The following is a 123,112-nucleotide window of genomic DNA, read 5'->3' on the forward strand; positions in this document are numbered from 1 at the left end:
TTTTATTGATTTATTCTTTGATCTTTATAATTTACTTCATTCTGCTGACTTTAGGTCTTTTTTGTTCTTCTTTTTCTAATTCGTTTAGGTGGAGGGTTAAGTTGTCAATTTGGGATCTTTCTTCTTTTTTGAGAAAGGCCTGTATCATTATAAATTTCCCTCTGAGCACTGCTTTTGCAGCATCCCATGGATTTTGAGAGGTTGTGTCTTCATTATCATTTGTTTCAAGGTATTTTTTAATTTCCTTCTTGATTTCCCATTGGTTTTTTAGTAGCATGTTGTTTAGTCTCCATGTAGTAGGTTTTTTCTCATTTCTTTTCCCACGGTTGGTTTCTAATTTCATGGCGTTGTGGTCAGAGAAGATACTTGAGATAATTTCTATGCTCCTAAATTTGTTGAGGTTAGCTTTGTGTCCCAATATGTGGTCGATTCTTGAGAATGTTCCATGTGCATTTGAGAAGAATGTGTATTCTGATTTTTTTGGATGTAGTGTCCTGAAGATATCAATTAAGTCTAACTTTTCTATTGTTTCCTTTAGGATCTCTGTTGCTTTATTGGTTTTCTGTCTAGAGGATCTGTCCATTGATGTGAGTGGGGTATTAAAGTCTCCTACTGGAGAGGAGCGAGTGACCAAAGGAACCATAACTGATTTAATGAGCCATTCGCAGTTTCACTGTACCGGCTGTGCGTACTTAGACATGCATGGCTTAATCTTTGAGACAAGCATTTGCTACTGGCAGGATCAACCAGGTATCATTTAAATTTTTATTTCAATAGATTATGTTTTTATTTATACGAGTTTCATTTGTTCCTTTTCAAATTTGGTACTTTTTTTTTTTTTAATTGTCACAGGTGTGGCATGTGGAGGTTCCTGGGCCAGGGATTGAATTTGAGCTGCAGTTGCAACTACACTAAAGCTCTGGCAACACTAGACCCTTTAACCCACTAGGCCAGGCAGAGGATCAAACCTATAGCGCCACAGTGACCTGAGCTACTGCAGTCAGATTCTTAACCCACTGCTCCACAGCAGGAACGCCTAAATATGATCACTTTTGATAGTCTCTTGTTGCCTGCTCACTTTTGTAATATTGTTTTTTATTTCTTTCAAGAATTTCATAATTATTTTACATTCTATATCTAATAATTTCAATATCCGAAAGCCTTGGGTGTCTACATCTATTGCTTCTTATATTTGTTGACTTGCATTCATGGTGATTTGTTTCCTTCTGTGTTTAATGAACTTTCCTTGTCAACTCATTTTTGGTTTGTCTTAATCTCTGAAAATTTTTGAAGATGTTTTTCTCCAGAGAGGATTCATATTTTTATTTTAGGAACCTAGGATGCTAGGGTGGAAGCCCCCTTTAGGATACCAGTTTAGTTTAGAAGTCTCAGGTTCAGCTCTTCTACCCTGCCACTGACACAAGTCTGGTCTTCCATTTCAGTGCTAATGCAACATTTGCCCCTGGGTGATCCATATTTTATGAATGCTATGAAGTCAGAACTCACTTTACACTTCCAAGCTTTTGTACATGCTACTCCTTTGCCTGGAACATGTGTCCTTGTATCCTATTAACTAATCTAAGACTAAGTTCAGGCCCGTGCTCCTCCAAGATACTTTGCTGACCATTCCTAATCTGGGTTAGATGCCCCTCTTACATGCTCCTAGAGCACCCTGTATTAACTCTGTCATTGCATTTTCCACACCGTGTTGTAATAACCCGCTTACTTCTTTGTTTTCCTCCTTGAGGCCATCTCCTTGGTATGGGTCACGTCATGGTCACATTGGCTCCCCAGTGTCTAGCACAGGGCATGGTCCATGGTAGGTTAACACAAATTTGTTGAATATAAGAACACCTGAATGAATGAAGGAATGATGATTTTGGAATAGACTATTTAGGATTTCCAAAAGATGATGAAGGATGATGGAGGAAAATGAGAAGAAAAGAGAAAAGGGAAATTACCAGTATTTTTAGGCTATTAGTTTGTTCTGCTTGATTAAGGGGAATAAGATTGTCATTTGATTTCATCAAAATTTTATTGAGCATCCTGTATGTGCTAGGCACTCTGCTAGATGCCTGTAATACAAAGATGAAGATCAAACAAAACAAAAACAAAACCACTTCATTGCTTATACCCCCCAACCCCCCTACCTCTGATTTAAGGCAGATTTGGCTTGAGACCGGGAAGCTGGCCCCTCAGGGATGCAGCACCAGGGCTGGGAGTACAACTTGCCCTCATTTCACTTCAATCTTTACCCTTGCCTCTCAAGGCTGACAGCATGTACTCTTAAGTCCTGCATCTCCCACCTGCCAGAGCAACTTTCCCCTGAGTGCATTATCACCTGGAGAAGGGACCGGGGAAAGTGAGGGGAGCAGTTCTGGCTAAGGAAGGGGAGCTGCAAAAGCACACTTGCTCGGATGAGCCTGGAGATGTGCACAGGGATGGGGAGCTGGGAAGGGCACGACATCCAATTAAGGGTGGAGGGGGGCCAATCAGAAACGTTGTTGCCTTTGGGGCTGGGACAAAACTTGACCCAGTGTGGAATAGTGGGGAACAGCACAGTGCTCTGTGGGATGGTACAGAGTCAGAGCTGGAGCTTAGGAAGCTGGGGAGGGGCCAAGGATGCCCTAGAGGCATCAGGGAAGAGAAGTCAGAACACACAGAGGGACTCCTTTACTTTCAGTTTTTTAACTGCCCTCTCTCCTCACACAGTAGATTATTGTCTTTCCTACAAACTGTTCAAGAGGCGGTGGCATGGGCATGGCCTAGCCACACAGTGGACCAACCATTTGGCATTTTGATGTTTGTGTGAATAGGGAGTCTGCACTTGTCCAGTCTCCCTGGCTCTGAGCATCTGAGAGCAGGGCAGGTGAGAGGCCAGAGACCAAGGGTTGGATCATGTCTCTAAGACACCCTGGGTCTGGATAAGTCTTCTCCTCCCACTACCATTTCTGGGGAGAGTTGAACTTTATTTTCTTACAGCTGAAGGAAGCCCAGCCACCTTTCCCAGTATGATTGTTTGAAAGGCTTTCTACAAAGCCAGGGAGAAGACATAGGTATGAGGGGTTAAAAGACAGTTCTTTTGCTGTAGCTTTCTGAGCCTGGGGAATGAGTGAGAAGCCCCTTCTCTATTCCCTAGAGAAGGAAAGAATGCTGGGCAGGCGACTGAGAGAGGCTATGGGAAGAGGTCAAGCGTGGGAGGCCTGAATCCTTTGCCCTTGCTAGAACCGGGATGGGGAGGCGGTGAGCGGCAAAGTAATGTATTTGAGCTCCTCCCTCACCAACTGGTAGATACTCAGTTACCAGATGCCTGAAAAGGGTGCTCCAAGGCAGTGTCTTCACAGTGATTCCCAGATGCTCAGAACAGCCCCCTGTACACCCAGTAAAGGGTATTTGACTTCTATTTGGGACAGTTGTGCAACTGGGGCAAGTGGCCTCACTGATCTGGGCTTGCCCAAAAAAAGCGCCCCAGGAGCCAGGAGTCAGTTCCCAGCTAAGGGAGACAGGTGGGAATCAAGAGAGCGCCCTAGGAACGGAACAGGGTAGTCAAAGAGGTTAGGTTACTGATGTTAGTTTCCATAAGACCCTTGGGGGATTGGGCCAGAAATTTAATAATCTATACGGTCCTAGGAGGGCACAACCCACACCCACTGAGAACACAGTCAGAGAACTGGGAGCAAATGCAACTCAGCTAATCAGATCCAGTCTCCACTGCCCTGCCGAGTCCCCCAACTGCGCATGCTCACATTGGTCCACTAGCCCGACCCTCACTCCGGGCGGGGACCTCCCCTCATCCCTGTCCCTCCCCGGGAGAGCGGCGTGTGCAGGCGCCTCATGGGGGTGCCCCGGAGGCTCAGGCGCTGATCTCCACAGGGCCGGCCTCCTCCTGCTCGCGGATCAGGTGCACGCCCGCAGTCCGCAGTGTGCGCGAGGCGCTGCGCGAGCGGCCGGGTGAGCCCGGAGCCCGAGGCGGCGACGTGTGCGTCCGGCTGGTGGCGGGAGAGCACGCTGGGGAGCGCGGGTAGCGGCGGGCGGAGCGGATGGGCAGCCCAGGCGAGCGGCCCGGCACGGCGGGCGACACGGAGTAGCCGGGCGGGCCAGGCTCTGTCGCGCTCCGAGGCTCCTGGGCGGGGTTCTCCTCGGACTCTGGGGAGTCCTGCAAGCACAAGTGCCGCTTGGGTCAGCTGACAGCCCGCCTGCTCTGGGAGCGTGCCTGGCATTCCAGGGCGCTGGGAGTATCGAGGTGGAGGGACCTCTCCTGGAAGTCTGCACACATAGATAGGTCTGGTTTTTCTTGCAACACAGGACACATGGTGCCTGGTAGATAATAGGTGCTCATTAAATGTTGAAATGTATTAACGTGAATGCTTTATCCACATATTCTCTGCTTTCCACATGCCTTGGACAGCGTGGGGGCAGAGTTGGTGGAAACCAAATTCCTGAGATTAAGCCTAAATCTGCCACTGATTTACCTGTTTGATGCTGGGCAAGTCATTTCACCCCTGTCAGCCTTATTTTTCTCATCTCTAAAGAGGGGATGACTCAAATATTTCTCAGGGTTATTCTGTGTACTATAAAGGGATATCAATATGGCATGGCCGCCTAGCACCAGGATAGGTGGGGGCTGATGGAGCGTTTGTGGGGCACCCAACCTGCAGCAGCTCACCTTGTCCTTCAGAATGTAGAGTGCCATGGGGTTCTTCCGCTCCTGCTCTGCACTTCGTGGGAGGGTGTCTGCTGCAGGGGGCAAAGAAGGGAGTGTCTGGCCTAGGTACAGGACCCTTTCCACCAGCCAGCACCTACACTCTTTACTCCCCAGTGGCCAATTAAGGTCCCGCCACAACCTCCACCGAAGGATTGGGAATACCTGGGGTCCTACCTTGGGCGCTCCTCTCCCTGCTCTGCAGTCTTCGTGCAGTTGGTGGAGGAAGGGGCCCTGCAGAGCTGGCTTCCTTGTCGCCCAGTTCTGCCTTTTCCCAGCAGCCCACTGATCTGAGTGAAGATGGGATGGGTGAGTGGGTGGCTGGGAGCTCACCTTCTGCTTTCGGGCGGTCATCATTCTGATCCATATATTCCAGGGAGTTTTGCTTCTCCAGCTTCCTCTTCTTCCTGCAAATCAACCCGGCACCCTGTGAACAGAGCTGTTGTGTGTGAGCAGAAATTCTGGGGGTGGGGACACAGGGGGATCTGATGGCCGTTAATGAGGCCTTGAAACAGGAAGAACGGGCTGGGTGTGGTGGGAGTAGTCCAGAACTTTGGGATATGCGCCTCACGTATGGGTTTGCAAACAAAGTCTGACCTTGGCATTGTGAGAGTGGGCAAGTCATTTAACTAATCTGAATCTCAGGTCATTACCTGTAAAATACAGATAATCACACTTAAAGGTAGCCTGCTAATCACAAATGGTGCCTGGCTTACAAAAGGTGCCATGCAAGTGAAACCATTATTAATAGTGCTGGAGCGGAGTTCTCCTGTGGCCCAGTGGGCTAAGGATTTCCTGGGAGGAAAGGCATTTAAAGAGACTGGGGGAAGAATAGAGCTTGGGGCTGGGATAGAAGAGAGGATTAGGGTGCTCAGAGAGTGGAACTTGCAGGGTTACCCAGACTTCTTGGAGGGTTTCCAGCAGGCACAAACTGTCACCAAGGTCACGAGGAGGAAGATGCCTCCTGTGGACAAGATGATGTAGAGGGAGCTTCTTCCTAGGGAGAGAGAGACAGAGGAGGGAGAGACTTCAAAAGGGGCAGTGGGTGAGGAGGGCTTCCTGCAGCTGAAGGAAGAGAAAAGGAGCCCCAGGCAGCATGGCAGGTGTGGTGGACCTTGCCCAGAGTCCCACCTGCTGCTGTCTTCCATGGAGAGCTGCCCCATCTCTGCCTCATTCCCCCACTTCCCCCCCACCCCCATCTCTGTATGGGATGTCCTTAGCCCCTCACAGGTACCTGCCTCCCAGGGTTTTGCATCCCAAGGGAGGGCAGCAGGGAGACTCACTGTACACTGTGATCTTGATGGGCGGGCTGCGGCCCTGGCTGATGGGGTTCTCCACCACACAGCTGTACAGGTCATCATCCTCCATGAGCACACGGGTGATGGTGAGCACCTTTTGGTCGGGGGACAGGAGCATTCTCGAGTCATTGAGGAGAGGCTTGCCATCCTTCAGCCAGGTGTAGCTGGGCTTGGTGCCATTCTCGTGTGAACAGTTCAGGGTGAAGGCCTCACTGAGCTCCAGCACTGTGGTCGAAGCCACTAATACCTGCGGCCTCGAAATGGGCACTGAGCCCAGGGATAGGGGAGCCTGTGAGCCAGGGGCCCAAAAGCATTTCCCTGCCCCTTTTTGAGCCACCCCCACACTGAATCAGCTGCCACAGCAGTGACAATGCTAGATGCTTAACCCACAAGGGAACTCATAAGTGCCTACCTTCTAGGTCAATCTGTGGTCTTCAGAGGTCATCCGTCTAGTTCTTTACCATTACCCAACCATCCATCCATCCATCCATCCATCCATCCATCCATCCATCCACTCATTTACCCACTAGTTATTGAGCACCTACTGAGCATCGGGGGTACCATGCTGAACAAGACAGCTATGGTCCATGCCCTCATGGACCTCCCCTTCCCTTCTTCCCAAGTACCTTTCCAAGGTGTCTTAAACCGACCCAGGCTGGAAGATACTTCAGTTGGGCTAAGCTTAGATCCAACTGGATCCAAATACTAGCTCTATCACTTACTACTGCATGATCTTGGGTACGTTATTCGCCCTCCTTGTGCCTCAGTTTCCTCATTTGCAAAATGGGGTCCATGATATTAACTATCCCTAGAGTCTTATGAGCTTTAAATTAGTCAATATAGGCAAAGCACTGACAATAATTTCTGACACATAGTAAGCACTCTCTACGTGTTAGCTGGGCCCACCTGCCAACCTTTCACATCCAGCTGGCTTGCTCTCAGCCATTATGTGGCTTTTGTGTGGGTTTTGCTGGGGTCTAGCTAGTGAACTAGGGGGACGTGGCCCCAGTCCCAGTCACCAGTCCCAACTCTTTCCCTGCCAGAGCACTTTACCATCCACAGTGAGGTTGATGGTCTTCTCCCCAGTGAAGGTGTCATCGGTGATGGAGATCTCAACCTCATAGGTGCCCTCATCAGCCAGCTGCAGGTCGCTGAGCAGCAGGGAGCCATTTTCAAAGAGGCGGATGCGGTCCCGATAGTCAGGCCGCAGGGTGCCAATGACCTCTGTGCCAATGGACTGAACCACGGTCACTGGCTTGTCCCGCTTCAGCTGCCACTTTACCACGGGCTTGTCACTGCTGGTGCTGCTGTACTGCACGGAAAGCAGCGCTGCCTTCCCCACTGTGCCGTGGATCAAGCGCACGGGGCTGGTGATGTTCACCCCCTCCAGAGGCTCTGTGAACAGAGGCCCGCGGGGAGAAGGCAGCATCAGGCCCTGGATCCTTGCCCTCCTCCCATCTTTGAGACCTCTGGTTTCTCCAGGGCTCCCCCACCCTTCTGTGCCTTCCACTCCCCATCAGGCCTTCCTTCTTACCTGTTGGTGCCATCTCACTCACTGTAGCTCTAGCCCCTCTGCTCCTCCATCATCCCTCACATCCATCCCCTTGTCCTCCATCCTCCCTCTATCTGGACCTCTGCCTCTAGCAGTTTCCCCCATTGCCTTCCTCTTGAAGAAGTTTCCACTAAACTACATCCTTTGTGGTCCATTTATGGAAATATTTATTTATTCATTTTTTATTTATTTTTTTGCTTTTTAGGGCCACACCCGAGGCATATAGAGGTTCCCAGGCTAGGTGTCCAATCAGAGCTGTAGCTGCCAGCCTACACCACAGCCACAGCAGTGCAGGATCCAAGCCATGTCTGTGACCTACACCAAAGCTCAGGGCAATGTCAGATCCTTAACCCACTGAGCCCAGGGATTGAACCTGCAACCTCATGGTTCCTAGTCAGATTCATTTCCGCGGCGCTGTGATGGGAACCCCTGGAAATATTTATTGAGACTTCCCATGTGCCAGACACTGTTCTCTGTCCCTAGAATATATCAATGAGCAAAACTGACAAATACCCCCATCCCTGAAGCCTATATGTCATTAGACCTCAGAGTGAATGTCACATTTTCTCCTTGATTGGGCTTTGGGAGAGTGGGGAATGGAGAAAGCATGGAAACATAGATTCACAAAGAAAGGAGTGTGTCACAAGGCAGGGCCAATAAAGGGGAAGTTAGGGGGCCAAAAAACAACTGGATCAGTTTCCAGCCATACCAAGAGCCTCCCTTATCCTTGCCTCAGCTGCACATAGCATCTTACTAGGCCTGCCCCCACCACAGAATAGTCCTGGAAATTCACTAAACTCCAGCCCAGTTTGAATTTCCTCTAGAAGAGGCATTTGGAACAGGTCAAACCAAGATGTTGGAATCAGAAGGTCTTCTAAGACTGGGCTCCACCACTTACTGGCTGTGTGGGTTTGGGCAAGTCATCTTTCAAGGCCTCCCTCTTCTCTTTTAGAAAATGAGGATGATAACAATAACAAGAGCAACTCCCTTATCAAGCTCACAATGCAAAAGCACAATATGTTTGTCAGCTGTTGTGGTGTAGCGGAGAGAACGCAGGATTGAGCATCAGAGATTTGGGCCCCATTGTTTTTTGTTTGTTTGTTTTTTGTTTTGTCTTTTTAGGGCTATACCCGAGGCATCTGGAGGTTCCCAGGCTAGGGGTCTAATCGGAGTTGTAGCTGCTGCCAGACACAGCCAGATCCAAGCTGTGTCTTTAAACTACACCACAGCTCACAGCAATGCTGGATCTTTAACCCACTGAGCAAGGCCAGGGATCGAACCCACGACCTCATGGTTCCTAGTCGGATATGTTTCTGCTGTGCCACAACAGGAACTCCGAGGGCCCCATGGTTGACCTAGGACCAAGGAGAAGCTGCTTATCTGCTTGGGGCTCAGATTTCCCACATGTTCAACGAGTTAAACTAGATGGTCTTATGGTTTGTTTCAGCCCTATAGTTCTGAGATTTTACCATCTCATCCAATGGCAGGTCCATCCAGAGACATGTCTCACACTTCAGAGATCTCTTAGGAGCTTTGCAACCTGAACAGATGCTATTCACTGGCGTTACCTAGCCTCGTAGAGCAAGAGGGAAGGGTTTTTTGGAGAAGATGTCAGCTGGGAACAGGATTGAGTTTAGCTGAGTAGACATAGACACATCAGGTCTCTCTGCATCCTCAGCTGCTTCCTTTGACTGTCATTGTCTCTGAAGTTCCTTCTTCCTTTCTCATCTCTATTTCCCACTCCGCTATTGCTGCAGTGTAGATTTGGGGAAGCTAAGCTGTATCTTTCCAATCCCTATTCCTCTCCTTGTGCCTAGAGGACCCAGACCAAACCAGGAGGCAATGAATCTAAAAGGTTAGCTATGGGAGTTCCTGTCGTGGCTCAGAGGTTAACGAATCCGACTTGGAACTGTGAGGTTGCGGGTTCAATCCCTGGCCTTGCTCAGTGGGTTAAGGATCTGGCGTTGCCATGAGCAGTGGTGTAGGTTGTAGACGCAGCTCAGATCCTGCGTTGCTGTGGCTGTGGTATAGGCCAGCAGCTATAGCTCTGATTAGACCTCTAGCCTGGGAACTTCCATATGCCATGGGAGCAGCCCTAGAAAAGGCAAAAAGACAAAAAATAAAAAAATTAAAAGGTTAGCTACAAGGATTGAAGCAAATTTAATTTAATAAACATATTCAATCCATTTTTAGAACAAGTGCTTTGCTAAATAGTGAGCTCATTGGAGTTCCTATTGTGGCGCAGCAGAAACAAATCCAACTAGTATCCATGAGGATGCGGGTTTGATCCTTGGCCTCACTCAGTAGGTTAAGGATCCTTCATTGCCGTGAGCTGTGACGTAGGTGGCAGATGCGGCTCAGATCCTGTGTTGCTGTGGCTGTGGCTATGGCCAGCAGCTGTATCTCCAATTCTATCCTAGCCTGGGAACTTCCATATGTTGTGGGTGCAACCCTAAAAAAAAGCAAAAGAAAAAGTGAGCTCATCATCTTTGGAAGTGTTCAAGGAAAGGCCAACTGACTGTTTTTCACCTCTCTGTGCTTCCATTTCCTCCTCTGTTTAATGAGGTGGTGGGAACCAGATGATCTCTGAGGACCTTCCCAACCCTGACAGTCTATGATCCACTTCCTGCCACATATGTTAAAATCATAAAACCTTAAGTGTGAAAGAGATTCCTCTAATGATTAAAGCTACTTATATGTATGAATATTACATATTCATTATTGAGAAGAGTCTCATTTGGGGGGAGGTAGAAGGGACAAAATCAACTATTTTCAAATTTTTTTTATAGGTATTTTTGTTCCCATGAAACCTTATGTAAATCAAAAAGAAGGGAAGTTTAGAGCTAGAAGGCTCCCCTGATTTGGTAGAAGAGGAAATGAGGACCAGAGTCCTGTCCTTCCATATATCTTGGAGTCCCACTAGAAATTCTCTGTGTATCAGACTGAAATTCGTTTGACTACATGATCTTTAAGATTTCTGCATTTTTCTGTCATTATTTAGATGGGAGTTCCTGCCTTGCATCTGTTAGGTCCCAGGCTTGGTTTGATTTAGAAACATAAGCTTTCAAATTTCCCTGAATAGGCAAATAGGGTTTGGCATGTGTGACCTGAGGTGGCTCTGAAACAAATCATGGAGTTTGTTAAAGCCCAGAGTGGGAACATCTACTCTCCCCCCCATTCTTTGCAACTTTGTCTGAAGCGTTGGGGCCGGCACATGAGGATGACATATAGGGGTTTGGGCTACGTGAGGGCAGAGCCACTCTGAGGTATAGCAAGTTTAAACACCAAGGTTCTCATTTCCTCCTTCCAGGAGGGTGGATAGTGATGGTCCCAGTCCCCAGGAAAAGTGGAAGGGGACGCCCACCATTTTCTCTGGCCCTCCCTTGAGTTTCCTTTGGATCTACTCTCTCCCATCCCATACAGAGCCTTGTAGTGCTCCTGGGATGTCTCTTCCTCCTCCACTCTGCTCTTTCTACCAATTTCTTTCTTTCTTTTTTTCTTTTTCTTTTTTTCTTTTTAGGGTTGCACCCGAGGCATATGGAGGTTCCCAGGCTAGGGGTCGAATCAGAGATACAGCTGCCGGCCTATACCACAGCCAGAGCAACACGGTTTCTGAGTCACGTCTGCGACCTTCACCATAGCCTACGGCAACCCTGGATTCCTGACCCACCGAGCGAAGCCAGGGATTCGAACCCTCATCCTCATGGATACTAGTCAGATTCGTTTCCTCTGAGCCACAGTGGGAACTCCCTCTTTCTACTAATTTAAATTTGATTCTTCTGGATAAAAACCCGGGAGAAGCATCTGGTCTGCCCTGGGCCTCACCTTCCTCTCACCTTCCTCTTGGTAGATGCCTTCCTCTTGCCCGTGAACAGGGTCTGCCCTGCCTGAGTCCTAGGGATGTATGGATGCGTGTTCAGAAGCAGAGGGAGCAGTCTTTCTCAGAAGCTGACAAAGAGAGTATTTTGCTGAGCTGTTTCCCAAAACTCTAGCCAAAATTGGAGCTGGTTTTAAGTTCAGGGTTCCACAACTTTCAAGGGACACAGAGATCTGGGACAGGTGCCAAAGCAGGACGCAGAAGTAAGGAAATGGCTGACGACTCCATCCACAGTGGAAATAAAAGGGACTAGGACTATTCAACCTTGAGAAACGATTAACTTAATCATGTCCTCACGTCTCTGAGGCATCATTATATCGAAAGGCTCTGTTCCCCCTGGAGGCTGAACAAAGGAAATTGACCTCGCAGCAGGATGTACCTGTCAACTTAAACTGCCTACTGGATCAGGTAGGTGGCGGTTGTGAAGTAGGATTTTGACCTGCTGTGACACTAAGCAATGTCAAACTTTAAAGTATAAGAATGTTACCTGCCAATAGCCTTGGGGTCTCTTAATAGCCTCTTCCTTTAAAGAAACCAACTGCACATTTTATGTGTTGCTTTTGCTTGGTAAAGCTTTTCTTTTACCAGTATTTGCCTTAAATTTACCTTTAAAAAGTATCAATGAGGAGTTCCCGTTGTGGCGCAGCAGTTTACGAATCTAAGAACCATGAGGTTTCGGGTTCCATCCCTGGCCTAGCTCAGTGGGTTAAGGATCCAGCATTGCCGTAAGCTGTGGTGTAGGTCACAAACACAGCTTGGATCTAGCGTTGCTGTGGCTCTGGTGTAGGCTGGCAGCTGTAGCTCCAATTGGACCCCTAGCCTGGAAACCTCCATATGCTGCAGGTGCGGCCCTAAAAAAAAGCAAAAAAAAAAAAAAAAATTATTAACGAGATCTGCCAAACATGTATACACTCAATCCATATGCTATAAATCATGGAGGGTTTTGTTTTTGTTTTTATCCTTTTGTCTTTTTAGGTGTTGAATCAGTGCTGCAGTTTTGGCCTACGCCACAGCCACAGCAACGCCAGATCTGAGCCATGTCTGCAACCTACACTATGCTCACAGCAATGCCAGATCCTTAACCCACTGAGTGGGGCGAGGGATGGAACCCACATCCTCATGGATACTAGCTGGGTCCATTACCCACTGAGCCATGATGGGAACTCCTGTCTGGAGGGCTTTTTGTTTTGTTTGGCTGTGTCTCCACAAGGAAGTCTCTCCTTCCCTTTGGCTGCCACAGATACCCTTATCTGGGCTTTCTCCAAGTCTATTCTTTCTTTTTGGAGGTCGTGGAGACCAGAACTGCATACCCCAAGGGCAGCACACAGCATGGTTTTTGAAAAGGAAAAAATATTGCTTTCTGCTTTTTGGTTTTTAATATTCTTCTTAATGAGATAATAATAAAATATATTAAATGTTCTGAGAAAACAATCCCCCTCTTCTGTCCCTATTGCATAGGGGCTTCACTGTTGGGGTTATTGTATTCTTATATTGCTGTTATCTTGAGGCCTACAACAGGTGAAATCACTTTAATTGTCAATCACTCAGGAATATAAAAGAAGACCAGGAAGCAGAAATTATGAAGAAGGCTCTTGGGATCCAGGAAGAGAGGAGTAGCTTTTTGTTTACACTCTAAAGAGTACAGATGTTCAGTAATATGTACTAAATTATTAGGTATTAAGATGACACACAGAGGAGTTCCTGTCGTGGCTCAGTGGTTAACGAATCCTACTAGGAACCATGAGGTTGCAGGTTCAATCCCTGGTGTTGCTTAGTGGGTTAAGGATCTGGCATTGCCATGAGCTGTGGTGTAAGTCTCAGATGCGGCTAGGATCCCACGTTGCTGTGGCTCTGGCGTAGGCCGGTGGCTACAGCTCTGATTCGACCCCTAGCCTGGGAACGTCCATATGCCTCAGGAGCAGCCCAAGAAAATGGCAAAAAGACAAAAAAAAAAAAAAAAAAAAGACACACAGAGATTTATTGTGTTTTGGATTGGAACAATCATTATTGTTAGGCTGTCAATTCTCCCAAAATGACTTATAAATTTAATACAATACCAATCAAAATGCCAGGAGTTTTACACTGTGGTATTGGCACAAATAGAGACAAGTAGATGATCAACAGAACAGAACAGAGTCCAAAAACAGACATATGCTCGCTTGACTTATGACAAAGGAGACATTGCAGTGAAGTGGAGAAAGAATTTTTTTTCCAATAAATAGTCCTAGGCCACGTAGGGGAAAAAAAAAAAAAAAAGAATCTTGACCCTTACCACATATCTCACACAAATAGCAATTCTAGGTGGATTGTAGCTCTTAAATGTGAAAGGTAAAACAATAGTGTTTTAAAAAGAAAACATAGGCAAATATCTCCATGACTTGAGGGCAGACACAGATTTCAGGTAAATCTCTAGGAGCCAGGGCCACATGATCCAGCTGGCCTTTAGTACCAGTCTTTGCTTTTATTTATTTATTTTTTTTCAGGCTGCACTGCGGCACATGGAGGTTCCCCGGCTAAGGGGTCAAACTGGAGCTATAGCTGCTGGCTTACACCACAGCCACAGCAATGCAGAATCTGAGCTGAGTCTTAGACCTACACCACAGCTCACCGCAACGCTGGATCCTTAACCACTGAGCAAGACCAGGGATGGAACCTGTATCCTCATGGATGTTAGTCAGATTCATTAACCACTGAGCCACGATGGGAACTCCCATAGTGCCAGTCTTAAAACTACATTTCCCAGCTTCCCTTGCAGTTAGGCATGGCCATGTCACTAAGTTCTAGCCCATTAAACTGTTAAACATGGTGGGTACCACTTATAGGCTGATTTAATAAAACTTCACTCTCTCTTTTTTTAGTCCTCTACCTAAAAGAAATGGAGATAAATCTCAGAGTGACCACTGGAAAACTCAGGTAGAAGTTGACAGAGCTCCATCAGCTTGGCCCCTGAAAAATCTCACTGAATAGAGTCCGTCCTCATCCCAGACCTAGTCTAAAATGGCACTGACTACTCCGTGGTTAACACCAGGAACTTGTATTTTGGAATTTATTTGTCATAGAAGCTGACGTTTTCCTAGTAGATTGAGGAAGGCAGGAATTCCTTACAGTATCTCAGCTCTTTATTGCTCTGGAGTCCACAGCAGTACAATGGCCTGACCCTGTACTCACTTCTTACCTGTCACAGGTCATAACTAATATTTTATTAGCACAGTTTATATTTAGAATTTTTTTATACTAATTAAGCCCATTTTCCCACACAGAAGATCTGTCGTCACCTTTTGCTTTTGCCTAGTCACACTGATGGACAAGATCTTTCCATAATTTTTTCCATACCATTTGATGACTTGAAAGAGTTTAGGGGAGTTCCCATTGTGGCTCAGTGGTAGCAAACCTGACTAATAACCATGAGGACGTGGGTTCAATCCCTGGCCTTGCTCAGTGGGTTGAGGATCTGGCATTGCCAAGAGCTGTGGTGTAGGTCTCCTCAGTGGGCTTTTGCTCTCTGTCTTCTTCCTGTCTTAGAGTTCCTTCATGTTCCATTTTCAGGTCATCTTCTCCTCCAAGGTGAAAATTTATTTATTTTCATTGTTTCAAATCTCTTCTATGAGCTGACAACTTCCAAATACCTCTCTCCAACCCTGACCTCTCTGTCGCCCAGCTTCAGGATATTCAGCATCTCTTCACAGATCTCTCATGGGCATTTCAACACTAATGATCCTATTCCCCAACCCAGCCCCATTTTTTTTTTTTTTCAAATTTATGTCGTTCAGTCTGTGTTTTCTTTTTTTTTTTTTTTTTTTGTCTTTTGTTGTTGTTGCTATTTCTTGGGCCGCTCCCGCGGCATTGTTGTTGTTGTTGTTGTTGTTGCTATTTCTTGGGCCACTCCCGCGGCATATGGAGGTTCCCAGGCTAGGGGTCCAATCGGAGCTGTAGCCACCGGCCTACGCCAGAGCCACAGCAACTCGGGATCCGAGCCGCGTCTGCAACCTACACCACAGCTCACGGCAACGCCGGATCGTTAACCCACTGAGCAAGGGCAGGGACCGAACCCGCAACCTCATGGTTCCTAGTCGGATTCGTTAACCACTGCGCCACGACGGGAACTCCCCCATTTTTTTTTTTAAGGTTTTGCACAGAAACCCTTCCTCCTTCTCTAGATCCTCTCACTTCCTATCAATTACTACATCCTGATTATCCTTCCAAATAGTATCTCAACATCCTTCATTACCTCTCTCTTCATTCTAATTCCAGCACATGTCATTTCTCTCCTTAACTCTTGCAATAGCCCTGTGATGGGTTGAACTGTGTCCCCTAAAATTCATATCTTGAAATCCTAACCCCCAGTCCCAGCAGTGGGGTCATTGCAGGGGTAATAAGTTAAGATGAGGTCATACTAGAGGGGGGTGGGCCCCTAATCCAAGATGACTGGTGTCCTTATCCAAAGGAGAAATTTGTATTTAGACACAAGCACAAGGAGAACATCAGGGGAAGTTTAAAGTTGATGCTGTCCCAGCCCAGGAACTACCAGAAGCTCACAGAGTGGCCTGGAACAGATCCTTCTCCAGAGCCTTCAGAGGAAGTGCAGACTTGCTGACACCTTGATCTGTGATTTTTGGCCTCCAGAGCTGTGAGACAATGTATTTCTCTGGGTGAAACCACCCTGTTTGTGGCTCTCTGTTCCAGCAGCCCTGGCAAATGGATACAGGCTTCCTTTCCTATCTTGTTTGCCCCCAGTGTCACCTGCCTCCAATGTCTCACTTCAGAATGCGCGATCTAGCCCTGCCTGTTTCCAGGTTAAAAACCATTCAATGGGAATTCCTGTCCTGGCTCAGTGGTTAATGAACCCGACAGGTATCCATGAGGACATGGGTTCAATCCCTGGCTTCACTCAGTGGGTTAGGGATCCGGCGTGTTTCCGTGAGTCGTGGTGTAGGTCGCAGATTCGGCTCGGATCCCAAGTTGCTGTGACTATGGCGTAGGCCAGCAGCTACAGCTCCTATTAGAACCCTAGCCTGGGAACTTCCATATGCCATGGGTGTGACCCTAAAAAGACAAAAACAAACAAACAAACAAACACAAAAACACAATGCCTTTTCCAACCCCACCACTTGCAAATTATATTCCAGTTTCCTTAGCATGGTTTACAAGTCTCATCTAACTCAATTTACACTTTCCTCTCTGGCAGCAGGTGACTGAATGGGCTGCTCCTAAACACATGACACCATTTCAAGCTGTTGGCCCATTTTCCCAACTATAATGCTCACTTCCGCACCTACCTATTTTTCTCATCCTTTAAAATTTAGTGCAGACATTGCCCAGAATATCCCCTGATATTTCTCCCCACCCCTCACCCCACCCTTCACAATCAGCACCAGCTTCCTGATGGATAGGAGACCTCTCTCTGAGCCTGGTCACCCTCTGTATATCTGACTCTAGTCATTTCTGCATTTCATTAAAATGATCACTGCCTCTATTTGCCCAATTAAATTGTGAATTCCTAGGCTTTTTGGAATAGTGCATGTGTGCGCGTGAGTTTGTGTAAGCACATATATTTAATATAGGATCATTTTTCTGGAGTTCCCGTTGTGGCGCAGTGGTTAATGAATCCGACTAGGAACCATGAGGTTGCGGGTTCAGTCCCTGCCCTTGCTCAGTGGATTAAGGACCCAGCATGGCCGTGAGCTGTGGTGTAGGTCGCAGACGTGGCTCGAATCCCGCGTTGCTGTGGCTCTGGTGTAGGCCAGCAGCTACAGCTCCGATTGGACCCCTAGCCTGGGAACCTCCATATGCCGTGGGAGCGGCCCAAGAAATAGCAAAAAAAGACCAAAAAAAAAAAAAAAAAAAAGATCATTTTTCTAAGGAACTGATGGGAGCGGTGTAGGAGGTAGGTGTGTTTGTCGCGCGGGGTGAGTTATGGATAAGTTGGTGTTAATATCCCAAACCATGAGGCTCATTATCTCCAAAGCTTCTTTCACCCCGCTTGCTGTTTTATCATCAGAGAAGCCGGGGGCAGGGGGGGATGTTGGGGAGGTACAACACCATGATTTCCCCACCCCTCCAAGCCCCACCATAATCCCTTGGAAAGAATGCTGGACTGGCCCACGCCAACAAGACATCCCATAAGAAATGGCTCATTGCCTCCCATCTAATGTACTGAATGCCGTGGGAGCTCCAAAGTCATGCAGCCTTTTGGGGGAGGGGGGCAGGGGCCAGGCAGGAGGCACACAGAATGAAGAAATACATTCAACACTAATGCCTGAATTCACTGAGATGCTTCCCACGGTGGCTGAGCATTCTCCCCTCCTCCCGCCCCAAAGGCATTCTGGCCCTCAGCTCTCCCCTCCCTCTCCTTTGAAAGTCCCGGGTCGCTTCTGCAGACCCTGTCTTACCCTCTGGTCTCCTACCTGTCCGGATCAGAAGCAGGTAGACAAAGGGAGCGAGGCGCAGGGCACTGAAGGCTCTGGACAGGGCTTCCCTTTCTCTCTTCATTTTGGGTGGCGTTCTCCAGCTCTGGTGCAGACAATTAGCATGATTTCTCCACTCTGGGCACGTCCCTTTGTACCACTCGGAGTTTCTCTGCCCGAACACAACCCTGCCAAGTTCCCTCTGAATACACAGAGCTCTGTGTGTTGCTGGGCTTGTTCTCTCCTCTCTCTCAGACCTGGCATTTTCTAGTTTCAAAGCCCTACATCCCGGGTTCGGAAGAGGGTATCTGCCTGGGAGATCATCACCAGGGTGGGTTCCAATCTGATGGGTCCGAGCAGCCCTGCAGTCCTTCCCCTGTCTGCGCTGAGCCCCACTACCAGGGGGACATGAGGATTTGGGCTCAATGAGGGGACTGGGCTAGGACACATTCTCAACTGGACCTTGTGTATCCCAACCTATCCTGTCTCATCTCACGCTTCTTGTTCCAGTGAAGGAGGGTGCACGCCAGGGATAGACTTCCAATAAGCTCTGGAAAGAGGGGTGGAGAGGAGGTCTTAAGAACCTGGGGAATGAGAGATTCCAGAAACAGCTGGAATCCACCCTGCTGTTCCACCCCAAGGGAAGAAGATGGGAAATTGGCTTGAATTCTATTATTTTTCCTACTCGTCCTGGTCCTGCTTGGCATTTCTTTCTTCTTAGCATCTCATAGATGTTGGGAACCTCCTTCCAGAAGCTACTCTGCTCAATCCCCAGCCTCCAGCCCATTTTCCAGAACATATCAAAGCAAAGAGGAAGGTAATACCCCAAGAACCAACATCCTGGGGTTCAACAGCTATGGCCCAGCTGTTTCCTCAAGTCTCAAGGCATAATGTTGAGAAACACCCCAGCACTACGCTGACCCCTTGTTACCATGTCTGCATCTTCTGAGGGCTGCCAGTGGAATGTGTGCTTGCTGATTCTGTGATCTGGGGATGGGCACACAATCTTGTTATGCCTCCACTTTCACATCTGTAAAATTGGGGAAACAATGGCTTCTTTGTAGGAATTATTGGGAGAACTGATGAAGGTTTAGTACAATAGTGTGCCTAGGAAATTCTTTGCTGGAAAGACGACATTTTAAACTTCTTTTTTGGCCATGCCCATGGCATGCGGAAGTTCCTGGGCTAGAGATCAAACCTGCACCAAATAGCAATGACCATACAGGATATTTAACCTGCTGAGCCACCAGGGAACTACAAACTTAAAAAAAAAAAAAAAAATTGCCTCCTCTTCTTCTCTCTCATTCCTTTAGGGATCTTTATATCTTTGTGTGTGTGTGTTTTGTCTTTTTAGGGCCGCATCCACAGCATGTGGAAATTCCCAGGCTAGGGGTTGAATTGGAGCTATAGCTGCTGGCCTATGCCACAGCCATAGCCATAGCAACTTGGGATCCAAGCTGAGTCTGTGACCTACACCACAGCTCACGGCATTGCCGGATCCCCAACCCACTGGGCAAGGCCAGGGATCTAACCTGCCTCCTCATGGATAGTAGTCGGGTTCATTAACCACTGAGCCACAAATGGAATTCCAGGGATCTTTACATCTTGATGAGAACAAAGTTTACAACCCCCATTCTTGGTCATCTCTAATGCTGGTCTTAGTTTTGTAAATACAGTGGTTATCTCACAGTATTCTTTTTACATACTGGAGAGAGCCTGGGTAAGCCTCATTGCATGGCCCACCTGAGCCAAAGGATGGGGAGAGGAGGTGGGAAGCCCTGGTTTTGAACTTCACAGAGGGACTCCAAAAAATATTCTGAAAGACATAAATCATTTTTTTTCCTTTTGCATCTCTAATGCTATGACTTTTTCCTACACAGCTCAAGGCACCTGTTGCCTCTAGTAAAGTTCATGTTGCTTCAGCAGGTACACAATGAAAAAGAGAAAGGCAACACTCAGCTTCTGACATTAAAAATGGTATTTTAGAGTCAGTAGCAACACGAAGAAAGGCTGGAAAACCAGTCTTTGTAAGGAAGAAAAGGATATTTTAATTTCTTTTATCCGCCCTTTTGATGTATCACAAAGCAGCCTGTGGACTGGATCCCAGCTTTCTCCTATGGTGTAGACAATTGACCTCTTTGGCGTATTGTCTGAGGTAAAAGGAGGATGTGATGTTCAGGAAATAGGAAGCATGAGTTCTGCCTTTTTTAGCCTGAAGGACGTTCAGGTGGTTGGATTAGATTGAATTGACCGTGATGGATTGACTTTGGGTTTTCCTCTGCTGCCCTGGGGGATGGGAGGCTCACAGGGGAGATCCCAGCAGTTGCAAAGGCACAACTGCACTGCTGTGCCTTTGCACCACTGAGTGTAGAAGAAGTAATTTTGCAATCCAGCTTCAGGTTTTGTTGTGTTTTTTTTTTTTTTTTTTTCTTTTTTCTTTTTTGGCTACTCTGTAGCACATGGAGTTCCCAAGCCAGGGATCAGATCCCAGCCACGGTTTTGATCTAGCGGCATGCCAGGCCAGGGACCAAACCTATGTCCCAGCGCTCCAGAGATGACTCTGATCCTGTTGTGCCACAGGAGGAACTCCTGCTTCAGGTCTTTTTATGATGCGTAGCCCTATAGTAACTCATATCATCTTGCTTATGTGCTTTTCTCTCCTCCAAAACAGAGAGCTCTTTGATTGGAGGGCTGTGTCTTACTGGTCTCTGTAGCCCTACTGCCTAATACAGGACAGGGCACATAGTAGGTGCTCAACAGACAGTGGCTGAATTAGGTGAGAACTTATGGGGGCGGGGAGGTGGCGGTTCTCAAGCTGCTGAATGGAGTAAAGGGAGCTGTGCCAGAGGAGTGAGAGCAGAGAAGGCATCTAACAGTGACTGCCAGTGACAGATCGGCGTGTGAGCACCATGCAAATTCCTAGAAATACTGGGATTCGATTTGAGGGGGGCAACTGATTCAATGGGCAATTGGGTTATAGAGACATAAGGTAACAGTCTTACACACAACACAATGCTGTCTCACCTGTCCTAGCTGACCTTATTTTATCCTTCCATGAATTCTTTGAGCTTTTCCCCTGTGGGTGTGTCTGTTCCATGTAATTGTTGATGATTCAGGCTGGGGTGGGGGTGGGGGGAGTGTGTGTGTATGTTGGTAGGGATATCTTGATTATAAATGTTATATTTCTCTACCTTTGAAAGTATGTTATATTTGTCAGTGGTCATGTACTACCTGGGGGTCAGAATACGTGGTTACTGTGGCCATCTCCTCCTTAGCCTGGGAGACTCTCCAGGCTACTGACCGGTCTCCAGGGCAGGGACCGTAATTCTTCATTCTTATGGTCTCTTCCCAGGGCCCAGCTCTGAGCACTGCATAATGTTGCTGTTTAACTATGGATGGACGCTTTGCTTGGCTGACGGCAGCCAACGCCTATGCCCCTTCCTCCTCTGATGTGTTTCTCCGGGCCCTGTCCTCTCCTGAGCAGCATGGCCCAGTCCTCTAGGTCCTTCTGCTGCACACAGCTGCTTCAGGCCACTCTCATTTGGCCCCCAATTCAGACTCTGCACCCCTGTACCCAAGGCAGCCGGGTCTGCTGTACTCAGGCATCTGTGCTGAGCACTCAGACAGTGCCCCTGCACTCAGAATGGAAACCTGCCCTCGTGCGCACACACACACACACACACACACACACACACACACACACACACAGAGGCCAACTTAAACTTGGAAGCATTCCATCCCTAAAACAGGAGGCAGTTAGTGACTTTGATTGAGTCACCACCCTGGGTGACTCAGACCTCTGTGGGGATTGAGGGGGGAAAAAAGCTGGCTGGGGAATTGTAAAAATGATCTGTGTCTTTGAAGAACTAAGCGTCTAGCAGGAGTGGCAGAACATCACAGAACAGACTCACCCCACAGCAAGAGACATTTGAGATGACCTTGCCCATTTCTTCATTTCTCATTGAGGGATGGAGGGACAGAGAGGCCAGGCAATTTTCCCAGAATTAAATTGCTATCTAACAATGGACTTGGGACTCCTAAAGTTACTTAATAGTAGAGACAAGAAGAGGACACACATGAATGATATGTATATAGGTACTGGGGTTTTTTTTTGCCATGCGTGCTGCATTTGGAAGTTCCTGGGCCAGGGATCAAACCTGTGCCACAGCAGCGACAACATCAGATCCTTTAAATGCAAGGCCACGAGGGAATTCCAATAAGTACCAATTAATAACTCTAGCATTGGATTTAAGATTATCCCAAATTTTCCACATGGTGCACTGGGTTAAAGATCTGGCGGTGCCATAGCTGTTGGGCAGGTCACAGCTATGGCTCAGGAATTCCCACTGTGGCTCAACAGGTTAAGAACCTGACGTAATATCCGTGAAGATGCAGGTTTGATCCCTGGCCTCACTCAGTGGATTAAGAATTTGGTGTCGTTGCCAGCTGTGGTGTAGGTTGCCTATGTGGCTTGGACTCAGCATTGCTGTGGCTGTGGTGTAGGCCTGCAGCTGCAGCTCCGATTTGACCCCTAGGCTGGAACTTCCATATGTCGAAGGTGAGGCTGTAAAGAAAACAAAAAACAAACACGAAGCTGTAGTGCAGGTTCAATCCCTGGCTCAGGGATTTTTTGGCGTGGCCAAAAAAAAAAAAGAATGTTCCCACCCACTTGGCATGTTCTTTTCTCTCCAGGAAGAATGTTCTGACACTGATGCTACTAGAGATGTTTGGTCCTTATTAATACCATAGCATCAGTGGCAATTTTTATATTTAGCATTTTCCCCCTCCTTCCCTTCATTCACTTCCTGTTATAGAGTCATATCTGTCTCCTCCACTAAACTGTAAGTAACCTTTAGTAGCAGAAGGAAAGAAAATCTTCCAACAAATGGCACCCAAATTCCTCTTACAGAGAGAATTGTCTTTAGCAAGAAAAATATCTAGAAAGGCCACATGGGGTGGAAGATAAGGCCTTAAGCATAATGAGTCAATAGACAAAAAAATAAAGCCCTGTTTAATAGAGACAAACAGGAATTTGGGGGAAAGAGCAAAGAAGAGAGAAGTGAGGAAGGGGAGGGGAGAGGAGGGAGCAACATGGGGGGGAGGGGAAGAACTGAAGAAAATTGAGAACAGCTAGCACTGTTACACTGTAAAATCCTCTCTCCTTTGCCTTCTTCAAAACACTCAGAAAACTGTACCATACACAACTGCAGCATGTGTGTGTGTGGGCTTCTAGCTGATAGAATATGGAAAAGGTGATGGGATAGCCACTCCCTTGATTAGGTTATGTTATGTAAGACTCGGACATTGCAGCTGAGAGAGAGAGATGGTCCTGCTGGTTTTAAAGAAGTAACCTGCTATGTTGTGAAACAGCCACGTGGCAGGGAAAGACTGGTGGCCTCTAGGAGCTGAGAGCCACCCTTAGCTAAGAGCCAGCAAGATAATAGGAACCTCAGTCCTACAATCACAAGGAACTGAATTCTTCCAGTGACTACACAAGCTTGGAAGAGGACCCTGAACCTTAGAAAGGAAAGCAGATCAGCTGACATCTTAATTGATGTCTGGTGAAATCCTGAGTAGAAAACCCATCTAGGATGTGCCTGTGCTCTTTTTTTTTTTTTTTTTTTTTGTCTTTTTGCCATTTCTTGGGCTGCTCCCGCGGCATAAGGAGGTTCCCAGGCTAGGGGTCTAATCGGAGCTGTAGCTGCCAGCCTACGCCAGAGCCACAGCAATGCAGGATCCAAGCCGCGTCTGCGACCTACACCACAGCTCATGGCAATGCAGATCGTTAACCCACTGAGCAAGGGCAGGGATCGAACCTGAAACCTCATGGTTTCTAGTCGGATTCGTTAACCACTGCGCCACAACGGGAACTCCTGTGCTCTTTTTTTTTTTTTTTTTAAAGTTGACTGACAATGTTGTGCCAATTTCTGCTATACAGCAAAATACACTGTTTTTTAAATATTATCTTCCATCAGATAATGTGAGAAAAAGAATGTATATATGTATGGGCAACTGGGTCACTTTGCTGTACTGTAGGAAATTGACAAAACACTGTAAACCAGCTATAATGGAAAAAATGAAAATCATTTAAAAAATAAATAAATATTCCATCATGGTCTATCCCAGGAGATTGGATATAGTTCCCCGGGCTATATAGTTGTACCTGTACTCTTGACCCATGGAAACTAAAAAAAAAAATGTATGTCGTTTTAAGCTGCTAAATTTGTTTGCAATTTGTTATGCAGCATAGAAAGTGAGTTCCAGGTCTGGAGCAACATGGTGGGCAGGAGGACAGCAAGCAGAGAACAGTGAAATGATCTCTATATGGACTAATTCAGCTGAAACAGGAGTTTTGTGTTTGAGATGGTCCTGAGAACCTAGGCCTTCTGAAATTTGGAGAAAAATTGTTATTTCAGTCTTGGCTCTCCCAGAGGCAAATCCTGAGACAAGAAGTTACTTTATTTGAAAGGTGATTCCAGGAGTTCCCATTGTGGTGCAGCAGAAACGAATCCGACTAGGAACCATGAGTTTGGGGGTTTGATCCCTGGCCTCGCTCAATGTGTTAAGGATCCAGTGTTGCTTTGAGCTGTGGTGTAGGTTGCAGACATGGCTCGAATCCTGAGTTGCTGTGGCTGTGGTGGAGGTTGGCAGATGTAGCTCTGATTTGACCCCTAGCCTGGGAACCTCCATTTGCCGCAGATGTGGCCCTAAAAAGCAAAAAAAAAAAAAAAAAAAAAAAGAAAGAAAGAAAGAAAGAAAGAAAAAGAAAAAAGAAAGGTGATCCTAGCAAAACCAGATAGTATATTGGAAAAGGAAGGAAGGTTGCATATCAAGCAAATTACTATCATGGGCAGCTAGAGCTTAATCCTGTGGGAAATAATAAAGAATAAGTCTCAGAGTTCTCCCACACAAGGTGCAAGGGAGCTGGGATGTTTCTCCACCAACTGCCATCAGATGTGACTAAGATCTGCTTCTGAGGGGGAAGGAAAAGCTAATTCCCCAGATTTCTGGATGACCCTCATGTTCAAAGTCATCCAAGACTTCGATCCTCTAACTTGTGTGTGTGTGTGTGTGTGTGTGTGTTAGCTACTGCTACTGTCAGGCACTTTACATCTATTTGTTCATTTAATTCTCCCTATACTTCCTTTTCAGTAGATATTGTCACCCCATTTTACAAACAAGAAACACTAAAATTTCAAGAAGTTAGCAACTTGCTGAAGTCATATAATTATTAACTGGCAGACCTTGGACTAGAAACCCAAGCTGGTGAATAAAGCTCAGGCTTCTGACCATCTCTCTGAGTCATCAGTGGGAGGAAGTCCATCTCCTATTCTAACATTTTATCCCAGCACCTACCCTCTGACTAAGCTCCAGGACGTAAGGGAACCTTTCTGCCCCCTCCGGTGCCCTCCCTCATTGCTGAAGTTATTTTTGATTCTTTGGTCCATAAACCTGTAGGTGAATGGTGCCAGAGTTGTCCCTACCATAAGTTCCGTTTGCCAGAATGGAGGGGGAGGGAGGATTCCGGAGCCCAACAGCAGTCAGAGAATTTGTAGAGCTGCAGCCCATTGCCCAGGAAACGAGGAATTTGTGTGAGGCTTTGTGTTGAGAGGAGGCGGGGCCTTGCTGCTCCAGCAACCACCCAACAAGAGACAGATTAGCTAGAGCTCTTGGGAACAAAACAGGCTTTCTGTGGGCCTGGACAGTGAGGAATGGCCTTCCCCGATGACATTTCTTCTTTCCTTTGTCTTCTGAAAGTTCTCCTAGGTAGCCCAATTCTGGCTGGCTTCTGAGAAACATTAATAGGAACGGAGATGGGGTCAAAAGTCTCCCCGTGCCCTTTCCGGGGCCTTCGTCCAGAATGTGGTTTTGGTGTCTGGGGATTTCTGTAAATGCGAGTTGCTTGCAAGAAAAGTGTTCTGCAGAGATGGGGTGTTTCAAAGAGGTGTGGGGTTAACTGGGAGAAATATGTGATCCTGGGGTGGCATGGGGTCTCAGGTATATTTCCGTAAGGCATGGAGAAGGCGCTCCCAGTTTCAAACTGCAAACATCAAAGTGTTTTATGCTGAGAGTAAATATTTGATTTTTGAATAGAATTCCCGCCCCCTCAGAAACCGGGAGGAACTCAGGCTTGTTTGGAGTGGCTGAACGTGTCCTATTCAGCAACTCTCCAGAGGAACAAAGAGGAAAAATTAATTGGCATTTAAGTGTGGAGAGATCCAGCTTTTGCTGACCTATTTAAGATGCAGAGAGGACATTCTAGAAAACATCTCTGGTGTTCTGTCCTTGTAAAGCTTCAGTGCTCATAGAAAAACAGGTTGAAAAATCATGGGGGAGTCACAAATTACCCCCAACTCGTGAAAGGCTTCATTGTTTCCCTTCTAGATCCTCAGATGCTGTCCTCCCACCAACCACATCCGGAAAGGATTCAATCTCATCCTCTCTCTCCCACCCTCCTTCCAAAGAGGGAGGCACAGAAATGGAAATCAGCTGGCCAGCATCTAATATTTACCTACTGCGTGAAGAATGCTCCCTGTTCCAGACTTTAGTAAGAGGAATGGGATGTGGGAAAAGGGGGAAGGTGGCACATTCAAATCTCAGTCTTTGCCTAGGTGCTTAAATATAATTGGAAAGCTGCATCTAAATCTATAAGTAATATGATTGATAATATATTTGCACTGTCTCTTACAAACTGTCTTATAGAATGTTGTTTTAATTAATCTTCTAACAATTCCATGTGGTAAGAATTTTTTTTCCAAGGAGGAGCTTGAAGCTGAGAGAGGTTAAGTAACCTGTACAAAGTCACACAGTTTTTAAGTCAGTGTAGTGCAGATTCAGCCTGTGCTTCTTGGTCTAGTGTTCACATACTACATTCCTGAGGGAATTCCCTGGTGGTCTAGTGGTTAGGACTTGGTGCATTCACCACTGTGGCCTGGGGTTAATCTCTGACCTGGGAATTGAGATCCCACATCAAGCTGCTGCATGCTGCCACTGCCAGACAAATGAACAAAAATCATTCCTGAAATAGGTTGTTTTCAGTCAGGAAGCCCAAAAGTAAAAAGTGGGTAGAAAAAAGGAAGGCTCTGAGATAAGATATGAGACAAGGAAGGATAAGGTGGGCAACAGGAAATTAAGACAAATAAAACTTAATCAGCAAGAGAATGATTGTGTCCCCAGTGGTATGTCTGGGGACACTAAGAAGATGAATTTGTGATATATGGGACTCAACATAGGAAAAGACAAGTTTTCTTAAAAGAAAACCCTAAGAGTTCCTGATGTGGTGCAATGGGATCGGCTGTGTCTTGGGAACGCTGGGTTGAAGGTTTGATCCCTGGCCCAGCACAGTAGGTTAAGGATTCGGCTTTGCCACAGCTGTGGCTTAGGTGGCAATTGTGCCTCGAATCTGATCCCTGGCCTGGGAATGCCATATGCTGAGGATTGGCCAAAAAAAAGATGGCGGAGTGAAAATAAAGATATTAAAGAGGGTCAAATACAAAAAAAAAAAAAAAAAAAAAAAAGAAGAAGAAGAAGAAGAAGAAGAAGAAGAAGATGACACTAACTGGAGTTCCACTGTGGCACAGTGGGTTAAGAATCCAACTGCAGCAGCTTGGGTGACTGTGAAGGCTGGGGTTTGATCCCTGGCCTGGTGCAGTGGTTTAAAGGATCTAGCATTGCTGCAGCTGCAGCTCAGATTTAATCTCTGGCCCTGGAGCTTCCATATGCCATGGGTGCAGGCGTTAAAAAAAAAAAAAAAAATCCTAAGCTAGTGGGAAAGTGGCCTTGAAGACTGGCCAAAATGTTTGCCCCTTGTTGTAGCACTTTTAGGGTCCAGCTTTGCCTCCTTTACAGATACTTACCAGAGTTAGCCCTCTAGGATTCTAGTTTGCTGCCCATCAAGGTAAGAAATGTGATTCATCAAGATTTTTCAGTTGTAAGTGACAGAAGTTCAACTTGAACTGTTTCAGGCCCAAAAGGAGGAATCTCTTGCATCAGGTAACAAAATTTCAGAGAGAGCTGGAATAATTGGAAATGAGCTACTTAAAAGCCATAATGGTTAGCACTCATTTCTCTTGCTTATGTCTTGGTATCAGCTTCATTCTCACAAAGCTTCTTACACAGTTTGAAGGGGTTCCAATGTAACTTCTGCGCTGGCAAGTACAGTAGCTGTTAGTGACACATGGCCAGTAGGACTGAGGGAATGAATTATAAATTTCATGGAATTAAAATTTATAATTTTATAAACTTACAGTTAACTTAAAATAGCCACATGTAGCTAGTGATCAACGTATTGGGCATACAGCTTGTCATTCAGAGGAGAATTTTTTTTTTTTTTTTTGTCTGCACCTATAGCAAGCAGAAGTTTCTGGGCCAGGAATTGAACTTCAGCCATAGCAGTGACCTGAGTGACAGCAGTGACAATGCCAGATCCTTAACTGTTAGGCCACCTGGGAACTCCTAAGGAGAAGAATTTTTGTTTGTTTGTTTGTTTTTAGGGCCACATCTGTGGCATATGGAAGTGCCCACATTAGGGGTTGAATTGGAGCTGTAGCTGCTGGTCTACACCACAGCCACAGCAAAGTCAGATCCAAACCACATCTGTGACCTATACCATAGCTCACAACAACCTGGATCTTTAATCCACTGAGCAAGGCTAGGGATTGAAGCCATGTCCTCACGGAGACTAGTCAGGTTTGTTACCACTGAGCCACGATGGGAACTCCCCAGGTAGGAGAATTTTGATGAAGCTAGTTAAATAAAATCTTGGTGGAGGACTGTGGTTGGCCTGGCACAGGTCACATATTTAGTTCTGGACCAATCATGATCACCAGTAAGATAGAAAGCTATCCCAGTCTGGGCCATGTGCCAACTACTTGCAGACAAATCAGCCTTCTAAAGGTAGAAGGTAGGACTTCTGTGTTGTTTCTAAAAAGAAAAAAAAAAAAAGCAAAGCTTTATTGAAAATCTATTATATATTAATTATGCATTTCACATTACCCTAATTTTCACAAAAAATTTGTGAAAGGTCAATTGTTCCCTCATATTGTGAAAATGAAGAAACAAAGATGCAGATTATATGACTTGACCAGTTTGCTTCCAAAGTCTCTGTTCTCTACACTATGCTGTTTCTAGAGATTTGGGATGTAGGAAATGTGACTACAAACAGTGGATAATTAGAACAATCACAGTAGAACACATAAAATGAATGACTTGGTTTTCTGGCGATGGGTACCTTGAGTGCCAGCTATTTATTCTATAAAATGTTTTGAAATTGCTTTTGGATCCTGAAACATATCTCTAATGATTGCAATTTTTTAATCTTGGGAGTACACTTTATGAAAAAGTCAAAATATAGTGAACAATACAGGAAACAAGTTATTGATAGGTAAGATCATTTTGGCCCAAACTAGCTTTGTGTTAAGTTGGGGTCTGTTATCTTAATGAAGCTTCTTTGGCTTCAAAGAACAGATATCCATGGAAATAACCATCAGAGGAGAGGCATGTCCTCTAGAATGCATCTAGAATTGCAAGGCTCAAATGCTAAGGCAGCTCTTGGAACCAATTTTTGTAGGGAGCTCTGAATCTTGCTGCTTATCTGCTCCATTCTCCTACCTTTACTAATTGCCTCCCTCTACTTTGCTTATCTCAGGGTTCTCTATATGAACAATATAAAACCTAATGCAAATTGGCATTAATGATAAAGAACTTTATTTGTTGACATATTTAGAAAGTCTAGAGGGGGGGGTAACCTTGAGGGTTATCTTAATCCAGAGGCTCCAAAGTGTCAACAGGAAATAGAAGGAATTTAAATTGTGGTTAGATCATCTCCAGGACATGTTGCTGGTCTATTTGATGCAAAGGGAAATAGCGATAAGGATAATCTATGGAATTTTACACCAGGAGTGATATGGCCTGAGAGCTTTTAGTGCCTTGGTCTCTGAGGCCTAACAATACTGGAGGGGGGGGCTGTAGTTGTGTTCTTCAAGAAGCAGACTCTGAGATGGAGTTTCAAGTTCAGGACGTTTATCAGAGAGTGTGCCAGAAAGTGACATCTGTGAAGGGAGGAGGAGGATGCAGGAGGAGGCAGAGGGAGAAGCTGAGCTGTGATGCAGATGGGGTGGCCTTAGCCAAGCCCACAGGGAGCTCTGAAGTTGAAATGATGGCTCATTAGGGTTGCTCCAAGTTAGGCTGAAACAACTGGACCTTTACATCCCTAGACCCACCAGTCCCAGGAGGTCACTGCTCCTCAAAGGGAGGGAAAGACTGCTCTCTGAAGCTGAGGCTGACCCTGAAGGAGCTGACAGCTGAAGGGACCACAACACTCTTGAAAGCTGGACCAACAAGTCTTTCCTTGAAGTGTACCTCTGTGTCTATCCTAGATGAGTATCTGGTAAAGTGGAAGACAATGAGACTCCGTGTTAATTTTTTTTTCATCCGCAAAGAGAAAGGATAAAAGACTTCTGCACCCATGATGAAATGAAAGTTTTTTTTTTCTTTTTTCAAAGATCAGTGCAGAAGAAGCTATTGAGATGACTGGGCTTAACCTGAGCCATCTGCCATGGATGCCACTTACAGTGAAATGCTGCTGCAGAAATTTGGTTTGTACAGGCAAGCAGAAGGACCCTCACCAATTATTCCAGCTAGAAAAGTTATTTTCAGAGTGAATCAGGAGGAGGAGAAACAAAAGAAACCTTTAGGAAACAGCCCAGAACATTGGGCAGCCCTGGGAAATCCTGCTCAAACTGGAGGAAGAAGTGAAAGTGGGTACCACTCAGCTGCCTGAGGTTAAATTCCCAACATCCAGATACCATGAGAGTGGGGATAGGCAGGTTTCCAATTTCCAGAGAGGTTCTCCTTAGGATAGGCCCTGAGGACTAACAGGTGACCAAGTTTTCTAATTTGCTACAGCTGTGAGTCAAAAGGATGGTGAAACCAAATAGCACATTTCTTTTTTTTCTTTTTCCAGCTATACCTGCGGCATATGGAAGTTCAAAGGCTAAGGGTGGAGTCAGAGCTGCAGCTGTTGTCTTAACCATGGAGTGAGGCCAACGTTCAAACCCACATCCTCATAGGGACAACATCTGGTCCTTAACCTGCTGAGCCACAATGGGAACTCCCAAACAGCACATCTCTGAGTTGTGTGGAGTGGACTGCTGCCAAGGACCCAGTGACAGGGCCTTGTGCAGCAATGGCCGGGGATCCCCCAGCCACACACATTATCAAGTTCTAATGAAGAGTGTTCTGGATCAGGGCCTCAAGACTCTGGTGCCAGCAACACCCAGTCTTTTAAGTTTCTGAAGAAGACATTTCTAAGCAAACAGCTCTCTTGGGGAGAAACTAATTCTGGGCATATGGAAGACACACCTTGTGAAAACTTTAGAAAGTGGGAGCAGAGCCCAAGATGGGATCTTTCTGGACATAAGAGAGTGTAGATTCATATGAAACCACTGGATGGCTGCTAGTGGGGCACAGACCTTGAGGTAGAGGGTTAGAGACAGCAAGGGGCTACCTAATAACATTTCTTCTGTGTGTGTGTGTGTGTGTGTGTGTTTACAGAGGTGTACAAATCAACCTTCCTCTGGCCTTCTCCAGTGGTGGCTGTTTTCTGTTCTTTGTGTGGAGGTGGTATGGCTTTCCTTCTCGTTACTTGATTGCTCAGTGCTGTTTGTAAACAATGCTTCCTGTTTTTTTTCTCAGCTCTGCTCCTTGGTTTGCATCTGATGTTGCTAGACTATATCACTCCCTGATTTCCAGGTTATACTCATCTACCAAGCTCCAGGTCTTTTCCTGAAATTCCTTGAAGATGGATGCTCCTGGCTCTTGCAACACTCTTCTGTTCATGTATCTTGGTGATTTCAAGCCATTTGGCCATTTCTATGACCTCTTCTTCAGTAATCTTGTTCTTCTACCTCAGCACTCCCTCTCTTGGTTATACCATAGATTTTGACAGTACCAATATGTTTTGAGGGGCCATGCCCACGGTATGCAGAAGTTCCCAGGCCAGCGATTGAACCTGTGCCACAGCAGTGGCAGTGTCCATCCTTAACAGCTAGGCTCCGAGGGAACTCCAACACTACTAATATCTACAATAACTTTATACTCTTACTTTCAAGCATCTCAATCTTGGATGACCACCTCTTATTTTTTCAATGCATTCCTTCTAGTATTCTGCTCTAGCAAAACTTAGGTCTCCATTGGAACCTAGAATCTCTTGATTTTACCACCTCTACAAGGTCCCTTCCTTCCACTTGTCATCCTTTCCTACATTACCTATCTTAAATCCTATGGTCAGTTATTTAACTACTCCCTTGCCCCCTTTTTTTTTTCTTTTTTCTTCTGGCCACCCAGAGGCATATAGAGTTCCTGGGCCAGTTGCAAGTTGCGCATCATCATCAGCCACTTTTATTTACTTATTCATGTGTCTATTTGGTTATTTCTCATTATATTGTCAATTCCATGAACAAGGGATATGTCTGTTTTGTTCACTGCTATATATATTCAGTGCCTAGCAAAGTACTGGTATATAAAATGCTCTCAATTATATGTTAATTGAACGAACAAACTGGTGTTTCACAAGAAAAATGAAGTGTCCCTGGATTATAGCAAAGCTTGGAGCAGAAAGGGAGACCACTCTCAAGGCTGCGATATTTACATGTAAGAGTATATATGAAACAGCACTGCTAACGTAACGAAGTGAACAAAGGATCAGTATGATTTACTGTAGGCGTATTTCCTCCGTCAAGGAAGCCCTGCCAGGCCTGCCTTCTTCCATCCTTCTCCCATGCGTCCCTCAACTGGACCCCTGTCCTTCCCACTTAATCAGCTCTCCAGCCCAACGTATTCCTTTTTCTGAAAGATGTGGGTTAATCCCAGGGTAGATAATGCAACAGCTCAGCTGACTGAGCTAGACTCCACCCGCACCCCCACGCTTCACAAGTCCCGCCCCCTCAGGGTTACAGAGAGCGGAAGTGACGACCCTTCGGAACCCGAAACCCCGCCCTACGCCTTCCCTGTACCAGGGAGGTGACGCAAGCCGGAGGAGGCGGATACAAACCAACCGAGGGGCGCGGCGGGATAAGGCGGTGCTCCCAAAAGTGGTGGTTTGTTGGCGGCAGTTACTTTAGTGTCCGTGGTAGTTTGAGTCTGTGGTGAGCAGCGAGTTAATACTAGGCCGGGACTGCTTCGACAAGAATAGGACCCCGAGGCCTAAGAAACAGGCCAAAATTTTCCTTGGCCCGGGGTTCCGAAAGGCGGCCCTCCCAAAATTGGCGGTTTGTTGGCGGCGGTTACTTTAGTGTCCGTGGTAGTTTGAGTCTGTGGCGAGCAGCGAGTTGATACTAGGCCAGGGCTGCCTCGGCAGGATTAGGACCCCGAGGCCTAAGAAACAGGCCAAACTTTTCCCTGGCCCGGGGTTCCCCGGCGTTCAGCGCTTCCCCCCATAACCGGATACCGATTGTTTGGACTCTGCCTTCAACCCAGGTTCCCACTCCGCACCCTCCCAGCTCTCTTGCCCTCCGGCTGCTACGCTCTTTCCTCCCTGTCCCACGTCGGTGTGTCACCACTGGCACAGTTTTCGTTCCTTCAGATTCTTACTTCTTTCCACTCGTCCCTATTCCTTTACGAGGGCAAGCTTTTTTCCTTCCTTCTCCAGAATCCTTATTCTTGGCTCTCTGTTAGGCTACTTACTGCCTCCTCCAAGGCTTCTCTCCTATTAAGGAGCCTGTGGCATATGTGTTAAGGGGCTGAGCTTCTAAGGAAGTCGTTTGAAGATGTTAAGCTTTTCTTCTCTCCTAACCAGGAATCTTAGGTGCCAGGAAGTATGGCCCCCCTCAAGAAGCCTCGAAATTCCACAAAGTTGCCCCTGGCTTTAAACCCCCTGAAGAGCAAGGACGTGTTGACAGTGCTGGCTGAGAGGAACCAGGCTGTAGTACCAGTTGGGGCATGGGTGGAACCTGCCCCACCAGGTAGCACAGAAGTCCCAGCACATGTGAGTGTCAGTTTGATGCAAATACGGTGGGGTTCCTCCTCCATCTTTCTTTTTATTAACCTTCTCTAGTCCCTGGTGCACAGATAAGATGAACAGTCTGGAGGTGCTGTTTCTATTCTGTTATAGATAGGCTCTTGCATTAGAATTATAGAACAAATATGAATTTGCTAAAAACTTGCTCTAGCTTTAGTCTACATAATTGAGTGTTTATTACATTTATATACATACATATAGATATTTCAGTTTACCTCATAAACTCTTGATGCTTGCTCTGCACACGATGTGCACATGACGTGCACACGACGTAGGCACTGTCTGTCTTCTAGACACTCTATAGTGAGTGTAGTAGGGATGACGACCATAGTCGATGTAACATTGATTGCCTAAAGTTTATAAGGTTTGTAATGGAGATTCATTAAGGTTCAAGTGCAGTAAGAGATTAAGAGAGAGATTAATTCCGAGTGGGATCCTGAGAAAGTTTAACTGTAAATTCTGTGAGGACAGGGACCTTTATTTTTTATTGTTTCTCATATTGGTATAGCAAGTCCTCAGGAAATATTTGTTGAATGAATGAGTGAGGAAATATTGTTTGTGTATTTAAAGAGTGGAGATGCTATATAAGTACTGATGGTAGGGAAGAGCATTTCAGATGAAGGGAAACTTTTGCAAATTTAAGTGCTAAGATCATAGCACTTAATCAGAAAAGAAAGATACAACTTTGGGTTGATATGACCCAGAAAAGTTTAGTAAAGAATTATTTGCTTAATCAAAATAGAAATAGAAAGGGAATGATTGTCCATTTAAGGAGAATGGAGAGGATAGGGAGTAAGCAAGGTATAGCCAGAATTTTAGGGGTAGATTAGATTGATTGGAGTGGCAGGCTTAGTAGGGGGATGAAGGTTGATAGGATTATGGAAAATAGGAGTGATAGGAAACCACAGGAAATTTTGGAGAAGGGATTGACTTCATTCACTGTTTAATATTTACAGATGAATTTCATAATCAGATTTTTTTTTTTGCTTTTTAGGGCCTCACCCATGACATATGGAGATTCCCAGGATAAGGGTCAAATTGGAGATGTAGCTGCTGGCCTACAGCACAACCACAGCAACTCAGAATCTGAGCCACCTCTGCGACCTAGCCACAGCTCATGGCAATACCAGATCCTTAATCCACTGAGCAAGGCCAGGGATCGAACCTGCGTCCTCATGGATGATGGTCAGATTCATTAACCCACTGAGCCACAACAGGAACTCCCATAATCAGAATTTTTGATTAGATTAATTGCTTTCAAGTTCTTAAAGGTGAGACTCTTGGGGGACATATTAGGATGTAACTGTAACAAATCAGGTGTGAAATATAGCATCAAGACTTTAGTGGTAAGGAATGTGGAGGGAAAGCCTTGGAAAAGAGTGGTTGAAGTGGAAATGAGGGGATGAATATAAGAAACATCCCAGAAGAAACAGTAAGACTTGGTACAGAGGTATTTTGGTATTTAAGTTATTGATACCTCTTATTAACTGCTCAAATTATGACATCTGTATAATGTCAGTAGCATCAAAATGCCTAAAAACTATCAAGATTATCTGTGTTAAAAGTAATTGTCTCATGTTCCCACACATTAATTCAAAAGTTTAAAGTCTTGTAGCATATATAACTATGTAACATGTCTCCTTTCCCTCCTCTAAAAAATTCTGATCAATACCAATCAAAGACAGTTTGATCAAGCATCATATATGCTAATTAACATATATAGCCTGGGAATCCTACCCTTGTTAATAGATGCTGCTCTTGTCAGCTCAGAACAGATGTGGATTTCTAAAGCTCGGTTACCCTAAGATCATGTTTGTTCCAAAGGGAAGTGCCTAATCACTTTTGTCCCTAAGTTTCAAGGAGCTATCAGGATTCCTAAAAATGCCATAGTTTCAGATTGCCCCTACTTAAATCAGCATCCAAAGACACTGCATAGCATATATGGCTATTGTATTATTTCATAATTTGTCTGTTGTGTAACAAACTACACTAGAACTTAATGGCATAGAGCAAACAATACTGTGTGTCAGGCATTTAAGCAGAGCACAGTGGGGATGGCTTTGTCTGCTCCACAGTGTCTGAGCCCTCAGATGGGGTGACTCAAAAAACTGATAATAATCTGAGACAACTTGACTGGATTCTGTTTGGATTTCTTGGTTCTTATTTATCTGGCATCTCCTGGGTTGTAATTTGCAAGATGGCTTTCTCATTCATATAACTGTCATGTGGGCTAGGATGATTAGAATGACTGGGGCCTGGCTAGACATCTTTCTCTTTCCATGTGGTCTCTCTACTTGGCCAGCATGGGCTTCTCTGCATAATGGTCTCAGGGTAGAATTCTTATATGGTGGCTGGCTTTCCCTAGAGTGAGCATTCTAAAAGCCCTAAGTGGAAGTTGCTCTGTGATCTGGCTTGGGAAATCATGGAGCCAACACTTGTGCCTCAGTCTGTTGGATATACAGTCAGACTACGTTCAGTATGGGAGATGACCTCACAAGAGCATAAATACTGAGAGGCTTGATTTATTGTGGGGAGAAGGGGAGATCATCTTTGGAGACTAATGGAATCTAAGTATCAGTTCCATCACTTGTAAATTATCCAAATGTGTTCTCTGATTGTTCTGAGAAACACTTGATTCTCTGTTGCCCCACGGATAGTCTATAGGGTGCAAAAAGTTTAGTTGTGCAATTGAAACAATACAGTCATACTTCATTATCTAGGGGGGTGGGGATTGCTTGTCTTGTAATAGATCTTTAATAATTTTTAATTTCTGTTATGATGACTATCATTGGTATTCAAAGTACATAGAAGAGGTGAACAATGATCAAGGACTCAAATGTGATAAAATGTTCCAGGTTGTTTAGAATGTTTTGGAATTAAGCATTTTGTAAGTATTACCTTTGTATTCAAGACTCTGTGTTATATACCATAGGGGAAAGAAAGAATAATAAAATACATTTCCTGAGCTCAAAGAATTTATGATCTGGTGGGGGAGTTAAGAAGTATAGTACTGAGAGTTCCTGTCGTGGCGCAGCAGAAAGGGATCTGACTAGGGACCATGAGGTTGCAGGTTCGATCCCTGGGCTAGCTCAGTGGGTTGAAGATCTGGTGTAGGCTGTGGTGTGGGTTGCGGATGTGACTCAGATCTGATGTTGCTGTGGCTGTGGTGTAGGCCAGCAGCTGCATCTCCGATTGGACTCCTAGCCAGGGAACTTCCATATGCCATGGGTACGGCCCTAAAAAGAAAAAAAAAAAAAGTATTGTACTCAACCGTTAATAAAAATGTGAGGCACTAGATGGATATTACATGGTCTTGAAGACTGAGTGGGCGTTTTCTAGATGGAGATGACAGAAAGGGCATGCTAGGTTAAAAATGAAGCATAATTCTCATTTTATAATAGGACATTTTGTAAGTGGTGAACAGTCTTGTGTATCTAAACTATTTTACTCATTTTGAAAATGTTACATAAAATAGGTTTGAATTGGTTCATTAAGAATTAATGAAGATACCTTTAGTTCTGAGTTCATTGAAAAATTAAGGTTTGATTTGAGTGCTCACAGATTGCAGTTTTAGTTTGTGATTTGGTTTAAGTTCCTTGTACTACTAGTAAGGTCTAGATGATCAGCTTTGAAATCCTGTATTTCTTTACTGGGAGCTTTATATTATAGAACTGAATTTTATTTTCATGATTGTATCCTGACTTTTGTGTTTACAACAGCATCCTCATGGGCAAAACTACTACTTTTTATCTCTTGTCTTTAAAGACTTCAGCATATATGATTGAAGAAGAACTGAAGGAACAACTAAGAAAAAAACAAGAAGCTCTAAAGCATTTTCAGAGACAAGTCAAACGCAGAGTAAATCAACAAATTAGGCTGAGGAAAAAGCAACAACTTCAGAGGTCTTATGAAGCAGTAAGTTCAAAATTGAGCATGAATAAAGACTGAATAGAAAGTGTTTTTATTATGAGATATACTATTAGGCAGTAACAGAATCACTTTCTTTTGATTTCAGGCTTTGTATAATCTCATTTGCTAGTGAGGGCAGTGGATTTGTATATAGAGAAACATTTGTTTCTGTTTCCATTGTTGTTCTGACTCCCTCTTTAATTTTCACCGGATAATTATAAACAATGTCAGAGTTTGGGATTGGGGTGTGAATACTAGCTTTGCTGTCTCTTGGTTATGTGACCTTGGTCTAATTCCTTAAATTCTTTGCACTATAGTTTATCTATGAAATAGGGGTATGATACTTGTCTCACAGTGTTGTGAGAATTAGATAAAGCAAATTATTAGCACATAGTTGGTGCCTGGTAAATGTTTCTTTGCCAGCTAAAGCTTTCCCCTCCCTCTGCCCAACCCCAGTTTTAAATCTTTGGGGCTGCTTATAGGCATTATTTGATTGCACTGGACTGGAGTAGAATCTTACTAGAGGAATCTCAGTCTTTCTTCCTCTGTGTAGGCAGAAAAAGAAGGTTCCATAGCCATGCACTCTTCAGCTCCAGCACAGTTAACTCCTAAAAGAACAAGCATTTTTCTAAACACCTTGAATGCTGCTATTGGAAGTGCCAGGTTACCTCCTTCCCAGATGCTTGAGGATGGAATAGAAGATAGAGAGAATCAGAACGAACTATTCCAACAAGCCCAGGCTGTAAGTACATATTCACTTAATTTTATGTCTGTTTGTTTTTTTGTTTTGTTTTGTTTTTTAGATAAATGACATACCTAGGCTATGATGTAGAGATTAGGAGGTGTTAAATTCAACTTCACTTTTTATCACCTCTTTTTTTTTTTAACCTTTTTAAAGTGGGAAATAGTGGGAGGATATTTATTTATATATATATATTTTAAATATATATTTATTGGTAAGACACTTTAGAATCATCTAAAGAAAAATGCTCAAGTGTTATAATTAAACACTTATTAGAGGAGTTCTTGTCATGGGTGAGCAGAAACGAATCTGGCTAGTATCCATGGGGATGCAGGTTTCAGTGGGTTAAGGATCCGGTGTTGCCGTGAGATGTGGTGTAGGTCACAGATGTGGCTCCGATCCTGAGTTGCTGTGGCTGTGGTGTAGGCCGGCAGCTGCAACTCCAATTTGACCCCTAGCCTGGGAACCTTCATATGCTGTGGTTGCGGTCCTAAAAAGACCAAAAAAAAAAAACAACAACAAAAAACCCATGACTTATTAGAAAGTGCTTTAGGTCAAAGAATGTAGTTATATTCCTTTTATGCTGAAATTGTGTTATAGGTTGCTCTCAGTTTGTAGCATATGGACAAAAGTGATTCCTAATCTTTTACAAAAAGGTTCAGTGCATATATGGAGCTTTCATTCATTATTTTTGTTTCATTTTTCTTTTTTCTGTCCTTCAATCTGATTATCATAATACGTAGATCTATAAGTCAAGTAATAATGTAGTAAACTCTAATATATTCATAATTTTTGAATGTAACTTTTTAGTTATTTACTTTATATACATGATTTTAAAAAATTAACCACAATAGGAGTTCCCATCATGGCTCAGTGGTTAACGAACCTGACTAGCAATCATGAGGACGTGGGTTTCATCCTTGGCCTCGCTCAGTGGGTTAAAGATCTGTCATTGCTGTGAGCTGTGGTGTAGGTCTCAGATGAGGCTCGGATCCCATGTTGCTGTGGCTATGGTGAAGGCTGGTGGCTACAGTTCCGATTCAACCCCTGGCCTGGGAACCTCCATATGCTTCGGGTGCAGCCCTAAAAAGACAAAAAAAAAAAAAAAAAAAAAAAATTAACCACCGTAAGTAGATTCATCCGACTCAAATCACTTAATGCCATTTGATCAACTCCTCCCTTAGTGAACTTAAGCTTTTGTTTGGATGTTCATATTCCTCAGCCCTACTGTGGGAATAATCCTTCATCTTATCATTTTAAAATGTATTCCTGGAGTTCCTGTCGTGGCTCAGAGGTTAGCGAATCCGACTAGGAACCATGAGGTTGCGGGTTCGATCCCTGGCCTCGCTCAGTGGGTTAAGGATCCGGCGTTGCCGTGAGCTGTGGTGTTGGTTGCAGACACGGCTTGGATCTGGAGTTGCTGTGGCTCTGGTGTAGGCCGGCGACTACAGCTCCCATTAGACCCCTAGCCTGGGAACCTCCATATGCCGAAGGAGCGGCCCAAGAAATGGCAAAAAAACAAAAAATAAATAAATAAAATAAAATAAAATAAAATGTATTCCTAGGGATAGTAAGAGCAGAACAAAAATATGGAAAATGATGATTATGTGAAAATAAAAATTGTGTAATTGCTAACATGCTTGGTTATAAGTAGGAAGTGGATCTGATAGTGCTGTTGGTATAAATAGGGAAAGCTTTATAAGTACATGATATGTTGAGATAGGTTTTTTTTTTTTTTTTTTTTTTTGCTTTTTAGGGCCACACCCGCGTCATGTAGAGTTTCCCAGGCCAGGGGTCCAATTGGAGCTATAGCTGCCAGCCTACACCACAGCCACGGCAATGCCAGATCTGAGCCAAGTCTGCAAACTACACCACAGCTCAAGACAATGCTGGATCCCCAACCCACTGAGCAAGGCCAGGGATTGAACCCTCAACCTCATGGTCCCTAGTTGGATTCGTTTCCACTGAGCCACGACAGGAACTCCTTGAAATAGTTTTTAAGAAGATTTTTATTTTATCCCAGGCTATGACTTTTCCCTGTCATTGTTTGGTTTGTAGTAATCATTTTTGTAATTTTTGTTTTCTTTTTTATTTATTTACATTTTTGGCTTTTTGCCATTTCTAGGGCCGCTCCCTCAGCATATGGAGGTTCCCAGGCTAGGGGTCTAACTGGAGCTGTAGCCACTGGCCTATGCCAGAGCCACAGCAATGCCAGATCTGAGCCGTGTCTGCGACCTACACCATAGCTCACAGCAACACTGGATTCTTAACCCACTGAGCAAGGCCAGGGATCGAACCCACAACCTCATGGTTCCAAGTCGGATTTGTTAACCACTGCGCCACGATGGGAACTCCTTTTTTTTTTTTTTTTCTTATTAAGATTATGAACAACTTACTCGGCAAATATTTATTGAGCCAGACACTGTATAAAGTACAAAGGACAGAACATTGGCTAAGACAGATGCAGTCCTTGCTTTCATGGTGCTTAAAGCTATAAATCTCATTGTAGTGAGGAGTTTACTTCATCTGTATTATACATAAATAGTGCACATCAGTCCACAGATATTCGAGCATACTGTTTGTTAAACCTTGAGGGATACCAATGATATGTGAACTAGGACCCTTCATGGGATTATAGATAGGTTTTTGTAGAGACATAATGCTAACACACCAGCAATCTATTAGATAATTTAATGATATTTGCTGTATTTGGTGGTAAATTTGTGCTATGGGAGTTCAAAAAATTTTAAATTCCAAGAAAATGGTTGGGGAAGAATTCCTGGAAGAGATAGAATTGAGCCGTATATTTTGAATTGGAAAACTAAATAGAATTGGTGAATTTAAGAGAATTTTGAGATCAGAGGAAAAAGTCTAGGATACAAAGGGAGTTTACTACATTTGCTAATAAGTGCTAATAAGTGATGGAGCCTTTCAAATTGATAGTTTATAGAGAAAAATAACAGAAAATAAGGTTAGATAGGAGAAAATCAGGTTATAAAAAGTCTAATTAAATGGTATCAAAATTGAAAAAGTTTTTATACCCTTTTTATTTCCTAAAAAGAATATGAACAACAACAAAAAGAAGATGATGAACAACTGAGGAATGTTAAGTGACTCAGAATACTTTAAGCCTGTAAACCTTTGTCCAAACCATAACAAATAGATGCTTTTAGTCTCACCATTTCCACTGCAGTTTCTATCCAGTAGATGTCACTAAGAACCAGACAATGAGACAATGTTCAAGCACTAACCACTTTGTTTTGTCTTGAACTGGTTGAGTAAGTGGTGAACATAATTCACTTTCTAAATATTAGCGGACTTTTCTATTTTCTTGTATTTTGGGGTGATGTAAACATAGAGTCTTACAGTTGGAAGGGTTTTAAAAGTTCATTTGACATATTGAAATATTTAAGAATGTAATGATTTGACATCTGGGGTATACTTCAAAATAATATAAGGGTGAGATAAAGTAGGGGGTTATAGATAAAGCAAAATTGGCTAGAAGTTGATAATGTTAAAGTTGGTTGATGTTTAAGTAGGGGTCCAAGTTAGTATTCTGTCTACTTCCGTATGTTTGAAGTTTCCAATATATTTGGATTTATTTACATTTTTAATTAAATGTTAGAAAAGAAAAAAATGTAGTCCAATTTTTCTCTAAGGAACTCTTTTTATAATGCCATAAGTATATGTGTATATATATATATATGGCCATCTAGTATCTGCTAGAACACTGTCACTGTTGAGCAACTCACCACTGTTTAGTTTATTTCATTTTTAGAGGGCTTGAAATTATTAGAAGTATTTTTTCTTTCTTTTTTTTTTTTTTGCTTTTCAGAGCTGCACCTAAGGCATATGGAGGTTTCCAGGCTAGGGGTAGAATCAGAGCTACAGCTGCTGGCCCACACCACAGCCCCAGCAACACAGGATCCTTAACCCACTGAATGAGGCCAGGGATCGAACCTGAAACCTCATGGTTACTAGTTGGATTCATTTCTGCTGTGACACAACGGGAACTCCCTAGAAGTATTTTTTTAATACATTGAGTCAAATCTTCCTCCTATGGTTTTTACCTGTTGGGCCTAGTTTTGCACTCACAAGTAATGGAGAATAAAATACCGTGGCCATCTGTAGAACACTTCAAGTATTTGGTTATAGCCACCATTTTCTTCTCTGTGGATTTTTACATTCCTGTTACCTTCAGCCATTTTTCATAGCATGATTTCCAGATTTCAATTTTGGTTATTTTCTTCTGAGTGCTATTTAGTTTTTCAGTGCTCTTTTCTTTTTCCTTCTTTCCTTCCTTCCTTTTCTGCCACTCCTGTGGCATATGGAAGTTCCCAGGCTAGGGGTCTAATCGGAGCTGCCACAGCCACAGCAGTGCAGGATCCAAGCTGAGTCTGCAACCTGTACCACAGCTCATGGCAATGTTGGATCCTTAACCCACTGAGCAGGGCCAGTGATCAAACCCATGTCCTCATGTATACTAGCTGGATTCGTTACTGCTGAGCCACAACAGGAACTCCCTCAAGGCCCTTTTTAATATGACCCACAAAACTTGAACACAATACTGTGCTGCAAATGTGATTTTGCTAGGACCTCTCTTATTCTGCACCCCCACCTTATCCTCCACTTATAATACTTGATATTACTTAGTTGTTCTAAGATTAGGTAAAATTGGACATCTGAATTTAGAAACTAGAATCATAGAACTGGAAGAAATTTCAAGTTTTCCCATAAGAATAGCAACTCCCCTGCTTTTTGCTAGGATTGATATTTATCTCTAGGGATTGAGTTTCTTTCCCTTTATAACTTCATTTTTGTGGGGAATTGAAGAACTACTGGTCTTTGTTTCATTCTCACCATATAACTACTTTTTATTTATCTATATATAGACTGTTAGATTCACCACCATTTCTTTTTTAGTATGGTATATCTGAGTTTTTTTTTTGTCTTTTTAGGGCCGCACCCACGGCATATGGAGGTTCCCAGGCTAGGGGTCTAATCGGAGCTGTAGCTGCTGGCCTATGCCAGAACCACAGCAACTCGGGATCCTGAGCCTCATCCGCGACCTACACCACAGCTCAGGGGAACCCCAGACCCTTAACCCACTGAGCAAGGCCAGGGACTGAACCCTCAACCTCATGGTTCCTAGTCGGATTTGTTTCCGCTGCGCCACAACTGGAATGCCTATCTGAGCTTTTTGTTTTTCACTAAATCTTTTATTATCTTGTTTTTGTTTACTCTATATATAATGCATGTTTTGTAGCTTTTTACAAATATGGAAATAACAGTTTTGGTAGTTAAGTAAAGGTTTAGGTAATGTGAAATAACCTGTTTTCTGTGATCTATCATTGAAAAAAACTAGTGTTTCAGTTAGACTCTTTTGGCTGCAAGAATTTAGGCTAACCTATGGAAGGGGAAAGTTTAAGAATGTGCATGGGATAATAAAGGCTTAATCAGAAATTCACACAAATCCAAACTCCCTTAAGGAGTCTGCAGCCGAGAGTTTTTCTGGATCTGAAGTAGCTCCGTTGGTCCCAACAACATAGAATGTTTGATCTTTATGCTAGTATTTCATTATTAACTTGATTGACTCTGTTGTTCTCACAAGGTGACCAACCTTCCCTGTTTGCCTGAGATTGAGGGGTTTCCCAGGACATCAGACTTTCAGTGCTAAACCTGGGACAGTTCTAAGCAAACTGGAAGAGTTGGTCACACTACCTCTTCACATGTGCTTCTCTCTTCTTATTTTTTCTGCTAATAACTTGTATTTTAATCATCTTAGCTCCAAAACTGGCATACTCCAGGCTCCTTTAGCCTCTTGTCTTCAGCTGAGGATCTTTTAGGTCCAGTTCCTATCTCCTGCTTTTTCTCTGAACACTTCCCACTTCATTATGTAAGATAAGGAATCTTTATTGGAGCATCTTGCCTTTTTCGTTAGGTCTAGGTTACTGGTCAGCCTCTAGCTTGGTATGCCTGTTTATGGTAAAGCTAATGCAGTTGATGCACCGAATTGTGGTTATGGGCTTTACTAAGAGGCTCATGTGAGTTGAAGTTTTAAATGTATAGTATTTTTGTGGCAGTAGAAAAGTCTAACACACTTAAAAATCAATATGTTATTTTTGCAAATAAACTATGTTGTACTTGGATAGAATTCAGCTTTGGGTAGATTTTTATGGCATTAACATACATTTAAAATTGGTGTGGGCAAGTTCTCTTGTGGTGCAGTGGGTTAAAGGTTTGGCATTTCCTGCAGCTGTTGTGCATGTCATAACTGTGGTGCAGATTCGATTCCTGGCCCAGGAACTTCCACATTCCTTGGGTGTGGCCAAAAAAATAATAAAATTGGTTTTGGGCCTCCATTGCAATAGCTAGGTGAAATTCTATAAATGTTAGATCTCATTCTTTTCCCATGACCTACATGTAATTACTATAGTTACATTTCTATAGTTACATATAAATTCCATCTTATCTGAATAAATTAAAAATAATTGAAGAAAATATGAGCAATGAATAAGAAACAGTGTCATAGTAGATATCTTGTCTTTTTTTTTCCCCTGCCTTTTTTGTGTCACACCATGGCATATGGAGGTTCCCAGGCTAGGGGTCGAGTTGGAGCTGTAGCTGCTGGCCTACAACACAGCCACATTGAACGTGGGATCCAAGCCACATCTGCGACCTGTACCACAGCTCACGGCAGCACCGGATCCTTAAGCCACTCAGCAAGGCCAGGGATCGAACCTGTGTCCTCATGGATACTGATCAGATTTGTTTCCACTGAGCCATGATGGGAACTTCTAGATACCTATATTCGTTGAGTTTTATTGTACATATTTTCTTCAAGTTTTAAAGTTTAATAAATGATCATTGTTTGCTTTAGATTTTAAGATTTGTTTCAAAATTTGTTTACATAGTACATTTTAATTTTATTGGTCAGAACTACCTTTGCTTATTGATAGTTATATTTGCTAGGTTTTCTATGTAATTATGAATAATTTATTTCCTTCAGGGAGTTTTTAAGTCTTGGTTAGAGATTAGGTGTCAGTCTTTGTTAATAACAGCAGCTACAAAAAGAAAGAAAATTGTGTCTAAGCTTCTAGTATAGAAAAGACTTTTGGTCAAATTTTATGTTTTAAGGAGTCACACGCACAACACACACACATATATATTTACTTACATATGTAAATATATATATTCACACATACAAATGCATATGTATACACACACACATACACTCACAGATATATGTAGTGATCACCACTTCTTACAATAGGAGAAATATATTTACATACCAGTTCATTTTATGTAATTTGACTTGTAGCATCCACATATCTTCTTCTGTGTTTTTGTTTAATGCTTATTAACATTAACTTTGGTGTTTGTATTAGTTTCCTGTGGCTGCTATAACAAATTACCCCAAACTTAGTGGCTTAAAATGTCAGAAACTTTTTCTCTTACGGTTGCTGAGCCCAGAAGTCCAAAAGCAGTTTCACTGAGCCAAAATCTAGGTATCCGCAGGAATACGCTCCTTCCACAGATTCTAGGGAAAATTCGTTCCTTAACTTTTCCAGCTTTTGGTGTCTGTTGGCATTCCTTTGCTTGTGGCCACATCATATCAATCAATCTCTGCTTCCATCTTCACATGTCAAATCTTCTTTTATTATTATTATTATTCTTTCTGCCATTTCTTGGGCCGCTCCCGCGGCATATGGAGGTTCCCAGGCTAGGGTTTGAATTGGAGCTGTAGCCACCAGCCTACGCCAGAGCCACAGCAACGCGGGATCCGAGCCGCGTCTGCAACCTACACCACAGCTCACGGCAATGCTGTATCCTTAACCCACTGAGCAAGGCCAGGGATCAAACCCACAACCTCATGGTTCCTAGTTGGATTCGTTAACTACTGAGCCACGATGGGAACTCCCTCACATGTCAAATCTTCTGTATGTCAAATCTTCCTTTACCTCTCTTATAAAAAAATACCTATGGATGGGATTTAGTACCCATCTGGATAATCTGGGATTATTTCCTTGTCTCAGTATCCTTAATTTATGCATCCTTATGAAAGTAACATTTACAGGTTTCAGGGATTGAGGCTTGATATTTTTTGGGGGGAGGGGGGCATTAAGCCTGGGCATGTGGAAGTTCCCAGGCCAGGGATTGAACCCATGCTGTGGCAGCAACCTGAAGCACTGCAGTGACAATGCCAGATCCTTAATCCACTGTGCCACAAGAGAACTCCAAGGCCTGATATCTTTGGGGGGGGGGCCAATATTCAGTCTACTACAGTTCTCATAGTAGGTCATTGAAAGGCCTTTGGGTTGATTTGATGAAGGGTTATGGTAATGACAGAATCATGTTGAATATGATGTGTAGTCCAACTGGTGGACCAGTTGAAATATCGTGCTTAAGGGACTAAAATCAATCTATGACTCTGCTAGAGGTTTGGACTTGATGGGAAATGAAGATTATGTACTCTTATTTTAAATCTGTTACAGCAGATATTTTGAATCCTTGGTCACATTGTGCAGGGCAGTAATGTTTCCCATACTTGGCAATGAGTAAAAGCAGGTATGTTCATAGTTCTGTATTTTTTCCTAACCTTAACTGCAGACATACTGTCTTTTTGCATTGTGATTAAATCTATTTTGACCTCTTTATCCACTCTGCTCTAATCAACTTTAGAAGTCCTCCTCTTAGTAGAGTAAGTAATGTTTCAAGTTGATTTCTCTGGCTAGAGGTATAGAGCTTCTAGAAGCAAGGATGAAACAGGTGATATGCTGTAAGAAACCAGGCTGGTAGCAGGAGAGAGTTTTTTTCCCCCCATTTTAGGGCTGCACCCTTGGCATATGGAAGTTCCCAAGGTAGGAGTTAAATTGGAGCTGCAGCTGCTAGCCTACACCACAGACACAGCAACACCAGATCTGAGCCGTGTCTGTAACATACACCACAACTCATGACAGTGCTGGATCCTTAACCCACTGAACAAGGCCAGGGATCCTCATGGATACTAGTCGGATTCTTAACTTGCTGAGCCACAACAGGAACTAAGAGAGAGTGTTTTTATCTCTAGCTCCCTATTAGTAAAAATCTTAAAGTATTTGTTATTTATATCTGTAAATCATAGTAATTATTTCCCTTCAAGAGAGAATTCATATCAGTAAACTGGATATCAGTAAACTCATATCAGTAAATTCATATCAGTAAACTGGATGCGTTAGAAACAGTCTGGCTTTGACATAATTTCACTTAGTAGTATAGGGATATGCTTTTGTATATTTTCCTTAAAGGAACATTTTGTAAATATTTGTGAAATATAAAATAGGCTGTGCTTCCCTGAAAAAGAAATCAAAATAGGTGCTTTCTTGGGAGTTCCCGTCGTGGCTCAGGGGTGAACGAATCCGACTAGGAACCATGAGGTTGCAGATTCGATCCCTGGCCTCGCTCAGTGGGTTAAGGATCCGGTGTTGCTGTGAGCTGTGGTGCAGGTCGCAGACGCGGCTCAGATCTGGAGTGGCTGTGGCTGTGGTGTAGGCTGGCAGCTACAGCTCCGATTAGACCCCTAGCCTGGGAACCTCCATATGCCACCGGTGCAGCCCTAGAAAAGACAAAAAAAAAAGACAATAGATGCTTACTGAATTTGCTAGGTAGAGATAAGGAATGAATGGAAAGTTAACATACTTAATATTTAGTATCAATTGTTACTTAGAGTACTTAGAATACTTATGTGGATGTTATTTTTTTAGTTAAAAATTTCTTTTTAATTTAAATTTTTGTCTTTTTAGGGCCGCACCCTCAGCATACGGAACTTCCCAAACTGGGGATCAAATCAGAGTTTTAGCCGCTGGCCTGTGCCACAGCCACAGCAACGCCAGATCCAAGCCACATCTGCGACCTACACCACAGCTCACAGCAATGCCAGATCCTTAACCCACTGAGCAGGGCCAGGGATCGAACTCACATCCTCATGGATACTTGTTGGGTTCATTACCACTGAGCCAAGATAGGAACTCCCTTAGAACACTTAGGGTATTGGTTCTCTTGAGATGTTAGAATTTGTATTTTAAACTAACTTTTGGAAGTCTTCCTGGAATAAGAGAGATTTGAGAGAAGACTGAATAACTATAGTCTTCAAATATTTTGGGTAAAGAGGAGATTCATGTAAGTATGAAAAAAAGAATTTTAGGACTGCTAGGAATAGAATCTTCATACAGGGAGTTTATAAAAGTGATTAGGCATGCAAGGACCAGTTGAAGAAATAACTCTTTATTAAGAAGATTGATAGGGGAGTTCCCTGGTGGTCTAGTGGTTAGGACTTGGTGCTTTCACTGCTGCAACCCCAGTTCATTCCCTGGTCTGGGAACTGAGATCTCACATCAAGCTGCTGCATGTTGTGGCAAAAAAAGAAAGAAAAGATGGATAGAAGGTAAGGATTTTGTTTAATATTTTCCAAATTTAGACTTTTAAGTTCTAATATTTTTGTTTATATCCTTAATATAAAGCGTACATTATTAAAAATAATTTGAGTAGCAGCACTTAAATGAAGTTATGAAATGCAGTCTCTTAGAATAATGAAAATAATGTTGTAAAAACACTTATCAGCAGGTCGAAAAGTCTCCTTTGTAAATAATCCTCTTGTTTTAGGTCTGGCATTTTTTAATAATAGGGGCCTATTTTCCTCTTGGAACACTTAGTGAATTTGGTATTAAGACTTCAGCCTGTTTTTGTTTTCCTTTTTTCCCTTTTCCTTGGCAGCTTAGTCAAACCATGAAACAAGCACGTCACCGACTGGCATCTTTTAAAACTGTGAATGAAAAGAATGCACCAGTGTTTCCAGATGATAGAAAGAAAAGCCTTGCCAACCAAGAGGTAAATTGAATTCTAATGAATTATTTCTAAGAATATAGATTAAAATAGAAAGATTTATTTACATCTCAATATTATTTAGAACTAAAAAATAATTGGAAATAACCTTAATTATCCAATAGCAGAGAGTGGTTTAAAGTTATGATATATTCACGTATAGTTATTATCAAAAATGTCATGCTTTTGGAGTTCCCATTGTGGCTTACTGGGTTCAGAACCTAACTAGTATCCATTAGGATGCAGGCTCAATCCCTGGCCTCACTCAGTAGGTTAAGTCCGTCATTGCTGCAAGCTGTAGTGTAGATTGAAGATGTGGCTTGGATACTGTTGTGGCTGTGGTGTAGGCCTCAGCTGTAGGTCTGATTTGACCCCTAGCCTGAGAACTTCCATATGCCACAGGAGCAGCCCTAAAAAAAGAAAAAAAAAAAAAAAAAAAAAAAAGGGTATTTAAGGCTCTGCTTGCAAATGACATTGTTTTAGTGCGTCTTTATTTCCATGTTCACAAATTTGGATGCTAAGCTCATGTATTTTCCTTTGGCATTAGTTTCAAGTTTTGATAGGCAGTATCTGGTCAAATGGACCATTAATTAGTCTTTTTTCACTCTTTTTTTGGGTACCATCATCAAGTTTGTCTCTTGTTTAATTCTTTCTCAATTTTGCTTCCTTTTTGCTTTTTTTTTTTTTTTTTTTTGGTCTTTTTTTTGCTATTTCTTGGGCTGCTCCCGCGGCATATGGTGGTTCCCAGGCTAGCTGTCAAATTGGAGCTGCAGCCACCAGCCTTTGCCAGAGCCACAGCAATGCGGGATCCGAGCCTCGTCTGCAACCTACACCACAGCTCACGGCAACGCCAGATCATTAACCCACTGAGCAAGGGCAGGGATCGAACCCGAAACCTCGTGGTTTCTAGTCGGATTCATTAACCACTGCGCCACGACGGGAACTCCTGCTTTTCTTTTTTCTTTTTTTCTTTTTTTTTTTTTTTGAGGGCTGTACTTGCGGTATATGGAGGTTCCCAGGCTAGGAGTCTTAACTGGAGCTACAGCTGCTGGCCTACACCACAGCCACAGCAAAGCCACATCCAAGCTGCATCTGTGACCTACACCACAGCTACAGCAACACCAGATTCAGTTTTGCTTCCTAATTGGTGGGGTTTTTTTGTTTGTTTGTTTTTTTACAATTTCCTAGATTATGTATATGTGTATACTTTATTTTTGTTTTTTTTCCTTAAGTATATCAGTACAACTATCAAAAACATTTTTCTCATATGTTTGCAGTTGGTAGAATACTAAACTATAGTGTCTTTCTCTTCAATGGTAATTAAGAAGTTTATAGTTAAATATAAAAACCAAGTGGGCATGGGTGTGTCCACATATGGCATTCCATCTTAGATATATTAAGTATGGTTAGCTTTTTCTAGAATTGCCTTGTTGTTACCCAAGATAGAGTTTTTGGAGTTCCCGTCATGGCGCAGTGGTTAACGAATCCAACTAGGAACCATGAAGTTGCGGGTTCAGTCCCTGCCCTTGCTCAGTGGGTTAACGATCTGGCGTTGCCGTGAGCTGTGGTGTAGATGGCAGATGTGGCTCGGATCCCCCGTTGCTGTGGCTCTGGCGTAGGCCAGCAGCTACAGCTCCGATTGGATCCCTAGCCTGGGAACCTCCATATGCCGCGGGAGCGGCCCAAAGAAATAGCAAAAAGACAACAACAACAACAAAAAAAAAATTGAGTTTTTTTGTGCCTAAATTCTGGACTTGGTTTCTTGACAATTTTCATACTTCCACCACAGATTTGACAGTACTATAGTGTGGGCCGTTAGACTGACTTCCTAGTACTGTTGGAAGGAGGTGATTAGACACATTGTAATTAAGCCAGGAGAAAGGGGAAGGGGTTTATCATATCCTAGAGACTCATATTTTGTATTTTGTGGAACATATTTGAACCTTTCAACTGATGTTATTCTAGAAAAAAATACTGTTCTAGGTCTGAGATAATTATCCAGTAGAAGGGAGGAGGATTAAATCTGAGATAACGTCCCTATATAAACCAGTTTTATACGTCAGAGGTGCCATCTAAGTGTAATTTGTTATGATGATGGTGATGAATTCAGGTTAGCTGCTTGCTTCCTAAGAATGCATATATATTTTTTCAGGTTAAACAAACAAATCTATTCCATATAATTGAGATTGATGTAAGAAATTAGTGAAATTTTGTTTTATCACTCATGTAAAGTATGTAGTCTTTTCCTCAAATCTGAACAGTTTTCTACCCACCCAGTTGTGTGAAGGAGAAATCCACCAGTCAGAAGGGAGAACAATCTGAACCCAGTTTAACTCTGGTTTCATTTTCTTGTTAGACTTACTGACATTAGACTCTGTCTGGCTGTTATTGTTGCAGGTTTTGGAGATACACATAGAAGATAGATTTACTCGCCCATTGACAGATCACCAAGATAAAATTATAAGCCTTTTGATACTGTTACTGGCTAGGATAGGGGCAAATTGTCATCTGTAAAGTTAATATGTTCTCCTTCCAGCTTCTTTCAGTCCATATGTTTGATATGTAAGCGATGTGTTTGTATACTTGAAACAGAACTCACTATGCTATGTTAGACCACCGCAACCTGCTTAGATTACTCGAGATCTCTCACAAAAACTCAACTTAGTATCATGAGCATTTTGCTTTCTCTAGATCATTGTTATTTGTATTAATTTTCCCTTTTTTTCAGAAAGCAATTTGTAGGAAACCAGCATTTGCCAAAATAAATATAGGGGTAAGAAGAGAATTGCCCTTTGAGGTCCAGCAAGGTCTTTCAACTCCTGTACCTTACCAGAAATTTATGGAAGATCAGGTGGGGAAATATAAAGAATAGAGGTGGAAACTCCCCTGTTATAACCACAACTAATTAAAGATGGGCTTAAGTATTAAGATTATAATAATTGTTTTTTCTAACAGTTATACTGAGATATAATTCACATACCACACAATTCACCCATTTAAAGTATACAATTCAGAGGTTTTCAGTATATTCACAGGATTGTGCAACTGTCATCACAACCTAATTGTGAAGATTTTCGTCATCTCTAAAAGAAACCCTATACTCATTAGCTTTTACTCCCCAGTTCCTCCCTGTCCCGACCCACAGTATTAAGTCACCACTAATCTGCTTTCTGTTTCTGCAGATTTGCTTATTCTGAGCATTTTATATAAATGGAATCATATAATGGGGTCTTGGTGACTGACTTCTTTCACTTTGCATAATATATTCAAAGTTCATCCACATTGTAGCCTGTTAGCATGTTATCTGTATGTCAGTATATCACACTTGGTATATCCATTCATCATTTGATGAATATTTGGGTTATTTTTACTCCTTGGCTTTTATGAATAATTTGCTGTAAGCAGTTGTACAAATGTTTTTATGTAAATGTTCATTTCTCTAGTAGTGGAATTTCTTCATCATATGGTAACTTCATGTTTAATATTTTGAGGAACTGCCAAGCTATTTTCCATCAGTATTATATGAGAGTTCCAGTTTCTCCACATCCTCTTCAATACTTGTTATTGTCCATCTTTTCTATCATAGCCATCTTAGTGGGTGTGAAGTGGTATCTCACTGAACTTTTTTCTTTTTTTTGGCTACCTTGCAGCATTTGGAGTTCCCTGGCCAGGGATCAGATCCCAGCCACAGCAATGCTGGATCCTTAACTGTGCTGGGCTGGGAATCAAACCTATGTCCCAGCACTCCCAAGACACCACTGATCCTGTTGTCCCATAGTGGGAACACTGTACTTTTGGTTTGTGCTTTCTTGATGACTAATGATCTTGAGTATCTTTTCATGTGGTTATTGCCCATTTATATCTCTCTTATGGGGAAAATGTCTATTCAAATGAAGTGTCCATTTTAAAATTTGGGTTGTCTTTTTATTATTGAGTTATAAAAATTCTTTTTTTTTTTTTTTTTTGTCTTCTTAGTGCCACACCCGCAGCATATGGAGGTTCCCAGGCTAGGGGTTGAATCGTAGCTGTTGCTGCCGGCTTACTCCAGAGCCACAGCAACTCCAGATCCGAGCCGAGTGTGTGACCTACAGCGTAGCTCATGGCAGCGCTAGATCCTGAACCCACTGAGCGAGGCCAGGGATCGAACCCACAACCTCGTGGTTCCTAGTTGGATTTGTTTCCGCTGTGCCACAATGGGAACTCCCTAAAAGTTCTTTATATTCTGGATACAGGTCCATTATCAGATACATGATTTGCAAATATTTTCTCCCATTCTGTGGGTTGTCATTTCACTTTTTTTTTTTTTTTCTTTTCTAATAGCTGCACCCACAGCATATGGAAGTTCCCAGGCTAGGGTCAAATTGAGCTGCAGCTGAGGCCTGTGCCACAGCCACAGCAACACTGGATCCTCAACCGACTGAGTGAGGCTAGGGTTTGAACCTGCATCCTCATGGAGATTGTGTTGGGTCCTTAGCCTGTCCAGCCCAATGGAAACTTCCCTTATTTCACTTTCTTAATGCTCTCATTTGCAGCATGAAAGTTTTAGTTTTGATATAGTCTAATTTATCTGTTTTTCTTTTGTTGCTGTGCTAACAAACCATTCCTTAGTCTAAGGTCATAAAGATTTCCTATGTGTTCTAAGAATTTTATAATTTTAGCTCTTACATTTAGGCCTATGATCCATTTTGAGTTAATTTTTATGTATGACATAAGGAAGCACTCTAACTTAATTCTTTTGCATGTAAATATCTACTTATTTCAACACCATTTGTTGAAAAAAACTCTTCCTGCATTGAATTGTCTTAGTACCCTTGTTGAAAATCAGTTGACTGTGCATGTGTGTTATTGCTGTCTTAACAATATTTTCTTCTGATATCCATGACCATGGGAAGTCTCTTTATGTCGATCTTCTTTAATTTCTTTCAAAAACATTTTGTAGTTTTCACTGTACAGTCTTGCACTTCTTTTGTAATTTCTGTTTTTATAATATTTGACTATACTGACCTACTAAAATTATATTAGTAGTGTTTTGAGGCCGAGGATTGTGTTGCAGTCACATTATTTGTTTTTGTAATACATTACATTTGGGCTTTTTTTCCCCCATTTTTTGTTTGTGTGTTCTTTAGGAACCTGACTCTGAGGAGTTTTCATCTATTTTGATAGATAAGAAAGGGAAAGAGAATTTGTCTTGGGGAGACCAGCAGGATCTCCTTTCTGAAGACAAGGATATACCTTTCAGCAGAGTGCAGGTAAAGCAGAGTGAAAGGAGATAATATAATGGTAATTAAGTAATTGTGATTTGGACTAGGGATGCTGGTATTCCTGTATTGGTTTGGGATTGTAGATTTAGCTTGTTTTGAGTAAAGACTGTAATTTCACATTTTATTCTAGTAATTTGTTGGCTTGCCATGTCCTTTTAAGATTATTTTAGAAATCTCACAGAAAACCTAGCATTCTATATCACCTGGTATTCTATATTGATATTTATGTTCACTTTTAGAAAGTACACTTCAAAAATCCATTATTTTCTGTGATGGAAGAGGAAGAAGTAAAGCAGTTACGTCAGGGCGTTCTACCCCAAGCCCGGGATTATTTTCCTGAAGCACAAGGTGACCAGCTGCAAGCCCAGAGTGGTTTGACAGGTGTCCTCAGTGTTGAGCTGGAAGCCCAAAAGATTGAGCCAAGGCTCAATACCCAGGATAATGAGTTGGAAAGCCAAACCATTGAGTTGAAAGCCCAGGCTGTTAAGATAGAAACTCCAAAGAGTGTTATGATGAAATCCCAGAGTATTGAACTAGAAGATGGGAATATTGTTTCAGAAGTTCAAGATTTTCTACCCCAAAACCAGGCTTTTTTCCCTAAAGACCAGAATATTCTACTCAAATGTCAAGACAAGGATGTTCTTCCAAAAGAGCAGTATGTATTACCCAACAACCAGAATATTCTACCCAAATATCAGGACCATCATTTTTTAACTGAAGATAAGAATATTCTACCCGGATGTCAGGAGCAGAATTTTCTGCTTGAAGACCAGAACATTCTGCCCTCATCTCAGGACCAGAATTTTCTACCCAATGGCCAGCATGTTCTCTCCAAAGAGCAGGATGTTCTACCTACATGTCAGGACCAGAATTTTCCACCCAGAGATCAGGTAAAATAGAAAGGAAAGGAGGTAGAACAAAAAGAAATAAACTACTTAAGGTCTGTGGTGGGGTTTGCAGGGACTGTATTGCAGCTGATTTGGAGATCCATACCTGGAAAACAGTAGGTTCCTGATTGATTTTTCAAATGTCCAGGGTTCTTGTTCAGTGTTAAAGTATTATCAGCAGTATATTGCCCCTGTCTAGATGGTTAATTTTTAAAAAAGTATTCTTCATTACAGAAAATATTTTTTTGCAGTCATTATCTGCCTTAACAGCTGAAAGATGGGGAAAAGAGTAACTCACAGGTGTCCAGCAGTATCTTTACACAGGTTGCAAGGCTGCCAACCCTCCACCACAGATCAGCTAGACTAAAAGGAAGGAGAAAGGGGTCAATAGGAAATAAATTATTCAGGGTTGTGACTGGGGTTATGTTTAATAGAGTATAGTGTTTGTTTTATTCTGTAAGATGTTCAGTTATACTCTGACCTCAATTAATTTCTGAATAGTCACTATAGCATAAAATATTATTGATTAATTTGTCTTTCTTAACTGAACAGTTGATATTTTGTATTTGTCCTTTTTTAGAAAGCAAATTTGAAGCAGCCAGCATCACTTTTGGTAGGTAGGAGCAGGAGGGAGGTGTTTCCTCTGGATGTCCATCAGGATCTTCTACACAGGCATGAAGATCAGGCCTTCATCAGGGGCAAGGTAGAGCAGGGAAAGGAACGAGACCAATAGGAATGGAATCGTTTAGGGTTTAGTTTGAAACTTGCAGAGATTGTTCTCAGTATGGTTTTCTGTTTTATTCCATACTGTTTCATATTATCTGGAGTTTAAAAATTACTGTAAGGCTCCCAATTATGCCTGTAATATTTATCTTATTACTATCACTGGACAATTTACACTTTTGTTTGTTTTCTCTTTTAGAAGGTACGCTTTAAGGAGTCATATTGTGATATGACAGAGAAAGGGAGAGAAGACTTTTCTCTGGCAGGTTATCAGTATCTGACTCCTAAATTTCAGGACCAGGTCATCATCAGAGATCAGGTATAGCACAGTCAGAAAAAGCAAGAAATAGGAAATAAAGTAACTGGATTTTATACATTTTCAGCAACTGGTAATGTGAAATATAGGATCAGGTGCAAAAGACCCTTGTTTAGTGAACTGTGTCAGTCAAATCAGTTCTGTCATTCAGAAGGCTGATAAATCATATGTTTTTATTATGCAATCAGATTGTTTTAATGTACTAACATTATGCTACAACTTTTGCTGAAGCCCACATTATTACCACAAGCATACTGCCCTTACATGAACAATGTAGGAAGAATTAGCAAATCCTAAATTACTTAAGATTTGTCAGACTATTCTGTACATGTTTTGAGATTAAAAATTAAGATTTGTGGAGTTGGGCTAAAAGTATAATATTCTTGTTCAACCCAAAATGTACCAGAGGATCCTCATCTGGTACCATTTCCCTGGAGTTCTCACTGAAGCCTATGGTATTGAGTTTAGCGTGTTGCCCTGACTAGATGATTTGTTTTATGTTTTTTTTGTTGTTTCTTTTGAACCTGTTTCTGAAACACCTGTCGTCTTTTATGAGAGAGAGAGATGACTTGACTCTGGAGCATCATCAGTATGTTAAACCTAAAATGCAGGGCCAAGCTTCCCTTGGAGAGCAGCTATAGCAGGATACAGTGGGGGTGCTGTCTGCTTTCTACAAGAGTAACAGAGATGAAATTACTTAAGACTTGGGCTAGAGCTTCTCAAGCTGGCTTGTATGTAGCTTACATTAGAATTGAAGCTTCTAGAGTTAGGCTCAGGGTATATTGTCTTCAGTTATTTCAGAATGTTCCAGAGTCCGGGTGAGAAAGCATACCTCTGTCATTTGGATTAAATAAGAGATAGGTTTTATATAATATCGATTGATTAACAGTAAATGGTCCTTCTTAAACTCAGGTCCTTTAGCAAATTTGGCCTCAGACATTTGGTCTTAGACATGCTGAAGGAATTCTACTCCTGGCCGACTAAAGCAGTACACCAAAATCAGATATCCAATTTGCCAAATAATTATGATGACAAAACAAGCTGTTTGCCACCTCAGAACGTCCCAAACTTCATCACTTCTCATGTTTGTGTATGGAGTTATTGGCCACATCAAGTAGGAGTACTTGGGGAAATGACACAAGCTTGTTTCCTGGATTTACCTGAGAAAATGCTAGCAACATTATAGAAATGCTGCCTTGTGGAGTTCTCTTGTGGCACCGTGGGTTAAAGATCCAGCGTTGTCACTGCTCTGGCTCTGGTAACAGCTGTGGCATGACTTGGATCCCTGGCCTAGGAACTTTTACATGCTGTGGCTTGGCCAAAAAATAAGTAAATAAAAAAATATATCACCTGATTGCTTTCTCTTCTTCCAAATGTGTTGTTAAATAAAGAGTTGCCCTATGCGACCCCGCCCCCCCAACAACAAAAAAGTCCAGAATAATCTGGTATTTGCTTTAAAATACTCCTGGAAAAAAAGTAGGGAAAGAGACAGATGAAAAAACAACATGTTGCTATTTGTCAAAGCTGGGTGATGGGTATCTTATGATTCATTATGCTCTTTTTTTTCCCACTTTGATTTATGTTTGGAAACACGCATGTGTACACCCTTGCTTTCTTCCCCTGGTATCATTGTTTTGGAGTTGTCTCTGAAGTCTACAGTATTGTCACTAACCTGTCATTTCTGCTTAGACAATTATCTTTATGTTTTGTTGTTTCTTTAGAACAAGTATATCAAGGAACTCTCATCTTTTGAGAAATGGGAGATTGAAAGAGGAATTGCTTCTGGAGTGCCATGGGTATGTTTCACCTCGTATTCAGGACTGGCCTCTCCCAGAGAATAAGTAGAGCGAATATAGTGAGGAGTAAGTAACAGAAGGCAAATTACTTACATTTTGGTTCAAGATTGACAGGACAGAGTAGTAACTGCTTCAGGGGTTTATTGTTAAGGTCAGTAACAATGGGCAAAGGTATAATGTCCTCTTGTTCTGTGACCATTTTGCCCTATTGAGACTACTTCTGGCCTCTTCAGTGAAGTTTATAACTATTGCCCTGGCATGATGCTACTGCTTGGACAATTGATATTCAGTGTTTATGTTGTCTTTTAGTGCAGGAACTACAGGCAGGCCTCACATAATATGACAGATGAGAGATGGAGAAAGGAGTTATTTCTGGAGCACCATGAATATATTTTACATGAAATCCAGGATCCAGGCTCTGCCAGAGAGCAGGTAGAGCAGAGAATAGTAAAGTGTAAGCAGCAGAAAGTCAGTTAGGAGCTATGCTACTAACAACAGCATGTGGGCTTGCCAGAGCTATGCTACCAACAACAACAACAATGATGACGATAGTGTTCTCTCTTATTAATATTATCAATAAATATTATTATTATTTTGTCTTTCTAGGGCCATACTTGTGGCATATGGAAGTTCCAAGGCTAGGGGTCAAATCAGAGCTAAGGCTGCCAGCCTACATGGTAGCCACAGCAACTCAGGATCTGAGCCATGTCTGCAATGTACACCACAGTTCATAGCAGTGCCAGATCCTTTAACCCACTGAGTGAGGCCAGGGATCGAACCTGCGTCCTTGTGGATGCTGGTCGGATTTGTTTCCACTGCACCATAATGGAAACTCCCAATAAATACTATTAATATTATTGTGAGTAACAACTTAAATTCATTAAGCATTTACCATAGCCACAAAGGTTCTAAAACTGTATCCATTGTCTCATTTAACTCTCTCCATAACCCTGAGAGTTAGGTACTGTTATTGTCCTTGTTTTATGGATAAAGAAACTTAGGATTGCTTTGCAGATACATTTACAATTCATAGTAGTGGCAAGAAGTATGATGTCACTTTTATGCCATAATGTACCACACTATTCTGACTTATTCAGATTGCCTCGGGGTATCACTGTAGTCTCAAGTATTTTTTACTACCATTATGTCGCTGCTCATAATTTGGTGAATGCTTTTGTATCTTAGAGCTTATACTCTGGACAGCAGCCATCTGATAGAACAGCTGAAAGATGGAAAGAAGATTTGCTTCTGGATGGCCATCACCGTCTTCCACCCAAGCTCCAGAAAGAGGCTTCTAGCAGAAGACAGGTAGAGCAGACCGTGGAATATGCATAGTGGAATTTAGATAGGATGATGGGTACTTACTGAGCTGAGAGTGGTAATGCTGAGTAAAAAGCCAGATTCTTGTTTTATTTCATAGTGTGTAAAACCTGTCCTGACCTAAGATTACTCATTGAAGCCTAGTGTATTTTCAGGAGCACTTGTTGCCTATTGGAAAAATGTATATGTATGTTCTTTTATAAAAAGTGTGTTTCTGGTGGCTGTTGTCATTTATGCTGTGATAGAGGAAGAAATAAGTGGTTTCTGAGAGGGAGGGTTCAGGAGGACCTTCCCCTCAACAGCCAGGGCTGAATCCCCCCAACAGTAGCTGAGAGAACATAAGGCAGGGTCGCCAAGAAATGGACTCTTCAAAGGTTGGGCTGAGCTTGTTAGGATAATATTGCCTACGTTCTGGTGTATTGAGTTAACATCTATAGTTTTTCAAGAAAATGTCACAATACTCTGGCCTACTAAGATTTTTCTAAGGCTTAACCGAAGCCTAGTTTATTCCTACTAGAATTTTACAACTGTCTGGATAATTTCTAACTTGTGTTTTATGTTATTTTAAAAACAAGAGCCTTCAGGCGAACAGCATTGTTAGACTGTATAAAAGAGATAAAGCAAAATTTCCTTTTGGCCCTTTTGAGAGCAGAAAGAAAAGGAGGCATAGAGGCAGAAAGTAGGATTTGGGCCAAGGTTTTCAGGATGAAACTGCAGCTCCTCTTGTTGCTTTTTTAGTTTGGGTCTCTCAGTTTGGCCTAAGGGAAGGCTATCGAGTTTTATTACACATTACTGTTTATACATCATGAGCTGTGCATATTTTTTCCTCTACCTGGATAGTCTTCTCTTTTTTCTTCACAAAGCTTCATATTCTTCAGGTTTCAGCTTAAACGCCACCTTCTTAGAAGACTGCTCTGACCACCTTATCAAGATTAGGTCTCCCCTCTTCTGTTTTTCTCTACCCCTGGATTCTGTTTGTTTCCTTCTCCTTATCTCCAACTGGGGCCTTCTAGTCTCTTGCTAAATTTGTTTGGGAAGAATTAGTCAATCAATTAAACATTTATTGAGCACCTCTTAGGTACTTGCCATTGTTTAGGTTCTAAGTATCAAGACATAGCTGTGAATAAGACAGAGCACTCATATTTCGGACAGTCTAAAGAAGAAAGACTGACAAATAAGCGGTAATTATGAAGCAACATGATTAGTGGTAGAGGGTGCACAGGGCATTCACTGAGCACAGAAGAGAGGTACCTAACCCTGACTGTTTAATTGAGGGTACAGCCTTGGTAGTCAGGACCTCTTTTTGTCCTTCTACCATCCCAGCCCTGAAAATCCTTAATCCTGGATCAGTCTTTTTATCTTTAAAAATAATCCAGCCTTATTGGGGAAAACTCTAATAGTACAGATGTATACACATTCATCCTTGGGGTTTATAGTCATAGCTGGGTCTCCATTGCTGCTTAGCATTTTTCTTCCTTGCCACTTGTCAGCTCCCTCATCTGTGGCCCACACTGATGATTTTAAACCTTAAGTACTCCTTAAAGTTCTTGCTTCACCCCCATACTCTCAGACTTTCATAAAGGAAAAATAGAAGTCATCATGAAATAACTCCCTTGACCATTTATTTTTTTGCTATTCTTATTCCTGCTAAGCTCAGAGTTGTCTCTCTTTGGATCCATATTCTAGATTCTCTTGCCATCTTTTCTTCTGGGTCCAGTTTTTAATATTGTATCATGAGACTCTGGTTTCTATTAAAATACTCTGAAGAATGTTGCATTTTTTTTTTTTGTTGTAGTTGTTTGTTCTAGCAGGCAGTCAACCTAGTTAAGTTCAGACTGGTAAATTCATTCTTGTCTTCTGTGAACAGTGGCTCCAATGTTAGTTGGTTCTCAAAGCCTTCATTATACTCCTCAAAGTCTGTCCATGCACAGCTCAGGGGTGATTCTGGTATATATGCCAGTTCACACACAGAATTAAGGAATCCACTTTTCTAATTCATTCCTCTTCTGGTTACCTACCCTGTATACTCTCCAGGTACCAGGGGCCATGTTTCCTGGAATTTTTAGTTACAATCAGTGAGAGAGAGAGAGAGAGAGAGAAGCTCAGAGTGGGCTTACTCCTTGGCCAGTGTTGGAAGTCCAGTTTTTCTTACTTTTTCGAAAGCAGAAAATAATCGCCTTTTTGTTATAGCAAAAGTAAATACAAACAAAAAGAAAAAAACACCAAAATTCCACAGATAACCACCATTAGCCTTTTACTATGTATTATTTTCAGATTTTATTTATAACAATTGAATAATTTAAAAAATAATAGCTTTATTGGGATATACAATCAGTTCTCCTTATTCATAGTTTCATTCTATAAAGTTGCCATAAATACTGAATTAGTGAATACTGAACCAAAGTGCAACTGTTTTATGTGAATTTCTGTTTAAAGACAGATTATTTAATATGTATTGTTGATTCATTAACATTGGACTCAGGGCCAATGGCGTTATAGCTCATGCCTGAATCAAGCTTATGTAATATGCATGTTTTCTCCGTAGGGCACATCACAGCCTTATTATGTTTAAGAACACTAGGCACTACTTTAGCACTGTGTTTGAGGGCCGTTTTAAACAGCATAATCAACAAAAACAAAAAAATCACAAAAATCCAAAAACCTTTGCACTAAATATACCTTGAAAATAATACTTGTTTATAGTTTGATGGCTGAAATAAAAAAGGAGAGCATCACAATATTCTACCTCAGCTTGCAACATGTGCCTCAGACATGTTGCATCTGATGACTCAGACTTTTCACAGCTCTGTGCACGTCTGCAAGTAACTACAAAAGCACTGAGAGAATTTTGTGACAACAAATGCATTTTAGTGAAAAGGCAAATTCACAAGCAAGGAATGTTCAAATAATAAGGATTGACAATATTTATTAATTAATTAATTTTTTTAGGGCCTTACCTGTGGCACATGGAAGTTCCCAGGCTAGGGGTCTAATCGGAGCTACAGCTGCTGGCCTACACCACGGCCACAGCAACGCCAAATCTGAGCCACGTCTGTGACCTAAACCACAGCTCATGGCAATGCTGGATCCTCAACCCACTGAGCAAGGCCAGGGATGGAACTCACAACCTCTAGTCGGATTTATTTCCCCTGTGCCACGACAGGAACTCCAACTATACTTTATATGCCATACAACTAATCCATTTAAAGTGTACAATTCAGTGTTTTTACTATATTCAAAATGTTGTGCAGACTTTGCCACAGCCAATTTTAAAATATTTTTATTACTCCCCAAATGTCATATACCTATTAGCAGACACACACTTCCTTTTTTCCCCTCATTCCCATCCCCAACTCTAGGCAATCTACTTTCTGTCTCTGTTGATGTGCCTATTCTGGATATTTTGTATAAATGGGATCATGGAATATGTGGGCTTTTGTCACTGACTTCTTTCACTTAGTATAATGTTTTCAAAGTTCGTTGACATAGCATGTAGCAGTTCTTCATTCCTAGTCATTAGATAATACTCTATTGTATGCATATAGTGCATTTTATTTATCCATTCATCAGTTGATGGACATCTGGATTGTTTTGCACTTCTTGACTATCATGACTTATGCTGCTGTGGACATTTGTTTACAAGTTTTTCCGTGATATATGTTTTCATTTCTCTTGGGTATATACCTAGAAGGGGGAATTGCCGAGACATGGTAACCATTGCTTACACTTTTGAGGAGCTGCCAAACTGGTTTCCAAAATGGCTGCACTATTTTTTATTCTCACCAACAGTGTTATTATGGTTCCAGTTTTTCTGCATCCTCAGTGTCACTTGTTATTGCCTGTCTTTTTAAATACAGCTCTCTTGATGGGTATGAACTGGTATCTTATTGTGGTTTTGGTTTACATTTTCTTGATGATTAATGATGAGCATTTTTTCATGTGCTTATTGGCTGTGTATATATCTTCTTTGGAAAACAGTTAGATCCTCTGCCCAGTTTGTAACTGGATTATTTGTCTTTTGATTATTGAGTTATGTAAGTAGTTAATATACTCTACATACAGCACCCTTATTAGGTTTGTGATTTGCAAATGTTCTCTCCTATCCTGTGGGTTCTTTTCATTTTCTCCGTGGCTTCCTTTACAACACAGAAAGTTTTTATTTTATTTTATTTTATTTTATTTATTTTTTTTTCCAAGAGAATTTTATCTCTCTTGCATTCAGGTCTGCATTCCACTTTGCATTAATTTTCATATATAGTATTGGGTAGGGGTCCAACTTCCTTCTTCTTTGCATGTGTTGAAAAGACCCTTCTTACCCATTGAATTCTTTTTTTTTTTTTTTTTTTTTTTTTGGCTTTTTAGGGCCACCCCACAGCATATGGAAGTTTCCAGGCTAGGGATTGAATTGGAGCTGTAGCTGCTAGCCTATGCCACAGCTACAGCAACACAGGATCCGTACTGCATCTGTGACCTACACTACAGCTCATGGCAATACAGATCCTTTAACCCACCGAACAAGGCCAGGGATCAAACACACATCCTCATGGATACTAGTCAGGTTCATTACCACTGAGCCACAATGGGAACTCTCAAGTGATTACTTTAGAAGAACTTTCATTCTGAACATTTTGATTTATCATCCATGTTTTTGACCTGAATCTTTTCTTTGGTTTATTGGTTTTTGTTTGGTTAATTTCTTTCTTTTACTCTTTTAAAAAATTTTATTTTTATATATATATATGGAAAATACCTTTTGTTTTTTTATCAGTTGAGCTCAAAATTGCAGGAGACAAGAATCAGTAGGTGAAATCATCAAAAACATGCATAGGGCTATATTTTGGCAATTTTGTCACTTTGTGTGACTGGACTTTCTAACAGATTGGTGATGAATGTCAAGCAGGATTGAACCCTGAATTCCAAACTCTACTGGCACTTCAGTCTGGAGTAAATCAAGAAGAAGACAAGAAAGAGGTATATGGTGATGATTGCTTTTGGACATTAGTGTTTCTACTATACTAGTGTATGTGAAATTGGAAACAATTTGTTGTGTCCTAACACATTAAAAGCTAGTACTACAAATTCTGTAGATACAGGCAAAGAAGTTACTTTGAGTCAGTATAATATGTTGAGTTTCTCTTCTAAGCTTCTGGGATTTAGGCCACCTTGATGTGAGAGAGAGCCGTTCCTAGTGAGTTTCTTCAGTTAGTATATATTTGTGACAAAGCTTATTTAAAGGAAGAGTTTTAATTTATGATTTCCTTTTTCACGCTCCTAGTGAGTTTCTTCAGTTAGTATATATTTGTGACAAAGCTTATTTAAAGGAAGAGTTTTAATTTATGATTTCCTTTTTCACGCCAATGTTAGTTTAAATGAACATTTTTTAACACTGGCCATGTACCAGAGTCAGATATGGAGCCTTTTTTCAAAATACAAATGCCTAGACCCAAAGCAGACACACTGAATCAGTATCTAAAAAGGTAAAGCTTGGGGCATCTGTGTTTTTAAAAAATACCACTGATGATTGTGATGTATCCTCAGTATTGAGAACTGCTATTAGGTTTTTAATAATTTTTACCAACAAGACATAAGCTGCTCAAAGGACACAAACAAATCTATGTATACTAGGGCCCTTTGTGTAGCTTGTGTCCTTAAAAGAAAATATCTAAATTTGGAGGTATGAAGAGATCACATACAGGGTAGTAGCATTTGCTTTTATTTTACTTGTTTCCTTTAAAAGTGTGATGCTCTGATATTCCTTAGTTCTTCCTCCTCCCAACCATATTAGGCTAGGCTTACAGTGTGCTTTTGTGGTATGGTTTGAAAAGTCAAAGTGACTATTTTCCTTTTTTTTTTTCTTTTTGGCTGCACCCATGGCATTTCAAAGTTTCCAGGCCAGGGAACAAACCATCACTATAGCAGAAACCCTTGCCACAGCAGTGATAATGCCGGATCCTTAATCTACTGAGCCACAAGGGAACTCCCTCTTGTTTTGTTTTAAAATACCTCTCATATTCCTTCTTTGCCTCTGCTTTTATGGTACTTTATTTGGGAACACAGAGTAAATACAGTGTGTATCTTGTCATATAAACTATAATCATTTCCTTAAGTGCTGTTGACAACAGACCATTCTAAGGGCAAACTTAATTAGTACTTCTTTATTATTCCTTAATTTATTTCTATTATTATTAGGAATAATACTATTATTCCTATTATTTATAAATTTCCATCATAAATAGAAGGAAATTCCCTGTGACTTTTGTATCATACAGTTTTCTTGACTATGACACAAAGATATTTTCCTCTCTTGGAAACTCCTCTGAGAGCAGAATCTTAACAATTTTAACTTCTTTTCATTAGCGGCAAAAGCAGTACCTGAGATATAGACGATTGTTCATGGATATTGAAAGAGAACAGGTGAAAGAACAACAAAGACAAAATGAACATAGGAAAAAAATTGAAAAGTAAGTACTTTGGTCCTCATTGTGAGCCTTAAATTACCAGTTAAGTTGATTTTGGAAACTGCTTCAGAAATAATCAGGCAGTGGTTTTACTTTCTTATCCATATGGAAACAACTTTTTGATCTGGGCAGCAGTATTAAAAGATGGTTAAGAGTCATGTTTTTTAAATAGACTTTGTTTTTTGGATTAGTTGTAGGTTCATAGCAAAATTAAGCAGAAGGTACCAAAAGTTCCCATTTACTCCCTACCCCTACACACGAGCTGCTTCTTCCACTGTCAGTATCCTTTACCACAGTGGTGCATTTGTTACACCTCATAAACCTACATTAACACATCGTAATCCATATTTTACATTAGGTTTCCCTCTCAGTGTTGTACATGATTATAGGTTTTGAGAAATGAGTAACAACATGTATCCATATAATATGGTATCATACAGAATGGTTTTATTGCTCTAAAAATGCTTCATGCTCTGTGTATTCATTTCTCCTTTCCTCTAGCAACCACTGATCTTATTTTGCTATTTCCAGAATATCCTATATAGTTGAAATCGTACGGTATGTAGCCTTTTCAAGTTGGCTTCTTTCCCTTAGTATTATGTGTTTAGGATTCTACCAGTTCCTTTCCATGGCTTGATAGCTCATTTCTTTTTAGTGCTGAGTAATATTCTATTGGATGTACCACAGTTTATCCATTCACCTATTGAAGGGTATTTTGGTTTCTTTCAAGATTTGGCAGTTATAAATAAAGCTACTTTAAACATCTATGTGCAGGTTTTGTGTGGGCATAAAAGTTCAGCTCCTTTGGGTAAATACCAAGGAGTATATTTGCTGGATTGTGTGGTAAGAATGTGTTTTCTTTTTTTTCAGGATTTTTATTTTTTCTCTTATAGTTGATTTACAATGTTCTGTCAATTTCTGCTGTACAGCAAAGTGATCCAGCCATATATATATATATATATATACAGACACACACACACATACACATACACATTCTTTTTCTCACATTATCCTCCATCATGTTCCATCACAAGTGAGTAGATACAGTTCCCTGTGCTATACAGCAGGATCTCATTGCTTATCCGCTCCCAATGCAATAGTTCGCATCTACTAACCCCAAACTCCCAGTTCATCCCACTCCCTTTCCTGCCCCCTTGGCAACCACAAGTCTGTTCTTCAAGTCCATGAGTTTGTTTCTTTTCTGCCCAACAAACTTTCTTCTAAAGTGACTGTACCACTTTGCAATCCTTCAACAGTGAAAGAAAGATCCTTTGCCTATACATCTCCGCCAGCATTTGGTACTGTCAACATTTTGGATTTTGGCCATTCTAGTAGATGTGTAGTAGTATGTTGTTGTTTTAAATTGCATTTCCCTGATGACATATGATGTGGAGCATCTTTTCATATGCTTACTAGCCAGCTGTATATCATCTTTGGTGAAGTGTCTGTTCAGATCTTTGACCCATTTTTAAAAATTGGGCACCAAGTTTTCTTGAGTTTTAAGAGTTCTTTGTATACTTTGGACAGTGTACTTTATCAGATGTGTCTTCTGCAAGTAATTTTTCCTAGTCTGTGGTTTGAATTCTCATAATCTTGACATTGTCTTTTGGAAAGAAGTTTTTAATTGTAACAAAGTCTAGTTTATAATTATTTTTTTCATAGATTGCACCTTTGGTATTGTATCTAAAAGTAATTGCCATTCCTGAAGTTACCTTCATTTTCTTTTACGTTATCTTTTAGGAATTTTATACTTTTGTGTTTTACATTTAGCTTTATGATCCTTTTTTTTTTTTTTTTTGCCATTTTAGGGCTGTACTCACAGCACATGAAAGTTCCCAGACAAAGGGTCAAATCAGAGGTATAGCTGCTGGCCTATGCCATAGCCACAGCAATGTAGGATCTGAGCCACGTCTTTGACCTCCATCACAGATCATGGCAACATGCCAGATCCTTAACCCACCGAGTGAGGCCAGGGATTGAACCCACATCCTCATGGATACTGGTCAGGTTCGTTACCACTGAGCCACATCAGTAACCACTTTATGATTCCTCCCCGCCCCGATTTTGAGTTAATTTTTGTAAGGGGTATAATGTCTGTTGGTCTTTTTTTTTTTTTTTTTTACACATAGATATTCAGTTGTTCCTGAACCATTTGTTGAAAATGCTATCTTTGCTTCATTGTATTGCCTTCGCTTCTTCATCAAAGATCAGTTAACTATATTTAGGAAGATCTATCTGGGTTCTCTGAAACCATTCATCTATTTGTCTCTTCTTTTGTCAATACCATACTGACTTAAAAGGAAAATAATGATGCCTAAAAGAGATTCACTTTAGCTTTAATGACACACATAGGCTAGAAGTGAAGGGAGGGGAACAGATATTCCATGCAAATGATCACAAAAAAGATAGCAGGGTGGAGTTCCTGCTATGGTGCAGTGGGTTAAGAATCTGACTAGCAGCTTGGGTCACTTTGGAGGTGTGAGTTCAGCCTGGTGCAGTGGGTTAAAAGATCCAGTAGTGTCATACCTTTGGTGCAGGTAGCAGCTGTGGCTTGGAATCAGTCCCTGGCCTGAAAACTTTGATATGCCACAAATGTGGCCATAAAAAAGAGAGTGCGAGTGAGCAGGTGTACCTAGCCTTATATCAGAAAGAATAGACTTTATGTTAAAAAGGAAATGTCACAATAGATAAAGAAAATCATTATATAATGATAAAGGGGTCAGTGCATAAAGATGATATAACAATTGTAAATACTTAATGCACCCAACATCAGAGCACCTAAATATAAAGCAAATATTAACAGAACTGAAGGGAGAAATGAGCAATACAGTAACAGTAGGGGACTTTAATATCCACCTCTCAACAATTGATGGATCATCCAGACAGAAAAATCAATAAGGAAACAGCAGTTTTGAGCAACACTGTAGATGAAATGGACCTACTACACATGTACAGAACACTTTATCGAACAGCAACAGAAAACACATTCTTCTCAAGAATACAGAACATTCTCCAGGATAGATTATATGTTAGGCCATAAAACAAGTCTTAACAAATCAATAAGATTGAAATTATATCAAATATCTTTTCTAAACATAATAGTATGAAACTAGAAGTCAATGACAGAAGAAAAATTGGAATATTTACACATACATGGAAATTAAGCAACACATTTCTGAACAATCAGTGGACCAAAGAAGAAATCAAAAGGGAACTAAAAAATATCTTGTGATATTATGGGATATAGTAAAAGCGTTTCTAAGAGGAAAATTTATAGCTATAAATGCCTTTAAAGAAAAAAGATATCAAAAAACACAACATTCCACCTGAAAGAACTAGAACAAAAAAAAGGAGCAAGCTAAGCCCGAAGTTAGTAGAAGGAAAGAAATAAAGATTAGAGCAGAAATAAAGAATAGGAAAAAAGTTGAAAATGTCAACAAAACTAAGCATTGGTTTTTAAAAAGACAAAACAAAATTGAAAATCCTTAGCTAGATTAACAACAAAAAAAGAGGACTCGAATAAATATAAATGAAAGGGGAGACATTACAACTGATACCACAGAAGCGTAAATGTTTATAAGAAACTGCTGTGAACAATTGTATGTCAACAAATTGGACATCCTAAGGAAAATGGATAAATTTCTAGAAACGTGCAACCTATCAAGACTGAATTATGAAGAGATAGAAAATCTGAACAGACTAATTGCAAATGAGGCAACTGAATTAATAATTAAAAATCTCCTAACAACAGTCCAGGACCAGATGACTTCACTGAGAAATCTGCCAAACACTTAAGGAAGAAATAATGCTAAACCTTCTAAAAAAATTCCAAAAAATAGAAGGGGAAGGAACGCTTCCAAACTGATTATGAGGCCAGTATTACCCTGATACGGAAACAAAACAAGGGCACTATAATAAAAGAAAATTACAGGGACTTCTCTGGTGGGCTAGCTGTTAAGGATCTGGCATTATCACTGCTGTGGTGTGAGTTCAGTCTCTGGCCTGGGAACTTGCACATGCTGCTGGTGAGGTCAAAAAAAGAAGAAAGAAGAGTTCCCACTGTGGTACAATGGAAACAAATCTGACTAGCATCCCTGAGGATGTGGATTTGATTCCTGGCCTTGATCAGTGGGTCCACTATCTGGCATTGCCGTGAGCTGCAGTGTTGGTGGTAGACACAGCTCGGATCTGGTGTTGCTGTGGCTATGGCATAGGACGGCAGCTGTAGCTCAAATTTGACCCCTAGCCTGGGAACTTCTATATGCCATGAGTGTGGCCCTAAAAAGAAAGAAAAAAAAAAAGGAAAGGAAAGAAAAATCAGAGGCCACTATCCCTAATGAACATAGATGCAAAAAGTTTTGCCAAAATATTAGCAAGCTGAATTCAACAATACATTAAAAGGATCATACACCAGGATCAAGTAGGATTTAGTCTATAATGCAAGGATGGTTCAAATCCACAAATAATCTATGTGATACACCGTATTAATGAAATTTAAGCTAAAAATCATGTGATTGTCTCAATAGATTGTCTCAACATCCATTCACGGTAAAAACTCTCAACAAAGTGAGTATAGAGGGAGTGTACCTCAACACAATAAAGGCTATATATGTTAAGGCCATAGCTAACATATTCCATGATGAAAAGCTGAAAGCTTCTCCTAAGATCAGGAGCAAGATAATGCCCACTCTTCCTGCTTTAGTTCAACATTGTACAGAAAGCCCTAGCCCAAGCAGTTAGGCATGTTAAAGAAATAAAAAGGATAAAATTGGAAAGGAGGAATTAAAACTGTCACTATTTACAGATGACATTGTATTTTATATAGAAAACCCTAAAAACTCCACCAAAAATCTGTTAGAACTAAATGAATTCAGTAAAATTGCAGGATACAAAATCAGTTTACAAAAATCAGTTGTATTTCCATAAATTAACAATGAACTATTAAAGACAGAAATTGAATTGATGTTACTATAAACATCAAAAAAATAAAATATTAGGAATAAATTTAACCAAGGAGGAGAAAGGTCTATACACTGAAAACTGTAAGACATTGTTGGAAGAAGTTAAGGAAGACATAAATAAATGGTAAGATAGAAGTTCCTGTCATGGCACAGTGGTTTATGAATCTGACTAGAAACCATGAGGTTGCAGGTTCGATCCCTGGCCTTGCTCAGTGGGTTAAGGATCTGGCGTTGCCATGAGCTGTGGTGTAGGTCACAGACGTGGCTCAGATCCTGTGTTGCTGTGGCTCTAGTGTAGGATGGTGCTACAGCTCCGACTAGACCCCTAGCCTGGGAACCTCCATATGCCACAGGAAGAGGCCCTAAAAAAGGCAAAAAGACAAAAAAAAAAAAAAAAAAAAAAAGGAAAGATATATCATGTTCATGGATTGGAAGAATTAACATTGTTAAAAATTTTCATACTACCCAAAGCAAACCACAGATTTAATGCAGTCCCTATCAAAATTCCCATGGTAGAAATAAAACAATCCTAAAATCTGTATGGAACCACAAAAGACACTAGATAACCAAAGCAGTCTTGAAAAAGGAGAACAAAGCATCACAGTTCTTCTTTCAAACTAAATTAAAAAGCTATAGTAATTAAAACAGTGTGGTATTGACATAAAAACAGATACTGTATCAGTGGAACAGAATAAAGAGCCCAGAAATAAATCAATTAATTTATGACAAAAAAGCCAAGAATATACAACAGAGAAAGTAAAGTTTTGTCACTAAGTGGTATTGGGAAAAGTGAACAACTGCATGCAAAAAAATTAAATTGGACCCCTGTCTTACACCAAAAATCAACCCAAAGTGGATTGAAAACTTGAACTTAAGATCTGAAACTGTACTGTACTAATTGTAATGTATACATGTAAGGATAACCTGACCCCCTTGCTGTACAGTGGGAAAATAAAAAAAAAAAAGATCTGAAACTGTAAAACGCCTAGAAGAAAGCACAGGGGTAAGCTCCTTGACATTATTCTCGACACAGTTTTTTTTATTATGATACCATAAGTACATGAAAGCAAAAATAATCTAGTGGGATTACAGTAGACTAAAAAGTTTTTACACAGCAAAGGAGATAACTCAACAAAATGAAAAGGCGATATACAAATGAGAGAAAATATTTGCAAACCATATAATCTGATAAGGTGTTCATATCCAAAATATATGAAACTCATCCCATTCAAAAGGGAAAAAAAGGCCCAGTTAAAAAATGGGCAAAGCACCTGAATAGACATTCTTCAAAAAAAACATACAAATGGCCAACAGGTATATGAAAAAGTGTTCAACTTTGCTAGTCATCATGAAAATACAAATCCAAACCATAATGAGGTACCACCTCACACCTATTTGAATGGCTATTATAAAAAAGCAGTTGATAAGTCCTGTCAACCATGTAGAAGAAGGGAACTTTTGTGCAGTATTGGTTAGGAAGATAAATTGATACAGACATTATGGAAAGCAGTATAGAAGTTCCCCCCAAAATTAAAAATAAAACTGCTATGTGATCCAGCAGTTCTACTTCTGGATATATGTTCAAAGGAAATTAAATCATTATCTCAGAGAGATATGTACACTGCTATGTTCATTGTAGCATTATTGACAATAGTCAAGACATAAAGCATCCTAAGTGTCCATCAACAAGTGAACAGATAAGGGAAAATGTGGGATAAATGAAACAGAATGTTATTCAGTCATGAAGAAAAAGGAAATCCTGTCATTTGTGACAGCATGAATGAAACTTGAGGACATTATGCTAAGTTAAATAAGTCAGACAAGGAAAGTCAAATAGTTTATGATCTTACATTTTATCTATCTATCTATCTATCTATTTATTTATTTTTTAGGGCTACGGCCATGGCATATGGAAGTTCTTGGGCCAGGGATTGAGTCTGAGCTGCAGCTGTAACCTGTGCCATAACTGCAGCAATGCCAAATCCTTAACCCACTCTGCCACAGTGGAAGCTCCCTGATCTGACATTTTAAGTCTTAAAAAGTTGAACTTATACAAACAGAGAATAAATTGGTGGTTGCCAGGACCTGTGGCAGCAGTGGAGGAAATGAGATGTTGGTCAAAGGACACAAACTTTTAGTTAAAAGATGAATAAATTCTGGGGATCTGACAATGTACAGCATGGTAACTATAGTATTACATACTTCATTTGCTGAGAGACTAGATTTTCTGTGTCCTGATCACATACAAAGAAAGATAACTTTGTGAGATAATGAATGTGTTAAATAACCTTATATTTCACTATATATATTTATAAAATTATTGGTATACATTATATACCTTAAAGTTACACAGTGTTTTTGTCAATTATATTTCAATAAAGCTAGGAAAAAAAATGTGAGTTCCAAGGCAAAGATCTCCTGTCTTACCCAGATCTGAGAATGATTCTGCATTTATTCAGCAGATATGAATTGGATATCTTTCATATGTTGAAATTGTTCTCGGCACAAGCATCGCAAAGATAAATAAAATGTGGTTTCTTTTCTTGAAGAATTCATTATCTAGGATGGTTGGGAGGAAGATTATATACTTATGAGTTATATAATTACTGTGATTGAAGTAAGTGAAGACAGAGCAAGTGCTTCCCCGAGAGCACCAAAGAAGAGAGATTACTAATTTCATCTGGAGAGTTAGAGAAATTATTACATTTCACTGGACCTAGTGAATAAATGTGTGTTTATTGGGGAAGTGGATAAGGATAGTGAAGTAGAAAAATCAGAAAAAACTGAGCCAGAGTGGAAGGAAATAATAGTATTCATGCAGAGTTTTATAATTTACAAGGGCTTTCATATATTGTTCATATATTGTTTTAGTGTTTCAACAATAAAATGAACATGTATTGAGAGACTACCACATGGTAGACACTCTACTATATACTGATAATATAAAATTTGAACATGTGGCAGGATAGTGGTTCATAGTGCAAGTTAGAATCAGCTAGTTTTAGGTTTGAATTTTCCACCTGTTAGCTGTGTAACTTTGAGCATAGTTCTTCACTTTTGAGACTCCATACCTTAAATGAGGATTATAATACCTACCTTCTAGGTTGTTGAAAGAATTAAATGGGGAAATATATGTAAAGTACTTAACATTGTACCTGGTGTTTAATAAAATCAAAATAAGTAGAGCCTATTACTACCATAATGATGATGGTGGTGATGATATCATGGTGCATAGGATGAACACCAAGGGAGAGCAGGCAAATGGAAAATAGAAAAAAGGAGATGAAAATAATAATTATAGTGCTACATAAAAAGTGAGGCAAGGACAGTGTGGGGAGGTCAAGAAAGGTCTATAAATGAGTTAATACTCAGGCAGGGTCTTGAAGGATGACCTGGAATCTGCTGGATGGTCAAGGAATTTAGTATGAAAGTATAAGATACCTTTGAGAAACAATGTGAAAACTTGAGGTGGCTAAACTGTTGGAAGTATAGTGGCAGAGGGGGTATAAAGAAGGTGATGAAAGATTTTAAGAAGTCTTATGATCTGATTTATATTTTAGAAAGATCACTCTGGCAGCAGAATACAGAATGATCTGGAGAGGACAGAGTCCAATTAAGAAGTTCCTGTTTAATGGTCGAGTTAGGAGGTGATGAGGTCATTGGAAATGGAGAGTAAGATATTTAATAAAATTTAAGGAGCAGAATCCATGGGACTTGATGGCCAATTGGGTTTGGGATTGAGAGAAGAGACAAGGGTAGTTTCTAACTTTCTTTTTGGATTACTGAATGAATGTTAATACCATTAACATAGGTAGATTTGACAGAAAGCTAGTTAAGTTCAGTTTTGGACATCAAGCTTGAGAAGCCTGTGGAATATTAATAGAGGGCTGACTTAACACATTTGGGAATAAGAAACCAGAGTTCAGGGAGCAATGGGAACTAAAGACTTTTTTCTTAGAAATTTTCAATGTATGTTTCAACATGAATTTGGACCAAGCACAGGGCCACTTCTGGGGGAGAGAGAATAAGCAAAGCTTTTGTTGGTCTTTAAGGAGCGGAATTCACAAAATTGGAGACAGAGAGTTTCAAACACTTGATCAGTTTTCTCCTTGAGACATTTGCCAAAGTCTAAATGTATGTGGGAAATAATGCTGAAAGGCTTAGTTGAAGACCTCTGGAAAACAGAGAAACTCAGTCTTGTGGTACTGAGTAGATGTAGAGTTCAGGACACCCCCCACCCCAAGGTGAGGTGGGGGGCAAAACCCAGTGAATATGCCAAGCTTTCAGTTGAAAGCTATAGAAAGTTATACACTAAGAAGATGGTCTAACCAACTATAGCATAAAGCCATACCCAAACTGCAAAGAAGCCTTGATTCTCCTGAGTGACTTGACTGAATTAAGGTGATGAACCCTGCACTCTCTGCCTAGCAGAGAAAAGGGTGAAGTCTTTCTGGTCATAGATAACATAGTTTGCAGGCTGTAAAGTTTTTTTAAAATGACATTCAGCCTTCAGTCAGAATTTCCTAGGCATGTCAAGAGATAGGACCAGGTAACCAAAAGCTAAGGGAAAGAAGAGACAACAGAAGCAGACTCACAGATGACACAGATATTGGTGTTATCAGACAAGGACTTTAAAACAGTTGGTTAAATACCCTCAGGTAAGTAGAGGAAAAGATGGAGAAAATAGATGAAAACATGGAGAATTTCACTAGAGAATTGGAATCTTTAAAATAAAATAAAAAGTCTGAAGTTTAAAAATATAATCTTAAAATCAACTCCATGTACAATGAGATACCACTTCATACTCATTCAAATAGCTCAAACAAAAAAACAAATTGTACTTAACAGTACCAGATGTGCCAGGGATATTGATTTTTTTTTATTACTCAAATGAATTTATCACATCTGTAGTTGTATAATGATCATAACAATCTGATTTCACAGGATTTCCATCCCACAGCCCAAGTACATCCCCCCACCCCCCAAACTGTCTCCTCCGGAGACCATAAGTTTTTCAATGTCTGTGAGTCAGCATCTGTTCTGCAAAGAAGTTCACTGTGTCCTTTTTTCAGATTCCACAGGTCAATGAAAGCATTTGATGTTGGTGTCTCATTGTATGGCTGAACTGTAACTCATGTATTGGTAGTGAAAGTGAAACAACTACTTCAGAAAACTGTTTAATATTTTTATATATTTAAACATATACCTACCCTGAGACTCAGCCACATTACTGCTAGATATTTCCTCAAGAAAAGTAAAAACATTCATAAAAATATTGAACAGTGACAGAGTATATTTTCAAGTGTCCATGGCATTTACCAAAATTGATCATATCCTGGGTTATTTTCTAGAGTATATTCTTTGACTATACCAGAAATTAGGCTAGGAATTAATAAGCAGTACAGTTTTTTTGTGTGTGTGTGTGTTTTGTCTTTTTAGGGCCTCACCCATGGCATATGGAGGTTCCCAGGCTAGGGGTCAAATCAGAGATGTAGCTGCCAGCCTACACCACGGCCACAGCAATGCAGGATCCGAGCTGTGTGTGCGCAACCTACACAGAGCTCATGGCAACACCGGATCCTTAACCCACTGAGCAAATCCAGGGATTGAACCTGTGTCCTCATGGATACTATTTGGGTTCTTTAACCACTGAGCCATAGCGGGAACTGCCAATAAGCAGTACATTTTTAACGAATTCTGGGTCAAAGATAAAATTACAGTGGAAATACTTTGAAGAGAACAAGAATGAAGATAAAGCATATCAAAACTTGTCAGACGCAGATAAAATTGCTCAGAGGGAATGTTAGATCCTTAATTGCAATTATCAGAAAAAATGAAAAGCTAGAAAAAAATCAGTATTGTAACTTGTTGTCTTAAGAAGCTAGGGAAAAATAGCATATCAAACCAAAAGAAGTCAGAAAGAATAGAAATCAATGAAATAGAAAACAAATGTACAGTGGAGAAAATCAGCAAAGCCAAAAATTAGTTCTTTGAAAATTTAGTCTGCCAAGGACATACCACTTTTGCTAATCAGTAAAAAGAAAAGAGAGAAGACACCATTTACCAATGTTAGGAATGAAGGAGGAGACATTATTACAGAGCTCAGAAACATTAAATGTTAATAAGGACTTTACACTAAAAATTTTGATTACTTTGATGAATTGGAAAAACTCCTTTAAAAATAAAAAACTGAAAATGAATGAAGAACTAGAAATATGAGTAATCCCATATCACTGACAGGCATTAAAGCACTCACTGAAAATCTTAGCAAAAAGAACTCAAGCTCAGGTCCAGGCACAGTTTTCATTTTGGGATCCCAAATATTTAAGGGAAAAAGTAACACCAAGGTTTATATAAACTACTCTAGAGAATGGAAAACAGGTAATACTTCCCAAATAATTGAGGAGGTAGTACCAGCCTGACAAGGATATTATAAGAAAGCAACATTTACAGACTGATTTCTTTCATGAACATAAATATGATAATTCCAAGTAAAGTGAGACGACCCAGTGACCTTTGAGGGACACTACTGCAAGAAGTCCTTTGGGCTTCTGTCTAAGCCTCTGCCTGCTTCTCCAGGGCAGGTTTTTATTTTATTATTATTATTATTATTATTTCTTTTTGTCTTTTTTTTTTTTTTCCTTTTCTAGGGCCACTCCTGTGGCATATGGAGGTTCCCAGGCTAGGGATCTAATTGGAGCTGTAGCTACCGGCCTAAGCCACAGCCACAGCAATGCAGGATCCGAGCTGCATCTGCGACCTACACCACAGCTCATGGCAACGCCGGATCCCCAACCCACTGAGCGAGGCCAGGAATTGAACCCGCAGCCTCATGGTTCCTAGTTGGGTTCGTTAACCACTGAGCCATGACGGGAACTCTGGGTTTTTATTTTTATTTTTATAGCCACATCTGTGGCATATGGCAGTTCCCAGGCTAAGGGGCGAATCAGAGCTGCAGCTTCAGGCCATAGCCACAGCAACGCCAAATCCAAGCCACATCTGTGATCTACACTGCAGTTTGTGGCAACACTGGAGCCTTAACCCACTGAGTGAGGCCAGGGATCAAACGGCATCCTTGTGGATACTAGTCGGGTTCTTAACCCACTGAGCCACAACAGGAACTCCAGGGAGGCTTCTTAGAACTCTTGAACTTCTGCCAAGTCATGGACCCAATGGAAACAAAGCTTTTTGCAAAAAGAATGATGATCAATAGGAGTTCTCTTCATGGCTCAGCGTTTAATGAACTCAGCTAGGATCCATGAGGATGAGGGTTTGATCCCTGGCCTCACTCAGTGGGTTAGGGATCCGGCATTGCAGTGAGCTTTGGCATAGGTTGCAGATACGTGTTGGAGCCCATATTGCTGTGGCATAGGCCAGCAGGTGTAGCTTCGATTCGACCCCTTGCCTGGAAATTTCCATATGTCACGGGTGTGGCCCTAAAAAGCAATAAATAAATAAATAAATAAATAAATAAATAAATAAATAAAAAGAATGATGATGAACTAAAGGACTAAATTAAACATTCCAAGATGTTTAGGAATTGTCTTTCACTGGTGGATATAAATCATTTTTTTCTATTCTTACTGTGTTTCAAAAAATTTTTTTTTTGTCATTTGTATATTTTACTTTGGGAGCCTAAGCAGTATGTACATTGTAAGGGGCCTCTTGAATAGCCTGTTTATTTTGCTATAGAGAATACAAAGGCTTCTGAAGTTTTTATGTGGCAGTCCAGTGGTGAGAATAGTTTTCCTGTGAGGTGATTAGCAATTCCTTTGGTATATTTTTATTCTCACATTTTTCCCCTCTTTGGTATATGTTATAATACTATTGTCCTAAAAGCAACTTGACAAAAATTGCTGCAGTGAAAAAATGTGTGTGTGTGTGTGTTTTGGATTGGGGTAGAAGAGGCTTGGAAACATCCTCATGAGGTTGTATAGGGTGGCCTTTAAGCAGGATTCTATTTTAATATTTCAAGAATCTCTTCTATTCTTGATGTTCTTTAGGACTATAAATTAGCTCCCTGGATAATAATTTCAGAATTTAAGGACATTGGCTCTCAGAAAGTTCATTCTTATATCTGGCCAGATTTGTCTTACTGTAACCTAGTCATTTAGCCATAATTATGATCTGATCTACATCAAAAAAAATCTCAGTTCTGTGGTTCCCATATTAAAGAATTTTTACAGACTCATCAGGCAGCAGACAGAATGGAAATTTAGTTCAGTTCATTTAACCCATGCTAAGACATCTCTGCTGTGGGTATTTTATGTCTACCCTAAATCTTCTTATGACATGCCTACCACATGGCATAGTCAGTGGGGAATTCTTTAGCTGTACTGCTGACCTTCTCTGAAAGCTTTTCTGCTTAAGGCTTTTGTTTTATTGCCATTTTCTCACTGGATAATCTTTTTCTTGTTGGATTTATACTCTTGATCCCAGGAAAAATATGAAGGGCTCTGTCTTAAAGATGGTATCAGAACATTAAGTTTGTTGTCATTGATAGTTTGCAAACAATTAGATTTTTTTTTTTTTTTTTTTGCTTTTTCCTGTGGAAAAAACTAAATCATGCCTGCCTTCTTTGCATGGGGGTCATATGTTTTCACTTAATGACAGAAACCACTATAGCAGCATTCTAAAGTAAATATACATCTACTTTCTAAACAGGGGGTTATAATAACCAATTTACCCAGTTTTTATAAGGATCAAATGATACGTTTGCATTAAGTCATTTAACAGTTCTTTATTTAGCACCTATTAATTGGCCAATGTGATAATAAGGGGATGCAAAAAATGGAAGACATGATCGCATCCTTCAAGGATCTTACTAAATAGATTTCACTGACTAATGGGGAGGCAGATAAATGAATTGATAATTATAATACTGTATTATAAGTATTATAAGACATCGTAGCATGTGATTAAGAACATGGGGAGATATGCGTCGAAGTCCCAGCTCTGCAACTTTGGGAAAGTTATCTTCTGTAAGCCTCAGTTTCTTCTCTACAAAACAGGAGCAATAATGATATATACCTCAGAAAGTTGCTATGAGGATTCAATGTGGATGGTAAATTAGCTAAATATAGAATCTGGCACATAGTATGTGCTCAATAAATGTTAGTTACCAAATACTTACTGGGAAAAATAACACCAAATTTTACAGAAAATATTCCGGTGAATGGAAAACAGGAAATACTTCCCAAATAATTATAGGAGCCAATATAACCTTAATACCAACTTTCCTTCTATGGACATTATAAGAAAGCAATATTACAGACTTAATTTCCTTCATCAACACAAATGTAAAAGTCTCAAAGTATTAGTAAAATAAAATCTTTCTTCTAATGTCATTAGAAGGAAATATTACAAGAATATGTGAGAGCACAGAGACTGTTTTGAACTCAAAATTGAGGGTTTGATGTCTCAGGACAAGGAGCATTTCCTGGGCTGAGTTCTGCAGGGTTAGAAGAAGTAGTGTGAGATAAAGATGGATTGGGGAAAAGAGTAGATGGGAATTCTAGGCAAAAAGAATAGCATTGCAAAAACAGTAACTCTGGAGAGACTGTGACACTTCCGAGCTGGATGTGATTGGAGCTAAAGGAATGACAAGAGGTAAGCCCTATGAAATGAGAAAAAAATCATAAAGAACTTTGCATTTCATGAGAAGGAATTTGGGTTTTATTTTGAAAACAGGAGCCATTTAGCGGCATTGTGAGAAATAGATAAAATGACTAAGATTAGATATTAGATTATTGAAGTAATACAGAGAAGATGAGAAGTAAAATTAATTTTTTAAAGGTTATTAAATATTAAGCCCTTATTGTATGTGAGGTGCTTTACATGGATTATCATCTCATTTAATTGATATACAATTCTGTAGGGTTGTGGCTATCAGGCACTGAGTGTTTACAATGCGCCAGGCATAGTGTTAAAGGTTTTAGAAGCATTAGCTCATTTGTCTGCTTCAGTAACTTTATGAGGTAAATTTTATTATTATTTTTGTTTTACAGATGAGAAAATGAGTCTAGAGAAGTTAAGTAGTTTGCCTAAGATTAAAATCACACTTAGTAATGGCAGAACTGAGATTCAATCCCAGATTTGTTTGACTCCATCACTTAACCTCTTTGAAGTCTGTAACTTTAAGTTATAAGCTGGGGCCAGGAAGGCAGTGAGGAGGGAGGCATAAGAGATAGAATTGATAAGATATTGTCAGAGGAGAATTTAAGGGAAAGTCCCAGGTTTATGGCATAGGCCACCGGGCAAATGAGTTACTATAAAACAGATTTGCCAGGAAGGAGGTAGAGGCAGAGAGGATAAATTTAGTTTGTGGCATATTGGGTTTGAAATGCTTAAAGGAATCCAAGTAGAGGGTCCAATAGGAAACATTAAATTATTTTTAATAATGCTTTCAGACATCCCTAAGGAAGAATACTATCAGAATCAAGAAGCGGAGAAGCAGAGAAAAAGGTTGACAGAAAAACAGCAGGCAAAGATTTAGACTGTGCTAGATTAGACCTTAATCCTGTTGTGCCAAAGAGGAAGATTTCTTTCACCTCCTTGAGAAGTTCTTTTTAACAGAGCACCTCTTTAGCTCCTGAAATAAATCTATTTCCTGTTCTTAGATGCACAATTCCTTTTATTTGATAGTATTGGTTTTGGCAAATTTCTGTAATTGCTCAAGAAATATGAGTCCATAGAGCCAGAGATAGCCCTCGTTTTTGGTTCTAGGTCTCAATCTTTGTTTAAATTTGTAAAGGATTAGTAGTGTAAACTTATGTGGAAGGTAACTGAATAACAAGAGTTGTTGTAATTATAAGAATATATTTTTAATGTAGTTTGCTTGTGATATCACTTTATTTTCAGGATTTTCTTCAAAATGTAAATATTGACACCTACTTGTTCAGTTGTGCACACACCCAGTGTAGCAAGTTTACAATCAATTTGCAATTTATATTCTTACTGAATATAAATATCTCTTTTATTGAAAGTCTGACACTGGTTTCAGAATACCTTGTAGCATAACCAGGCAAACCACTATAATTGTATTCACGTCAATGCTCTGTGGAAAACCGATATTGTTGACAGGTTGATTTCCAACCTAGTTTAGTTTCTCTTGTGTATCAGCTAAAAGGTATATATATGCAAGAAGCTTTAAACACATCAGAAGAGAATAAACTTGTTTATAGAATAATTGTTTATATCAATCTTTTTAGTTGACTTTGCCTTTTTTGTCTTTATGATCCTTTCTGAAATTACTATATGGCAGTAGTTTTTAACCTGAGAATCTGACCAAAGCTGTAGATTCTTTTCCCAGAAAAATACTTTTGTGACACTCAAGTGGAATGTCAAATTGGGAGGCAGTTAAATAGGTTTGAATCTCAGGGGAATGGTCTATGCTGGAGGTGGAGCTTAATGAGTTACAGGCGATGGTGTATGGTAACTGAGGCAGGCAATATACGTAAAGTCACCTGGGGAGAAGGCATAGAGTAAGAAGTGGGAGAATGCCTAGATGTAGTGTATTTCTGCTTATGTACTATTACTTTTTGGAGGGCCACAAACTTTAAATATTTAAGATATTTTATTCCTTCGAATCAATTTTTGCCACATTGGGTACAATGTTGCCCTTGTTGAGAATGTACATAGTAGGTGGATTAATTGACCTGTACGCTGCCATTGACCTTAAAGAGTTATTTTGGTGGAGTGATTGATGGGTCTTCAACCTGTATTGGAGTGGGAGAGGAGATCAGGAAATAGAGACAGAAGGTCTAGACAGCTCTCTTGAGGTGTTTCACTGTGAGGAGAGGAATAGCAAGGGGAGAGGGGTAAAGGGACTGATTCCATCATTTAGTAATTGTCTCATTATCAAGACCTAAGGGGATCATGTGTTTCCTTAGCTCTTAGTTTACTGGTATAGAGCATTGTACTAGTAACTAAGCTGTTCTATTGTCATTCACTTGGCTCCTTTTATATTTCACTATTGAAAACCTCAGTTTGGTTTCTTATCTACAGAAAAATCTTTTCACATTTGCCTTTTTCACAAGCTAAGGAATTATTGAACTAATCAAATACAAATGTCTTCAAAATATTTACTTTTCTTTACTGACTCTACTTGGAATAAGAGCTCTATGTATGTAGATCTCTAGCCAAGAGCGCCTGTGGTCTCAGACTCATCTTTTTTATTTTTTTTTGTCTTTTGTCTTTTGTCTTTTTAGGGCCACACCCGCAGCATATGGAGGTTCCCAGGCTAGAGGTCTAATTGGAGCCGTGGCTGCTGGCCTACACCACACCACAGCAACGCCAGATCTGAGCCGCGTCTTCAACCTACACCACAGCTCACAGCAATGCCAGATCCTTAATCCACTAAGCAAGGCCAGGGATTGAACCCACAACCTCATGGTTCCTAGTCGGATTCATTTCCACTGCACCAAAATAGGAACTCCTAGACTCATCTTTTAACTTTTGTACTCTTACAATGTTTTTCTTTCATTCTCTTACTTATTTCATGCATTATATTTTAAGAGAGTAAAGTGACATGTTTTAAAGTCATTTGTGAAGAAGTTTATGTCTTGTTTTCCCCCACATGTCTAGTACACTGCCTTATATGCCTTTAAATCTTGATCCTTACTGGTTATAAAAACATAGCTCTCTGCTCAATTTGCAATAATGAGATTTCTTACCTCTACCCTATTACAATTTTATATTGCATACGAGTTTGAATCATACCATAAAAGCTATATTTATGTTCTGTATCCTTTGAGGAGTACTCAATTTAGACTTACAAGAAAGAATGGCAAGTGAGAGAGAACAGTTATAAGAAAATCTTTGTTTAAAGTGGCCTTGTCACTCTGTTAAAGGTGGCGAGGGATTAGTTGTCAGAATCTGAATGGATTTAGTTCCACATACAAGTTTTTTGTACTTTTCCAGTTCCTGATCTTTCAGCCTTTGTAGTACAGCTTCCTGCTTTTTAGTATATTCTTGTGTTAATCTAACTAAAAGGAAGTCCATAATTCCCCTGGAGTAAATAGCCTGCTACAGATGGATAGAAGCCCAGAATTTTCAGCAATCCGTGCTGTATTGAAGAGGTATGAGTATGAATTGACCTCATGCCACTGTTCAGAAAACAATAGCTCATTTGTTTCAAAGTAATTTTTAGCAACTGACATTATCAGCATGTATTTATAAGTTCTGGTTTTGAATTAGTTATATTTCTTTCTTTTTTTTGTTGTTGTCTTTTTAGGGCTGCACCCATGGCATAATGGAGGTTCCCAGGCTAGGGGTTGAATTGTAGCTGTAGGCCTACGCCACAGCCAAGCAGTGTGGGATCTGAGCCGTGTCTGTGACCTACACTACAGCTCACAGCAATGCTGGATCCTTAACCCACTAAGCGAGGCCACGGATTGAACCCATGTCTGAGTCACGACAGAACTCCCTGCATTAGTTATATTTCTTAACAAAAGCTCTAAAGTTAGATTTTCTGAGTTTTCTTGATGAGCTTCTCCTTTCCTTTCTGCTAGTAGGTAAGATTAAATAAACTATATATAGTATAAATTTTGATATTTTCACATGCATAATTGCTATTATTGTCAAGTAATGAACATATGTATCATCCTAAAAAGTTTCCTTATGCCCTTAGTAATCCCTCATTTCTCCCCCTGCCCCCTTCCCTAGGAAACAGCTGGTTGGCTTTCTGTCACTTTAGATTGATTTACATTTTCTGAAATCATACAACATGTACTCTTGTGCCCAGCTCCTTTTATTCAGAGTAATTATTTTGAGATTTGTCTTTGTTGTGGTATCAAGAGTTTATTCCTTTTTGTTACTGGATAGTATTCCATTAGCTGGATATACCATAGTTTATTTATCCATTCATAGGTTGATGGACATTTGGGTTGTCTCCAGTTTTGGTTATTGCACATAAAGCTGCAGTGAACATTTGTGTGCAAGTTTCTGGAAATATGTTACCTTTTCTCTTGGGTAGATACCTGGGAGTAGAGTGGATCATCATGGTATGTATATATTTCATTTTTTAAAGAAACTATCAAACTGTTTTCCAAAGTGGTCGTACCACTTTATATTACCACTAGCGGTGTAGGAGAGTTCAGGTTTCCTTACATCATCACCAACACTTGGTACAGTCAGTCTTTTTCATTTTAGCCATTTCAATAGGTATGCAGTGGTATCTCGTGGTTTTAGTACACTTCCTGAATGACTGAAGATGTTGAACATCTTTTCAAGTGTTTACTTTGTCATCTGTATATTGTTTTGGGTGAAGTATGTTCCAACCCAATTTTTAAATTGAGTTATTATCTTGTTATATTGAGTTCTTTTTTTTTTTTTGTCTTTTGTCTTTTTGTCTTTTGTTGTTGTTGTTGTTGTTGCTATTTCTTGGGCCGCTCCCGTGGCATATGGAGGTTCCCAGGCTAGGGGTCCAATCGGAGCTGTAGCCACCGGCCTACGCCAGAGCCACAGCAACGCGGGATCCGAGCCGCGTCTGCAACCTACACCACAGCTCACGGCAACGCCGGATCGTTAACCCACTGAGCAAGGGCAGGGACCGAACCCGCAACCTCATGGTTCCTAGTCGGATTCGTTAACCACTGCGCCACGACGGGAACTCCCAAGAGTTCTTTAATATAATCTGAATACAAATCGTTTATAGATATACGCTATGCAAAGATTTTCATCTTTCAGTTTGTTCCTTTATAGATTGTACTTTTGGTGTCATATTTAAGAAATCATTGCCTAACCCAAGATCACAAAAATTTTCTTTTTTGTTTTCTCCTAGAAAGATTGTAATTTTAGATTTTATTTTTAGGTCTGTAATTCATTTTGAGTTAATATTCATATATGGTGTGAAGTTTTTTTTGTACATGGATATCCATTTGCTGAAAAGCTATTCTTTCTCCAATGCATTGCTTTTGTGCATTTGTTCAAAATCTTTTGTCCAACAAACAATAAAAGAGAAGATTGATAAGTTGGACTTCAAAATTAAAAACCATCAAGAAAGTGAAAAAAAAAAAAGAAAGTGAAAAGACAACTACATAATGTGAGAAATTATTTGTAGATCATATATCTGATGAGAGTTGTATTCCGAATATATAAAAAAAGTTTACAACCCAATAATAAAAAGATAATCCAATTGAAAAGTGGACCAAGGATTTAAATAGACATTTCTCCTAGGAAAATATATAAATTGCTAATAAGCACTTGAAAAGATGCTCAACATCATTAGTTCCTAGGAAATGGAAATCAAAGCTACAATGAGATACCACTTCACATGCATAAGAATAGCCATATTAAAAAAGACAGGAGAGTTCTCTGGTGGTCTAGTGGTTAGGACTCAGCACTTTCACTGTTGTGGCCTAGGTTTGATTCCCTGGTCTGGGAACTGAGATCACACATCAAACCACTGAAAAGAAAAAAAAGGGGTTGGATTTCCTACTGTGGCTCAGCAAGTAAAGAACAGAACATAGTGTCCGTGAGGATGTGGGTTTGATCCCTGGCCTCACTCAGTGGGTTAAGGATCCAGGGTTGGTTGCACCAAGCAGTGGTATAGGTCACAGATGCAGCCTGGCGCTGATGTTGCTGTGTCTGTGGCATAGGCCAGCAACTGCAGCTCCAACTTGACCCCTAGCCCAAGAACTTCTGAATGCTATGGGTGTGGCCCTGAAAAAAAAAAAAAAGATGGATTATAGCAAGTGTTGATGAAGATATGGAAAAATACAGTGAATTTCTATATATTGTTGCTATAATCACTTTGGAAAACAGTTGAGCAATTTCTCAAAAGGTTAAACATAGAGTTACCAGTATGACTCAGCAGTTTCATTCCTGGGTCTATATCCAAGAGAACTGAACATGTACATCTACACACAAACTTACAAAAATGTTCATAGCAGCATTATTCAAAATAACTAGGAAGTTGAAGCTTCTTGAATGCCCCCAAACCGATGACTAGATAAATAAAATGTGGTATATCTATATAGTAGAATATTATCAATAAAAAAGAATTAAATACCCGTGCATGCTACAACAAGGATGGACTTTGAAAACATTATTCCAAGTGAAAGAAGCCAGTCACAAAAGGCCACATATTTTGTGACCCCATTATATGAAATGTCAAGGATAGGCAAATCTATAGAGACAGAAAAATGAGTGTTTGTCTAGGTCTAGGTGGAAAGAGTGACTGCTAGTGAGTACAAGGTTTCTTTTGGGGAGGATGAAAATTGCGTAATGGTCATGTGAACTTTATGGAGTGCAAATAATACCTCAGTAAAAGTGTTAAAAATGAGTTGTTCGTATATGCGTGGATTTATTTCTGGACATTCTCTTCTGTTGTCCTGATCTATTTGTCTGTCTTTATGCTTATACCATGCTGTTCTGATTGGCATAGTTTTATAATCTTGCTTGAAATCAAATAGCTAATTTAGCCTTCCAATTTTTCCCCCCCAGAGTTGTCTTGGCTATTCTAGGCCCTCTGCATTTCCATATGAATTTTAAAATCAGTTTTTCAGTTTCTCCCAAGAAACTTTGGATTTTGATTGGGATGTGTTGAATCTATAAATTGTTTGAAGAGAATTGCTATCATTAAGATGTTGAGACTTAATGATAGTGAGTCTTCCAACCCAGGAACATGTGTTTAGTTGTTCTTTAGTTTTTTTTTAGTTGTATTTTTCAGTGTATAGGTCTTTTACATTTTATGTCAGATCTATCCTAAAGTAGTTTTATTTTTAAAAACTACTGTAAATGGTATTTTTAAAAATTTTCAATTTTTGATTTTTTGTTTTTTGTGGTTGCTGCTACTACATGGAAATACATAGTTGATGTTTGAAGGTATGATCTTGTACTCATTAATTCCATTGGATTTTTTTTTAATACAATCATGTCTTCTTCAGAGGTAGTTTTACTTCTTCTTCTTCTTTTTTTTTAAAAATTTTATGGCCACACCTGTGGTACATGGAAGTTCCCAGGCCAGGGGTTGAATCTGAGCCACAGCTACAACCCAACACCGCTGCTGTGGCAACACTGGATCCTTTTAACCCACTGTGCTGGGCCAGGGATTGAACCCACACCTCCACAGTGACCTGAGCCACTGCAATCAAGATTCTTAACCCACATGCCATGGCAGGAACTCCACAAAGGCATTTTCACTTCTTCCTTTAAATCTGGATGTCTTTGATTTCTCTTTCTTGCCTAATTATACTGGCTGGGACCTCCAGAACAACACTGATTTGTAGTGATAAGAGTAGACAATCCCTAATCTTAGAAAGCATTTAGTCTTTCAACATCAAGTATGATGTTAGCTATAATATTTTCTCAGGTTCCCTTCTCTTCCTAGTTGTTGAGAATTTTTATCAGGAATGGATGTTGAATTTTGTCAATTTCTTTTTATCTCTAGTGAGATGATCACAGTTTTACTTTTTTATTTTGTTAATATGGTGGTTAACATTGCTTTTTGATTGTTAAACCAACCCTGCATTCCTGGGGTTATGCACCACTTGGTAATAATGTATTATCCTTTTAATATATTATTTGATTAGATTTGCTAAAAATTTTGTTTAGAACTTACTTCTGTGTTCTAAGAGATATTGGCTTGTAGTTCTCTTGTAGTATCTTTGGTTTTGTTTTCTGGGAAACACTAGCCTATTCATAGAATGGATTGGGAAGTATTTGCTCTAATTTAAGAGGAAGAGTTTATGCAGAATTGGTATTGTGCTTTCCTTAACTTTTTGGTAGAATTTGCCAGTGAATCTCCCTGGTTCTGGACTTTTGATTGTGGAAATGCTGTTAACAACAGTTTTCACATTGATAATAGATGTAGGGCTGATCAGTTTTTTTGTTTGTTTGTTTGTTTTTGTTTTTTTCCTACATGAGGCTTTAGTAGTTTGTCTCTGTGGACAAATTTGTCATTTCATCTAAGTTGTATAATTTATTTGGTAAGAATTGTTCTTAGTATTTTCTTATTGCCCTTTTAATATCTGTAGAATCTGTAGTGGTTTCATCTCTCTTAAGTTTTTAATCTTTAATTGGTGTCTTTGCTCTTTTTTTCATGATCAGATAAGGTCAAGATTTATCAATTTTATTGATCTTCTCAAAGCCCTAGCTTTTGGTCATTATTTTTTTTCTATTCTTTTTTCTAGTTCATTGATTTCTGCCTCAATCTTTATCATTTCTTTCCACTGCTTACATTAGGTTTAATTTCCTCTTCTTTTTTAGGTTTTTTTAGGTAGACAATTAGGACATTGATTCGATGACTTCCTTTTTTAGTAGGCATTTAGTGCCATAAATTTTATGCTAAATACTCTTTAGTAGCACTTAATAAATTCATTTTCATTTGGTTCAAAACCTTCTAATTTCTCCTTTTTTCATCTTTGATCATGAGTTATATAATTTACAAGTATCGAGATTTTTCAAGGATCTTTCTGTTATTGATTTCTAATTCCATTGTGCTCTGTATGTCTTGAATCCTTTTGAATTTACTGACAATTGTTTTATGGCTCAGAATTTGATTTATCATGGTAAATGTTCAATAACCTTACAATAGAAGAATGTGTATTCTGTTGTTCCATAAGTGTGTATTTTGCTATTCTATAAATGTTGTGGAGTATTTTATAAATGTTCATTAGGTCAAGTTGGTTGATGATGTTGATCAAATTTTTATCTTTGCCATTTTAATGCCTACTTATTCTATCAATAATTGAGATGGGATATTAAAAATCTCTGCCTGAAACTGTGGATTTGGTGTATCTTTTTGCAATGCCATCAGTCTTTGCTTCATGTATTTTGAAGCTGTATTACTAGATACATAAATATTTGGGATTGTTGTGTCTCTTCAGTTGTCTCCATAATTATGAAGTGATCTTCTTCATCTCTGATAATTTGTTCTGAAGTCTACATTGCCTGATATTAATATAGCCACTCCAACCTTCTTTTAACTTGTGTTAGCATTTCTTTTATATTGCTTTATTTTTAATCTATTTGTTTATATTTAAAGTGCATTTCTAATCTCATAGTGTTGCAATTAGAAAAGATGCTTGATATGATTTCAGTTTTCTTAAATGTACTGAGGCTTGATTTGTGGCCCAACATGTGATCTCTCCTGGAGAATGGTCCAAGTGCACTTGAGAAGAATGTGGATTCTGCTGCTTTCAGATGGAATGTTCTATAAGTATCAACACTATGATATTAGAAATCAATTACAAGGGAAAAAACTGTAAAAAATACAGAAACATGTTTAGTTAAACATAATGCTACTAAACAACCAAAGGATCACTGAAGAAATCAAAGAGGAAATCAAAAAGTACCTAGAGACAAATGTCAGTGCAGCAAAAGCAGTTCTAAGAGGGAAGATTATAGCAAAACAACCTTATTTCAGGAAACAAGAAAAATCTCAAATAACCTAATCTTACATCAAAAACAACTAGAGAAAGAAAAACAAAACCCAAAGTTAGTAGAAGGAAAGAAATCATAAAGATGAGAGTAGAAATAAATGAAATAGAGATGAAGAAAACAATAGAAAAGATGAATGAAACTAAAAGCTGGTCTTTGAAAGGTTTATCAACAAAATTGATAAACCTTTAGCCAGACTCATCAAGAAATAAAAGGAGAATAAGTCCAGATACCATCCACTCCAACTCCTACTCATTGTGGACACTGTTGGACACCTTCTATACCATTCCCTTGCAGCAACTTTTTGGGCAGTAATACCTGGTTGGGAGACTACCTTGGAAGGGATAGCATCTAAAATAACTCATCCTACACTATTTAACTTCTAAGTTGGCTGGAAAAATAATGTTAACCAGTGCGACACTGGCTTTCTGCCCTCACAGCACAGAAGGGACAGCTAGCTAGGTGTTTTACTCCTCCCATAGACAGGCCTACACCCTATCTCCGCAGGAAGTAGTTACTAAACAGTCATCACCCCATATCCACCTTCAAGCATAAAGGGTATAAAAGAGTTGGAGGGGGAAATGATAGGGATAGAGTAGGATAGTTACACAGGTAGTTGTAGAAGTCCTGGTAGGGGACCAGAGATACAGAGGGAAATCTAGGGAACTTTGGGATAAGTTAATGATCACTCAAGAAAGCTATCAGAACATCATGGAATGAAACAGGCTTGCTTAACTACAAAACCATAAATAAGAGCACGAGATGTGCCTCCAGTCATTAAGTGAAAAATAAAATGAGGCCCGCATTCAAGTTCAGCAAGTTAATGATCCTTGGGACCAAAGACAGGAATTTAAGGGAAAGATGACATTCCAAAGTATCCTGAGATGATTGAACATATTTTAGTGTATGTTACCACCTTCTGGTGATTTGAATAAGCGCCTTGACAGTCCTAGTTTGACCTCATATGGTCAAATACTCTCTTACCCAATACTAAGGAGGAGCTATTGATGTAAGCCTGACATCTACTAATCTACTCGAAGAATGAGGAAGAAGTCCGCACTTTGCTTGGATTACAAATATGTAGTCCATATAATCCTCGGGGCAGAACCTCCTCGTTTACCCACTTGTGTCCCTCACAAGCATCCTATCTTAATAAATGTATCTTTGGCCTATCAAAAAAAAAAAAAAAAAAAAGAAAAGAAAAACAAAGGGAGAAGGCTCAAATCAATAAAATTAGAAATAAAAAACTGATAGCACAAAAATACAAAGGATCATAAGAGACTGTTAAAAACAACTCTGTGCCAATAAAATGGACAACCTAAAAGAAATGGACAAATTCTTAGAAAGATAGTCTTCTAAGACTGAGTCAAGAAGAAATACAAAATAGGAACAAACCAAGCACAAGTGCTGAAATTGAAACAGTGATTAAAAACTTCCAACCAACAAAAGTTCATGACCAGATTGCTTCACAGATGAATTCTGTCAAACATTCAGAGACGAGTTAACACCTGTCCTTCTGAAACGCTTCCAAAAAATTGCAGAAGGAACACTTGCAAGCTTATTCTATGAGGCCATCATCACCGTGGTAACCAGAATCAAGGATACCATACACACACAGAAAGAAAATTATAAAGTTCATTTCTTGTCAGCAGCATGTAGTTGGGTCATGATTTTTGTCAAGTCTGACAGTTTCTTCCTTTTAATTGAGGTATTTAGACCATTTACTTACTTTTTTTTCTTTTTACAACCACACTTGCAGGATATGGAAATTCCTGGGCCAGGGTCAAATCAGAGCTGTAGCTGGGGCCTACGCCATAGCCGTGGCAACAGTGGATCCTTAACCCACTGAGCCAGGCTAGGACTTGAACTAAATCCTCACAGAGAAAATGTCAGGTCCTTAAACCACTGAGCCACAATGGGAACTGCATAGACTGTTTACTTTTAATGTGGTTATTGGTAGAGTTTGATCTAAGTATATTATCTTGCTATTTGTCCCATCTGTTCTTTCTTCACCTTTTTCTCTTTTTATGCCTTCTTTTGTGTTTTTATAATCCTGTGATATATTTTGATTTTATAATAGTTGTGATGTTTTTATTTTATTGGTTCTAGGATTTATAGTGTACATCTCTAACTTTTCACAGTTTACCTTCAGATGATATTGTACTTCTTCAAATTTAATATTCAAATCTTATTATAAGAATCATACACTGCGGTGATGCTGAAAAAATGAGTGAGCAAAAACTTCCCAGGTGGGACGGCACTTGACCTAGTGAGCAACCTTGCTCCTTCCCAGGAATGATGGTTCAGGATTTTTACCTCTCTTCCTAAGGCCCTAGGATGCCCATATCCCTGAGATATGGACTGACCACATGTGCCAATGCTATTTGTGAAATGTATGATGTTTCTAAATAACTAAATGGATTTTGGGCGTTTTTGACTTACATTTTAAACCAGATCCTAGAGCCAGCTGATACTCTAAAACTCTGGAGGATGGAATCAATAAATGTATCAATACAATACATTGAATCAATAAGTGTATCAATACACAGAATAAGCGTATCAGCACTGTATACAATAGCCAAGACATGGAAGCAACCTAAATGTCCATCGACAGAGGAGTGGATAAAGATGTGGTACATATACACAATGGAGGATTACTCAGTCATTAAAAGGAAAGAAATAACGGCATTCACAGCAACATGGATGGACCTAGAAATTATCATGCTGAGTGACTCATTGTCAGTCAGACAATGAGACACCAACATCAAATGCCATCACTTACATGTGGAATCTAAAAAAAGGACACAATAAACTTCTTTGCAGAACAGATACTGACTCACAGACTTTGAAAAACTTACAGTTTCCAAATGAGACAGGTTGTGGGGTGGGGGGATGCTCTGAGGGTTTGGGATGGAAATGCTGTAAATTTTGGTTGTGATAATTGTTGGACACCTATAAATGTAATAAAATTCATTAAATAATTAAAACAACAAAACAACAACAACAAAATAAGTGTATCAATTAATGGAGCCTCCCTTACATCATATGCTAGATAATGGAAGATGGCAAATATCTGACATCTACTCTCCCCTGCTTTTTTTTTCTTTTCTTTTCTTTTTTTTTTTTTTTCTTTTTAGGGCCGTACCCACGGCATATGGAGGTTCTCAGGCTAGGGGTCTAATCAGAGCTACAGCTGCTGGCCTACACCACAGCCACAGCAACATGGGATCCAAGCCACATCTGCAGCCTACACCACAGCTCTCACAGCAACGCCAGATCCTTAACCCACTGAGCGAGGCCAGGGATCGAACCCACAACCTCATGGTTCCTAGTCGGGTTTGTTAACCACTGAGCCACGACGGGAACTCTGATACTGCATTTTTTATGCCTTGAAGGTATATGGTAACCCTGTGTCGAGCAAGTCTATTGGTGCTGTTTTTCCAATAGCATTCATTTTTAATTGCAGTATGTACATTGTGTTATTATGTACTTAAAAGACTATGGTGTAGTGTAAACAGAACTTTTATATGCACTGGGAAACCAAAAAATTCATGCAACTTGTTTTACTGTGATATTCCCTTTATTGCAGTGGTCTGGAACTGAACCTGCCATATCTCTAGGTTATGCTTATACTGAGGATGGATTCTTTCAGTTTTTGTGTGCCTAAAAACAACTATATTTCATTTTTTCCCCTTCATTTGTTCTTTATATATGTGACATATACTTTTTTGTGTGTGTGGTTAAAAAACACAAGGTAAAATTTACCATTGTAACCATTTTTAAGTGTACAGATCAGTAGTGTTAATAAATGAATAAACATATTCACATTGTTATGAATATGGCTTGAGGTGATATCTCACTGAGATTTTGGTTTGCATTTTCCTCATGATTAGTGATGTTAAGCATCTTTTCATATATTTGTTGATTATTTATAGATCATCTTTGGATAAAAGTCTATTCAATCCCTTACCCATTTTTAATTGGATTAATTGCTTTTTTGTGTTCCTTTTAATTTGGTTTTTTCCCCTGTGGTTTATTTTGGATAATTTCAATTAGTATGCTTTTGGATTTAGTTCTGCAACATTTAGTCTGCTGGTGATCCCACCCAGTGTATTTTTTTAAATAAAGAACTTATTTTTATCGGGCAGTTTAGTTTCACAGCAAAATTGAGAGGATGGTAGAGCTATTTCCCATGTGTACTCCCTGCCCCCTGACATTCAGAGCCTCCTCCATCATCAACATCCCCCACCAGTGTGGTACGTTTGTGAACAAGTAAACCTACACAGACACATCATTATCACCCAAAATCTCACTCGGTATGATACGTTTATGGGTTTGGGCAAATGTATAATGACATGTATCCATCATTATAGTGTCATACAGAATAATTTTACTACTCAAAAAGTCCTTTATCCTCTGCCTATTCGTCCTTTCCCTCCCTCCATTCCCAGCCTCTAGTAACCACTGATCTTTCACTGTCTCCATTGTTTTGCTATTTCCAGAATGTCATATGGATGGAATCATACACTATGTAGTCTTTTGGGATTGGCTTCTTTCACTTGGTAATATACATTTAAGTTCCATATCTCCTCATGGTTTGATAGGTCATTTCTTTTTAGTTCTGAATAATATTTCATTGTTTGGATATACACAGCTGCTTATTTATCCATTCATTCATCTACTGAAGGACATCATGGTTTCTTCCAAGATTTAGCAGTTATAAACAAAGCTGTTTTAGTTTTTGTTTCGTTTTTGTCTTTTTGCCTTTTCTTGAGCTGCTCCTGCGGCATATGGAGATTCCCAGGCTAGGGGTCGAATCGGAGCTGTAGCCGCCGGCCTACACCAGAGCCACAGCAACACGGGATCCGAGCCGCGTCTGCGACCTGCACCACAGCTCACGGCAACGCCGGATCCTTAACCCCCTGAGCAAGGCCAGGGACCGAACCCGCAACCTCATGGTTCCTAGTCGGATTCATTAACCACTGAGCCATGACGGGAACTCCAAAGCTGTTTTAAATGTTTTGTGTGGACATAAGTTTTCAACTCCTTTGGGTAAATACCAAGGAGTGCGATTGCTGAATCATATGGTATTAAGTTTTGTCAAATACTTTCTCTGTATCTATTTATAGGATCTTTTGATTTTTCTTATTTAGCTTGTTAATGTGATCTATTACATTAATTGATTTTCCATGTTGAATCAACCTTGCATTCTTGGCATAAATTCTACTTGGTTGTGGTATGAAATATATATACATTGTTGGATTTGATTTGCTAATATTTTTGCCTCTATGTTCATGAGAAATATGGTCTGTAGTCTTGTAATATCTCTCTGGTGTTGGTTTTGGAGTAATGCTGACCTCATAGGATGAGTTAAGAAGTGTTCTTTCTGTTTCTGTCCACTGAAAGAGATTAAAGAGAATTGGCATAATTTGTTCCTTAATTTTTTGTCTACCCATCTGGGCCTACTACTTTCTTTTTTGGAAGTTTACTAATTATTAATTCCACTTCTTAAAATATGGGCTTATTCTCCGGTGCATTTTTCTCTCAGAAATTGTAGTTTTCATCTTGAGAAGTCGATTTCAGTCTATTTTTATGTCTAAACTTTTTGAACATATAAGATATAGTCGTACTATTTTTTTTTCTGGCACCTGTGGCATGTGCAAGTTCCTGGGCCAGGGAATGAACTCATGCCACAGTTGCAGCCTATTCCACAGCTGCAGCAACACTGGATCCTTAACTCACTGTACCACATGGGAACTTCCTCGTACTATCTGTTTTAATGTCCTTCTGTGCTAATTCTAATAACTGCACATTCTAGTTGATTTTGATTAATTTATTAGTCTCTTCATTATGAACTGTATTTTACTGCCTCTTTTGCATTCCTGGTAATCTTTGACTTGATGTCCAACATTGTGCATTTACCCCTGGGTGACGGGATATCTTCATACTCTCATATAAATTTTCCTGAGCTTTGTTTTGGGATGCAAAACAAAGTTACTTTAGAGCTTTGCCTTTATAATGCTGGGTGTGTCTGGAGCAGTGCTTAGTCTAGGACTAATCATTATTCCCCACTAGTAAGGTAAAATCTTCAGAAAACTCTACCCAATGTTCTGTGCATTATGAATTTTTCCAAGTCTTGACTGGTGAGAACAGGCTCTATTCCTGCTCTGTGTGAGGGCAGTACCCTGTTCCGTATTCTCTTTTGGATGGTTCTGTTCCTAGCCTCAGGTCATTTCCTCACATATGAGCACAGTGTCCTACTGTGTATTGGGAGACTGTCTGTAGATTTCTGGAGTGCTTTCTTTGAGCAGCTCTCTCCCCTTGGTATTCTTAGGAACTCTAATTGCTTCTGTGTCCTTGGACTTTGGCTTTCATCTCCTGAACTCTGGGAGCCTACCAGAGTTGTTTTCTGTGCCATATGCTGCTGCCTGGAAACTTTTGTGGTTAAGTTGGGCACTTGGAGGGCTCACTTCATTTGTTTTCATTTGTCTTTGATCTGTCAAGGATCACTGTATTTTGTGGCCTGATATCCAGTGTCTTGAAAACCATTGTTTTTTGTATTTGGTCTGGTTGGTTTCTGGGTTGATTTGTTTATGTATTCATTTGGTTGTTTAAAGTGGGAGGGCAAATTCAGTCCCTGTTACTCATTTTAGCCTAAAGTAGAAGTCCTGTCTACTTGTAGTTTTAACCTGAGAAAGCTCTTATATTAGAATTCTTACAGAAAAACTTTTAATAGTAACCATTGGCCATTTCCATTTGGGAGGCTATATGTACACATGAGCTATAGGACAAACTAAAATCAGCCAGCTGGGATTTTTGAGGCTTTTCTAGGGGAGTTAAACTTGATTTCCTGACTCCCCTATTTCTGATTTTCTGATTTCTATTTCTTTTTTTAATAATTTTTTATTATTCAAATGAATTTATCATGTCTGTAGTTGTATAATGATCATAACAATCTGATTTCACAGGATTTTCATCCCACAGCCCAAGCATATCCCCCCACCCCCCAAACTGTCTCCTCTGGAGACCGTAAGTTTTTCAATGTCTGTGAGTCAGCATCTGTTCTGCAAAGAAGTTCATTCTGTCCTTTTTTCAGATTCCACATGTCAGTGAAAGCATTTGATGTTGGTGTCTCATTGTATGGCTGACTTCACTTAGCATGATAGTTTCTAGGTCCATCCATGTTGCAAAAAATGCTGGTATTTCGTTCTTTCTAATGGCTGAGTAATATTCCATTGTGTATATGTACCACATCTTCTTGATCCACTCCTCTGTTGATGGACATTTAGGTTGTTCCCATGTTTTGGCTATTGTAAATAGTGCTGCAATGAACATCAGAGTACATGTCTTTGCGAGTCATGGTTTTCTCTGGGTAGATGCCCAGGATTGGGATTGCTGGATCAAATGGTAGTTCTATGTTTAGTTTTCTGAGAAATCTCCATACTGCTTTCCACAGTGGTTGCACCAATTTACAATCCCACCAACAGTGTACTAGTGTTCCTTTTTCTCCACACCCTCACCAGCATTTATTGTTTGTACACTTTTGGATGATAGCCATTCTGGCTGGTGTAAGGTGGTACCTCAGAGGTTTTGATTTGCATCTCTCTAATAATGAGTGATGTTGAACATCTTTTCATGTGTTTCTCGGCCATCTGTATGTCTTCTTTGGAGAACTGTCTGTTTAGATCTTCTGCCCATTTTTTGATGGGGTTGTTTGTTTTTTGGGTATGGAGCTGCAGAAGTTGTTTATCAATTTTGGAGATTAATCCCTTGTCAGTCGATTCACTTGCAAAAGTTTTCTCCCATTCTGTGGGTTGTCTTTTTATGTTGTTTAGGGTTTCCTTTGCTGTGCAGAAACTCTGAAGTTTGATTAGGTCCCATTTGTTTATTTTTTGTTTTTGTTGTCAATTCTCTGATAGGTGGATCTGAGAAGATGTTGCTGTCGTTTATGTCAGAGAGTGTTTGGCCTATGTTTTCCTCTAGGAGTTTGATAGTGTCTGGTCTTATATCTAGGTCTTTAATCCATTTTGAGTTTATTTTTGTGTATGGTGTTAGGGAGTGTTCTAATTTCATTCTTTCCCATGTGGCTGTCCAGTTTTCCCAGCACCACTTCTTGAACAAGCTGTCCTTTCTCCATTGTATATTCTTGCCTCCTTTGTCATAGATGAGTTGGCTGTAGGTGCGTGGGTTGAATTCTGGACTTTCTATCCTGTTCCACTGATCTGTATTTCTGTCTTTGTGCCAGTACCATGCGGTTTTGATGATTGTTGCTTTGTAGTATAGTCTGAAGTCCGGGAGCCTGATTCCTCCAGCTCCATTTTTCTTTTTCAGGATGTCTTTGGTTATTCTGGGTCTTTTGTGCTTCCAAGCAAACTTTAAAATATTTTGTTCAAGTTCTGTGAAAAATGTCCTTGGTGATTTGATAGGGATAGCATTGAATCTGTAGATTGCCTTAGGTAGTATAGGCAGTTTGATAATATTAACTCTTCCAATCCACCGGCATGGTATATCTTTCCATCTGTTTGTTTCCATCGAAATCCATCTGATTTCGATTTCTGATTTTATGAAATTCCTAACCATGTTATGATTTTATTCTCAGAATTAAGAAAAAGAAAGAGCAGCAACGTTATGCTGAAGAGCAGAGGATATTAAGAATGAATTTTCATGAAGAGCCGTATTCAGGGGAGAAGATGAGTGAGATATTAGCCCAGCTACAACTTGAAGAAATAAAAGGAGCCAAAGAAAAACAACAGAAAGAAAAGGAATACCAAAGGTAATTTGAACAGTTCTTTTTTTTTTTTTCCTTTGCTTTCTAGGGCTGCACCCGAGGCATATGGAAGTTCCCAGGCTAAGGGTTGAATCAGAGCTACAATCACCTGCCTACACCACAGCCACAGCAACACCAGATCCAAGCCACTTCTTCGACCTACACCACAGCTCACGGTAACAGCAGATCCTTGACCCACTGAATGAGGCTGGGGATTGAACTTGCATCCTCATGGATACTAGTCGGGTTTGTTTCCACTGAGCCACAATGGGAACTCCCAGTTGGAACAGTTATGCATGAAATTCTGGCTCTAGAGGAGACTTAGGAAGTCAGTGTTCTCATTTTCCTTAAAAATAAAAGTTTGCTGGGAGTTCGCTGGTGGCCTAACAGCTAAAGGATCTAGTGTTGTCACTGCTGTGGCTCAGGTCACTGCTTGGGTTTGATCCCTGACCCAGGAACATCTGCATGCCATGGGTGTGGCAAAAAAAAAAAAAAAAAAAGTGATTGTCTTCTCATACCTTTGGAGTTCATCAAAACTTTATCAGATTTCTTGATTGCCCAATACCTATTGGGAATAGCACTACATTTTTCTTAGTGCTGCTTTCCAGTACAAAGAGGAAGAGTTGAGGCACAGATATGAAATAGTTTTAATAGTTAAAGCTGGTAATAAAGTAAGGACTCATGTTCATTCTCTTCCTAGTGGTTCACTTTGCCTACATACTGTATTTTTATAGATATGTAGAAGCTTTAAGAGCCCAGATTCAGGAGAAAATGCAGCTGTATAATATTACTTTACCTCCACTGTGCTGCTGTGGTCCTGATTTTTGGGATGCTCATCCTGATACCTGTGCCAACAATTGTATTTTCTATAAAAACCACAGAGGTAAGTCTCCTTAAGGAATGATTACGGTTTGGTGGCAATTAAAAGACAACAACAATAAAAGTAGTGATTGTAGTAATTTAGCATATATTGATGAAGCACTTAATATACATCAGAGACTATTATACCTCCTTTACAGAAAAGCTCTGAAGCAATAAAAATAATTATTGTGAGTTATATTTCTCCTTGAGATCTATTATCTTCTTGTCTCCATTTATGTTGGGGAAATATTTCTAGCTCATTTCATAGTTGGGAGACTAGAGTTTCAGGTTATCCTGTAAATGAACAATATTAGAGCTTGCTTTTTATGGCCATCTAAGTTAGGCCTCTGTCCAGGTGAATTCCTTGTTATCCAAATACTTATAGACTTATTATTTACATCCACACATATGCATTATTTTTATATATATCCACATTAGACTGCCCAGTTCTGCTAGGAGTCACTGAGGAAAATCAGGACCAATATAAACTCTATTAGGGGTCCTAGCTAAAGAAAATGGAGTCCTTCTTATTGTCACTAATATTTCTGTTTCCTGTCTGTCCTTAAATATGTTTATTTGCATGGTGTAGAGATTATATAGGCTTTGTGTACACTCCAAAAATACTGCCAGTATATGTATTCCTAGTGCCCTATCTGTGTGATAAGAGCTGCTTATCAGTCCTGTTCATTACAGTAAAAAATACATGGCGTATTTAGCATATTTTCTCTCTGGCTTCAGGCAACACTCCAGCCTTATCGAACTTGCTATTTTCCAGTACCTACCACATTTTTTAAAACCTTTGGCACCCCACATACTCATTTCTTTACCTAGAATACCTTCTTTACTTTTATTAATTCTTCAAGACCATCTTAAATGTTACCACGCCTAGAAATCGTTTCCATCCTCTCCTAGTTTTTCTTTTATTCTGAACTTCATTTTTAGATGATGTTTTGTATGCTTCTGATTTAGAAATATTACGCTACAGTTTAATTTTTGTGTCCATTCGCTCTGTTAATGCAGAGCCGTCATATGACTCAGCAAACACCCTCCTGGGTATGTACCCAAGAGAAATGAAAACAGATATTCACTGAAAAAAATGTAAACAATTGCTCATAGCAGCATTTTTCATAATAGTTAATTAGTAGAAACAGCCCAAATGTACATAAACTGATGACAGAGTACTTGCATGTGCTAAGTACTCAATAGTTATTCAATGGATTGTTAAAGTTAATACCCATGAGACTGAGGAGAGAAGTGGTACAAGTACAGGTAGGGAAAATGGTTTAGAATCTGACTTCATTCATCACTGTGCAAACTTTTTTTTTTACAGCATACACCCGGGCACTACATTCAGTCATCAATTCCTGTGATCTCCCTGAGGGGAACTCAACTCTTCGAGTTGCCATTCGTAATTTTGCTTCTGCATGCAGACGGACTTTGAAAAATCTGTAATAAGAATCTGAAATCAACTGTTACTATCCTAACCTTCATTTAAAATCAACCCTGAGAGATTATTTCAGAAAAGCTGTTAAAGTTTTTAAGGTGTGTAATCTGGAAAGAAAGACTGTCCCACATAACAGCTCTCTCTATAATTAGATCGTAACCATTGTTTCCCTCTGTGCTTGGGACCAAGATTGACCGTTGGCTTACAGACTTGTCTCTTTGCTATAAACCATATGGAGCATATTGTTTGAAAAATGATCAGCCAGGAGTTCCCACTGTGGTACTACTGACATTGTCTCTGAGACAACACAGATTTGATCCCTGGCCCAGCACAGTGCTTTAAGGATCTGGTGTGGCCACAACTGCAGCATAGGTCACAGCTGTGGCTTGGATTTGATCCCTGGTCAGGGAACTTCCATGTGCTGTGGGTGTGGTGGAAAAAGAGAAAAATAAGTAAAAATGATTGGTCAGAATGGAAAGATTTCTTTCACTTTGCTCTGATTGGAAGAGGTTATAGAAATCTTCGAGATTATCACATTTATTGTCTTTCTATAACTGTATCTTTCAAATTGAAAATATTTGGATAAAGCAGAAAAGATGATAAAACGAATTTCTGAGCATTAGTGGCCATCTATATTGCTGTAAACTTTTCTAGTTGTATATAACAATAATAGATGAGAACAATCCTAATTTGATGCATTTTTTCTCAAAATTTTTTCTCTTATTTTTTAATTTATTTCTGCCTATTCAGGAGCAATGGACATAGGACTTTTAAATGTCTAATTTTTAGTGCCTCCCCCAAAGCGAAATAAACTCTGTCTTTGGGGCATCTTTTATGTGAAATAATTGTGAGTGACATTTCAGAAAGTGAATGTGAAGTCAAAGTGAGTAAAATCCCAACTTACTTCCCTGTCTTTTAAAAATCTAGTGAATGCCAAATCTACAGAGCAGATGAAATAAAAATTACTATAGTTCATATAAATTTGTTATTTCTTCACACATTATATCATGATATATGAAAAGGTTTAATATTGAATTAAAGATAGGTACTGACATTTTCGTTTGAAGAAGCACTTAAGTTATGTCTCAAAAAACACCTAAGCATCTAGCCAGGTCATTCAAAATAAGAGTCAAAGTTACCTGTGTGACGAGATTGACTGGTTATTTAACTAGATTAATTATCCAGTTCAGTCAAAATCCTTATGTAACTATATCCTTGATTTAGCCTTTCAGAGTTGTGTTTTTAATAGCTTCATTGGGATATAATTCATATACCATTTGGTTCACCCATTTGAAATGTACAATTCAGTGGCTTTTGGTACATTCTTGGGCTGTACAACCATCACTACTATCAAATTTTGGAACACTTTTGTCACTCTAAAGAGATGCCCCTACGATCCAGCAATCCCACTTGTGGGTATATACCCCAAATAATTGAAAGCATGATTTTCAGCAGATATCTACACACCATGTTCATAGGTGGCATTATTCACAATACCCAAGAGGTGGGAGCAACGTAAGTATTCATCAAGAGATGATTGGATATACAGTGGAATATTATCCAGCCCTAAAAAGGAAAGAAATCCTGTCATGTGCTACAACATGGATAAGCCTTGAGGACATTATGTTAAGTAAGCTAGTAACAAAAAGGCAGATACTGTTTGATTCCTCTCACATGAGGAAACTAGAATAGTCAAATTCATGGAGATAGAAAATAGAATGTTGGTTGCCAGGGTCTGGGAGGGGAGAGAAATGGGAAGCTGTTTAATGAGTAGACTTTCAGTTTTACAAGATAACAAGTTTCAGAGGTCTGTTTCACAACAATGTGAATATAGTTAACACTACTAAAAAATATACTTAGAAATGGTTACAATGGTAAATTTTAGATTACGTGGGGTTTTTTTAAACCACAATTAAAATTTTTGTAATATAGAAAAGAAAAATTCCATACCCATTAGCATTTGTCTCCAATTCCCTTGGCAATCACCAATCTACTTTCTGTCTCTATCCATTTGCCTATTTTGGACTTTTCACATAAGTTGGAAAATATATGATCTTTTGTGACTAGAATCTTTCATTTAGTATAATGGTTTTAAGATTTATCCATATTATAGTGTGTACCAATACTTCATTGCTTTTTATTGCTGAATAATATTCCACCCTATGGATATATCACATTTTATTTACCTGTCATCAGTTTATGTACATTTGGGCTGTTTCTACTAATTAACTATTATGAAAAATGCTGCTATGAGCAATTGTTTACATTTTTTTCAGTGAATATCTGTTTTCTTTTCTCTTGGGTACATACCCAGGAGGGTGTTTGCTGAGTCATATGATGGCTCTGCATTAAACATTTTGAGGAACTAAAAACTGTTTTCCAAAGTGGCTACATGATTTTACATTCCCACCAACTGTGTATAAGGGTTCAGATTCTTCACATCCTCCAATTTTTGTGATTATCTGTTTCTTTAATTATAGTCAGCCTACTGGCTATGAAGTGGTATCTCATTTTGGTTTTAATTTGCATTTTCCTGATGGCTGATGATTCTGAGCATCTTTTCATGTGGTTATTAGCCACCTGTATAACTTCTTTGGATAACTGTCTTTTCAGATCCTTTGCCATTTTGTAATTAGATTATCTTTTGATTATTGAGCTGTGAGTGTTGTTAATATATTCTATGTAAGATTTCCTATCAGACATATGTTTTGCAAATATTTCCTGTCATTTTGGGGATTGTGTTTTCACTTTCTTGATGGTTTCCTTTACAGTACAAAAGATTTTAATTTTGAGGAAGCCCGTTTCATCTACTTTTTTTGTTGTTGCTTTAACCATTACCGAGTCCAAGGTCACATATTTATTCCTGTGTGTTCTTCTAAGAGTTTTATAGTTGTAGCTCTTACAATGAGGTCTATCATCTATTTTGAGTTAATTTTGGTGTATAGGGTTTTAGAGAGGGCTCCGATTTCATTCTTTAGCATGAGGATATCTAGTGTTCCAGCACCATTTGTTCAAAAAACTATTTTTTCCCATTGAATTGATATGACACTGTTGGCAAAATTCAAGGGACCATTAATGTAATGTAATGTTTATTTCTGAACTCCCAGTTCTATTCCATTAAGCTATATGTTTATCCTTAAGCCAATACCATCTCTCTTGATTACTGTAGCTTTGTAGTAAGTTAAAAGTTGAGAAACATGAGTCTTCCAACTTTGTTCTTTTTCAAGATTGTTTTGCTATACTGAGTTCCTTGCATTTTTCATAGAAATTTTAAGATCAACTCCTTGCAAAAAAGCCAGCTGAGATTTTTGATAAGGATCATATTGAATCTGTAGATCAGTTTGGGATCTATTACCATGTGATCCATGAACATGGGATGTCTTTCTTTTCAATTAAGTCTTCTTTAATTTCTTTTAGAATGCTTTGTATTTTTCAGAGCATAAAACGTGTACTTTTTTGCTAAATTTGTTCCAAAGCATCAAAAGATGCTATTTTAAATGGAATCATCTCCTTAATTGTTCATCACAAGTGTATAGAAATACTACACACACACACACACACACACACACACATTTTTTTTTTGTCTTTTGTCCTTTTAGGGCCGCATCTGTGGCATGTGGAGGTTCCCAGGCTAGGGGTCTAATTGGAGCTGTTGCTACCAGCCTATGCCACAGACACAGCAACATCAGATCTGAGCCACGTCTGTGACCTACACCACAGCTCACAGCAACACCAGATCCTTAACCCATTGATCGAGGCCAGGGATCGAACCCGCCACCTCATGGTTCCTAGTCGGATTCGTTTCCGCTGTGCCACGATGGGAATTCCACAATATATTTTTGTATACCTGCAACCTTCCTGAACTAATTTTTTATGTCTAATAGTTTTCAAGGAATTCCTTAGGATTTTTTATATATAAGATTTTCTCATTTGCAAATAGAGACAGTTTTACTTCTTTTCCAATCTGGATGCCTTTTATTTCTTTTTCTTGCCTAATTGCTTTGGATAGAACAGCCAGTACAGTGTTGAAAAGGAGTGATGAAGTGAACATCCTTGTCTTGTTCCTGATTTTAGGGGGAAAGCATTTAGTCTTTCACTATTTTGTATGATGTTAGCTGTGAATTTTTCTTGGATGCCTTTTATTCAACAAAGTTCCCTTCTTCTTTTTTTTTTTTTTTTGTCTTTTGTCTTTTTTGTTGTTGTTATTGTTGCTATTTCTTGGGCCGCTCCCTCGGCATATGGAGGTTCCCAGGCTAGGGGTTGAATCGGAGCTGTAGCCACCGGCCTACGCCAGAGCCACAGCAACGCGGGATCCGAGCCGCGTCTGCAACCTACACCACAGCTCACGGCAACGCCGGATCGTTAACCCACTAAGCAAGGGCAGGGACCGAACATGCAACCTCATGGTTCCTAGTCGGATTCGTTAACCACTGCGCCACGATGGGACAAAGTTCCCTTCTATTACTAGTTTCTTGAGTGCTTTTATCATGAAAAGGTGTTGAGTTTTGTCAAATGCTTTTTCAGCATCTATTATTATGTCTTTTTGTCATTTTTTTCTATGATTAAGATATATTACATTAATTGATTTGTGGATGTTAAAAACTCATTTCTAGGATAAGTTGTATTGGCTTTTATTTATTTGTTTCTTTAGTCTTGTCTGACATTTTTTTTTCCTCTTTTCTATGTTTTGATTCAGTTATCATAGGTGAGTTGACTTGTCTGACATCAGGTTAATGATAGAATGGTGATAGGATTAGCTCTTACATAGGATGAGGGATATTGCAAGTCTTCTTCCTCTAGGTTCAGTCTGTGAATTTAAGTCTTAACCTGAGAATGAGTATGCTTTTGTATTGTAGTTTGGTTATGTGTAGATGGTGTTTAATGATTTATTTTTGTGGGTTTAGAGAATGCTAATTTTTGTGGGTTTAGAATGTTTTCTAAATTAGCAGGGACTTATAAGGAAGAAGAAGCCTGAAGATAAGAATTGAGCCTAAGTGAGATAGACTTTGATTTGGGGGCAAGGGTAGGAAGAGGGGGGACAACAGGATTAAATTCAAGCCCACTATTTCAAAATAGGTCATATGACAGACATTTCAAGTGAAAAATGATTGATGGAGCTTCCACTGTGGCACAGCAGGATTGGTGGCATCTCTGTAGCTCCAGGATGCAGGTTCAATCCCCAGCCTGGCTCAGTGGGTTAAAGATCCCACATTGCTGCAGCTGTGGGCATTGCTGCAGCTGTGGCATAGGTCACAACTGTGGATCGGATCTGATTCTTGGTCCTGAAACTCCATATGCCACAGGGTGGCCAAAAAAGAAAAGGAAGGAAGGGAAAGAAAGAAAAAGAGAGAAAGAAAGAAAAAACTGATTGAATACGAATGAACACTTTCCTTGGTAACTGTTTCATTTTTTTTTTTTTAACTCTCTTCAAATTTCCTAGAGGTTTTCCCTCACACTTCCTCTCAGTGACAATATTTTTTGTAATCACTGAAAAAAACACACAGTCAAAAGGGAACTTCCCTCAGCTCCCACCATCATATCTACCTGCCTATCTGTGGGTATTGATGATTCCTATTAATATGGATGAACTGTTTGCCCTCCTATCTTAGGCCTACTCTGACATTAGTCTGGATCCAATTCCCTCTGCCTACTGAAGGACATTACCTCGGTATTTCCTTCTTTTTCTTCTGCAGCATAATTTTCTCCTGAATGCTAGAGTATCCCTATCAATGTATAAACTTACTGTAATTTCTCCCATCTTAAAAAACAACAGCCAAGAAAAAAAAGAAAGAAAGAAGAGAGAGAAAGAAAAAGCTACCTGCTACCTTTCTTTTACCCCATATTCTCCTTCAGCTACCACCAACTTTTTCTGCTTTTTTAAATAATGAAATTCCTTGTGTATACTTACTGTTCCTGTTCTTCTCATCACATTCTCTCTTGAATACATTCTAGTAAGACTCTTCGCCTTTACCTCTCCAATGAAAGTGCCCTTTTCAAAATCTTCAATGACTTCTACATCACTAAATTCAGTGGTCATTCTCAGACTTTATCTTGACCTGTCAGCAGAATTAAACACTTCCTCCCTGCCTGCCTGCCTGCCTGCCTGCCTTCCTTCCTTCCTTCCTTCCCCTTCCTTCTTGGCTGCGCCAATGGCATGCAAAAGTTCCCAGGCCAGGAATCAAACCTGTGCTACAGCAGTGACTTGAGCCACAGCACTGACAAAGCCAGATCCTAACCTGTTTCACCACCAGGGAATTCCATCACTCTGTTTTCTTGAAGTATTTTACACCTGGCTTCTATAATACCAAAGCTTTTGACTTTTCTTCCAACTTCAGTTGGCCATTACTTCTTAGTTTCCTTTGCTGTGTTTTGCTCATCTCCAATCTTTTAATACTAGAGTGTTCCAGGGCTAATTCCCTGGACTTCTTTTCTGTCTACATTTGTTCTTTCAGTGATCTCCTTAGTCTTGTGGCTCTAAATGTTATCTACATACTAATAACTCCCACATTTATATATCTGGTGTGGACCTCTCCCTGAAACCCCTAACTAACTGCCTACTTGACATTTCCACATCGTTGGTTTCCCTCAAATTTGATCTTCCTGTAATCTTTCTCATATCAGTTAATAGCAATTCCATTTGTCTAGTTATTGAGGCCTGGGAACCTTAAAGAAATCATTGACTTTCCTCTTTCTCTCTCATCCTTCATCAGCAAATCGTGTCAGCTCTTCTTCAAAATATATCCCAGTTCACGTTGTCTCTGCTGCCAGATGCCTGGTCCAAACCACTATCATCTCTCTCCTGGATTATTTTAAGAGTTCCTAAGTAACCCTAATTGCACCTGTATACTTTCTCAATACAACAGCCAAACATAACACATCCCACACCAAACCTTCTGATCTCCACCCTCTGCACATGCACACATTCACATACACACTAAACTACAAAAAAATCTTCTTCCTGCAGTCTTCTCCATTCTCAGCAAATGACACCACTGTCCTTCTTGCCAAAAAAACATGGAGTCAGTTTTCACTCCTCTTTCCTATGCAACCTACATCAATCCTTGTTGGCTCTACCTTGAAAGTATACTTAAACTACAGCTATTTTTTCCCGTATCTGCCGTACTACAACCTTGATCTAAGGTATTATCATGCCTTGCCTCAGTTATTGCAGTAGCCTTCTAGTTGGTCCTTTCTCTGCTTGCCCCCTATAGATTGTTCTTAGCACCACCGCCAGAGCAGTCCTTTCAAAAAGTAAGATCAAGGTCTCCTTTGGGTATTCATTTCATTTAGGAAAAGCCATAGTCCTTACAATGGCATACAAGGGCCTGTAAAAACTGGTCCTTGTTATTTCAAGGCTTTGTTTCCCTTCTTGCTCATTCTGCTGGACCTCATTGATCTTGTATTTTGATGGACATTACAGGAACTGTTGCCTCAGGGCTTTTTCATTTTCTCTTTCTTCTCCCTCAGATAGTGTTTTGCTCACTATTACCTCCTTCAAGCCTTTATCCAAGTATTTTTAATTAGAGGGCCTTCCCTGAGCACCCTATTTCAAAATGTGACTCTCCTACCCACCCCTTACATAGATGCCCCCATACCCTTCTCTTGCCTATTTTTCTTCATGATCCTTACAGCTGTATGATATACTGGATATTTTATTTAATGTTTATCTCCCCACTAGATTGTACACTCCACAAGGACAGGGATTTTTGTCTGTTCATTGCTTTATCCCCAGTTCTGGCATGTAATAAGCTCTCAGTAAATATTTGCTAAATAAATACACAGATTTGAATTTTAAATACTCCAAATGCTTCTACATGATTATCAATTTTACCTGATAGTTTTGATCTTTTTTTTTTTTTTTTTTGTCTTCTTGCCACATCTTGGGTCACTCCCGCAGCATATGGAGGTTCTCAGGCTAGAGATCGAATCTAAGCCATAGCTGCTGGCCTACGCCAGAGGCACAGCAACTTAGGATCCGAACCGCATCTGCCACCTACACCACAGCTCAAGGCAATGCCGGATCCTTAACCCACTGAGCAAGGCCAGGGATTGAACCCGCAACCTCATGGTTCCTAGTTGGATTTTTTAACCACTGAGCCACGACAAGAACTCCAGTTTTGATCTTTAAAGGTCCTTAGATATTTTACTTTGATTTTCATTCTTTAATTTTGACTGTGATTTTGGGACAAATGCTTTAATTTCTCTGGGCTACAGTTTTCTCTTCTGTAAAGTTAGAGAATTAATACTAAGTGATGTTCAGTCTCCCCAATAGCTGTAACATTCGATGAATTTATTGACTGTATTTTAGCTTTTGACCTTACAAGCTTTCCATTTCATTCTCTCTTCATGCTGAATTGAGAGCTTGTGGTACATTTTACTTGCAGACAGTGAGATGATATCAGACAAGTTTACTCTTTTCTGCTCTGACTCCAACACTGATCTTGTCAAGAGTAGATGCAGGTTCACTAGGTCACAGTGGAATAGGAGAGCAGAACAGGGGAATGTAGAAAAGTATGAATTTATGTCCAGCAAGAGGGGCACAACCGCAGAAAAGCTCAGCTATGCTGTTTATTGCAGAAATCATGCCAAGTTGGAATGTGTATGTGACAGGAGCAATTCCAAGGTCATTGTAGTAGCAGAAGATATTCATGTACTAGTTTTTGTGCAATAATGATCAAAAAGCTGATACATGACCCATTTTCCTAGGCAGTCTGACCTAAAACGGCTTGTTCTGAATGCTTTGATTTAATGAACTCTATATCGTCTTTCTGGCATTGTTCCCGTATATTACTAGTAGTGGTCTAGTATTACTTATACTTAGCCTTACCTTTTTAGCCCTTTTATGATGGGCAGGAATAAGATCGTCAACAACTTTATTGACTACTCACTGGGTACAGGGTAGGAACTACCACTTTCCTTATCTTCTAACCATTTAAGGTATGATAGGTGGCAGGTATTACTTTTATGTGTTTACTTACTTAGATTCTGTTTTTAGAAGCAAAATATTTCCTTTAGTTTCCGTCTAAGTGTAGTGAGCATAGTTTGCTTTGGGTCCCATCTTGGGCATTTTCCCATGCTTCTCAGAAAAGATTTGAGAGAGGAAATATAGAAGAAAATGAAGGCAAATGTTCTGGCATGCTAGGCCCATTCTCCTGGGCAAAAGCCTTTGAATATGTTGACTTAGATTTTTAAAGCTCTCTTAAAGTGAATGGTTCCTATCTGATCTTGCTCTGAGTATTACTGGCCCCTATGAGAGGGGGTACCAAGGAGGAGAAGTCACATTGATTTCTTTTGATTAAGACACTTTTGTGCTGTACTGCATGAGTCATCATCCCTTCCAGGCCTCGAGATGAGATCACCCTTGATCAGCGTTTTCACTCAATTCTTGCTTTAGTTTTCTCCCCTGCCTCAAAACATCTACAGCAGCCATTAGAGGGTAAAACTGTTATACGCTGTCATCAGAACCCATTAATTCATTTCCCATCACTAAATGTGAGCGCAGACATTGTGCTTTCTGATGTGAGGTGGTATGAAGCATGCAGTGCTTTCTATGAAATATTTTTGTCGAAAAAAAAGATGAATATAATCAAGCCTTTAAGCCTTTTTCATCTGGGTTCTGAGAGAAATTTAAGTTCCACTGCCCTAAGGAATCCACTGTGTAATAAGTTAACTTTTCTCCAATTCATTTGAAACCAGGTCCCCCTAAAACCAAGTTTCCCTGCTGTATTTATGATTAAGCTCCTTATCTAAAACTTAATTCCTTTTCTTGTCCCGCGCCTGGTCTCCTCACAATTGAGAAATGTCTAAGAAAAGAGAGGATTGAAACTAAGCAGGATCCTGTGGGGCCCTCCTAGGTACAAAAGTCCCTCTGTGTCCCCAGGTTTTTGTTTGTAGAAAAAGGCTTTAGTCTCCTAGACTTTCCAGAGTTCCAGTGAGCAGACTCAAGCAGTTGCTAATTAGGGGAAGTGAGGGAATGCAGAAACAAAGGAAAAGGAGTCAAGAAACAGTAGTTCAGCAATGAAACAGTTCCTCCTCAAAGGACACACACCATAATCTGACACAGATTTTTGAGTTGTTCTGCAGGAGCGAAGAACCCCACCCAATGGAAGAAATGCAGAGTACAAGCATGTCAACCCCAGACTGGTTGGAATCAGAAGGTTGATGAGTAAGATTCCTGAAGCATCACCCTGCTACCTCGCCATCACCAACCAATCAGAAGAAAGTCCATGAGCTGATCACGCACCTTGCACCTTCCTGTTGCCTTGAAAACCCTTCCCTGAAAGCCATCGGGGAGTTCAGTTCTTTGGAGGACAAATCACCTCGTACTTCTTGTTTGGCACCCTGCAAATAAAGGAGTAATTTCTTTCACCACAAGCCAGTGCCAATAAAGTGGCCCTGCTACACAACAGGCAAGTGGACCTAAGCTCAGTTCAACTGCACACTTAGAACGGTACAGAGAGAGAATTAAGAATTCATCATGGGAGAGTTGAGAAAATGGTTTCTTGAATCATTTTCTGTGTTTTCTAGGTTAGATGAAAACAATATGTAAAGAGAAAAGTCATGAGGATTCCATTTATAGGAAATTGAGAGAGAGTGAAAGAAAGAAAAACAAATTACACCTTATGGGATGAGAGCAGAAGCCCAGAGGATGGGTCATTCTATAGGAAAATGGGCTCAATTTCTTCCACAAGTTAATGGCCTAAATTTAAAAATGAGCAGGAGGCTCTAGGTTAAGACACACTTCTAGAGATTATAACCCTCAAAAATAATGTTTGGACCTGGTTTGGATCCTAATGTGGGAAAAAAAAAAAAAAAAACTAGTCTGAAAAAGGTTGGGGGAATTTGAATAAAGTCTAAGTTCTTCGTTTTGTTAAGTATAGTGATGGCATTATAGTTATATAAGAAAATATACAGAGATGGATACTGACATATACGGGGGTGAAATAAAACTATATTTGAGATTTATCTTAAAATAATTCAACAAAATGGGACAGGAGAGATAGATGAAGTAAGGGTAGCAAAAATTTGATAACAGTGAATCTAAGTGATAGGTATATTGGGGTTTCATTATGCTATTTACTCTATTTTTGTGTGTTTGAATTTTGTCAAAGAGCAATTACTGTTAAAAAAAAAAACACCTTGGGCCTGAGATAACCTTGATAGCATTATAACTGTCCTTCCCCACCCCTATAATAAGAGGTTTAGGGAAGAAAGTAATGTCCCTTAGTTGTGTGACTTCTCACATGCTAGTTATCATCAGATGGTGATTAGAACCTAGAGGCTGCAGCATTCCGTGATCTTTCTGTACCTTGTTTTATAATCTGGTGAATTCCCAGGCATATAAAGGTTGAGAAGATTGGGGATGAAAGACCATAGAAAATAGGATAGAAATTACAAAAAGAACAAAATTAAATCATTTTGTTTTGATGTCTGTTTGAAGTTTTGAAATCTTAGGGTAAGATAGGAGTAGGAGATAATGTTTATGTGGTTCAAGTTAGAAATGGGAAAAGTCATTTACATCTCCATTTTCCCTCTTAACAGAATCTTATGGAGATTGGAACTTTTTTTTTTTTTTTTTTTTGTCTTTTTGTCTTTCTGAGGGCCCTGCCCTGTGGCATATGGAAGTCCCCAGACTAGGGGCATAACCGGAGCTGTAGCCGCTGGCCTAATCCATAGCCACAGCAATGCCAGATGCGAGCCGCTTCCGTGACCTACACCACAGCTCATGGCAACACTGGATCCTTAACCCACTGAGCAAGGCCAGGGATCAGAACCTGCAACCTCATGGTTCCTAGTTGGATTTGTTTCTGCTGCGCCACAACGGGAACTCCTAAAACATTATTTTTTGTTGTCAAAGCTCTTTTGTGCTCTTTCTTCAAAAGGCCCTGCTGCTGTGGGATAGTTTATGCAATGGTTAAGGTCAGTCCCAGGTTAAATTCTGGTGTTGCCTCATATCAGCTGTGTGACCTTAAGCGAGTTACCTGAGTTCTCTGTGCCTCAGTTTCGTCATCTGCAAAATGAGAATAATAATAGTACTTATTGCATAGAGTTGTTATGAGAATTCGAGAAAATAGTTCAGACATTTCATTTGATCTTTCGTATTAATACCTAAAAGAAAAAGTTTACTAATTCCCTAGGTTGTGATAACATTTACATTTCATTTGCATTTGAGTATTTGATTTTATTCATTGCTCCGTCCTATTCTGAGCCTTCTTACCACTAATGCTGGATTTTTTTTTAAGGTGAAGGATCAAGGGAAGAGAGTTTATCTAGTTGCCAAATGGATGGGTGTGCCATTGAAATTGTAAGTTAGCACACCTTCTTTATTGCTCAACCAGAGGGCAAATGATACCTACCTCTAAATCCTTCCAGGCTCAAAACTGTAGGTACCTCATCTGACAGGATTCACCCACCTTACCATATTGCCAAGACTGAGTTGTGGTTCAGCTGGAGGAGGACCTCTTACCCCATTTCCCCAGGTGGTCTGTGTTTTCTCCATGGAGTTCAAAGCAATTGCCATAAAGCTGACCAACAATTTTTTCTTGTCACTCATACAGTATCCTATACATAAAACCCAAATGTCATACAATTAGGTCTTTTAAGGATCTGCCTCAGGAGTCTTTTTCCACTCCTTGTTCTTAGCTTACTAGTAACTTAGGTCTGGGATAGTAGATGAAAGGGGACCAAAAACAGAGCTAAGGTTGAGAGGGGGGATTACAGAGACATAAGGCAGGGAACTCGTTGAGACTGAGAATCACCATGGAAGATCAAGGGAAAAGAGTTTGAAGTAGAACAGGATTGGAGCTTGAACCAACACAAAAGGAAGTAGGAGTTTAGTTAGATATGGTTTCTGAAAACTAGAGGTATTTTTTGTTAATCTAGTAGACTAACATAAGTGGCTTATACTGTAAAAGTCTATTATAAGTAATAATAAATCTATAGTAAGAATAGACTTACATAGTGGCTCATGCTGGAAAATCCATTTGTGAGGGAATGCCATCAGATACATCAACAATGATAGCTGGAGACTTAGTTAATGCTCTACTAAATATATATTTTTCTTTTTTTTTTTTCCCTCTTTTGTCTTTTGAGGGCCACACCCATGGCATATGGAGGTTCCCAGGCTAGGGGTCGAATCAGAGCTGTAGCCGCCAGCCTACACCACAGCCACAGCAACTGCCAGATCCGAGCCAAGTCTGCGACCTACATCACAGCTCATGGCAACGCCGGATCCTTAACCCACTGAGCGAGGCCAGGGATTGAACCCGCCACCTCATGGTTCCTGGTTGGATTCATTTTGCTGCGTCATGACGGGAACCCCCTATATATTTTTCTATTACATTTTCTGAACCTTTACCTACTTCTTCCTCTTTGCCATTGGCAAAATGGAAATAGATAAATTAGCAGCCATTAATGAAACTTAATTTGACTCCAGAAGTAAGATGCAATTAGATCCATACATAATACCTGACCTACTGAGGCAGCATGGGGTGGGGAATTTGCTCAGGCTGTGGTATAGTTCTGTAGGACTTACAGGAGGTATGTTGTGATCCTTATTTCAAGACACACTGCTTTGAATTGATGAGCCAATTATCCCAGTTATCATCATACCTCACATTCCTGTGCATGCCAGGATTCCTTGATCAGGTGAGCAGTTGGGTCTGTAAGACTTGACGAGTAAGATATATAGGGAGATTCCCTGGAGTTGGTTGCAAATTGGGTAATGATCCTACATGAATCTCCTAGCATTGAGTCTGGCCTCTCCCTGGGACTCTAGGGTGCTGGCTAATAATATTTGGGTTAGGAGAGCCCCTTAGGATTAATAGGCCTTTTGTTTGTCTGAAATAGCTTTCCAATTCTTAGTCTTAAAATTTTACTCACCCTTAAGGCAAAGTATTACTACCACCTGCATTATAGAAACTGATTTCTCTCAATCAGAACCAGTTATTCCTCCTGCCTGACAGTAGTGTACTACTTGTAATTCTAAGTTGTATGTATTTTTTTTCTGCCTTACATGAGAATTTTTTATATATGCTAAAAGATAGTTTTCTGAAAAAGGTAAAATCTTGACTCTTATACAACTATTAAAATGAATGTGTGTGGATATTAAAATAAACATGTGTTGGAGGTTCCCATTGTGGCTCAGTGGTAACAAACCCAGCTAGTATCCATTAGGATATGGATTTGATCCCTGGCCTCGCTCAGTGGCTTAAGGATCCAGTGTTGTTGTGAGCTGTGGTTTAGGTCCACAGAAGCAGCTTACATCCTGCGTTGCTGTGGCTGTGGCGTAGGCCTGCAGCTGTAGCTCTGATTTGACTCCTGGCCTGGGAACTTCCATATGCCACAAAATAATAAATAAAAGCTAAATAAATAAATAAAATAAACATGTTAAAGGCTTAAATTCACAAGGAAAATAAGCAGATGTTATAACTGGCTCCAAGAAAAAGTAAAAGAAAAATATGTGGATAAAGGAATGTTATGAAAGTTCAATACAGATGAAATTGATTTTTTCCGTAGTTATTTGCAATTTGAAGAATTATAAATTAGATCATCTATAGGCTAAAATCAGATAACCTGGAAGGAAGTCCTCTAGACAATGTATAATTTTCTACTGAAGCATACAATTTTTTTTCTACAGCATTCTTTGTTTTAATCAAAAATAGTTTCAAAGGAAGACTATTCTTGATCACAATCTAAGGCTGCTCTCATTAGACTGGGTCTGATTATTTATAAAGGTACAGCAAGAGTGTTAATTTATGATCCAGGTCTTAAGTTTGCTTTGCGGGAAGTTTTCATAAAGAATTTCAGATTTGACTTTTAAAATATTTGTGAATTAACTGGACTGAATATTCATTCATACTTCATCTGTTTTCAGCATGACTGGATCGGTAACTTTTAAGGCTTATGTGTGTATGTCTTAAATCTTATTCTGTGCACTGAATAGATGAGGACTTTATAAGAATTGAAGGACTTGATAAGGTACTACAAGGACTTTGAAAGAAACAGATGAATTTTCTGATTTGCTTTTTTTTTTTTTCCTTCTTCTCTAGAGATGCCTGGCCATATCCCCTTCTCTCTGGCTGAAGCTCTGTCATTATAAACTGGGAAGAACCTGTACAAATCCCTTAGTAGGAAGTAGGGGTGGGAAGGCTTAGAAACAGTGTTAAATCAATAGACAGAAATTACTAGAGCACACTTGAGCATACGGTGAACATTTAGATGCTATTTAATTCTGAAAAGGGACGTCTTGGATCTCAAATGAGAGTTTCTCAAAAAGACTAGGATTAGGACTCTCCCAGAAATTTCAGTCTTGGACTTGATTCCTACATCTTGCAACCTGCCTGTTTTTCACATATTTTACAAGGAATGTCAACAGTATACTAGGAGCCAGGGATCTGAGGCCAGTACTAAAGGGTTCCATGGAGAAATTCTAGGGTGAAGGTATTTCTGGGCCAAAGGAGATAAAAGTTTTTCGAATCTGGGACCTGCCTTTGCTGCCATGGACATCTAGGGGCAGCAAGAGTATCTTCAGTCTTTATTGTGTGGCACTAGTTTATTTATCCAGACCATCTTTAATCTTACTAGTAAATTTTCCCTTAATAAAAGACCTTCCAATTCTTGCCGATGAAAAGAATTATAGCTCTTTGAAGTCACATGCTTCTGATTTCTAAACCCAATTTCCAATTTTCCTTTGTCCAACCTGTTCTCCCTGTTTCATTCCTTTTGCTTCACAATGGTGCAGTAAAACTATATTCCCAATTTTAGATGTAAGAGAACAGCAGTGTAAGGCAGGGAGGCATTACCACAGTCACCCCAGGGGCTGAGAAGGAATCTGATTTACACATGGAGTGGCCTTGGGGAGAGCTGGTATCTTATCTTTCTACCACAATCATTATGGGCTTCAGAATATGCCTGTTCTCTTCTATAAGTTTAGTTTTTCTTGTCTTTGGAATGGGGAGAAGTATTAGCTCTGAGTCATTAAGTGGTACCGAGGAAGGTGTTAGAAAAGCAGAGCTGGAATAAATTGAAATCAAAAGAATAGTGCTGAAATCTGTACTGATGAAAGTGAATTAGACATTAACCTGAATTAACATGGACAGGTGACCTTGCCATTCCACAGCATAGTCTCAGAGAAAAGATTTATTTTTAAAAGGTAAATTCCTCACACCTCCTGTTTCTAGAATTAGCAAACTGTGAACTACTAGAAGGAGCTTAAAAGTTGACAAAGGGCTACTTTATTCTCCCACATTAAAAAAAAAAACCTTTTTATAAAATAATGATATAAATACTGGAAATTGCAAAAATATTTCAGAGAGTAAATTTTACCCAGTTTCCCCCAATGGTTACATTGTATATAACCAGCACAATATCAAAAGCAGATTGTCAATTGGTACAGCATGTAGGTATGGTTCTATGTGTGCCATTTCCACATGTGTTGATTCATGTAAACACCACTACAATCAAGATACAAAACTATTCCATCACTACAAAGATCTCTCTTGCGTTACTCCTATTGAGTCACACTCACACCCCTATTCCTAACCCCAGGACACCATTACTCTTTGCCATGTCTATAATTTTGTTATTTCAAGAATGTTACTTAAATGGAATCATACAAGAGTGTGGTCTTTTGAGACTGATTTCTTTCATTCAGCACAATGCCATTGAGATCCATCCAAGTTGTGTGTATCAATAATTCTTTCATTTGCTGAGTAGTATTCAGTAGCATGGATTACCACAATTTGCTTAAGTATTCACCTACTGAGGGACATTTTCATTGTTGCTATTCCAGATAAGGCCACTATGGACATTTGTATATAGGTTTGTATGGACAAAATTTTCATTTATCTGGGATAAATGCCCAGGAATGCAACAAATGAGTTGTAGAATGGCTGTATGTTTAGGTTTTTAAGAAAGTGACAGCATGTAGTTGGATCATGTCTTTAATTTTCTTTGCCAGGAAAGTGGTAGGACCCAGGTTTCCTACTTGACCTCAGTGGGTACCCCTGGGGTGATGGAGAAGGGCAGCTCACTACTGCTTGGATAGTGGGAGTTCTGGCTCGTTCCTGGGCCTCCACTGATACCACCTCACGTGGGAAGGGGAAGGGGCTCATTGCTCCCCATGCCGTCTCCACTGATGCCATGGTGGTGCTCATTACCCCTGGAAGATGGTGAAAGTCTTGGCTTCCCACTTGGAATTCTCTGACACCACCCTGATAGTAGGGCTTGGGGGACAGCTCATTTCAGCCAGGTGCAAATGGAAGTTGAGCCCCCCCCCCCACTTTGCCTTTGCTGATAGAAGTGGAGTGGGGCTACAGTGTTTGGTTGGAGTAGGCTACCCCCTTGTTGATTCCTTAGCTAAATAGCCAGGTTTTCTTGTTTTTTCCTTTTCTTTTTTGTCTGTGCTTTTGGTGCTTCTGGATTGCTAGTTTCAATAGCATTCACTCCAGGATAAATGAAGTAAAAGCAAGCCTGGACAAATTACTACTTTCTTTCCTCAGATCTCAAGCTTCCCAGCTAATCTTCCTTCTTCTCTCCACTTTTTCAGAGTTTTCTTATGTTGTTGTTTATATATGTCCAGAGTTTTTGACATTTAGCAAGAATAAGGAGAAGTGTGTCTTTTCCATCATGGTCCAGAATCAGAAGTCTGACAAGGGCTTTTAAATGGCCATTGCTCCTTCAAGAACATAAATATGATCATCTCTCAACCCTTCTTGAAAACCTTCTTTTCATAACACCCAACTTTATGGACAAAAGGTCCCAAAGGACAAAATCTCAACCTCTTAACATTAAACATTTAAGGCTTTTCACTATCTCACCACAGGGAACAGCAGTCACATTTTCTGCAGCTCCTCACTGTGCACGCGTACTGTCCAGCTATGTGGAATTTTTTTATGTGCCATTTCTTAAGTATACCATGCTTTTCATGCATTGTTGTTCTGCCCATGCCAGTGTACACGCATTGTTGGTCCTGCCTTTCTCCTCTTTACTTGGCATGTCCCTAGCTCTGCCTCACACCTGCTTCTCTTGTGGCCTACTGTGAAGCCTTTCCGGCCTTTTCCAGAGTTAGTGAACCATGTGCCTGCCTAGGAGTGTGAACATACGTCTATAAGATGTTTCTTGTTTCGAGTTGATCTCTTCCACAAGGGTTCTTTGCAGTGGAATTATACCTCCTTACATCTCTGTCCAATTCAACTGTGACTTTGAGATTAGGGACTGTACCTCTGTGATTGATCAGTGTATCTTCAGTGCATAGCACTGTGCCTTGCATATAGTTGGCATTCAAAAGGTGTTGGCTAGGAGTTCCCCTTCTGGTGCAGTGGAAATGAATCCAATTAGTATCCATGAGCATGCGGGTTCGATCCCTGGCCTCGCTCAGTGGGTGAGGGGTCTGGCGTTGCCATTGAGCTGTGGTGTAGGTCGCAGACACATCTCAGATCCCTCATTGCTGTGGCCGTGGTGTAGGCTGGCAGCTGTAGCTCCTCCCCATTCAACCCCTAGCCTGGGAACTTTCGTATGCCGTGGATGTGGCCCTAAAAAGTGAAAAAAAAAATGTGTTAGCTAAATGAATAAATAAATGAATTGTTACTTTCAGATACTAAAGTAACCAAAAATTGACCTCAGCTTGTGTGACTAGACTACCTGAAGCTGCCTTTTATCATTGCCATGTATTCCTTTTCATTTCTCCCCCAAACAAAGTGACTTTGGGAGACCGTAACAATTTCACCTCCCCCAGTCTGCTCCTCACTTCCTGAGGTCTGCCTCCCTGCAGGTTGTCCTTACATGTATCTGCTGCCACCACTGGTTAACTGAGAGCAGGGCTGCCCCTGGTTTGGCTGATAGTCATCTCCAAAGCCCATTCTTGAAAACAGTATGAACCACCAGCCCAGTCCTAAGTAGGCAGGAGCCCCTCCTTTTGACCACTTACATCAATGCTGGGGCTTTCTTTGCCAAGCCCTTCCAAAGATACTGTCTTTTATTGAGAAACAAAATGTTTTTGGATGCGTTGGCACCTTGTTTATCTTTTGATTGTGTTGGCTGGAAGAAGTTTAAAAGCAACTCTTCATAGTGAGATTTCAGCATCTGATATATTTGAGATAATAACAGCTTCTTTCATTTTTATGACATTTTACTCAACCTGTACATACATCCATACATGTCAGCCCCAAATTATTCAACATGTGTTATCATAATTCTTGTAGTAGTTCAGTGAGTGAAGTTGTATACACAGAGATAGCCATATACATATACATTCTCACACACACACATACGCAATATTAAGACCCTGCAGGTCAGATCTATTCTCTTATACCCACTGACACTTTTTAAGGACTCTGATCCTTGGCAAGCTATAGTTCTCATAGTGATCATTGGTTTCTGTCAAAGTTACAGTCAATATCTGATCCTAGTGCTATATATAAGCTCATGCACTTACAATAGTTGCTCCACCTACCAAACATATTTAATATGGCCAGACTTTTTATATGCATAATTTAAAATTCTTATAGCCACCCTGCAAGATAGATGTCGTTATCCACATTTTACAGATCAGAGAACTAAGTTTAGAGAAGTAGTAAAGCCAGAGTTGCCTCAAATCCCATGTTTTTGTCACTACACTACCTGGCTTTTCAATAAAAATATGAAATTGAATCTTTCAAGACTGAATAATCTCTATTTCCCCTAATGTCTTAACTCCTACACCATTTTGATTGATCAAGGGTCTGGGTTTTGATTCTACCACAAAAAAAAATTATACTATTCTCAGAGTGGGAGAAGGGAGAGGTGTTCAAAGAATGATGCTTGGGTGTGTACAGTGACATGTGAGGAGGTTCTGCTGCCCCATGGCTTGTTCTCATAGACTTTCTCAAGGATTTGGGTCCCTGGGTCCCTTTGAGAAAAACCAGGAAGGACACTTGTTGCCAGATCTAGAAGAACCTAAACAGATAACTGGCTACCCAGAAAGTCTTGTGGATGGTCAATGAAACTTGCTAGCAATAGGAACTGGTATTTGATGCCAAAAAGGCCTTTAACTGCCAGCTCCTGTTTTACAGGTGTCTGATACTAAACCAAAGTAAGCATTTTTGACCCATTATAGGGCTACCCACAATAAGAACTAAGGATCTCTTCCTTTAGTGGCTGATTCAGTGGCTTATCCCTTCCCTCCTTATTTTCTTCAGTCCCTACTGTCCACACCCTGCAGGGTTCGAGGAGGTAGCATGGGAAGGGAGCCAGATAACAGGAAAATGAGTCAAGGGTGGAAAGCTTGTATAGGTGAGTGAAGGAGTATTCTTCTTTGTCACTCCCCTAGGCAGCAGGAAGCAAGGAGGTTGTCAGCTCATCCACAGGGGCGACATCTGCCATCCTGGTGGGAGTGTCTCCCCTGCCATCCTGACCTCTGAACAGGGATACATGGCTGAATTCACAGGAAGTAACTAGGACAAGGCTAAGACTGTCTCAGGACTGGCCCTGCTCCCAGCCACTTGTTGGCGCAGCATGAATAATAGCCATACCAACATGAGGGCATATTCTCTGTGCCCCTCAGAGAGTTCCAGGTGCAGTTCAGCATGGACCCTGAGGAGCACAAACACATCTCCAGAGGGGCGTGTGATGGTAAAGAGTCCTATTCCTGGAGTTCCCATTGTGGCTCACTAGGTTAAGAACCTGGCAATCGTGGGTGAGGATGCAGGTTTGATCCTTGGTCTCACTCAGTGGGTTAAGGATCCAGCATTTTCATGACTGTGGCAGCAGCTGCAGCTCTGATTTGCCCCCTAGCCTGGGAACATGTGCTGCATGAGCGGCCCTAAAAACAAAACAAAGTCCTATTCCTTGGCTTCTCTCTGTCTGAAATGCCAAGATGGCTATTCCACACTGCTGAAGCCCTGGCGGTGGGCTCTCCCTTCCCCCAGTCGTCTCCACATTCTCTTCCCGTGTAGCATCAAGTAACTTCAGCTGCTTCCTTGACTCTTCTGTATTCTAACTTCATCCTTCCCTTCAGTCCCTTGGAAACAAGCTGTCTTCTTGGTGTTACCAGCTCATTATTCCAGTCTACATTCCACTCTTCATCTGCCTTTTTTCAGACCTCATGTCTTCTGGGTGTTGTTGACCCCAGAGCCATCCATCTTACATGGGATTGTCCCAGACAAACCAGGATGTACAGGCACCCTTCCCAGATGGGTAATGCCCACCTCACTGACTTGTAAGAATGAAATGAGTGTACATGTGGGCACTGTGTGTGGTATAATTAAGGGCTGAATTAACCTCTGTTAGCTGTGCTCTTCCTCTGGTGCCTCAGCTCCACACCTTACGCAATCCAGCCTGGCTCCTTCCTTCTCTCCTTTCCTTTCTAGTCCTTTACCTCCTGCTCTCTGCTTGTTGCTGTCTTCATTTCTGCCAGTACACCCCAGCCTCTGACTGCCTGACACTAACGGAGGGAGGCTTTTACCACTCTCTTTACCCCTTTTTGCCTGATTCCCCAGGCTGGTAGTGGCCAAGCCCACTCTCCTGGGTCCTAACCTGTCTGGTGTAGCCCATTGCTCTACTTTTCTGACCTTGCACTTTGGGCCTGGGCACTCC

The 123,112-nt window shown here is 40.3% G+C and overlaps 3 protein-coding genes and 1 long non-coding RNA gene across 55 annotated transcripts; 3 read left to right on the forward strand and 1 right to left on the reverse strand.

The window, feature by feature from the left end:
- Positions 1-1,773: 1,773 nt before the first annotated feature.
- Positions 1,774-2,801, forward strand: HEPN1 (hepatocellular carcinoma, down-regulated 1). The gene is given in 3 exon segments (XM_021063954.1): positions 1,774-1,819; positions 2,583-2,623; positions 2,625-2,801. Coding segments are annotated over 3 exon segments (264 nt in total).
- On the reverse strand, positions 2,017-17,959 carry HEPACAM (hepatic and glial cell adhesion molecule). Of its 3 annotated transcripts, none has more exons than XM_084976555.1 (7): positions 17,834-17,959; positions 7,054-7,395; positions 5,986-6,267; positions 5,600-5,699; positions 4,880-4,992; positions 4,667-4,737; positions 2,017-4,156 (listed from the first exon to the last, which is right to left on the reverse strand). In XM_084976555.1, exons 1-7 carry the CDS (start codon positions 17,916-17,918, stop codon positions 3,854-3,856), a joined length of 1,296 nt encoding a protein of 431 aa, XP_084832681.1. In that variant the 5' UTR covers positions 17,919-17,959; the 3' UTR covers positions 2,017-3,853. The 3 variants fall into 3 exon arrangements, with proteins under 3 accessions (XP_084832681.1, XP_005667524.1, XP_020918726.1); XM_005667467.4 differs by lacking the exon at positions 4,880-4,992 and adding an exon at positions 5,036-5,109; XM_021063067.2 differs by having other exon boundaries at positions 4,880-5,109.
- A 7,457-nt stretch (positions 17,960-25,416) lies between these two features.
- Positions 25,417-104,335, forward strand: CCDC15 (coiled-coil domain containing 15). Of its 50 annotated transcripts, none has more exons than XM_084976532.1 (16): positions 25,417-25,600; positions 26,219-26,381; positions 33,630-33,818; positions 37,617-37,766; positions 38,314-38,502; positions 49,255-49,368; positions 54,489-54,611; positions 54,863-55,513; positions 56,433-56,552; positions 58,271-58,345; positions 59,531-59,653; positions 64,544-64,636; positions 66,023-66,126; positions 99,067-99,240; positions 99,969-100,117; positions 101,426-104,335. In XM_084976532.1, the coding sequence occupies exons 3-16, from the start codon at positions 33,651-33,653 to the stop codon at positions 101,545-101,547; spliced, it is 2,355 nt and encodes a 784-aa protein (XP_084832658.1). In that variant the 5' UTR covers positions 25,417-25,600; positions 26,219-26,381; positions 33,630-33,650; the 3' UTR covers positions 101,548-104,335. The 50 variants fall into 50 exon arrangements, 41 of the variants coding, with proteins under 41 accessions (XP_084832658.1, XP_084832662.1, XP_084832651.1 ...); XM_084976525.1 differs by lacking the exon at positions 25,417-25,600 and adding an exon at positions 52,091-52,213 and having other exon boundaries at positions 26,359-26,381; XM_021063068.2 differs by lacking the exons at positions 25,417-25,600; positions 26,219-26,381 and adding exons at positions 32,849-33,310; positions 52,091-52,213.
- A 1,641-nt stretch (positions 104,336-105,976) lies between these two features.
- On the forward strand, positions 105,977-121,189 carry LOC146399913 (uncharacterized). Its single transcript, XR_014815560.1, has 3 exons — positions 105,977-111,948; positions 113,782-113,843; positions 116,590-121,189. It is a non-coding gene; the product is annotated as an uncharacterized LOC146399913 (long non-coding RNA).
- The last annotated feature ends 1,923 nt before the right edge of the window (positions 121,190-123,112 follow it).

Source organism: Sus scrofa, chromosome 9 (genome assembly GCF_054392235.1).
Source record: "Sus scrofa isolate SSC_HxYL_T2T_F1_AM1 chromosome 9, Sscrofa_HxYL_maternal_Yorkshire_Landrace_v2.0, whole genome shotgun sequence".
Lineage (NCBI taxonomy): Eukaryota > Metazoa > Chordata > Mammalia > Artiodactyla > Suidae > Sus > Sus scrofa.

What these genes read in the sequence shown, in the direction of transcription:
- HEPACAM (XM_021063067.2), bottom strand. Translation starts at nt 17,918, where the DNA reads ATGAAGAGAGAAAGGGAAGCCCTGTCCAGAGCCTTCAGTGCCCTGCGC. An exon ending in CCTGCTTCTGATCCGGACAG is followed by an intron (nt 7,396 to 17,833) that starts GTAGGAGACCAG and finishes CTCTGTTCACAG; the next exon opens with AGCCTCTGGAGGGGGTGAAC. An exon ending in TCTACATTCTGAAGGACAAG is followed by an intron (nt 4,157 to 4,666) that starts GTGAGCTGCTGC and finishes TTGTGCTTGCAG; the next exon opens with GACTCCCCAGAGTCCGAGGA.
- CCDC15 (XM_084976554.1), top strand. Translation starts at nt 33,651, where the DNA reads ATGGCCCCCCTCAAGAAGCCTCGAAATTCCACAAAGTTGCCCCTGGCT. An exon ending in TTCAGAGGTCTTATGAAGCA is followed by an intron (nt 37,767 to 38,313) that starts GTAAGTTCAAAA and finishes TCCTCTGTGTAG; the next exon opens with GCAGAAAAAGAAGGTTCCAT. An exon ending in AAGAAGAAGACAAGAAAGAG is followed by an intron (nt 64,637 to 66,022) that starts GTATATGGTGAT and finishes TCTTTTCATTAG; the next exon opens with CGGCAAAAGCAGTACCTGAG.